This window comes from Haliotis rubra, unplaced genomic scaffold, assembly GCF_003918875.1.
Source record: "Haliotis rubra isolate DU_JTF1 unplaced genomic scaffold, ASM391887v1 Scf240, whole genome shotgun sequence".
NCBI lineage: Eukaryota > Metazoa > Mollusca > Gastropoda > Lepetellida > Haliotidae > Haliotis > Haliotis rubra.
This window is the reverse complement of record NW_025766448.1, coordinates 251,730-354,594: the sequence shown is the minus strand read 5'-3', so window position 1 is coordinate 354,594 and position 102,865 is coordinate 251,730. Positions and strand designations below refer to the sequence as shown.

General features: G+C 40.5%; 8 protein-coding genes and 1 long non-coding RNA gene across 11 annotated transcripts; 4 read left to right on the top strand and 5 right to left on the bottom strand.

The window, feature by feature from the left end:
* Window positions 1–8,024: 8,024 nt before the first annotated feature.
* On the bottom strand, window positions 8,025–8,723 carry LOC124278692 (extensin-2-like). The gene is made up of 2 exons (XM_046714463.1): window positions 8,281–8,723; window positions 8,025–8,157 (listed from the first exon to the last, which is right to left on the bottom strand). Exons 1-2 carry the CDS (start codon window positions 8,721–8,723, stop codon window positions 8,025–8,027), a joined length of 576 nt encoding a protein of 191 aa, XP_046570419.1.
* A 58-nt stretch (window positions 8,724–8,781) lies between these two features.
* Window positions 8,782–36,955, bottom strand: LOC124278705. The gene is made up of 18 exons (XM_046714476.1): window positions 36,734–36,955; window positions 30,665–30,774; window positions 30,346–30,460; window positions 27,739–27,812; window positions 26,252–26,275; window positions 25,391–25,482; window positions 24,060–24,113; window positions 21,826–21,904; window positions 21,327–21,405; window positions 20,401–20,521; window positions 19,013–19,095; window positions 17,613–17,676; window positions 16,956–17,084; window positions 15,691–15,751; window positions 13,436–13,550; window positions 12,976–13,120; window positions 9,636–9,719; window positions 8,782–9,013 (listed from the first exon to the last, which is right to left on the bottom strand). The coding sequence occupies exons 1-18, from the start codon at window positions 36,856–36,858 to the stop codon at window positions 8,873–8,875; spliced, it is 1,695 nt and encodes a 564-aa protein (XP_046570432.1). The 5' UTR covers window positions 36,859–36,955; the 3' UTR covers window positions 8,782–8,872.
* A 222-nt stretch (window positions 36,956–37,177) lies between these two features.
* On the top strand, window positions 37,178–38,732 carry LOC124278706 (rRNA-processing protein FCF1 homolog). The gene is given in 3 exon segments (XM_046714477.1): window positions 37,178–37,556; window positions 37,954–38,150; window positions 38,153–38,732. Coding segments are annotated over 3 exon segments (603 nt in total). The 5' UTR covers window positions 37,178–37,240; the 3' UTR covers window positions 38,243–38,732.
* A 503-nt stretch (window positions 38,733–39,235) lies between these two features.
* On the bottom strand, window positions 39,236–51,728 carry LOC124278704 (26S proteasome non-ATPase regulatory subunit 5-like). Its single transcript, XM_046714475.1, has 8 exons — window positions 51,522–51,728; window positions 46,467–46,611; window positions 45,826–45,958; window positions 44,884–44,970; window positions 42,982–43,251; window positions 41,133–41,321; window positions 40,455–40,564; window positions 39,236–39,694 (listed from the first exon to the last, which is right to left on the bottom strand). The coding sequence occupies exons 1-8, from the start codon at window positions 51,698–51,700 to the stop codon at window positions 39,293–39,295; spliced, it is 1,515 nt and encodes a 504-aa protein (XP_046570431.1). The 5' UTR covers window positions 51,701–51,728; the 3' UTR covers window positions 39,236–39,292.
* Window positions 51,729–53,679: 1,951 nt separating this feature from the next.
* Window positions 53,680–62,218, bottom strand: LOC124278687 (integumentary mucin C.1-like). 3 transcript variants are annotated; one of them, XR_006899150.1, is made up of 5 exons: window positions 62,142–62,218; window positions 59,217–59,339; window positions 56,028–56,174; window positions 54,907–55,764; window positions 53,680–53,973 (listed from the first exon to the last, which is right to left on the bottom strand). XR_006899150.1 is itself a non-coding variant. In XM_046714457.1 (5 exons), exons 1-5 carry the CDS (start codon window positions 62,203–62,205, stop codon window positions 53,790–53,792), a joined length of 1,113 nt encoding a protein of 370 aa, XP_046570413.1. In that variant the 5' UTR covers window positions 62,206–62,218; the 3' UTR covers window positions 53,680–53,789. The 3 variants fall into 3 exon arrangements, 2 of the variants coding, with proteins under 2 accessions (XP_046570413.1, XP_046570414.1); XM_046714457.1 differs by having other exon boundaries at window positions 54,907–55,501; XM_046714458.1 differs by having other exon boundaries at window positions 54,907–55,501; window positions 56,028–56,162.
* Window positions 62,219–70,681: 8,463 nt separating this feature from the next.
* Window positions 70,682–74,858, top strand: LOC124278691. Its single transcript, XM_046714462.1, has 6 exons — window positions 70,682–70,802; window positions 71,104–71,284; window positions 71,820–71,913; window positions 72,298–72,363; window positions 72,870–73,021; window positions 74,765–74,858. Exons 1-6 carry the CDS (start codon window positions 70,682–70,684, stop codon window positions 74,856–74,858), a joined length of 708 nt encoding a protein of 235 aa, XP_046570418.1.
* Window positions 74,859–75,453: 595 nt separating this feature from the next.
* Window positions 75,454–83,858, top strand: LOC124278690 (cell wall protein RBR3-like). Its single transcript, XM_046714461.1, has 7 exons — window positions 75,454–75,645; window positions 76,024–76,194; window positions 77,109–77,247; window positions 79,961–80,077; window positions 80,451–80,502; window positions 81,871–82,020; window positions 83,074–83,858. The coding sequence occupies exons 1-7, from the start codon at window positions 75,551–75,553 to the stop codon at window positions 83,856–83,858; spliced, it is 1,509 nt and encodes a 502-aa protein (XP_046570417.1). The 5' UTR covers window positions 75,454–75,550.
* A 375-nt stretch (window positions 83,859–84,233) lies between these two features.
* LOC124278703 lies at window positions 84,234–86,001 on the top strand. The gene is made up of 2 exons (XR_006899153.1): window positions 84,234–84,625; window positions 85,653–86,001. It is a non-coding gene; the product is annotated as an uncharacterized LOC124278703 (long non-coding RNA).
* Window positions 86,002–86,425: 424 nt separating this feature from the next.
* On the bottom strand, window positions 86,426–93,611 carry LOC124278686 (indolethylamine N-methyltransferase-like). Its single transcript, XM_046714456.1, has 4 exons — window positions 93,464–93,611; window positions 90,335–90,501; window positions 87,548–87,752; window positions 86,426–87,057 (listed from the first exon to the last, which is right to left on the bottom strand). The coding sequence occupies exons 2-4, from the start codon at window positions 90,492–90,494 to the stop codon at window positions 86,631–86,633; spliced, it is 792 nt and encodes a 263-aa protein (XP_046570412.1). The 5' UTR covers window positions 90,495–90,501; window positions 93,464–93,611; the 3' UTR covers window positions 86,426–86,630.
* Between the last annotated feature and the right edge of the window lie 9,254 nt (window positions 93,612–102,865).

The following is a 102,865-nucleotide window of genomic DNA, read 5'->3' as shown; positions in this document are numbered from 1 at the left end:
TGTGACGATATCCCATATCATTACGCTACCACCCACAAACTGACAACGTTTGGCAACACAAGAATGTGTCATCAAAACTTTTTCTGTTTACATGCTACATGAGTGTGGTGCACACTTCATTTTCAGTGAGTTTCAATGGTCATTTAATAAACTTTCAGGACAAAAGAGGGGGTGCCTATCAAATCTATGATTGTTTGGTTGAATCCTCTTTGCCAAGACTCGGCTCCATCCCCATTTCACAAAAGTGGTAAATATCAGACCTGCATTACTTTGGGCTTTCCCTCCAACTGATGCTGACAGATTGTGATAAAACTAATAATCCTGTGTAAAGCAGTGTTAAGTCCAGCTCAATAGCTATTCTAGTGACGTGTGTTATCACAACAATCTTGAACTTTGAATACAATGCCATTTAGAAAGTGTTCAAATGTGACATGTTGTTACTTTGATACTTCCTCAGTAAAGCACAACCTGTGAAGATCTGACCCATCCTACATCGAATTCTCCATCCTACACCCAATTCCACATTCCCAATGACTACCTGTCCAACACCCCACATTGTAAACCAAAAGCCACTGTGTTCTTTAATCTGATTGGTTGAAAAACGTGATCAAATGGTATTAGATTCCCGGAAATTCGCTGCGTATTAATACATACAAACATCGCTCACACCATTGTATTGTTACGTCGTCAGCTGTGATGACGTCATTAAAATCATATTGTGACGTAAAATCCAAATGACGTCACAAATGAGCAGTTCCAGATGCTACCATGGGAGACAGCGAACAGCCGTCCGATGACATTTCACTGCTGTACCCGTACTCGATGTCAATGAGTGCGGACACAAAAACGTGTGTGGACCTTCTGGTTTACTTTTGTGTTTACAGTGTCGATAAACATCATGTGTTGGCCAATTTCGGGTGTTATTGAGTATTTGAAGCGCGGGGAATATTTCATTTGAAACCTCCGGCTGGCCGTCGGTTCCAAATGAATTCCCGTGCTTCAAATACTCAATAACAAACCGAAATTGGCCAACACATGATGTTTATCTCCTAAATAATACAGCCAATTCCCCACCCATGAAGGTCAGGGTTAAAATTGATTTTCAGTTACCCATGCTTGTCGTAAGAGGTGACTAACGGGATCGGGTGGTCAGGCTCGCTGACTTGGTTGACACAACTCGACGTATCTTAATTGCGCAGATTGATGATCATACTGTTGATCACTGGATTGTCTGGTCTAGACTCGATTATTTACATACTGCCTCCATATAGCTGGAATATTGCTGAGTGCGGCGTAAAACTAAACTCAATCGGTAAAGCACAGATTCTCATATACATCTGTGCATAAAATAAGCACCACCCTGTATTTTTACCAATTAATTTTGTCTGAAATGAAATTCTAAACTCTTTCCAAAAAATAACCTTTATTATTTGATAGAGCAAGCATTTAACATTTCAAAAACGAAAACATCATTGAAATTACCATGTATTTTAATTAGGATAATTGCCTATATTTAAAACAGGTGTTTTTCTGTCCTAGAACCTTACAGTTACCTTATTTTGAAAAGTGAAAGTAACGATTGTTGTGTGGCCTATAAATTCGTTATTTAATGTGAATGGATGAAAGTTTGTAAACTAAGATTTAGGAAAAGTTAGTCAAACTAAAAAAAAATAAGGAAAATTTTAAAATGCAGTAAAAGTTGCTTTACAAACAAAACAAACAGATTTTAGCTGCAATTATGAGTATCCGGCAGGGAGAAGTGTTTATTCATTACAATAAACTAAAAATCATAAAAAAATTATTCCAAAATCTTTTTAATGTGGCCTTTTCAGTTTTTGTCAATTAGCAATCTGAATTGTTGGAAAAGGTCGGAATCTTTGACATTCGGGTTCTTCCTGAATATGCATAATTAGAGCTTACTTGTGTAAATGTCGTCTTGGTATATAACAGAATTGTTATTTTTAGTCAAAACTAGTTTGAGCATGAGAGGAATAGTTATTTTGGGTAAAAATTCAGTCCCATCACCTTTTCATCAACATATTCATAAAGAATAGAAAAGGTTATGGTATTTGTAAAACTGTCAGTGGATATAGCTTCTTCAACTACAGGTTGATTAAATTGATGGCTATACCCTAACTTTTCTGTAGCATCACATCTTGTTTTCAAAATGGGGTGGTGCTTAATTAATGCACAGGTGTATACTTCTGGGGTATTCAAAATCTTATGCTCAGACTGAGGCACCTGGTTTGCCAGCACACAAAGTCTGCAATCTAACCCCCTCAGCCATCATGGATTCCAACTAGCTGTGGGTGCAATGGGATGCCATTCATACCAAAAAACAGGATCTCTACTTGAAGTGAGGTGAGGTGAAATTGGGGTTTTACGTCGTGCTTGAGAATATTTCGCTCATATGACGACGTGCATGCATGTGTATGTGTGCACTTGTACTAGCCCAGACTGAAGCTGGTTTTATAGTGCTAGCCCACTGAGATACCATGCCGCAGTTAAGCATGAATATCCCACTCGACACATTATACTGACTCGGAGCAGACCAGTCCTTGTACCCATTAATGCCGAGCGCCAGGCAGGGACCAACAAGTACCATATTTTAACGTCTTTTGGTATGACGCAGTCGGGGATTGAACTCGTGACCTTCCGCTCTCCGGGCGGACGCTCTAACCACTACACCATGGAGGCGGTCTCTCTCTACTTGAGAAAGTGTAATACCAAATGTAACAATGTTACATTCCTCACTTGCTGTCACTTGGAATCTGATAGGAAGAATCTATCCAATAATTCATGGTGAAATTTAAATCAGGACAAGACAATCTGGCTTTATAAGTTTTATTTGATTTAAGTTGAAACAACCGAAGATCATAAACACCTGTTAATGGGTGGATCCAGGAACATCTAATGGTGGTATTAAAAGCGGGTTCACATTTAGAACGCTGGGTCCACTTTCACAAAGTTATCCCAGCACTCAGGTCATCGATTCCCATACTTTAACATAGGCTTATGATCATCGTAGTGCCAGGATGGCTTTGTGCAAGTGTGTGTGTCAAAGGGAGTTCACAATTTGAATTCTGTACTTACTGGGCATGGGGGCTGTCAAATTCTGTAATAGATGACGAGAAAGGTGACAGACACCAATGATTTTGTCTTACTTGAATCAAAGGTATCATGTTCTGTACAATAGGTCCATGACTCCCTGGATCCACCAGAGTTAACACAGTACTGCTTCAGATCACTGACAGGAACAATGTAAAGATTTACTTATGTCATGGTGAGAATAACCTCCTACAATCATGGACAGGGTCTTAGGTTTGATACAAGTTTTGTTTCAACACAGTTAATCTATCTCTACCTGTCAATCCAAACATATGACCAATCAACATCAAATGACAATCATGGCACCTTGAATTTCTCCTTGGAAAGTATCTGGGACTAATGTCAGCCAAGGAAATCTATATTATAGAAATAGCCAAGACTACTGAAATGGCTGTTCCTGTAACTGGTTCATTGACTTGTAGGAAAGATAAATACTGATTTCACCCCACATTTGTGATATTGGGGGTTGAATGACGTTTCCAACGTAATTTGAAAACAAAGGAATCACATTATTAAGGCACATGCGAAAACAAAAACTATTTGTTCACTAAAGCCCTTAAAAGCATGAATCTATCACAACCTCTATGGTTTTTAAGGGAAAAAAGGCCCCAGCGGATGATAGATAAAGATTCTATGCAATTTTCTCTTGACTAGAGCCCTCCCCACCCACCTCCCCGGAAGCCACTCATGCTCTTTCTTCGAAAACTGTTTGTAAGAAAACTATATCCTATACATATACAATGTATATCCCTTTATATATCCAATTACAACCTCTTGATTTGTTTATAACAGTGTGTATATTCATTTATCATATATAAACACACACACCAAGCATAATATGTTCCATATATGATTGTAAACTAAATACCACTTCCATTCCATACCCTTGTTCTGTGCCATATTTGATCCCTTGGTGGCATATTATTAGATGGGGGCTTAATTAGGTTGGAAACGGTACATCAAAATGTAGATCAGACTTTGACTTAATATCACATCCATTGAGATTATTTACACATTGTTACATTCAGATGTGCATGAGTAACAGGAAAACATTAAGTTTTGTATATGACCCATATCTGGAAGTGTGAGACATCAAACAGGATCATACGCCATGTGGTTTCAGGGCACCTGTTGAAAATATTGACCATGCACAATTGACCAACAGAATTCCACATCACCATATCTGGAAGTCTGTGAGACACCATTGCTGGCATCAAACAGGATCATACACCATTTGGTTTCAGAGCACCTGTTGAAAATATTGACCATGCACAATTGACTCACAAAATTTCATACTGTAAGCACACATAAACTTTATAATGGTCTTCAATGCAACAAGCAAACAAAAACAAAAACTAAACTGAAACAGGTGAACCCACAACACAATGATACAACAATGAAAAAAACCCCTAAAATATATAAAGACAAAATTAATCTTCACAAAAGACACAAATTACAAAATACTTCCAGGTATACACAGTATGTAAAAAATACAACAGTATTGTAATGTAGACATACAGGCAGGGAAATATCATCCTACATTATCCAAGGTATATTATGTCTATAAGGATAAATACGTGGGCACATGCTTCCAACTTTGACTAACGGATGACATAGTCAACATCAGCCAATAAGAAAGCAGCTTCTTGAGCTTTGCGACACAAGTTTCAAACAGGTAACCTCCCTTCAAATTACACTTTGAAAACATTTTGACAAAGTTCTCACTAAAAATGTGGAAAGTGAGAAAAATGGATGGCAAAGACTATATGGCACTACATTCCAGTGTAAACGTAGAAGTCTTTTCTGTTCTGCACTTTATCATACTGATACAAGCGATTGATGATATTGACGGACTCAGTCAAATTGCCTTATGTTCACCCTTCACGTTGCATGATTAGAAAAATCTTTGGACTTATACTTGTGATTCCAATAAGATTCAGCTTCATTCCAGAGTTGCATAATCTCCATCACAGAACTTCATCTCTCATCAAGGAACACCGGACCTCTCTTATGAGCTGGGCAATCAACAACCAATCAAAATCATCTTTGTTCATCACAGACCAACTTTCAGATGGCCAACCCTTTACATTTAAAGAAATGGTGACATAAAAAACAAGATTCTTACTAAATTATTAGATGGAAAAGATATTTTAGAATATAGAAGTTTTACGACAGTGGAGCAAATTCTCATTGGTATTTTAAATGATGCACAACAGGACGACAAGTTCTGTAATGATATAGCCTGTTTCCATCAAGACAGACCACTGTGGTTTGATTGGAACTTGTTTCTGCTTCACATGAATTCTAATTCTAATTCAACTGTACAGTTGTATCACAGAATGTCACATTCTTGTTAGAAGATAGCCAAACAGGATGTACATTGCAAATGTTTCTAAACTGATGTGAAATGAAAGATGGATCACAAAAGTTACACTTATGCAGGCATACCGTATGCATGTGTGTGTATGCTTGTATTCATCCAGGTAATGCTGCTTGTTTATTGTGCTAGACCATTGAGATACCATGGTCAGGGCCCGTTTCAGAAAGCTATGGTAGCGCTACGACTGTCATACCTCCTGTCAAACAGTCGTAGCTCTATGATAGCTTTGTGAAATGGTCCCCAGGGCTATCTGAGTGATGGGCATGCTGGGCAGTTGCCTCAGGAACCCAACATAAAGGACAGATGCTAACCTATGCATGTTGTTCCGGTGTGTGGTTGTGCACTGCTACACCTAGGGGCTATAATGTTGTTAGACAGTCTTGACCATGTGGCACTTTAACATGGAAATACAAACAGGACGTGCTAGTTCCCAGATAACTACTGGCAAACAAGGATAAGTTGAGCACCTGACAATTGACCCGTATAAGCATGTATGAGTGCCACCCACTGGTGCAGGGCTGGAAATAACTTTAAAATTGCTAGTGTACTCCGGTACAGTGGCACAAGTAAAATCACTTGCCCTGATAATTTTTCCACTATACGGGCCAATTTTCTTGTTGATTTTTTAAATAAACAACATAATTAACATTGGAAAGTCAACTGGACACCGGTACAGTGTGATATACAAATATGCTTGCCCGACAGAAAAAAACACTGGACTCGGGCGTCGGGCAATGGGTTATTTCCACCCCTGTGGCGCATGCCATTGTGAGCAAAGGGGCCCCAGGTTGTCCGCAATCAAGTGTAGTGCTATACCGACCACGTGAGAGCCTTATGAGCAAGGCGTGTGCAGCTATAGGCTGATTCAATTTCATCGTCATGCACTGCACGAGCACAAGCCTACATCTGCTCTACCTTTCACAAACCAAATGGGTTTGCTCATTGCCGTGAACCGCCTACTTCTTGTAAACGCGTTCTCTCCGCCTGTCCAACTTATCCTTCTTTGTCAGTAGTCCTTGTTTTGTCTCCTTAACTTTTGACAAGATGAGTCTTGGGATTAAACCGCAGACCTGGTCTCCAGGCAGACACTCTGTCCACTGGACTATAGAGGTGGTACATTTAGTAAACGAAGGAGCAAATGTCACTCACATGGACAGAATAAGTGTCTAATAGTGCTGACTATACAACCAGTGGCTGAAGCTGTGGGTGCCAGTTGGTAATTCAGCTGGAATCAGGTTTAAACTGAAACTATGGAAGGCTCTGGAGTATATATCATTAGAGAATCTGCATATTATAGATCGGGTAATTGACGACTCAGAAATAGACTTATACAGTCATAGTAATACAGTCACAGTAACATAGTAATACAATAATACAGTTATAATATCACAGCATACAGGCATCACGGCTTAGAGCCAGGCTACACAATGCGACAAGACTTGAGCAGTGACAAAGCTCCTGTCTCTGTTTATGCTATGAAGCCTGCACAGATCTGTTCACATAACATACGACTAGCCTAATTAATCATACATTTCACTCACAAGTGATCCTAACAACTGGCTACAATGATTGGGTGAGACCATGCACAATGAACAATGATAATACCATGGATGTGCACAATGAACAATGGCAAGACCATGCATGTGTATGATGAACAATGGTGAGACCATGCATGTGTACAATGAACAATGGCGGGACTATGTGAGTGACAATGAATGAACAATGATAAAAACATGCATGTGTACAATGAACAATGGTGAGACCATGCATGTGTACAATGAACAATGGCAAGACCATGTATGTGTTAAATGAACAATGGAAAAACCATGATGTGTTAAATGAACAATGGACAATGGCGAGACCAAGATGTGTTAAATGAACAGTGATAAAACATGCAAGTGCGAGAGGGGTTGTACGGGTGAATGGGGAATTGGGTGTAGTATGGTGGGGTGTAGGACAGGTAGTCATGGTGAATGGGGAATGGGTGTAGCATGGTGGGGTGTAGGACAGGTAGTCAATGGGGAATTGGGTGTAGCATGGTGGGGTGTAGGACAGGTAATCATGGGGAATTGGGTGTAGCATGGTGGGGTGTAGGACATGGTGAATGGGGAATTGGGTGTAGCATGGTGGGGTGTAGGACAGGTAGTCATGGTGAATGGGGAATCGGGTGTAGCATGGTGGGGTGTAGGACATGTAGTCATGGTGAATGGGGAATTGGGTGTAGGATGGTGGGGTGTAGGACAGGTAGTCATGGTGAATGGGGAATTGGGTGTAGCATGGTGGGGTGTAGCATGGTCATGGTGAATGGGGAATTGGGTGTAGTATGGTGGGGTGTAGGACAGGTAGTCATGGGGAATTGGGTGTAGCATGGTGGGGTGTAGGACATGTAGTCATGGGGAATTGGGTGTATCATGGTGGGGTGTAGGACATGTAGTCATGGTGAATGGGGAACTGGGTGTAGCATGGTGGGGTGTAGGACATGTAGTCATGGTGAATGGGGAATTGGGTGTAGCATGGTGGGGTGTAGGACATGTAGTCATGGTGAATGGGGAATTGGGTGCAGCATGGTGGGGTGAATGGGGAATTGGGTGTAGCATGGTGAATGAATGGGGAATTGGGTGTAGTATGGTGGGGTGTAGGACATGTAGTCATGGTGAATGGGGAATTGGGTGCAGCATGGTGAATGGGGAATTGGGTGTAGTATGGTGGGGTGTAGGACATGTAGTCATGGTGAATGGGGAATTGGGTGTAGCATGGTGGGGTGAATGGGGAATTGGGTGTAGTATGGTGGGGTGTAGGACATGTAGTCATGGTGAATGGGGAATTGGGTGTAGGATGGTGGGGAGTAGGACAGGTAGTCATGGTGAATGGGGAATTGGGTGTAGGATGATGGGGTGTAGGACAGGTAGTCATGGTGAATGGGGAATTGGGTGTAGTATGGTGGGGTGTAGGACAGGTAGTCATGGTGAATGGGGAATTGGGTGTAGTATGGTGGGGTGTAGGACATGTAGTCATGGTGAATGGGGAATTGGGTGTAGTATGGTGGGGTGTAGGACATGTAGTCATGGTGAATGGGGAATTGGGTGTAGTATGGTGGGATGTAGGACAGGTAGTCATGGTGAATGGGGAATTGGGTGTAGTATGGTGGGGTGCGATATGGGTTGTCATGGTGAATGGGTTTGGTCAGGGCTTGGATGGGGCTGGTTGGGATTAATGATGGATTCGATAGAGTCATTTCAAGCACAGAGTTGCAAGATGTGGTTTAATACGTTGCACAGACAAGTTGCTTCTACTCAATGTCTTAATAATCAAATCAACAATATCAAAATAGTTGCTTCTACGTGTGGCTTACTGCTGAATACTGATTTTGTTCATACTCCGGTGCTATGTTGCGCTCTGTAGCTGGCTTATTACACACTGCACTGAATCCTGGATGTTGTCGAACACGGGAACACCTTCTCGGCTCGCCATGTCGCTCAGGTACATCCGGCCACGATTGTAGTCATTGAGCGCCGACTCTGTCAGCTGGAGTCAAATAACATGGTCAGTGAGTTGTGTTTATTGCTCCTTTGGATAGACTAATCAAAACTCACTGGAAAATCAAATATCTCAGGAAAATACCCTTATCCTGCTTCCCACATACTTGACAAAGAGTATTTAAAACTGTATATAATTAACTGTAATTTTATAAATTGTTTGCTGTTAAGATAAATATCTGTTAACTGTTATGATAATGAAATGAAATCAAATCTTTTTGGAAAGGAGCTTTTGTCCTTTCTTCTAGACAGAGATGTCAAGTCAGAGTATCAAACTGGTTGTTTTAAACTTTAATAATGCATTAACATGTCTTTAAACATTCATTAACTTATGATTCAATAAAAATTTAATGCCTCATTAGGGTTTAATGCAGCCATTAGATAATGAAGGTTTCAAACAAACGGGTCCTGATTTGAATGAGTGAGTTTGGTTTTACGCCACTTTTAGCAACATTCAGGCAATATCACGGCAGGGGACACCAGAAATGAGCTGCACACATAGTACCCATGTTGGGAATTGAACCTGGGTCTTCAACGTGATGAGCGAACGCTGACTACCCCACTGACTCTAATTTGAAAGAGACTGGGGTAGATGCTGGAATGTGACTCACCTCTTCTCCAGCAATGACTGTTGCATCTTTCATCATCTGAATACACAGCACCACACGACAACCCAGCCCGATGTAGTAGCCCGCCTACAAACACAACATTTACTTTAGACAAATAAACTCGGTAAAGATGAGTGCCTTTTTCATACTTGTATTTCAAGAATAGCCTTTCAGTGAATTGGTTACTTTAAAGTACATGTACATGAATTTTTACAAGATGCAAGCTGACATGAGCCTTTCATTGAATTGGTTTCTTTATAGTATCTGAATTTTGACATGATGCAAGCAGATGTGAGACTTTCACTGAATCAGTTACTTTAAAGTACCTGAATTTTGAGATGATGCAAGCAGACGTGAGACTTTCACTGAATCAGTTACTTTAAAGTATCTGAAGTTTGAGATGATGCAAACAGACGTGAGCCTTTCACTGAATCAGTTACTTTAAAGTATCTGAAGTTTGAGATGATGCAAGCAGATGTGAGACTTCCACTGAATCAGTTACTTTAAAGTATCTGAAGTTTGAGATGATGCAAGCTGACATGAGCCTTTCATTGAATTGGTTTCTTTATAGTATCTGAATTTTGAGATGATGCAAGCAGATGTGAGACTTTCACTGAATCAGTTACTTTAAAGTATCTGAAGTTTGAGATGATGCAAGCAGACGTGAGACTTTCACTGAATCAGTTACTTTAAAGTATCTGAATTTTGAGATGATGCAAGCAGATGTGAGAGCCTTTCACTGAATCAGTTACTTTAAAAGTATCTGAAGTTTGAGATGATGCAAGCAGACGTGAGCCTTTCACTGAATCAGTTACTTTAAAGTATCTGAAGTTTGAGATGATGCAAGCAGATGTGAGACTTTCACTGAATCAGTTACTTTAAAGTATCTGAAGTTTGAGATGATGCAAGCAGACGTGAGACTTTCACTGAATCAGTTACTTTAAAGTATCTGAATTTTGACATGATGCAAGCAGACGTGAGACTTTCACTGAATCAGTTACTTTAAAGTATCTGAATTTTGAGATGATGCAAGCAGATGTGAGACTTTCACTGAATCAGTTACTTTAAAAGTATCTGAATTTTGACATGATGCAAGCAGATGTGAGACTTTCACTGAATCAGTTACTTTAAAGTATCTGAAGTTTGAGATGATGCAAGCAGACGTGAGACTTTCACTGAATCAGTTACTTTAAAGTATCTGAATTTTGAGATGATGCAAGCAGATGTGAGACTTTCACTGAATCAGTTACTTTAAAGTATCTGAATTTTGAGATGATGCAAGCAGATGTGAGACTTTCACTGAATCAGTTACTTTAAAGTATCTGAAGTTTGAGATGATGCAAGCAGACGTGAGACTTTCACTGAATCAGTTACTTTAAAGTATCTGAAGTTTGAGATGATGCAAGCAGACGTGAGCCTTTCACTGACTCAGAATCAGTTACTTTAAAGTATCTGAAGTTTGAGATGATGCAAGCAGACGTGAGACTTTCACTGAATCAGTTACTTTAAAGTATCTGAAGTTTGAGATGATGCAAGCAGACGTGAGACTTTCACTGAATCAGTTACTTTAAAGTATCTGAAGTTTGACATGATGCAAGCAGATGTGAGACTTTCACGGAATCAGGTACTTTAAAGTATCTGAAGTTTGAGATGATGCAAGCAGACGTGAGACTTTCACTGAATCAGTTACTTTAAAGTATCTGAATTTTGAGATGATGCAAGCAGACATGAGACTTTCACTGAATTAGTTACTTTAAAGTATCTGAATTTTGAGATGATGCAAGCAGACGTGAGACTTTCACTGAATCAGTTACTTTAAAGTTTCTGAATTTTGACATGATGCAAGCAGATGTGAGACTTTCACGGAATCAGGTACTTTAAAGTATCTGAAGTTTGAGATGATGCAAGCAGACGTGAGACTTTCACTGAATCAGTTACTTTAAAGTATCTGAAGTTTGAGATGATGCAAGCAGACGTGAGACTTTCACTGAATCAGTTACTTTAAAGTTTCTGAATTTTGACATGATGCAAGCAGATGTGAGACTTTCACGGAATCAGGTACTTTAAAGTATCTGAAGTTTGAGATGATGCAAGCAGACGTGAGACTTTCACTGAATCAGTTACTTTAAAGTATCTGAATTTTGAGATGATGCAAGCAGATGTGAGACTTTCACTGAATCAGTTACTTTAAAGTATCTGAATTTTGAGATGATGCAAGCAGATGTGAGACTTTCACTGAATCAGTTACTTTAAAGTATCTGAATTTTGAGATGATGCAAGCAGATGTGAGACTTTCACTGAATCAGTTACTTTAAAGTATCTGAATTTTGAGATGATGCAAGCAGACGTGAGACTTTCACTGAATCAGTTACTTTAAAGTTTCTGAATTTTGACATGATGCAAGCAGATGTGAGACTTTCACGGAATCAGGTACTTTAAAGTATCTGAATTTTGAGATGATGCAAGCAGATGTGAGACTTTCACTGAATCAGTTACTTTAAAGTATCTGAATTTTGAGATGATGCAAGCAGACGTGAGACTTTCACTGAATCAGTTACTTTAAAGTATCTGAATTTTGACATGATGCAAGCAGATGTGAGACTTTCACTGAATCAGTTACTTTAAAAGTATCTGAATTTTGAGATGATGCAAGCAGACGTGAGACTTTCACTGAATCAGTTACTTTAAAGTATCTGAATTTTGAGATGATGCAAGCAGATGTGAGACTTTCACTGAATCAGTTACTTTAAAGTATCTGAAGTTTGAGATGATGCAAGCAGATGTGAGACTTTCACTGAATCAGTTACTTTAAAGTATCTGAAGTTTGAGATGATGCAAGCAGATGTGAGACTTTCACTGAATCAGTTACTTTAAAGTATCTGAATTTTGACTGACTGACTGAGTTTGGTTTTACGCCGCTTTTAGCAATATTCCAGCAACATCACGGCGGGGGACACCAGAAATGGGCTTCACACATTGTACCCATGAAGGGTCTCGGACGAGAATTGTTAACGCTTTAACCACTAGGCTACCCTGCAATCGCCCCTATCTGAATTTTGAGATGATGCAAGCAGATGTGAGACTTTCACTGAATCAGTTACTTTAAAGTACCTGAATTTGACAAGATGCAAATCTGACATAAGCCTTTCATTGAATCGGGTACTTTAAAATATACATGATAAAAGACATTATGAAGCAAACCTATTATATAAATGTTTTGACGCTCTGTCCCAAATTTACAGCATACATTTTTCACTGCTGAATCCCATCTAGAAAGTGCATGTGATAACTTGGTGCAGGTATTACGTTTTCCTGTTGTAATATTACATTTGAAGTCACTCACCTCCACCATGGCTGCCAGGCCTCGAGTATTCTGTGTGAAGACGTACAGGAGCAGACGGCATCTCTCTCGCAGCGCCACCTGCATGGGGATGAGTCTCGCCACCCACTCCGACACATGTGGGTCCTGATAGGACAATCCGTGACGTCTGGATGATAATAATTATTGTTTTACAGTGAGATCTATTTCATCTGGCATAGATTCCATCATACCAATGACGGATACAGAGTGTACCTTCCTTGGCGAGATGTGCAAGTGCTTAAATTACTGAGCTCCCCACTGACATGTCAGAGGAAGAAGAGCTAGTGAGGCTAGTAGTGAAGTCTCAGAAGGGAAAACAAGATGAAGATATATATAAGAAGAAAGATAAAGAAGAGTGAAAAAAGGAAGAGAAAACATTTTGGAGATGTGGAAACAGGACGAGTGATGGTAAAGTGAAAGGAGGATGGACATGTTTCCTCACTTCAACATCGGGACTGCAATCTCCTCACGCCATTTGGACTCTCCGCAGCTCCCTCCCAGGTACACATCACGCACCTCCTCCGTCACCTCATCGTACACCTCAGGACGGTAGCGATCTGAAGCACACAAAACTTGTTCTACACAACTGTGACAAGTCTACATTAAACTGAGAAAAATAACATTTGATCTGATTCTTGATGGAGTTAAATATCAAAACATCATTTTAGTATCTCACTATGTGTATAGATATATGACCACATGAATATAATTACTCAATCCAAATTGTTTTTTTGAATGACTGCATGATACAGAGTGGGAGGGATGTAGCACAAGATGTTAGTTTACTGTTGGAGTGAGTGAGTGAGTTTAGTTTACACCGCACTTAGCAATATTCCAGCTACATGTATATGGCGGCGGTCTGTAAATAATCGAGTCTGGACCAGACAATCAAGTGATCAACATCGTGAGCATTCATCTGCGCAATTGGGAACCGATGACATGTGTCAACCAAGCCAGCGAGCCTGACCACCCGATCCCGTTAGTCGCCTCTTACGACAAGCATGGGTTACTGAAGGCTCATTCTAACCCTGACCTTCACGGGTCCTTACTGTTGGAACAAAATACAAAAGTCTGCTGTGTTGTGAAATATACAAGAACAGATATCCTTGACATGGTGCCCACAGATCAGGGTGCCTTTGTACAAAGCAATCTTAGCACTAAGGTGACTGTAACTCCCACACCTTAACATAGACTTAAGGTAGTCTTAGCGCTAAGGTTGTTTGGTACAATGGCACCCTATGCTCTGTTCCACAAAGCAATCTCTGTGCTAAGGTGACCGTAACTCCCACACCTTAACATAGACTTAAGGTAGTCTTAGCGCTAAGGTTGTTTGGTACAATGGCACCCTATGCTCTGTTCCACAAAGCAATCTCTGCGATAAGGTGACCGTAACTCCCACACCTTAACATAGACTTAAGGTAGTCTTAGCGCTAAGGTTGTTTGGTACAATGGCAATGGTTCCACAATCTTCTGACCGTAACTGCTTAAGGTGACTGTGAAATCTCCACACCTTAACATTGACTTAAGGTAGTCTTAGCACTAAGGTTGTTTTGTACAACGCCACCCTGGGCTCTGATAGTGGTGATCTGATTAATTAAAATAATCGAAGATTGGTCACAGTGACTAAACGACCATGCAATTACTCATAATCGAACACAAACAATTCTGGAACACTTGTGTTCGTCAACAAGTTTTCACAAGGTTGGTTTTGTCTGTTACATTTCATAAGCACTACCAGCTCGTTCCAAGTCATGATTGAATTTATCTTAAAGACACCAAGAAATTTATGTTCCTAACATACTAGTCATCCTTTAAAGATGTGAAATTTTGCCAACAACCCCAAAATAACTACATGTTTTTTTCCTTATTTTTTGGTGCATCAACAAATTTCATAAATGACGCTAACCAATTATTTTCGATGATTGATTGGTGGTAATGAACCAATCATCAATTATGAGATTTTAACCAATTCCCAACACTAGGCTCTGATCAACAAAGCAATCTTAGTGATAAGGTGACCGTAACTTCTCAATGTTGGCGAACACTTTCTACTAAGGAGCAAAGGTATCATAATTGGGGCCAAACAAGGATTTCAATCCAAGCAGATGAGGGACACTCAATAATGCTGGTATTATAGTGCGTGGCCTCTGATACTACTCTGATACCTTGTATACTGACTTGTTTTCCCCTTAATGAGTGAATGAGTGAGTGGGTGAGTGAGTTTAGTTTTATGCCACTTTTAGTAATTTTCGAGTAATACCACAGCAGGGGACACCAGGAATGGGCTTCACACATTTTACCCATGTAGGGAATTGAACCAGGGTCCTCGGCGTGACAAGCAAACGCTTTAACCACTAGGCTACCCAAACCTTCCCCTTAATGCTAAGAGGCAGAGAGGGCTTCAATATGTTATGGTCTTTCAATACCTATTGGTATAATCCTCTTCAACCATGGTGGCTGCAAGTATCTTGCTACTTGAAAAATCACCTACAACTTCCTAATTGTATCAAAGACATTCCTGTATCTCTTGATAACTTTCAACAAATATTTCTGTCACTCAGGAGGAATATAATCACATTCCCGTGATGATGCACTATCAAGTTGGGCTAGTAACTCTATTCCACTAGTACTTTGACCAGCAATGGTTTAGCAGGCCAGCAGTGCTTTTGAAAATGGCCAAACACCATCAAAACTTACTGAGAACCCAGAAAACAGGGGACAGCATCCTTGTGAGCACACTGGTCAGTAGGGGTGGCTTCTGGAAACAGTAGAGTGAGTGAGTGAGTGAGTGAGTATGGTTTTACAATGCTTTTAGCAATATTCCAGCAATATCACGGCAGGGGACACCAGAAATGTGCTTCACACAAAGTGCCCATGTAGCGAATCGAACCTGGGTCAACAGCGTCACTGGAAACAGTAGATGATGAGTGAGTTTGGTGTCACTCTGCATCAATATCAGGAGACACCAAGAATGGATTTTATATAATGCACTCATGTCAAAAATCAAGCATCGGCTTTCAGCATGACGAGCAAACACCTAAACAACAAGGCGACCTCACTGTCTTCTTCTGGAAGGATAGAATAAACACTGGTGGCTGAACCTCCCTCCTGATTTCAGGCACTGTGTGGAATTTCATGAGTGATGTTATTAGTATGTTCCAAATGTTGAGTCTTTTATAGTAGTTGCAGTTGTTACATGTCAAATTATCTATCACTATCAGTATTTGAATTTATTGAACATAGCCACAATGCTCTGTAGCTCACTTGAACTCATCAGTTCAGAAAAAAAGTATGTAAAAATAAATATGAATTAAACAAAAAACTTAAATAATATGTTGATGTGCACTACTACATATGTGGCAAAATTCAAACCATTTTGAAAAAGACACTGATGAAACGTGTTGTAGGGGATAAAAGTGCCAGAAGATAAGAGTACATAATGACTCATAGGCAGATCTAGAAGGGGGGTACAGGGATGCGCACCCCCACTTTTGTCCTGAAAGTATATTACAGAACTGTAACCTAAATTCGTGGATAACCTTGACTCGTGGATCGCTGTAATTATCATGCTATCTTGTAAATTAAGTCTCGTATGACGTCACGATGCGGTATGTTTGATGTACATACAATGCCATGCCTCGCTGACAAAAATGTTCTGTATTGCTGCATTACACGTAAATACACTAAATCTAATTGTCCAGCACTAAGATAAATAGCCCAAGAACACCAATGAAACTCTCATGAAAACGGATAAAAATGAAGTGTGCACACACACCCCTTCTCAAGAGTGTATGCACCCCCCACACACATACACAACAACACACACCCAACAACAACAACAACAACAACAACAGCAACTGTATCCGCCCCTGTGACTGAGTAGGACTCGACGCTCCTTTAACCAGTATTTCAGTTATCACAACCCCCAGATACGCAAACAGTAAAATTATGGGATAATTCACCTTCCTCTTCATCTCTGTAACAATACAACAGAACTCCTCAAAAGAGAAGGAATCTTGCACTGGACGCTGCTGATTGAGCCACTTCATGTCCAGTTCCAGTCCTGAATAGCATTTGTAGCCCAGTTTGACCTGTGGACAAAGATGATTTACCTTGATTGTTGTTTAATGTCATAGTGAGTGAGTGAGTGAGTGAATGAGTGGGTGGGTGAGTGAGTGAGTGAGTGAGTGAGTGAGTGAGTGAGTGAGTGAGTGAGTGAGTGAGTGAGTGAGTGAGGTGAGTGAGTGAGTGGGTGAGTGAGTGAGTGAGTGAGCTAGCAGGCGGGCGGTCGAGCAAGAGGATGGGTGAGTGGGTGGGATGGGTGAGTGAGTAGGTGGGTGGGTGAGTGAGTGAGTGAGGGAGTGAGAGAGTGGGATGAGTGAGTGAGTAGGTGGGTGACTGAGTGAGTGCATGAGTGAGTGAGTGAGTGAGTGAGTGTAGTGAGTGAGGTGGTGAGTGAGGGAGTGAGTGCACCTGTATGCAATTTGGTTGGGTATACTAACATAAATTATTAAGGATAGAGTGGTTCCAAGTTATTGGTTGATCTGATGAGTTTGGACAACAATATCCGCTTGTATAACCTGGTGTGTCAAATGATGAGAAGAGGGAAAATATCTTACATCTTCTTTGGTCATCTTTCCTCCGATATTAGAACTGATGGAATTAAAAGTCTCTCTCAGTTTCCTGTAGGTAAAGGTATAAAAAAGGTATAAATAGAGAAGTAGTTATCGTCAAGTCACACAAGTTCGATCGACATGTAACCTCGATCGCCCATTTTGAATGGTAATTGTCGCGATATGTAGCGATAACTTACGATATCTGCAGCTTTGATCTTCTGGTGACACCACTTTCATTCGTTTGGGACGGAAAATGTTTCGTGTCAAGTTACCAAACGTAAGTTATAGCTCATATTCAGCAAACAACTACTTTTTAACCCTAGATCAATAATGTAACTTTATCAGCTCAAATAAAATGTAAACAGTATTTATTTCACACATTGTAAATTGACAGCACACCTGTCTTCTGTTTGTTTACGTTGCTGGTCTAATTGTGACATGTCCAGACACGTGATATCCTTGTCAAAACTTTGGAAACAAGTAAGGGCCATTTCTTATAGAAAACTTAATGCTTTCTGAGAATTTCCGTCAATTTGTACCTGATGATGTTCGAGCTATTGCCTCATTGATAAATACAACCTGGGCACAATGTACCCACCCTACATGTCAGCACAGAACACATTTACGTTTCTGCAAGCCAGTTCGTAGTGTTCTTCGACATTCTGAGGTTTGATGCCTGTCATGATGAGCCTGAAGAATAATTCCCGGCATAATACTTCTATATAAGCTGAATATTTGTGACTTTTCATCGTTTTTAGAAGTATTGAAACATAAAATGAACGTTTCATGGACATAAATACCATAAAAATTACTTGGGACTGCTCTAACTCTGAATTTGACACAAGAGATCGTCCTTACAAGTCATCCTGTTTACGCGACAAGCCAGCCAATCATTTATCGAACTTATGTGACATAGCTTTCTGGGTCACTTGTGTTGACAGTGAGAGGGCGACCATGCCGCGATTGTGAAAAGCAGTTAAAATACCTGGATTTTGGAAATGTTTGACATAAATAAACAAGTTCAGAGGTAAGAGATTTGAAAATAAGATTATATGAATATAACTTTGAAAATTCAGCGACAGTTCTTAAGTGATCGAACTTACATGACACAAGGGTACATACTGTAACCCCAAATTCCCACAACAAGACAAGCATAGGTTGTCGCGGACCACTCTAAACACAGAAATCCCACAACAACACGGAAAAGCTGCTACTGACCAATTCGAACCCAAACCTCTATTGAACAAAGCCTGCAACACGATCCTGTTTTGCAATATTTTCAAATGTAGCACCACATTCCATCTTATTTTACGTCCAACAGTTCCCTGTTCCATTAACATGCTACCATACAAACAACTGTGGTCAACCATCCTCACGTCAACCTAGCTGAACATTACACCTACAGCAGAGCGGACCCAACTTGTGTGTGGCCGAATTTGACAGGCTGTGCTCCATGGTTTATTTCCAAATCTTGGACCCGCATATTCTGAAAAGAAATAGTTAATTTCCTTGATTTGTTCAATCTGTTGCTAAAGACTGGTCAGTCTCAGTGCCTGAAACAACATACTGGTAATTTATCGTATGGTCTAAGGGAGGTAACTTTTCTTACGTCTTTAGAAATGATCTCATCTTGCCTTTGAGGAAGCTTATTGGAGAAACATATATGTTAAATTCAGAACCTATCATAACATTCTTAATGACAGTTTAATATTATATCATTTCATTAGGGTCACCATCGGTGGTTATCTACTCAAACACCAGTACATGCAACCAGCAGTTATATAGGTCATCAGAAACACCGAGTAAATTACTCAGTTGGGCCTACAAAGGTTTTTACTCTCTTGAGCCTGTCATTCTTCCAACATGTCTGGTCCCTCCATAACCCTGTACAGTAATGTTCATCTCTTTATCTCATTTATTTTCTCCAAATGACTGGTCCCTTCAAAACCCTGTACAATAATGTTCATCTCTCTCATCTCATTTATTTTCTCCAAATGACTGGTCCCTTCATAACCCTGTACAGTAATGTTCATCTCTCTCATCTCATGTATTTTCTCCAAATGACTGGTCCCTTCATAACCCTGTACAGTAATGTTCATCTCTCTCATCTCATTTATTTTCTCCAAATGACTGGTCCCTTCAAAACCCTGTACAGTAATGTTCATCTCTCTCATCTCATTTATTTTCTCCAAAATGACTGGTCCCTTCATAACCCTGTACAGTAATGTTCATCTCTCATCCCATTTATTTTCTCCAAATGACTGGTCCCTCATAACCCTGTACAGTAATGTTCATTCTCTCATCCCATTTATTTTCTCCAAATGACTGGTCCCTCCATAACCCTGTACAGTAATGTTCATCTCTCTCATCTCATTTATTTTCTCCAAATGACTGGTCCCTCCATAACCCTGTACAGTAATGTTCATCTCTCTCATCTCATTTATTTTCTCCAAATGACTGGTCCCTCCATAACCCTGTACAGTAATGTTCATCTCTCTCATCTCATTTATTTTCTCCAAATGACTGGTCCCTCCATAACCCTGTACAGTAATGTTCATCTCTCTCATCCCATTTATTTTCTCCAAATGACTGGTCCCTCCATAACCCTGTACAGTAATGTTCATCTCTCTCATCTCATTTATTTTCTCCAAATGACTGGTCCCTTCATAACCCTGTACAGTAATGTTCAACTCGCTCATCCCATTCATTATCTCCAAATGACTGGTCCCTTCATAACCCTCTACATCAGTGTTCAGGTACAACATTCAACACACCACATAGCACTACTCACCTGTTTCAGCCCAGTAGCTGTACACTGCAGAGCTTTGTGAATGTTTGTGAAGACTGGTATCGCGTTTCTCTCAACGATATCAATCAAAACTGTCCGAGCTCGCACAATGTCTCCAAGTTCCCTGCGATGTATGCACAGTGAGCGCATATTAGTATATATTTTTGCATCACTCTGATTAAACATGATTATGTCATCACATGGAACTTGAACAGTCTTGTACGGGAGTGTTCTAACGACATAGTGTACGTCTAGCACTGACACTTTTAAATCATGCAAAATTATGGCCTTATAAACATGTTCATTATATTAGCAGCTTAATGATGAAACCCGTGTCATGCCGACAATATCTTATTCTCATCTAGTTTTGTAATCTTTTGCTTAGTTTCTACATTCAAATTTTGGGCAAGTGAATTATTTTGTGGGCTAGTAAGTTTCAGGCTGGCTAGCAATATTTGGAAAATATTTTGCACACTGTGATATACCTCTTGATTTGTGTATCAGAGTATACAGTTGATGCAAATAAATAAAACTGGAATTTCACATAAAATACATGACCTGAAACAGGCATACAAGTAAATATATTTATATCTCCCTTTGGCACTGATACTAGATAGACATTTTATGGCATCTAGCAAATGTACTGAGGCATCGGAGCACCACTGACAAGACTCAGCTTTTTGTATCCCTGAAGGAGCGGGCATCCTCATGGAGGAGAGATAAAGTGGAGATGCAGGAGACAATTATACCAAGCTGGGGTATGGTCTAACAAACCAACCATAGTAATCAGGGCAAATTTGGGATTCAAAATCTCAGTCACCTAATCCTGCCACAACTAAGGGAGGCAACACAACATGGTGAATTTCATCACCTTAGCAACTCCACTATACTCCACTACATGTATAAATATTCAGTGTAAGAGTGTTCACCGTGATGAGGGACATTCTCCATTAAGTATGACTTTCTCCCACGAGTCGTTATAGACCAGCACCACTTGCCGACGGGAACCTGGAACAGTTGGGTGGGATTTGAGGTGTCTGCACATACTAGCAGAAACAGACCTGTCTCTTTAAAACCTTAAGTATTAATGTTCCACAATGCATTTTCCACTTAATAAATACTACTTCCAAATTTCAACAATTGAAAGCAGTCAGGTTTTGCAGGGTAATTAAATCATGACAAAGTTGACCTTAATGGTCTAAAGGGACATTTGTTTCAACCAACCAGAGCCACTATGACAAGAATGATGAATAAAGTATGCAGCTCTGTACAAGTCCCTGCAATGGATATAAGGATATAAGTTGGCCACCCATACCGCCCTACAGTATGAGGTGTGAGGACACTATGGCTTTCAGGATACAAGTTGGCCACCCCTACTGTCCTACAGTAAGTAGGTGTGAGGACACACAGACATGTTGAAGCACCCACCGACTAGATATGCCACTTCCACCATGGACACCACGGCCCTCGTATGATTGTCAATCATGAAGAACAGAAGCTGAGCTGCCTGGAACAACATAATCACAGTGTTACAGTCACAATACAAACATCATCAATAGGGGGGAAATGGTATACCGCGTAATTAGTTGCACTATGGTATCATGAAGAACAGAAGCTGAGCTGCCTGGAACAACATAATCCCAATGTTTCAGTCACAATACAAACATCATCAATAGGGGGGAAATGGTATACCGCGTAATTAGTTGAACTATGGTATTTTGAAGAACAGAAGCTGAGCTGCCTGGAACAACATCATCACAATGTTACAGTCACAATACAAACATCATCAATAGGGGGGAAATGGTATACCGCGTAATTAGTTGCACTATGGTATCATGAAGAACAGAAGCTGAGCTGCCTGGAACAACATAATCCCAATGTTTCAGTCACAATACAAACATCATCAATAGGGAAATGGTATACCGCGTGAATTAGTTGAACTATGGTATTTTGAAGAACAGAAGCTGAGCTGCCTGGAACAACATAATCCCAATGTTACAGTCACAATACAAACATCATCAATAGGGGGGAAATGGTATACCGCGTAATTAGTTGCACTATGGTATCATGAAGAACAGAAGCTGAGCTGCCTGGAACAACATAATCCCAATGTTTCAGTCACAATACAAACATCATCAATAGGGGGGAAATGGTATACCGCGTAATTAGTTGAACTATGGTATCTTGAAGAACAGAAGCTGAGCTGCCTGGAACAACATCATCACAATGTTACAGTCACAATACAAACATCATCAATTGTGGGGAAACGGTATACCGCGTAATTAGTTGAACTATGGTATTTTGCCTTCGGTTTGGTATAGTAATCCAAAAATTCAGTATTTTCGGTTTTCGCACCGACATTTTATTAACCTTTCTAAACCTTTTCTAAAATGTCTAGAAATCATATCATTTAATCAAAATCTGAGCATTTCTTTGCTAGACGGCTTTTTTCTGTATTATGATCATACCTCATATAACTAACCAAAACGAAACGAGGCCTTGTACCACAATATGTACCGTACCATGTAAGAGCATACCGTTTCACCCCTAATCATCAAGCGTAGACCTTGTCTGGTTAGTTTGACACAACAGTCTGTACTTAACACTGTTGGTAACTGAAATTAAGTGTCCAGATCTGGAATCTGGAATGAAGCATTTTGTGTCGTTTGTATTTTATATAAATATTGTCCGGTAAATGAGCCGCTTTTAGCAATATTCCAGCAATATCACAGTGGGGGACACCAGAAATGGGCTTCACACATTGTACCCTTGTGCTTTAGTTCAATCACTAGACTACCCCACCACCCCATATTCCTGCAGAAGCACAGTTGGTACACACAGTGGTGTTTAATGGCTGTCGAACTGTCAGTGTATCATACATATTTAAGGCCTGACAGTCTGATAGTAAGACATTAATGGTGAATTCAAATCTCATTTGCTAATGGGGGTGGTAGGGTAGCCTAATGGTCAAAGTGTTTGCTTTTCACACCATCCTGGGTTTGACTCCCCATGTGGGTACAGTGCATGAAGCCCATTTCTGGTTCAACTTCCAGTGATATTGCTGGAATATTGCTAATAGTGACATACTCTCACTCACTCACTCACTCAAGAGTGCTAAGTGTGACAATAAAGAAGAAGACAACATAATCAACTTTGTCCACTGTTACAGGTCAAGTTGGTCTACATTCACTCACTGATGCCTTGGTACAGTTATTGTATTGTAGCATTCTGGCTCAAAATGAAGTTACAGTGGTGAAGGAGTTCATGACCTTTATCTTAATATACATAATGCATTTCTCTCAATAACACTAACTATCAGCCTTCCTCAGGGAAGCTACCATATAATTTATTCCAAACAAAACAAGTGTTCTCCGCCTTTATCTTAAAGCTGTTATGCATTTCTCAATGAAGTTTCAATTTACATTACAATATTATAAATCGTTTACAATATATGTTATCCGTTGAAAGGATAAGTTTCAATTATCGATTTCTTTAAGGGATAATAAGTCTTTTATTGCATCAATAGGAAGCTAAAGTGAGTGCATATGCCCCCAATATATAAAATATAGGCCAAAATATTGTCGAAAAGCGTGACATTGTGTCTTTAAAACAATAAATGGAGAAATAATTCCCTGCACACATGAGGATGATGTTAAGCGTACCTGTTTAGCCCGGTCCTCCAACTCAATCAGCTCTGGTCTCCAGTTGTTTACTACCTACAGCAAAAGATCAGTAAATGCAAATTATTTCAAGGATTACCTCCTCAAAACAAGATAGATATTTCTTGTTTACAGGACTCGTCAATATTCCAGCTATGTCTGTTCAGAGCAGAATGAGTGTGTGTAAATGCAAATTATTTCAAGGATTGCAAGATGGATATTTCTTGTTTAGGACAGACCAATTGTAATTCCTTTTTGATGGATCCGCTGGCTGTATTCTTTTCAAGAATAAGAAAAAAATATAAATTAACTTTCCCTGCTGAAAAAATAAAATCCTAATGTTTTCATTGGCCAAAAATGTAAAGTTACAAGAAATGTTTTTTTAGATTGGTGTTTGCCCCATATACACTTCATTAATTGCCAAAATTAAATTACTTTTAGTATTTAAATGGAATGGTACTTTGGTGATTTAAAACAAATTTTTTTTACCACCTGCCTTTAGTGTCTGTTGTTTAATGTCTCGCTCAGCAATATTCCAGCCATATTACAACAGTCTGTCTCCTTAGCATCAGCAGTATGAGTGTGTGTTCTGAGCTCAGTGTGTAGATCAATCAGTACACGTGAACATCACATTGTGTCTGTTGTTTAATATCTCGCTCAGCAATATTCCAGCTTTATGAGGGCGGTGTGTAAAATAACAGTCATTCCAATGATTAACATCATGAGCATCTCCCATGTAACTGCGAACGCTGGAATGCATGACTGTGTCTTCCTGTAATGTGTGTTCATATGTATGTGCATGTTTGCATACTAGTGGTGGTCCGATTAATTGAAATAATCGAAGATTGGTCGCAATGACTAAACGACCAATCAATCTATGATGTTTTCTCATAATTGAACCCAAACAATTTTGGAACACTTGTTTGCATTAACAATATTTTTAACAAGGTTGGTTTTGTCTGTTACATTTCATAAGCACTACAAGCTCGTTCCAACTCAGGATTGAATATATCTTAAAGACTCATGGAAATTTATGTTCCTAACATACTAGTCATCCTTAAAGATGTGAAATTTGCAAATGCATATTGCACAATTGGTAAAAAACTTGAAAGATCTACATGTTTTTTCTTTATTTTAGTGCATTAACAAAAATAACCAGGAAAATTTAATAAATGACGCTGACCAATTATTTTCGACGATTGATCGGTTGTAATGAATCAGTCATCAGTTATGCGATTTTAACCAGTTCCCAACACTAATGCATACATGTGTGAAAATCATATGAGCTCAGATCAGTGAAAATTACAAATAAGTTTCCTTTTATTCGGACTCACGGGATTGTAGAATGTCAGCGACTGAAGTTTGAGATATGGGATGGCTTTTTCCTGTCGCCATGTTGTACCAGAACATGACCCACCCAGAAACACTGGAAGAAATAACTAGGTGTTATAGCCAACAAAACTCTCGATAACACCAGTGTGTAAAATTTACGTTGGTCCTGTGGTCCCTGGCTAGTAAAAATTCATCAGGGCCACTAAATGATAAGTTTTGCACAGTGGTCCTGGTGGCCAGTGAATGTTGTATTGATAGATAAGTAAATCTACGAATGTTATTTTGGACCAGTGAAGAACGGACAGGACCACTAGTTATTGTCCACTGACTGGTCCTGTGGTCTAGTGGGAAATTTTGAAAGGTTTCTTTCCCTGTCCACACAGATATATCATAACAAATTACTATAAGATGCATATAATCAAAACTCTTGATACACCCAGGAACACTTGAAAAAATAGCTAAGTGTTATAGTCAATACAAACTCATAACACACAGATATACCATAACAAATGATTCACATTTCACCCAATCAAAACTCTCGATACAACCAGGAACACTGGAACAAATGATTCACATTTCACCCAATCAAAACTCTCGATACAACCAGGAACACTGGAACAAATGATTTGTGTTTCACCCAATCAAAACTCTTGAAACATCAAGAAACACTGTAAAAATACACCAAACCAAGACAATTAATGTGTTTGTACAGCTGTTGCAAAATTTCTCTAGGTATTTGTTCTAACACAATGAGTACTGTACCGGCCAAGGTATAAAGTGCACACAAAATAGTAGTTTTTCAGTTCTGGGATGCATTTGGCCAAGGCAAATACTCTTACTGAGTCATTTCTGCTGTAACCTACCTTGGAAATTAGCCTGTAGACTCTCTGAAATGCAAATGCAAAATATATGCATTACCAAGAAAGCTAAAGTGTCAGTATTGATTCCTGAAAAAGGATATAGCTAATCAAATTCTTCAAGCTGAAGTTATAAGTAAAGATAAGATATATGAGAAGCCAAATTCTTTATTGCAGTTAGGAGCAATATTTTGCCAGAAGTAATTTAGAAATCTATGAAACCTTATGAACCATATGATGATTTAGGAAAACAGGTGAGTATGACGTCTTACAATCCTTTCTGTTAATGGCTCATGCTCTCAATGTTCAATTAACTTCACATCTCTTATCCCATCCCTTCTTGCCACCCCCCTGCCCCCCCAAAAAGCATTTCAGGGTGGGAAATAAAATAACCATCCATTTAAGATCACTCATCAGATATCATTCTGATAAGTTCATTTGTAGTTATGTCTGGGGTAGACGGCATAGTTATATGTAGCATGTGCTCACTGTCAATTTGAGATGTAGACTGACTGACTGAGTTTGGTTTTACGCCGCTTTTAGCAATATTCCAGCAACATCACGGCGGGGGACACCAGAAATGGGCTTCACACATTGTGCCCATGTGGGGATTCGAACCCAGGTCTTCGGCGTGACGAGCCAACGCTTTAACCATTACGCTACCCCACCGCCCCCCTTGAGGTGTAGAAGCCAGGGCATGTCAAGGGAGGTAATTTCTAGAAGTTAGGGGTATGTAAAAGGTGGTAATAAGTACCAGTAACGTGTCCACAATTGCCTGATTTAGGATTCACACAAGCCATCATATCCAATATCTTTGAAATAATATATAACACAACTGTCTTGACAAGTTCTTTAAAATGTTGATAAACATGAAACGTCAACAACATCTGGGAAATGCTGGCAGAATCCCAACAGATCTATTGTCATAACAGCTGAGTGGAAATGGGGTTTACCACTGAGTTCAAGAGCATTGCCCACACAGTTAGATGTGTGTGTGGCTGCTTGTACTAAAACAGATCTTTGACAGTTTGGTTTGGTTAAACATCGTGTTCAAGTTTATTCCACTTATATTGCTTTGCAACATGACGTGTGTTTGTGCAAGAGTCTGAATGTACTAGTCCCGAGAAATGGAGGTTTTATAATGATAGCCCCTTTAGATACCATGCCATAATTAGACACCAATACATTTTGACACAGTATACAGAATGTATATCAGCCTGTCCTCGTTACCCTTAACATCAAACATCAAGCAGGATTACAAAAAATACCACGAATGTTTTGGTGACAAAATATTTTGCATATTAATTTCTTTGTGTCTTTATCTGTCCTTATTGTCAAACAGCAGGCATGATAACAAACAATACCATGTTTTAAAAACGAAAGATTTGATGACAAAGAATTTATCATATTACTTTCTTTGTGTCTGCAATTTGAGGCAGGTTTGTTGGTGAAGACATTGAACTTGTTGACCGACATTGGTCATAGCTTTGTACCTTTTCTTTTTCTTCTTATCTCGTACGCGTCTGGTTTGTTTTTTAACATGGACCGTGGTTGGGGGAGAGCAATGCTGAAAAGGAAACAGTCAGGAATTAAAACTGCCACCAGTGACGTAGGTAATTTGTGTGTATTAGTGAGTCTACTTGTTACAGGGGTGAATGTACTTGTGTTAAAGGGTTCAGACTTTTGTTACAGATGTAAGTCTGCTGGTGTTACAGGGTGAGCCTACTTGTGTTAAAGGGTGAGCCTACTTGTGTTACAGGGTGTAAGTCTACTTGTTTTACAGGAGTGAACCTACTGAGCTGTTACAGGGTGAGCCTACTCATGTTACAGGAGTGAGCCTACTTGTGTTACAGGAGTGAGTCTACTTGTGTTACAGGGGTGAGCCTACTTGTGTTACAGGGGTGAGCCTACTTGTGTTACAGGGGTGAGTCTACTCGTGTTACAGGGGTGAGCCTACTTGTGTTACAGGGGTGAGCCTACTTGTGTTACAGGAGTGAGCCTACTTGAGTTACAGGGTGTTGAGCCTACTTGTGTTACAGGAGTGAGCCTACTTGTGTTACAGGGGTGAGCCTACTCGTGTTACAGGAGTGAGCCTACTTGTGTTACAGGAGTGAGCCTACTTGTGTTACAGGAGTGAGCCTACTGGAGTGAGCCTGTTACAGGAGTGAGCCACTACTTGTGTTACAGGGTGAGCCTACTTGTGTTACAGGAGTGAGCCTACTTGTGTTACAGGGTGAGCCTACTCAGTGTTACAGGAGTGAGCCTACTTGTGTGTTACAGGAGGAGCCTAGGAGTGACTACTTGTGTTACAGGAGTGACTTGCCTTACTTGTGTTACTTGTGTTACAGGGTGAGCCTACTTGTGTTACTGGGGTGAGTCTACTTGTGTTACAGGGTGTGAGCCTACTTGTGTTACAGGAGTGAGCCTACTTGAGTTACAGGAGTCTAGTGTTACAGGAGTGAGCCTACTTGTGTTACAGTGTTGCAGGAGTGAGCCTACTTGTGTTACAGGAGTGAGCCTACTTGTGTTACAGGGTGAGCCTACTGTGTGTTTACAGGAGTGAGCCTACTTGTGTTACAGGGTGTGAGCCTGGTTACAGGGTGAGCCTACTTGTGTTACAGGAGTGAGGCTACTACAGGGTGAGTCTACTGTTTACAGGAGTGAGCCTACTTGTGTTACAGGAGTGAGCCTACTTGTGTTACAGGGTGAGCCTACTTGTGTTACAGGAGTGAGCCTACTTGTGTTACAGGAGTGAGCCTACTTGTGTTACAGGAGTGAGCCTACTTGTGTTACAGGGGTGAGCCTACTTATGTGTTACAGGAGTGAGCCTACTTGTGTTACAGGAGTGAGCCTACTTGTGTTACAGGGGTGAGTCTACTTGTGTTACAGGGGTGAGCCTACTTGTGTTACAGGAGTGAGCCTACTTGTGTTACAGGAGTGAGTCTACTTGTGTTACAGGAGTGAGCCTACTTGTGTTACAGGGTGAGTCTGCTTGTGTTACAGGCATGATTCTACTTGTGTTACAGATGTGAGTCTTCTTACAAAACAGGGGTGAGTCTGCTTGTGTGTAGGGCTGAGTCTACTCGTGCGTAGGGGCAAATCTACTTGCATTACAGGGGTGTGTCTGCTTGTGTGTAGGGTGAGTCTACTTGTGTGTAGAGGTGTGTCTACTTGTTTTACAGGGATGAATATACACTCAGTTTGATAACTAAAGGTCCCCAAGGTGTGTTGAGTGTCAAACAGGAACCTCTGCCAACAAGCGCCAATATGTCTGAGTACGATGACAGTGTGATTAATGTTTGAAGAACATGTTGTTTATGAGTATGTCTCACTGATTTGATGCTTTTATATAAATGAAGAAAACTGACATTGACTATTTAAAACAATGAAAAAAAAAGAACGGGTTGGAAAGCCTTAGAATAATTGCCATGCAGTATTGAAGGGGTTGGTCTAAATGTTTTACAGGAGTGAGAGGGTAATCAGGTCATATATACTCATGGAAACAAATAAGGGAACGCATGAAAGTACAAGTGTTCCTTTATTCTTTTCCAGATTTCTTCACAAGCTTTGTTTTGCACTGTGGGTGAAATTCTGGAAAAGAATAATGGAACACTTGTACTTTCTTGTGTTCCCTTATTTGTTTCCATGAGTATATTATACTATTGGTAAGTTTGGAATTTTGTGACTTGATTGTTGAGCCAACAGTAGCTATGAGGAGTTCTGTCCCTTACATGTGCCTCCTATTGACCAATCAGATACCACCTCTCACACTACTTGCATTTGCTTTAAACAAAATGGCAGTGCCATGGTCAAAGATCTTAAAATATGTCTACTGCAACAAAATGGTTCCTACTTCGTGGAATGCAACAAGGATGGACACTTGACTTTCACATTATAGTCAGTAAACTCCCTTGACTTGAGACAAGAGGTGACAGATATGTCTAACTACAGTGTAGGGGTGAGCGGATTAGTCTACTATTGGAGCTGGGGTGAAAAGTACTAGTGATACAGGAAAAGTGTTAGTCTAACTGTACTGACTGCCTATGTAATGTCAATTGTAACACTCCCATTTAGATCACCAGTAGTTAATGGAAGCTTACCCTCTCTCATAGTGATATTGAAGCTCATCGACCAGAACGCAGAACTCCCCGAAAGTGATGTGATCAGGAACGCAGGGACTGCCATACTCGACTGCACAGTGCACCATCTCTAGAACTGGAGGTGAAAAATTGAATCATATATATCATATACATCTCTAGAACTGGAGGTGACAGAATGTGTCAGATATTCAATAATTAGATTTCCATTCTGCACACCTGACTATATTCTGTTTTTTTGTCCCAAGTACCACAGACAAAGAACATAGCTATTAATTTTACCTGATCCTGACCTTGCACTCAATCAATGACCTTGACCTACCTTGAGAGTATGAAGGGTAGAGGTTCAGCTCACAGAAGGCACGTCTGAGGATGGAGATTGGCAGCTTGTTTTCTCCAAGGTCGTACCGTTTGAAGACCTCCCACAAGTCACTGAAAGATCGGGGATAGACGTTTACTCTACTCAGCAAAAGTTAACAAACAAATTATTTTTTTCGAATGATTCTTGTATATTAAATCTATTCAATCTTACATGAGATATTTCTTTTAAATTTCAGGCCAAAAGTTTCAAGTCAGCTAGTCTGATGACCCAGTTCCGTTAGTTGCCTGACCCGTGAAGATCCGAACCCGACAAGTGTAAGTAGGCACAGTTTCAATAGCCACAGTTTCAATAGCTGAAAACCCACGCTTGTCGTAAGAGGCGACTAACGGGATTGGGTGGTCAGGCTTCGCTGGCTTGGTTGACACATGTCATCGGTTCCCAATTACGCAGATCGATGTTCATGCTGTTGATCACTGGATTGTCTGGTCCAGACTCGATTATTTACAGACCGCCGCCATATAGCTGGATTATTGCTGAGTCGCGTAAAACTAAACGGCTCACTTACTCACTCACAGTGGCCCGACATCGGACATCAGTTTTGTCAGTGGTTTAAAACATAGTTTTATTCATGAAAGCCCCTCTCCCCTTGCTGCTCGGTCATTAGCTGACATAGGCCACTTCCATACAAAAGGCAAATGAATGACTCGCACATTGTTTTACATTTTATTTCACTGTCCTTCTGTCAGTGGTTGTAACCTATAGCCTGTTTGACAACTGTTCCGATATACCTTGAGAAGTATAATTTTCGCCATTTGTGCACTTAACACTCGAATCAGTGGTTCGGCCTGTTTGAATGGCAAACAGTCATCTCGCTTCACATTCAAGAAATTTATAAAGTTTCCTTGTTCTCTAATGCTTCTGAGTAGTCCCGTCATTATCAAGTATAAAGTTTTGGCTGGGTAAAGAGTACCATCCACTTTACGCGCCTCCATTACTTAACTTCTGACTTAATGTAATGTCGTCAATATCAGTATCCCAAAATCAGTCATGTTCGAACTCGCCATTTTCGTTATTTACTGTTTTATCGCCAGGACAAACTGAAAAGTGGCGGAAATTCCAAATTTACCTCATATCCCGCTTATGACGTCAAAGTATGCTACAAGTGAGTTACATCACTGCACACTTTCGTGATTGGCTCAGTTACCTCACAGTTTTGTGTGGCTTTGATTGACAGGAGAATTTGACAACTCGGGGCTCTGCCCCTCGTGTCAATTCTCCTGTCAATCAAAGCCACACAAAACTGTGAGGTAACCAAGCCAATCACTCGTGTTAAGGTGATGTAACTACTACATAGACAGTCCAAATGGCAGAAGATATGGACACACAAAGCCTTTTTTCAAAATGTGGTCAAATGTTGCATGTTATATTTGGGATTAGGCTTTCTCAGTGACAAAATATATGTTATTGCTGGACTAGCGCTAGGAAAACAGACAAGGAAGATATTTTCTTGGGAAGCAGTGGCCAATATGTGTGGATGGCTATACAGGGTTGAGAAGTAGCAGTGAGAGTATATTACACAATCACCTCTCAGCTGTGACCAAACAGACGAGGTGAGCATAGCGAGCGAGCGAATTCCATCTACTGTGAAGCAGGCTGGAATTTTGTTAATCGGTTTCTGCTGCGAAAGCGGACAACCAGCAGCATAGCGATTGAGAGATTCTCACCCCAAAACAGGCCAAACACCATGACGTTTTAATTCATGAACAATGAAGAAAAGATACAATGTATAAATATGGAATATCCTAGACTGCAATGTACACACAATGAGATAACTGGAACAAGTGAGCACAGGAAGGGACGGCGGGTTCATAGCTGTGCGCGACATGCGAGTTCGGTGGTGACGCGAGAAGTGAGGTAACTTACCGTTATCTGTCGCGTGGTGTGATGATGTAGCAACTGATGACGTCATGTGTTGACGTAATGTTTGCAGCTGCGCGTGCCAAGGTCATGTTATAAACAAAGGCACGTGGTATGGCGACGCCAACAATAACTCAATTTAGCGGTTAACGCTAAATGCAATTACATTTGACCACTTTCTACAAACAAATTGTGTACTCAACTACATGTACTTAATTACCATTTAACTTGCCATATTGACCGCCTCTGTGGTTAGAGCGTCCGCCAGGAGAGCGGAATGTCGCGGGTTCAATCCCCGACTGTGCCATACCAAAAGACGTTAAAATATGGTACTTGTTGGTCCATGCCTGGCACTCGGCATTAATGGGTACAACAAGGACTGGTCGGCACAGAGTCCGTATAATGTGTCTGAGTGGGGTATTCATGCTTCACTGCGGCATGGTATCTCAGTGGGCTAGCACTATAAAATCAGCTAAAGTCTGGGCTAGTACAAGCAGCCTCACATACACATACGCATGCATGCACGTCGTCATATGAGCAAAATATTCTCAAGCACGACGTTAAACCCAATTTCACCTCACCTCACCTAACTTGCCATATTAAACCACTTGTGGGCTGTTGGTAGTGTTATAAGATAATGATGCATTAGCACTAACAAGATTTATATATGTTTGTGTAATTAAGTTATAGTTGGTTAACTAGAAAACATGTTAAGTTGAGATATTTTTCATGTAACTTCATTTCCTTATCAGGGTTTCACTGTAGTTACACTGAAATTTGGACTATGTTTGTTTCAACTCCAGCAAATACTTCCTCAAAGGAAATGGATAACACATCTACTGCAGATTTACAGTGTGGACACCATTTTACATGTTTATACATTTATACAAAATAAAATGGGTAAAAGCTCCAAATAAACAAGTTACGACTGCTTGAAATGGGCAGGAATCACATCTATTGCTCAATCCACAGAAGCTCCCATTCACAATGCATCACAATTTCTTGTCATTACAGTAATGACAGAAGCAAATAAATATCTTTAAGTTATTACACATATTCAACAGGTTCAGTCACCTCCAATATCGACCACCTCCGTGGTGTAGTGGTTAGAGCGTCCGCCTGGAGAGCGGAAGGTCGCGGGTTCGATCCCCAACCGCGTCATACGAAAAGACGTTAAAATATGGAACTTGTTAGTCCCTGCCTGGCGCTTGGCATTAATGGGTACAACAAGGACTGGTCGGCTCGGAGTCTGAGTGGGGTATTCATGCTTCACTGCGGCATGGTATCTCAGTGGGCTAGCACTATAAAAAACAGCTTCAGTCTGGGCTAGTACAAGCAGCCGCACATACACATACACACGCATGAACGTCGTCATATGAACGAAATATTCTTAAGCACGACGTAAAACCCAATTTCACCTCACCTCACCTCACCTCACCTCACATCATATCCCATTCCCTGGTTGGAGAGTGAAATCATGGGAGAACTGCTGTAGAATATGTTCCCCACCATTTTCATTCAAGTGTCATGTGTACAGTTGTGGGTAAAGGGGCGGTGGGGTAGCCTGGTGGTTAAAGCGTCCGCTCGTCACGCCGAAGACCCAGGTTTGTATCCCCACATGGGTACAATGTGTGAAGCCCATTTCTGGTGTCCCCCGCCGTGATATTGCTGGAATATAGCTAAAAGCGGCGTGCACCATACTCACTCACTCACTCACAGTTGTGGGTAACCTACCAAACCTTAACACAAACTAACACTTAGAATAGAAGGGGCAGACATAAATTCATATTTTCTTACACAAAATAACATTTCTTGATATATATCAAGCTTTAATGATACTGCTGTTTACAGTGGTACAGATAAGATGCATATCTGCATAAATGACACAAATATTTATGTGAAAACTCAATTCCTATTAATCTATTGCATACAAGTACGCTATTTGAATATGTACAACTATTACCAATATAACAAGCAGTTGTCACTAAGGTGACATAATCCCCCGCTGCAAATTATCAAATCAAACTTAAAGAGCAATGAAAGTGAAGGTCGTAGGTTAAGGTGACGTTAAATGTCAACAAAAACATGACCAGTCAACCTCTCTTGATATCTTGCTCTGCTCTGTAGCTGTTCAAACACACAAATATTTTCAATACTGACTTTGACCTTGTCATGAATGTCATGGTGTATGAAATATGCAAAAAAAAAGGTAACAGAGAAATTGCTTATAAATAAACATTCAAGAGAAGTCTTGAAAGCCTACAAAGAAGAAGATCCAGTGTACCATTCTTGAGATATCTTGTTGACAATCTTAACATACTGAAATCTTCAAAGTGTCACTGTGACCGTGAAGGTCACCAAACTCGACTGAGCCCTGCACCTTCCCTATATGAAGCCTGGTGTCAAATATGATGAAAATCCAGTGAATGGTTCTTGAGGTATCTCTCTGACAAGCATAACATGCAGGTTAACATGCTGAAATCTTCAAAGTGTTGCTGTGACCTTGAAAATTTCGTGAAGGTCACCCAAATCAACTGGATCCTGCACCTTCCCTATATGAAGCTTTGTGTCAAACATGAAGAAAATCCAGTGAACGTTTTTTGAGATATCTCGCCGACAAGTGTAAACCGTTAAAGTCCCCTTGTGACCTTGAAATGAAGGTCAAGGTCACCAAACCTGACTGAGACTTTTCTTATGCTGTGATGAACCTAGGTACCAAGTATGAAAAGAATCCAGTCAATGGTTCTTAAGATATTCCAATTCGTATGTACTCACGGACGGACGGAGCCAAATACTATATCCCCCACTTCGCGCTAAATGCGTAATGTATACTATATCCACCTTCCGTACATGTATATTCCAGACCTGTAACAGCTTCCACAGAAAATGGATGCTTTTAGTGCACATACTTGACTCATATTGGTACTATTGCTATCTGAATATGTACAACTATTACCAAATACCAATATAATAATGTGTACTACATCCTCTTTCTGTACATGTATATGGCAGACACTTAACTGCTTCTACAGAAAAAGGACCCCTTTAGAAGATTTACTTGACACTCTCTAGTATTGCTATCTGCAATTATTACCAAGATTTTCATGTGTACCATTTTCACCCTCTGTACATATATGTCAGACCTTTAACAGTTTTCTGCTTTTACATAAAGTGGATGCTTTAGTGCACATACTCGACACACATTATTGCTATCTGAATATGGGATACTATTACCAAGTGTACCATATTAACCCTCTTTACATGTAAATGCCAGACCTTTAACAGTTTTCTGTATCTACACATAAGGGACATTTAGTGCACATTTCTGATACACAGTAGTACCATTACTACTTGAATATACATAACTATTACAACTGTATTCATGTGTATTATATTCAGATTCGATGTTTATACATGTATATGCCATGGGATGAATAAAAAGTTAATATAACAAAAGAAGTACGCTTGAAGTTTTGTAAATACCGGTACTCAATAAATTTTATCTTACATGCGTACAAACAAAAATAGATCAAATAACTGAGGTATATTGAGAGGTTCTATTTCAGCAGTTTTCTTATCGTTTCTCATATAACAGATCAAATATAAATAACAAACACATAAACCAACATTTAAACTTTATTATATTTTTACAATTAATGGAAAATGGCAAAATACCCAATTGAGTTTGGGTGAGGTGGGTACAATTTATTTGGCTACTCAAAGGAAAATTAGGATACCCAATTGAGATGAACACAAGGGAGTACATAACTCAATCAATGACCAAAAAAGTTATCTGTAGCTGTGTTTATACCACACACTGACAGTCCATTCACGGACTCAGTCACACATGATAGGCATTGTTCTTGTTGTTTGATTCCAAATACTTCTAAAGAATAAATTTAAAGAAGTCCCACTCAAGTCTCAAAAATGATTAGACAGGTCTATAATATGACCTAAGCTCTAAAAATAACAATACTATCCTGGGCTGCATTGGATTTAATTTTTGGAACTATATGATAATGTCTGAATGAGATAACTATTTCCGAATTGTCTAAATGTCAGTCTATTTTCTCGGATTTGAAATGAACACTCAGTCACACGAGACGTCATCCAATCTGTCATCTCTATAAACAGCTAATAAATGTCGCTCACCTTGTATATTCGCCGAATATTTTGTCAACAACATCTTGGGTCCGAGTATTCATATTGTCAATGCCTGACATCGACTCGGCGTCCACTGCTGACTTCTTCTGTTGTTGTGGTAGACAGCCAGCCATTTCAGGGTTGACTGAATTGCGTTTCACACTATTTAATCTGAAAATTGCGAAATGCCTTGACCATCTTTCGATTTGAGGATCGCTAAGGGAGACAATCCATTTGTTACCAAAATATACGCGTACCACCACCAAAATACCAAGCAGTTCAATAACCCTTCGATTTCTCGTTTCACTCTCGATTATACTTAATGGAGTGCGACTTGACGTTTGTCCCAGTTCGATATGATTTCACTATTGCCTCTATTTTGTTAATCATCGCCTTAAACAGGAGCTGCACTTTATGTTTCGTTTCCTCTAAAATTCTTCTTTTGGATCACGCGCCTGACTTAGTTACTTCCCTTTATTTCATTGCACATGGTGGTGTTTGGAGTCCGAATTCACTATGGGAAAGGTGAAATCAAACAAGAAGTATGCAGTTATGAAGCGTATGATCAGCTTAAAAGATGGAAGAATCAAGAAAAGTGACAGGCAGAAGAAGAAAAAGAAGCCAAAGCCAAAGGGACCGTCACAAAATATGTCTATAAGAGAAATTCCACAGACGTCATCAGCTATGTTTTTCCAATACAACACACAACTTGGACCACCTTATCACATTCTTGTTGACACGAACTTCATCAACTTTTCTATCCAAAATAAACTGGACATTATACCGTCAATGATGAACTGTCTATATGCGAAATGCATTCCCTACATAACAGGTAATTGTTATTTGATTGAATTATTTTAAGTTAGAATATTTTTTTATGTGTGATTCCATTTGGTTTTCTTTAGAAAGAAGATACATCAAAATATGTTTGCTTTCATAGATGACGTAAAGTTGCAGCTTATCTCATGGTAAACCATTGGGTAAGAGTTCCTCCCATTCCCCCATCCCACATAATAGTTATAAATATACTAAAATTATTAACAAAACTTAACACAACAATTACTAGAGAACTCACAAAATGACTAAAAGTCCAAAATTTAAGTTAGGTTTAGGGTTGGGGGAACGGAAGGAACTCTTTCCATCAACTGTATTATCATGTTTACATGCCATGAAGATATAGCTGGAATACAGCCATCTGTATAACTAGTCACTCATTTTCTATGTTACAGATTGTGTGATGGCAGAATTTGAAAAACTTGGCCGTAAATACAGAGTTGCTCTGAGAATAGCAAAGGACCCTCGCTTTCAGCTCTTGCCTTGTATGCACAAAGGAACATATGCTGATGACTGCCTTGTGCAACGTGTGACGCAGCACAAGTGTTACATCGTAGCTACATGTGATCAGGCCCTGAAGAGAAGGATACGGGCAAAATACCTGGAGTTCCAATCATGTTCTTGTCCCAACACCAGTACACCATTGAGAGAATGCCTGATGCCTATGGTGCTCCCAAACTGTAAACTAATCTTACCTGCAATATGATTGATTATTGTAGGTCAAGTGACTTATCACTTGTTAACATATTGACTAGACATCAGAAATATACTACATAATATTACGGATAACAACCAACTTGTTATGCAGTGGGAATTTCTGGTTAGAAATTGTCCCCAGCTACCAGTTGATGATGCGTCAGTGTATCCTTAAGTCAGGGGTGATTACAATTTACACATAATATTTATATCTTGGTTGTCTGGTTCTGACGTTTACAGGCCGTCATGTAGCTGAAATATTACTGAATACCATGTTAAGCACAGGCATTTTGTATAAGTTTTGGCCTAAAAACCTGGCCTAGGTCAGGTAATGTGGGTGAAAACATAATGGCTCCTCGGGGCCCAGTCTATTGGGTATTTGGTATACTTGCATATTTGTACACATTTGCATGCAAGCAATAGAAATTTGTGTGGTGTATACTTCTTGGTTGAAGGAATATTAAATGCCTTACACAAATGTCTTAAATCCGTCGTTTTCAATCACATCTTGCATTACCCAGTGGAGATTCCAGGACTCCAGGGGTCTCTGCTTGTTACAATTTGCTTGATTGTGTGTACGTTTGATTTTCAAGTACTGGTTTGTCAGATTGAGATTTCATCACATGCGTCCTGTCGTTACGTAGCATGAATCATACTGAGTGTTTTACACTCAAAGAATTGTACTCCGAGTCAGTGAAGTTGGTTCAATGCCATTCTCACCAGCATGTCAGTTATATCACAATGTGTTATATCACAATGTTAGTTAATATCGAGGAAAACCTGCAGTGATGCTTGCCAAAATTGTTTCCCTATTTGTAGAAACATACGTGTGTGTGTGTGTTTTGTTTTTGTGCTGGCACACCATGGATCAAATAGGGCAATGATAGAATTTGATCCCTGAATTAGCAGATCCTGGAACAAGTAAGGAATGAAACTCACTTCAGAAGTGTTATCCACTACAACATACAGAAAACAAAACAATTTTACAGGGAAAATAAACAGTTTATTTTACTTTTCAACATCACCATTACAACATCTTCATGATCCCCCATCTTCGAGGGCAACTTCAGACTGTGCCTGGACATAGAATGCACCTTGCTTGTAGTACTCCATAACTCTCACATAGAATGGCCGACCAAATGAATCAATGACAGTGGGAGATTGGGCCAGTGTGCAGATGACCTCATACTTGCTCTCCTTCCCTTCCTTGCAGTTTTCTGTTGTCCTGTCCAGAACAAACTCGCAGAAGCCAGGTGCTTCGTTCATCAACTTCTGCCCCCATGGCTGCAGAGCCAAGGCCTGGAAAATGCCATATGTGCTGCATCTCAGGTCGGAGAAGGGTTGCTTAACGATGTCCCACAGAACATCAAAGGGTTTTGGGAATAGATGGCTGAACCAGGTCTCTGTCAGGGCCAGGAACTCTGCTGTCTGGTCCTCTACCTGAAGTATAGAGAAATATGCTGGTACTGAAGCTCACCTTCAGCATATATAGGTTTATCAGGAGCCAACAGGTTCAACGTGGCAGAAACATCAAAGGTCACACCTGAATCAAAACACCAGTGAGTGATTTTTAGTTTAGCTATATTCCAGCAATATATTGGCGGGGGATACCAGAAATGGGCTTCACACATTGTACCCATGTGGGGAATCGAACCTTGGTCTTCGATTGTGTCAAGCAAACGCTTTAACCACAAGGCTACCCCACTGTCCCTACTACATTTGATCTGTCATGGTAAGACTACAGGTACATATAGTAACTAGGTGTTCTTGTTCTTTTAGTGAGTATTACAGATTGTCCTTTAACATCTGAAAAGTATTGAGTAGTACATTATAACAGGGTTTTACCTTGACTCACAGACATGGGTGTCCTGGGAACCTCCAATTATTAGTCTTAAAGGTACTTGTGGGCCAGTGTAGAGAACTGCATGTTTTGATAATATCTTTAGTTTAGAGCCTGGATTGAATCATTGATCATGTGGAATGAAGGATGAAATGATGCATGTAACTGCTTCGAACGAAACAACAAACACTTAGCAGCAAAGTCATAGATGTGTTGTGGGTACAGTGAATATTGTGCGTCCCTTTGAATGCATTGATATTTTTCTTGCATCCATTCTCTACATTTGAGCATACTGGATGCACATTTGCGCGTGTCGTGTAAAACCCTGTTATAATCATTTCATACGGAGCATCTTATTACCTTGAGCTGAAGGAGCGAGGCAACAGCCTGAAGACACCGCGTCTTCGTCTCGGATATGGAGTTCTGTATGAGTTTGCCAACTCGCTTCATGTACCCTGTCATCTGGCTACCTGCACACAGACATCCATTTGTTTTAATTCATACATCCGGCATTTGAATTTTATTTTTTTTTGTATTTTGAAGACAAGATAAGAGAACTGGATATCTTCCACATGTCCTTCCAGTTGGTAGGTAGTCCTGTTTGAAAAAGATGAAATGTCTGCCGTGTACATTTTCTGTTAGAAACATTCATTTCAAATTTGAATCCAAATTAATGCATTGAAAACTGGTTTAGAATAATAGAATTTTATTATAAAATAAATTCTGGCAGCTTTGATAATGGCTGTACATTAATGTTTGGAATATACCATTGTGTACTAACAAAAGATCTTTAGTTAGGGTTACTCTAGTAACTGAATGCACAATTACTGTAGTTTTGAAAAGGAAAGGAACAAGCTTTTCTGGATTGGCAACTTCATTATAACAATAGATGCAATATTTGGATGCATAAAATTCAATAAGTTGAAGAAGTTGTCAATCCATAAAAGTTCTTCCTCTTCATCATGACAACATGTAAATGCCACTGAAAGAAGTTGAGTCTTGCAAGTAAAGATTTTTCAAAGTCTGCCATAATCATACCTAGTTTCTCCAGTGCCAGTTTTCCATCAGTCGTGCTGCCAATAAAGCCGATCGTATCAATGGCCGTTGCTTGCAGAGTGGAGTCCCCTCCATCAACACTGTGGAACACGAGGTTGGTGAATTTGTTGAACTTGCCACATACTTCTTTAGGATGGTACCTGGCCAGTCCTCCAAAGAATTTCATTAAACCTGAAACAGGAGGCTTTGAGATAGCACTGTCACCCAAGCTGTGTTCATGTCAGCTGGTTAGGGGTGAGAAAAAACTTTTTCCAGTTTGTGAAAATGTATATGGTAACTATGACTTGCCACAAAAAAATATAACATCTGTCAACATCTGTGTGGTTACAAAAGGAGGGCTGAACATGAAATGGTAGGAATTCAGTGTGATTCATTCATCAGCTGTTTGTCGTTTAACGCCACATTCATGCATCTGTATATAACAGAAATAAATGCACATAAAACCATGTCTAACTGGATCTGTATGTCATATTTTGTGGCAGTATTCCAGTTATGTGACAGCAGTCTGCAAATAATCAAGTCATGTCCGATCTATTTTGATGCTTCTCTCAACAAGCACATAATCCCCACAGATAGATTCATTAGTAATTGGGACCGCCTATGTGGTGTAGTGGTTAGAGCGTCCGCCCGGGGAAGCCGGAAGGTCATGGGTTCGATCCCCGACCGTGTCATACCAAAAGACGTTAAAATATGGTACTTGTTGGTCCCTGCCTGGCGCTCGGCATTAATGGGTACAACAAGGACTGGTCGGTTCGGAGTCAGTATAATGTGTCTGAGTGGGGTATTCATGCTTCACTGCGGCATGGTATCTCAGTGGGCTAGCACTATAATACCAGCTAAAGTCTGGGCTAGTACAAGCAGATACACATACACGTCGTCATATGAGCAAAATATTCTCAAGCACGACGTTAAACCCAATTTCACCTCACCTCATTAGCAATTGGACAAACACACTCAGTCCATGCTTGATTGCTACCAAAACATTCCCAATCACATGTGTCCTGACTCTTACTGCCCTGGCTAAAACTAGACTACAGATTCTTTATTCAGTAAAGACTTGGGCTATTTGCCCTCGTCATCATTTTACACTGTATACAGAGAGAATATGGTTATCCATTGAAATATACATAAGTTATAGATTTAAAAAAGGAGGCTGGACAAACATTTGGTACTCACATGCATAACTTATTGTATTTCCATAATTTTGCAATACTATCTTAAGGCCAGACCAATTTTATTTCTTGTTTTTCGAATTTAATAATTTTCCCCTCTCGAAAAATAAAATCCTAATGTTAATGTAATATTGTAATATGTACTCTTGAAATCAGTGTGAAACACTCAACTTATTTTTAGTTGATATAAACACACCAAAAGAGTTTACATGGAAACTCATGTGGGTTTTTGCTTTCACTGGTGATTTCTTAAATTTATTTTTTCCCTCCTGCCTTAGGTTTTCTGAGGACCAAACTCCATAAAACAAGAAATAAAAGTGGTCTGACCTTAGATGGGTTTGTTAATAATTGTAAAAAAATTCAACATACTTGGTTACACAATATACACAATAATAAATTATATCACACTGAGGTAAAACCCCCAGATCAGGGCATTATACCTGTTTTAATAGTCATGTCAATACACTTTAGGGCTTTTCAAAGCATTTAGTTAATATTCCATATGAAAATAATTCAAAACTTAACAAAGCTAAAATTTAGATATTAAACAAAAATTAAGGTCATTTCAAGATGAAGCTCATATATCATCATGGGTTAATAAAGTCCATATAAAATTGTATAACAACCAAACACTGTATGTTATTTCAGAGCTAACAAACCTGGCAGCAAGAACCCTGCCATCGGATCGGACTCCACGTTGGACATCATATCTTCCATTTTACCCACAATGCCCTGCTCGTCAAGGAAGACAATCCCATGCTGTTCCTGTGCCAGGTCGGACATGAGTTCCAGACAGTTGAGCTGGACCAGGATGTCGTCCTTGTGCACTTCACTGACCAGCTGCTGGATGTAGCCAGCCTCTGCTGACCTCTGCAGACCAATGGGTGATGCCCGGCTGATGTCCACCACGATCTGAAATAAAATAAACCATGACAGTTTAACACATTGATTTCATATATTTCGTTTTGTGCAGTGCAGATTGTTTTTTTTTCCACATTTCATATTTTTAAACTTGGTGTAACTTTAATCCAACAAATATTGCCTGATATATCCACGAGACTGCTCCTATGGCAAGACACTGGAGATATTTTGTTTATATATCTTTGCTTTTCCCATCACACAATGTTTTTTTACAAAATAGTGAAGCGCTTGACCCTTATTATTTCAACCACAATGGAATCAAATTGATTGGGTGTGAACATGGCGAGTATGATTAAAGCATCCCTCAAAATCACCCAAGAGTGTGATTATTGCCAGCCGTAAATAAACATGTTTCTCAATCACGGATTTGGCGGTTATATCCTTTGCTAAAAAGAGATTATGAAGGATGAATCTTGTATTCTGCCAGTCATATAGTTTATGATTTAATTCCTAATGTTAGTATGATTACTAGATCAATCATTTGTCAAACAAAAAATAGAAATTTATTCTTCAACTAAACATGAGCTAAATCAGCCAGCCTAGCTGAGAGATGCATGTCTTGACTGTAGGCCCCCATCGCTGTTCTCGGCTACCTGGGCTGTAGTGTCTGGGTATGAACATTACAGCTATGGAATCTTACCTGTTCACCTCATTAAGTTTTATACATTTGTTCTAGTGAAAAGAACCTTACAGTTCAAGACAACATAAAATTATTATTAGATGGTTACACATATCAACCTTATCAACTGACTTAAGTGAGTGAGTGAGTGAATATGGTTTTACGCCACTTTTAGCAATATTCCAGCAATATCACGGCAGGGGACACCAGAAATGGGTTTCACACATTGTACCCATGTGGGGAATCGAACCTGGGTCTTCAGTGGATGAGCGGACGTTTTAACCACTAGGCTACCCCCCGCCGCCCCATCTGACTTAAAGATTTCAGTTTGCATGATTGAGTGTTCACCTCACAACACATCTGTGTTTATTGGAACATCTCTGACAAATCTTTAGCCAACAATTGTTGTGGTGAAAGGCGAAACGGTGCAGCACATATCATACACTAAAAGTCAAACAATCAAAGATGATGCATGATCTAACAAACTAAATATGAATTCATTTACATTCTAAGAAACCCAGCATACTGGGGAAAGTAAATGTGGGATTAGCACTATAACCATGTTTACATTATTCAAATTAAAATTAAAATCTTTGTAACCTACTCATGTGGCATTATTCAGTAGCTAAAACATTGGTACATTCTTATAGATGAACATATATCCCTACGCATGGCATGTACGTGGTGAAAAAGTTATGCACCATTAAATATAATTTTATGTAAAACTATTATGTAAATGGAGAATATTTATCCTGTATTTGATAGTGTAAATTTTGTGCAGTAGTTAACAAGAATACATAGTAATCTGCCTTCTTCCAATTGCAAGGTTAGTTCGATACAGCTATTTGGTTTGAAAGGCGCAGAGAACAATCATGGGGATCAATTATCCCATCCCAACTTGTTTGAGTGGCATTTTTTCTTTAAAGAAGTTGTTATCCATAAAGTTTGTTCTATATTGCACTTTCAATAGTGGATACATAAATAATACTTTTCGTTAATAGTCACCTGGTAGACTCGAACTTGACTGTGTCATTCTTTTCCATGGCTTTCTGGAGCCGCTGTTCCATTTCCGGACTGTACAGAGCAGCCAGGCCATCAGGCATCTTGCCTAGACAACGATAAGCGAGTCAGGGTTAATGCTTCTTGAACAGTATTTCAGTTACAGCTTGTTTGATAAGAGTGTCTGAAGTTATGTTGGTCATAGATGCTTGTAATCTTTGTAAAACCCAAAGGGAAGTTCATGGCACTAAGAAACCAAGAAATAAAATCACGGCGAATCAGGGATTAGAGCCCAAGATCTAAGGTAAGACTGTAAGCATTATAGGAGTCCTCGCAACAGTTGGGGTATCTTTGTCCCCAAAAATGGATTTGCTAAGTGAAATGCAATTTGAAATCAATTACTTCACTCATAAAGCAGCATTCCTGTACATGTGTGGCTGTTTGTTCCTGTTTGGACATTTTGACTGTAGCGAAAAACAAAAAGCATTTGTGTTGTGAAACCTGGACCTTGGTATAATCTTGAACATACATGAAAAGAATAACCCAGAAACATTTGGTACATCAAAACCAATATTCTGCATGGAACACTATTGGGCCAAGACCTACTAGTCATAAGAGCACTCCTCTCACTGTTATCTGGTGTCAAAGTCAAGCATGAATGATTACTGTTGTGTTCAGTCTGTGAATATCGTGCCAGCATAATTGACTTGAGTGAGTGAGTGTAGTTTTATGTCGCTTTTAGCAATATTCCAGCAATATCACAGCAGGAGACACAAGAAATGGGCTCTACACATGGGACACTAGAAATGCGCTTCACACATTGTAACCATGTGGGGAATCAAACCTGTAATATTGCTGGAATATTGCTAAAAGCAACGTAAAACTTAACTCATGCACTCACTCTTAATATCTAATTTTAAAGTAGATTCTATCTTCCGGTTGTGAAGTGGAAAGCAGCCCTTACCCAGGTTTGTCAGGATGACGCCAGCTGGTTTGGCTACAGTCAGGCTATCATCAGCCAGATGGTCTGCTACTTTCAGCACAAGCTCTGGGACTTCAAACAAACTGCACACATTCTCAACAGAGGCTCTTGACAACTAGAAACATAGAGTCCTGAACATAATTTAGAAGCAGCCCAAAATTAAGGTTGCAAAGTGAAACATTATTTCATCGCAATAGTTTATGTATCATATTATTGACAACACAATTCTCATATCGATAACAGTTCTTCTAATCTTCTGTTTACTGACCTTTTTAGCAAGCCTTAATTTAAGATCACCTGGGTTCTTTTCTTATTTTCTCTCTTGGCAGGGATTGGTAAGATTTCAATTTGTGGTCAATGAAATATGTTGAAACTGGCTTTACGACATGCACATTTTGATGATGCCTTTCAAATGAGAAGTGTATTGAACATGATAATGATATACTAGTAGTTAGTTGTTTTGAAGAAAACTATTGTAGGTCAGTGTCAACAGATTGATAGTCACAGCAACAAAGATCCACAACTTGATGCCACATAGAACTGAAATAGACGTTTTCATGCTTAACATCAAACAAGCTAAAATTCTTGAAACAAAGTAATTATATATGGAACAATTCACTCACCTGTTTTAGAGCCAGCAGTTTTACTGGCAGTGCTGGGTGTATGAGGCACTGGTTGAATTCCACCTTGAAGTTGTGCAGGACCAATGCTGGGCTTACAGATGACATCAGTCGGTCTAAGACATCACAGCCAAGGTTCAGAAGTCCTCTGCATGATAAGTAGGATCTTACCAAAATAACTGATTCAGACCTAGACTACTAGTGTTGGGAATTGGTTGAAATCTCACAATTGATGACTGGTTCAATACCAACGACCAATCATCGAAAAAAATTGCTCGCGTCATTTTTTAGATTTTCCTATTCAGGTTGTAGTTGCAGATAAGTATAAAGAAAAAACATTTGGTTCTCTGTTGTTGTGTTTTGAAACTCACAAATTACATTTGCAAATTTCACATCCAGTGTAAAATTATTCAGTTCCAGTGTAACATAAACTTCCCAGATTCTTCAAGAAATATTCAGTCATGACTTTTCAGAAAGTGAAGTGAATTTTCTTAGAAATAAACACGTTTTCAGGCCCTGACAACGTCCTAGATATGTTCTATCATCAAGTATTTCAAACTCTATTACAGATGTTCCAAAATCGTTTGTGTTCGATTATGAGAAAATGTGATCGATTGCTTGGTCGTTTGGCCACTGCGACCAATCTTCGATTATTTCAATTAATCGGAACACCACTATAGACTACTGTATTTTCCTTTTTGGAAACCATTATCAAGTGACAGTAAAATGCTCCTGTGTCATTGAATAGTGAGTGAGTTTAGTTTTACGCCGCTTTTAGCAATATTCCAGCAATATCATGGTGGGGGACACCAGAAATGGGCTTCACACATTGTACCCATGAGGGGAATCGAACCCGGGTCTTCTGTGTGACAAGCTAACACTTTAACCACTTGGGTACCCCACCGCCCCCGTCATTGAATAAAGGCAGCAGATATTATTTTCATTTTGTGAGCTTGTCCCTGGATTAGTATTTGTAGAAATATATTAGGGGAGATGGTGAACAATATTTCTTTTGAATCATTTCAGGATATTAATATATTATTGTCTCGCATGCAAAGAATGTCTGATAGTCTCTGAAAACGGTACACAGAACAATGACTGGCATGACAGTAGTTTACCAGGCACAGTTTGTAACACAAATGGGCTCAGACTGTCATTTGTTACCAGTGTATGAAATATGGCCCGTTCGACCGCCCGAGATGGGCTAGATTTCTGACGGGCGGTCTAAATTTACAGCTAGCCAGCCTGATGGTCTGGTAAAAATTGTAGCCATCTGTTTCATACATCTGAGTAAATTCACTATATCTTGGTGTCTGGTCTGGTTAAATCCATTCTGGGCTGGTAACATTTTGAAGTTACCAGCCCTGATGTCGGCCTGGGTTTGGGGCTTATTTCACACACTGTTGTTACCCCCAACTCTATCCATAACCCTTGGATAGCCTATCCGAGCAAACAGCCCTTCTTAAACTTTCGGCACATTATTCCAATCAAAAACCCTTTTAAAGCCTTTAGGGTTAGTTGATAGTTATTGTTTATGTAGGTCCTATGTAATTTGAGGAGAATTTTGTGAAATTGAGAACTAATTTTGTGTTCTGTAGAGAAAATGGTGAGTATGTATACTTTGTAAATGAACACTGAATATTTTAAGCATTTATCTATGCCATGGATAGAAATGCATTTTTAAAAGGGTGCTATAGAGCACCAGACAGATAATCTAGCTGTGCCTTTGTGGAAATAAGCATGCACATACCTTTGATGCTCCAATAAAACTGAAAACATCACAACATTTTTGTCATTTCAATTTATTGTTAACTAAATCAGTAAACATCATGTAAACCTGAAAACTTGATCTAGATTTCCTAAACACAATAAACACTGCAAGATTATTTCAGCTTCATTTGTCCTGGACCCATAAACTAACCCACAAACAGTGAATCATTCAAAACGCGACTTCCTGTGGGTGCCAGTCAAATCGCCCCAGCTACAAAACGCCCCAGCCAATTTGGTCAAAATGCCCCAGATTTTTGGTCAAATCGCCCCAGGGGGGTAGTCAAAATGCCCCAGTGTATTTAAAATGATTAAATATATGCCATAAATGCATAGTTTTTGTCAACTTCCGTATTATATACTTCGTATAATATTATATAGTAATATTTCTGATAGATTTTCTATTAGTAAACTGATAAGAGCAAAAGTAATATTAACACTATAATACCAATTATTTGCATGTTATTAATGCTTTTGTAAAGAATTACAAGAATAAAATGAAATGTTTGTATAAAATGTTTATTGGCCATAAATGCATAGTTTTTGTCAGCAAGTATGGTATAATACTTATCAAAACAATCTAGAGCTTTTGTTAATTAATTTTGTCAAAAGGTGAGGCCGTAAATGCACAGGTTTTCTCAACAAGTATGGTATAATGCTTATCAAAACAATCTAGAGCTTTTGTTAATTAATCTTGTCAAAAAGTGTGGATAAAAACAGGCTATTAAAACATGTTCACTAATTGACATTCAATGCTGTGTTTAGTTAAAGGAAATGTTGAGGCTCGAATGTATGAGCATTTCAGGCTATAAAAACATATTCACTAATTGACCATCACCTATCGAGATTCAAAAATGTAATTTTGAACGATTCTAATATCTACAGTCATTTTGACTTAAATTTCGATAGCAGATTTTGTCTAATCATACATTCTCGTCTCCAGCTTGAATGTAGTGACCTTAATGCGCACAAATATGAAAGATTTATATCTCCGACATCATCTTGCTCTTGTGGCCATAACTATGAAGACTCTGATCACTATTTCTTTTCATGTACTCTTTACAACGATATACGTCAAATTATGTATTTTTATACTAAAGAATTTGACCTAAAATCAATTTTGTTTGGAAACCAACGCTGCTCCTCAATAGTAAACAAAGAACTTTTAATTTCAGTGCACTCTTTTATAAATTTAACAGGCAGATTTGATCCAAAATATTTTGTTTATATGACATATACCGCTTAACAATGATTGGCGTTATTGGCTCGCTTTTGCAACAATTTATATATCATTCACATTAATCGAACACCATTCATCATGACGAAGTTTATTCTTCCTTTTGGAAACCATTATCAAGTGACAGTAAAATGCTCCTGTGTCATTGAATAGTGAGTGAGTTCAGTTTTACGCGCTTTTAGCAATATTCCAGCAATATCATGGTGGGGACACCAGAAATGGGCTTCACACATTGTACCCATAGAGAATCGAACCGGGTCTTCTGTGTGACAAGCTTTTTAACCACTTGGGTACCCCCAATCGCCTTAACAGGCAGCAGATATTATTTTCATTTTGTGAGCTTGTCCCTGGATTAGTATTTGTAGAAATATAATAGGGAGATGGTGAACAATATTTCTTAATCATTTCAATATTAATATATTATTGTCTCAAGCGATGCCTGATAGTCTCTGAAAACGGTACACAGAACAATGACTGGCATGACAGTAGTTTACCAGGCACAGTTTGTAACACAAATGGGTTCAGACTGTCATTTGTTACCAGTGTATGAAATATGGCCTGTTCGACCGCCTCGAGATGGGCTAGATTTCTGGCGGGTGATCTAAATTTACAGCTAGCCAGCCTGATGGTCTGGTAAAAATTGTAGCCATCTGTTTCATACATCTGAGTAAATTCACTATATCTTGGTGTCTGGTCTGGTTAAATCCATTCTGGGCTGGTAACATTTTGAAGTTACCAGCCCTGATGTCGGCCTGGAGTTTGGGGCTTATTTCACACACTGTTGTTACCCCCAACTCTATCCATAACCCTTGGATAGCCTATCCGAGCAAACAGCCCTTCTTAAACTTTGTACATTATTCCAATCAAAACCCTTTTAAAGCCTTTAGGGTTAGTTGATAGTTATTGTTTTATGTAGGTCCTATGTAATTTGAGGAGAATCCATCCAACTAATTTTGTGTTCTGTAGAAAAATGGTGAGTATATAATTTGTAAATACACTGAAGAGTTTAAGCATTTATATAATAGAAATGCATTTTTTTTAAAAGAAGTGCTATAGGGCACCAGACAGATAATCTATGTGCCTTTGTGGAAATAAGCATGCATACCTTTAATGCTCAATAAAACTGAAAACATTGGGGCATTTTTGTCATTTCCAATTTATTGTTAACTAAATCAGTAAACATCATGTAAACCTGAAAACTTGATCTAGATTTCCTAAACACAATAAACACTGCAAGATTATTTCAGCTTCATTTGTCCTGGACCCATAAACTAACCCACAAACAGTGAATCATTCAAAGCGCTGACTTCCTGTTATGCACACTGGTATTCGTAATGGCCACACCCATGTTAAACTGTGAGACCGATAAACAGTTTGATAAATAGGTTTGAATCAGTTGGTCACATTTTTTCACATTTTCCATTAAAAGACTCATGTTGTATAACATTGTTATGACTTTGTTTATGCCGCCAGGGCACATTGAAAAAATATTTATCCCTGCCATTTCAATATTTTCTGTGTTCTGTCATGCAAATTAAGCATGATTTCGATCACTTCATGTTAACAATGCAAGTTCAATTTCCCACTTGTTGAGTGCATAAAGATGAAATTATTAATAGTGCCCAGTGAGGAGCCATACTCCCCAGTGATTTGCAGGAGACAAATGGTCAAAGGAAATGTTCATAATGTTGTAAGATTTTGTTAGAAGATGTACAGTACCACTTCCATGCTTTTTCCTTGTTTTCCCAGAAGAAGTCATATTGTCTAAAGTGGTCTAACATATCTAAAACAGTGGAAAATACACCCCAAACCGGTGCACGCCCAATCCCCAATTAGAAAAAAATATATACATATAAATATATAAAAGAAAAACAGGGGGATATTTATCGAACTTATAATGTGGATATAAACATAATATAGCGACAACGCCACACATCCTTCCTCTCTTTGTTATGTCGATGATGTCAAAATGAAATACCTGTGTCATAAGCATGATAAGTGATATTTCCATCGCAAAAGCCATAGTCATGATTGAACGGAAACTGTTCACTTACGTATCAGTGTGGTTTAGGCAGTCAAATATGTTCGCAAACGATACATTAGGTATAACATCTCGCAGAGTGGACGGGTGAACAGTTGTCACGATGGTTTGTACAGATTCAAGCACCGCTTTGGGGTCGTCAGAGTTAGGCAAAGAATCCAACAACTCAGCAACTCTTACCGCCGCAGCCATCTTGGAAAGTACCGGAAATATGTAAAATACGGAAGATGTGTCTTTTACCCCCACCGATGACCGGATGATATTCCGAACTCTACCAATAAGATAGCGACAAGCAAACTTGACGCACTTAAACTCATTTTGGACCAGAAAACAAGTTGACCACTGTGATGCTTAAAATAAAAAAAACCCAGCAACTTTTTCTTTTACACAGGAAAGCAAATGACAGCTGACAGATTCTGGCAATTTCGAAAAGATGTGTACTAGATCTACTGCTAATGAAATTTTCCGATCCGATTAATGTGTTTCCAGTTTAAAGTGTTGTCACGGATTAAAGCCATTTTCATTTTGGGAGAAGTCCACTGCACGTACTGTCTGGAAAATGTATTTTCACCAACGAGTATCGAGTCTAAACCCGATACCGATCATCTCGCTGTCATCAGAGTGAGTTTAGTTTCAGCAGGGAGACTATGTAGTAGATTGTCCCTGGTTTCAGCTACTGTATGTGGCGACAGTCTGAAAATAATCGGGTCTGGACCAGACAATCCAGTCATTATGAGCATGAGCATCGATCTACGCAATTGGGATACGATGACATGGTCAACCAAGTCAGCAAGCCTGACCACCCGATCCCGTTAGTCGCCTCTTACGAGGATCTTCACGGGTCCTCTGTCATCAGAACATCTGTCATGGGTAAGAGAGGGTGTTACAAATGCAAACCAAGGATTCACATAATGAGCAAGGGTCCACCTCAGCAGGGTAGTATACGTTGGCCCGCAATCAACAAAGTTACCGAATCTGAGTATCCGATCCATAAATGCAGGTCGCCTCGTAGTCCTGAAAAGCATCGCTATCTGGGAACCAGTTTTTGACTCATGGTGCTGTAGCCTTTCGTAGTGAACGCGTGTCGTTCTAGTGTTGAAGGGGGCGGCGGGGTAGTCTAGTGGTTAGAGCGTTCGCTCGTCACGCTGAAGGCAAGGGTTCGACTGCCCACATGGGAACAATGTGTGAAGCCCAATTCTGGTGTCCCCCGCCGTAATATTCCTGGAATATTGCTAAAAGCGGCGTAAAACCCAACTCACTCAATCACTCACTAGTGATGAAGTAATATCAACAGGGTTTGTCGCTGCTTCTGGCAACATGCCAGGGTTGTATCGAAGTACCACCTTGATCCTGTAGCAGGGCAGGGACCTTACTGAGACCCCAGACCCATATATATGTAACTCTGTGTATCAGTCTGGTGTTTCAGTAATATGACTTTCCATTGTCCTATTTGCCTTGGGAGGCGGTGGGGTAGCCTAGTGGTTAAAGCGTCCGCTCGTCACGCTGAAGACCCGGGTTCGATTCCCCACATGGGTACAATGTGTGCAGCCCATTTCTGGTGTCCTCCGCCGTGATATTGCTGGAATATTGCTAAAAGCGGCGTAAAACCATACCCACTCACTCACTCTTTGCCTTGGGATGGAGGGACGGGTTTGGTAGCCAAATAGTTAAATAGCTAGCTCGTCACGGATTCGATTCCCCACTTGGATACATTGTGTGAACCACATTCCTGTTGCCCACCCCACCATGATATTGCTGGTATATTGCTAAAAGCCGCGGAAAACCGTACACACCCCTTGCCTTGGGTTAGGTCCTTCCCAATCTGTTGACAGATATATGGAAAATACCCTGTTCGGCTGCCAGGATCGCGCAACACCCTTCTGTTACTCTGTGTAATGCAGAAGGCTGCAATGTAGGGGAGTTTTCACGCTCTCGAAAAGTCTTTGGAGGGTTCGATTGGGCAGCGGTTTCTGGGCGATGTCCCATTCGTTGCCTGGGTGGCGGATGAATTGTGGAAGGACCCAAAGCTGATGGTGTGCCTTAGCAGCCTGACTGTGCCAGCACCACCCGAACTCGGTTTGCTGATTTTATTCATGTTAATCTGTACAAGAACAACGACGACGACAACAACGACTGCGACGACGACGGTGACGGTGAGATCGACAACTGGCCCAGATATAAATATTTTATTGGCAAAGAAGAACCTCCCCAGTAGATGAAAATAACCTTTTTGGATTGAATCATTCGTTTCTGGCAAGATGACTTCTCTGACATACCAACATTATGGATGTGGCTTGTACAGGGTTTTACTGTTGGGGATGATGCCGGTGTTGCAGTTGTCGGTGGTGCAGCAGTACATGCACGTGACGTTTGAGGACAGTGTCGTCGGGTCGACGCCCACACACTCGCTGTTGCCGGAGGTCTGTTTGTACCACTGCATATTACACGTTGCTTCGTCGACACACCTACACAGAACAAAACACACCTGCACAGAACAAAACACACCTGCACAGAACAAAACACAGCCACACTGATGTTGAGTGAAAAAACAGCGCGTTGGTCTCTATTTGCAAACAGTTAATGTATTGTTTGTTAATTTGTTTAACGTCGCAGTTAGCAATATGCAATATGCACTTGCTGGCAAAACAGCCAGGTGTGCGAGTTGCACGTGTGAAATTGAAATTTCACTACACACGCTTGTTCATTACCTGGCTGTTTTACCAGCAAGTGGTCCCCACCTCGTGGAAAATAGCGAATCAGAGGGATCAGGGATCATGTGACTGTGCCGGTTTTGTTGCTATTAATAGATTTTGTGTTTGTGAGCATCGGTCTCAAATGAAATCAAGCGGCCTGTAAACTATATGACGGCTGCTGTTAAGGAATATTACAGTTTGTTCTGTAGTTTCTTGATGGAAGTTCACATATACCTTAGGATATTTGTTTCAGCCCTGACAACATACTGCTGGAAATACCGATATGGAAACGGTATTTTGCGAATGTGGCTTCACAGTAAAAGAAGGGTTAACAATAAGTAATTTCAAAACTGATGGTATCGTCAAGTGACAGAAATACGGTTTAGGTGGGAAATACATACTGTATCAATCTCCTAATTCACAACAGGAAATGAGCTTTTCTTAGCTCACCTAATTCGTGAAGATCCGGGTTAGAATTGATCTTCAGTAACCCATGCTTGTCGTAATAGGTGACTAACGGGAACGGGTGGTCAGGCTCGCTGACTTGGTTGACACGTCATCTTATCCCAATTGTGTAGATCGATGATCATGCTGTTGACCACTGGATTGTCTGGTCCATACTTGATTATTTACAGACTGCGTCATACAGCTGGTATATTGCTGAGTGCGGCGTAAAAATAAACTCACTCACTCACTCTTCCTCACCTTCTCCTGTACTTCGTGGTAGCATCCATGTGTTGTTGAACGTCGCTCATACAGAAACCCATACCCTCTGGACAAGGGTAAGATTTAGGGATAATAGTCTCCATAATAGTGCAAAAGATCCCCCTAGTTTCGTCCCCGCACTGTAAACAGGATCGCTTTAAGACTTTCCCTGCTGTGGGCTTGCTTGTTGGGATTTCAGAGGGAACGCTTGCAGAGGAGTAAACTGCACTTGAAGACCACGGACTCGTTTGGGCACCTGTTGTAGTGGGGCCGTTGTCTGTTGTTGGAGATGTATTTGTCGTGGCAGCTGGGGCACTTGTGGGTGTATCAGGTGTCGTGGTAGTTGCAGTGCTCTTTGCGGAAGGAGAGGAGCCATGGGTGGTAGCGGTAGATGGCGCTGTTGAGGTTGTGGTGGTAGTTGTGGGTGACACTGTAGGCGTTGTGGAGTTAACGGTAGATGGCGCTGTAGGGGTTGTGGTGGTAACGGTAGATGGCGCTGTGGGGGTTGTGGTGGTAACGGTAGATGGCGCTGTAGGGGTTGTGGTGGTAACGGTAGATGGCGCTGTAGGGGTTGTGGTGGTAACGGTAGATGGCGCTGTAGGGGGTTGTGGTGGTAACGGTAGATGGCGCTGAAGGGGGTGTGGTGGTAACGGTAGATGGCGATGTAGGGGTGTGGTGGTAACGGTAGATGGCGCTGTAGGGGTGTGGTGGTAACGGTAGATGGCGATGTAGGGGGTGTGGTGGTAACGGTAGATGGCGCTGTAGGGGTGTGGTGGTAACGGTAGATGGCGCTGTAGGGGTGTGTGGTGGTAACGGTAGATGGCGCTGTAGGGGTTGTGGTGGTAACGGTAGATGGCGCTGTAGGAGTTTGAAAGTAGATGAAGTCACAGACACATAAACGTCCTTATTTGTACATATTTAGTGGGAACGGCTGCAGAGGTTACAGATCGCGGAGACATTTATTGAAGCGGTTGTACAAGTTTCTGAACATTGACCTATATTTAATAGGTGTCGAGAAGATATTGATCTCATAGGCTTATATGGTACTGGTCTTATAGAGACTGCTTTAGCATGTGTTTATGAATCAGTATGATAATAGTGACGATAAGCAATGTACCAACCTGATGGGCAGGCATCACACGTCTTTGCACACAACGCGGGTCCGAACGAGTGGCTACAGATATCCACCACGGTGCTGCATGCGATATGGTGGTCTTCACAAGCGCCCGCCCCCTTGGTCGGCATGGTTACGGTTTCTGTTAAAGTGACTGGTTCTCAGTATATTTAAAAGCAAGAAAAAAGATAAAATGAACATTGTACAATTTCGGCTATGTCATAAACATGCTTCATGAATCATTATCAAGAAGTGATGGTACCAAGTGTTCAAGGTGCGGTGCGGTGCGGTGCGGTGCGGTGCGGTGCGGTGCGGTGCGGTCCATGTTATTCCTTCCTATATTTGACATGACGAGCATATCTGTTGAAAGTGTTATTAGTGGATTTCACGTTTATAGAACATTTTGGACACCTAAAGAGCCAAGTGTAAAACTACTTTCTGAAGAGAGGTGGCGATCTGACTATACGGGTGATAAATAAGGACTTTAAACGTTCGCATTTACCCCAAGGTGGTCTTGAAATACAAGCGTTATACATATTCACTGGCGTTACTAGTGATGTTAAAAAACTGTCTCGTATTTTGCCCGTTGTCTCATCTCTTTAGTCAGTATGTTCAAGCGGAGGTCCTACACTATCAAAGAAAAACTTGATGTTGTGAAGAAGGTAAAGCTTGAATATGGGGGTAGTCTGACCTCTGCATCAAGGAGTCTGGGAATTGATAGGAAACAGCTTAGAGAATGGTCTAAAAACGAGTCAGAATTTGTGGAGTCGGCACAGCCGGGTCTTCCCACTTGTCCGGCACCTATTGTTTACAGATTCCAGATCAGTAGAGCGCGATAATCCCTGAGAACAAGAGGTGAGCTTTATATTATGCTCCCCAACCGGCCTGTGATATTTGGCCACCCAAGCCGGTCACCCTACCCGATATTTAATACGAAATGGAAAAAAATCTGTATGTGTTTCTTTTGTTTTGTCCCTCTCTTGGGACTTTTACTGCTTTATGAACAGCATTGTCAACTACCTAAGATGATATGTATCTATTACATATTACCTATTGTCACTAACTGTGACGTCATACGCATGATGACGATATAGCGACACTTACTTTTGTATACATGAAGAACCGCTGACCGGCGAAAGATCTTGTGCAGATAAAGTCAGGAGTTTTATATATAGATGTATAGATAGTTCATCTAAAGATAGGCTTATATATTCAGTGTGATAATTTAGTGTCACTTTCATCCTCAGTGTTCAATCTGATCCATGTAGAACTAGTTTAGCGCAGCTTCAATAAGTAGCCAACTGCATCGAGGTACTGGATTGCAATCCATAACAATACTATTTTAACTTAGAAACTCTTTCGTTTATATTTCGCCTATACTCCAATATACTAAGCTTGGCTTGTTTTTTTATATATTATATGAATACAAGAACATTCACTAACTACAAGACACCCTTCTCTCTTGTCCTTTACTTTCTGGTTATTAGATTACCTTGACAACAACATAATTACTGGTCAATAGCATTTTAAGCATGTAGTTCTTCTGGGAGAGCTGATGGGCTGTGCTCATTACATTCCAAGGGGATGCCTCTACTCAGATAATTAATCCCTGTAGTTAGTTTGGGATGTAGTTCAAATGGGAGTAAACCAAACCAGCACTCCCTGAACTTTAAACAATGTCTGCATGCATGGTTCAAGGAACAGGGAAAGGAGAGAATGATCGTAAACTATAAGGGAATTCGGGGTAACAAGCTCTCCGACTTGAACGTGAACTTGAACTTGGCACCAGTGCGATCGGTTTTAGTGACAAGTGGATCTACAATTTCTGTCAACGCCACGACATTAAAAGCAGACGTGTCACACATCAGGGTCAGCAACCGAGATCATGTTGTTATCAAGACAATCATACAGGATCACCTTCGCGGCGTAGAACAGCTTACGTTGGGTTACGATGCTGCTCATATCCTCAACATGGATGAAACACCCAGCTATATAGACATGACGACAGGAACAACGATGGATTTCATTGGCAACAAGCGTCGATGCTGCCCATACTGGCAATGACAAGCATCGGTTTCCAACCGTACTTTGTATAACTGCCAGTGGCAATTTTCTCAGATCAATGGTGATTTTGAAAGGACTTAAGAAGTTGCCAAAATGTGATGTACCTTCAAACATCATCTGGCTGTTTCTTCTGGTGGCAGCATGAATGAAGCCCCGATGCTTCAATGGATTGCCACAATTTTGAGATGTGGACCTTTCATAACTTTTGAGCCATCAGTTCTATTCATGGACAGCCATAGAAGCCATAGTATGCCGAAAGTAATACACCATCTGAAGCAGTTGAACGTACTGACGAAGATCATTCCTCCGAAGATGACACCTTTCCTACAACCCCTTGACGTCAGTGGTGGAGTAAACTGCATCTTCAAGTCCAAAATGCGAGAACAATGGAACGATTGGTTCGAGAATGAAGAAAAAGAGTTCACCCCTAAGGGATACAGAAGGCGGCCATCTTATGGGCAATTATTGCAAATGGTGTCTAAGGCGGTTATCTCATGCGAAAGGTCAACTGTGGCAAGATCATTCCAACTTTCTGGTATTGCTCCGAATGGAGAAAAGGTGGCTATAACGGATCTGAACAGTCGACTGCGAGGGAGCCACGGATACAATGTAGGTTTGGAGGAGGGTGACATGGATGTAGACGATGATGACGCAAGCGACGTTGATGACGAAGATCCTTTTGGTGAAATTGAGCTGTTTGATTGACCTGTTAGAAACCCCATAGATGATGGCGCAAGCGGTGTCGACCGCGATGATCCTTTGTGCGATGGATTGACTTGTTTGAACCCCATAGTTCTCATGACCAATTTCTAAACATTTTTCAAGAGTTATGTTAGTGTTTGTATGCGTTCCGTTTCATTGCATAGTCAAAGTAATATTAAAAAGATTTCCTTCACTTATTGCCTTATGATTTTTTATTCCATATGATTGTCACTTTAAAACAAATCCGAATAAAAGTCCAGGGTTCCGAATATAAGCCCGGGCTTCTATCGGGTGTCAAAGTTCATTTGTCAAAAACCCTATTTTCCGTATAGAAGCCCTGGGATTGCTTTCGGAAAACCCCGGTACCCACAGCCCCGAAACCTACAGGAACCTGATGCGCAATAAATATTGTTATGATCAATGTACCAACCTGTTGGGCAGGCATGACATGTCTCCGGACACAACTTGGGCCCAAGTGGGTCGCTGCACACGTCCGCCGTGGTGCTACATATAACGTCGTGGTCTTGACAGGCGACAGCTGCCTGAGAGGTACCTAGCAGACACACAGAGATCATACAAGGTCGTCGTGATACATTACATTAAAGTGAGTGAGTAAGTGAGTTGGATTTTACGCCGCTTTCAGTAATAATCCAGCAATATCACGGTGGGTGACACCAGAAATGGGCTTCACACATTGTACAAAAATGGGAAATCGAACCCGGGCTTTCGGCGGATGAGCGAACACTTGAACCACTGGGCTGCCCAACATAGATTATATAAAACATGAGTGATTCGTGATGAATGGTGAATGGGATCTGACCAGAATCACAGCTGTACGACGTATGATTGTAAACAAATTAAGTCTGGACCAGTATTTTAGCTGTACGACGTATGATTGTAAACAAATTAAGTCTGGACCGGTATTTTAGCTGTACGACGTATGATTGTAAACAAATTAAGTCTGAACCAGTATTTCAGCTGTACGACGTATGATTGTAAACAAATCGAGTCTGAACCAGTATTTCAGCTGTACGACGTATGATTGTAAACAAATCGAGTCTGGACCAGTATCACAGCTGTACGACGTACGATTGTAAACAAATCGAGTCTGGACCAGTATCACAGCTGTACGACGTATGATTGTAAACAAATCGAGTCTGGACCAGTATCACAGCTGTACGACGTATGATTGTAAACAAATTGAGCCTGGACCAGTATTTCAGCTGTACGACGTACGATTGTAAACAAATCGAGTCTGGACCAGTATTTTAGCTGTACGACGTATGATTGTAAACAAATTAAGTCTGGACCGGTATTTTAGCTGTACGACGTATGATTGTAAACAAATTAAGTCTGAACCAGTATTTCAGCTGTACGACGTATGATTGTAAACAAATCGAGTCTGAACCAGTATTTCAGCTGTACGACGTATGATTGTAAACAAATCGAGTCTGGACCAGTATCACAGCTGTACGACGTATGATTGTAAACAAATCGAGTCTGGACCAGTATCACAGCTGTACGACGTATGATTGTAAACAAATCGAGTCTGGACCAGTATCACAGCTGTACGACGTATGATTGTAAACAAATTGAGCCTGGACCAGTATTTCAGCTGTACGACGTACGATTGTAAACAAATCGAGTCTGGACCAGTATTTCAGCTGTACGACGTATGATTGTAAACAAATTGAGTCTGGACCAGACAATCCATTGACTCATGAGAAGGGGAAGCAACATTTGATACTGAGGATAGCTAGAACGGAATACTCTTATCCGTCCTCGAACACTATGTAGCCAGGACATTTATAACTTCATTACAATTACTTATATGGCGCTAATCTGTATTCTTAATCCACACCACCACTTCATGGTATACTGGCGTATGAGTCTTGTTACAGTAATTACAGTTATATACATTATGACATTTATAACCGTAATTGGTGATAACCCCTTGGCTGGGTCTGCTATCGATAAGTAGAAGGCAATTTATGTGTCCATCGTTGTCCCTTCGTCTGTCCATCGTTTTCCCTTTGTCTGCCCAGCGGAAGGTCGTGGGTTCGATCCCCGACCGCGTCATACCAAAAGACGTTAACATATGGTACTTGTTGGTCCCTGCCTGGCGCTCGGCATTAATGGGTACAACAAGGACTGGTCGGCTCGGAGTCAGTATAATGTGTCTGAGTGGGGTATTCATGCTTCACTGCGGCATGGTATCTCAGTGGGCTAGCACTATAAAACCAGCTTAAGTCTGGGCTAGTACAAGCAGCCGCACATACACATACACACGCATGCACGTGGTCATATGATCGAAATATTCTCAAGCACGACGTAAAACCCAATTTCACCTCACCTCACCTTTGTCTGCCCATCGTTGTGCTTAACTATGTAACTGAGCCTTAATATCATTATGTCATGATTCTATATAAATATACATGATATTATTCTTTTATTATTTCTTGTTGTCTTATATTAGACACAAATCCAATAAACAACCATTAATTTTAAAACAATTATTACTTTTAAGTATAATTCAGTAAAATACAGTTGGTGTTCTAAAACTATGTTGCAGCAAATATTGTGACAAGGAATATCATAGATAATAATTTCGGTACTTCCTGAATTTCAGGCCATAAACGTTTGAAAGAAATGATGATAATGCTTTTCTTGCAACGCCTACTTTTGAAATACAATTTAAATGTTGATATAAACTATGTTCAATTTAAGAGAAAGATATAAAACAGTAATACATAAAATTTAGTTTTATACTTTGTTTTGGTTACCGTCTTGAGTAATAACTACAGGAACTATTTCTGTCTTATCGTCTTACGTGGTAGCTATTTTTAGAAAGTAAATATTCTTTTCGAAAAGATTACATGAACTGATTTGTTTTTTGTTGTTTAAAACCACATTCGGCAATATTCCAGATATGAAGGATGTCTGTATTTAATCCCGAACAGAAAATCTAGGGAGTGACATCATAAGAATCGATCGCTACTCTCACGACAGGCATGGGTTGCTGAAGATCAATCAGGTGTAATCGATGATATATCGATGAATCGCGACGCCCCGAAACCGTCATTATTGTTCATGATACCCGTCCTAGTTTGGTGCTATCAGAACTATTCTAATACGAATCTCAATTCAAAGAAACGCGTTCCGGTGGGGTAGGCCAGTGGTTAAAGCGTTCGCTTGTCACGCCGGAACCGGGTTCAATTCCCCACATGGGTACAACGTGTGAAACCCATTTCTGGTGTCCGCGCCGTGATATTTTGGCATGTTGCTAAAAACGGCGTGAAAGTATACTCACTCACTCGTGTAAACAAACACGTATCAATAGTTCTGGAAAACCTACCTGTTGAAAGTCCCAAAGCCAACAAAACAAGCGCCGTCTTCATGACTCCACGCAACACGGACATGTCGAGATATGTTAGTAGGTCATTCACTAGGATTGGGCTAGTCGTCAGGATAATGCTTTCCTGTTTATATGTAACGTGGAAGAACCGACAAGCATGGCGTATGTATTTAATGGGCGTGTTCCAAACTGGTTCAGTATGAATTCGGTATTTACATTAAAACAAAGTCAGAATTATTCCGATTTTGATATTAGAAACATTTACCCTACGCCATCTGTTAATCTTCAGCCTTCAGTTAGTATGTAGACATATTTTAGCATATTAATGCTCTGGTGAAATTTTGGTTTGTGTTTTTTCTTTCAAAGCACTCGAGTGAAAGGTTATATGTGTGCATGATAATCAGCGAACCCTCTCTATAGTTCCACCTGCAAATTGTGCTGGGCGTTATAACGAGGTTGAACAGGTTTCGATTATTACACGTAGATATATGTAAAGATCTTTATCAGTTTATCTTTATCTTAACTGATCTCTATTTGACGACACAGCGAGGTCAGAATATTCCCTGTTTGAACGTGCTTTCACGAAGTCATCCCATGTGTCTTCACCAAGCCTTCGCATCTGTCTTAACTACGTCTCCACTCCTGTCTTCATTTACAACACGTGACTTCACAACGTCCTCACTAAATTAAACCCGTGTCTTCACTTAAACACCTGTCTTAACTACGTCTCCACTCCTGTCTTCATTTACAACACGTGACTTCACAACGTCTCAAACATGTCCTCACTAAATTAAACCCGTGTCTTCACTTAAACACGTGTCTTAACTACGTCTCCACTCCTGTCTTCATTTACAACACGTGACTTCACAACGTCCCCACTAAAGTTAACACGTGTCTTCACTTAAACACGTGTCTTAACTACGTCTCCACTCCTGGCTTCATTTACAACACGTGTCTTCACAACGTCCTCAAACATGTCTTTACTAAATTAAACACGCGTCTTCACTTAAACACCTGTTTTGACTACGTCTCCGCTCCTGTCTTCATTTACAACACGTGACTTCACAACATCCTCACTAAATTAAACACGTGTCTTAACTACGTCTCCACTCCTGTCTTCATTTAGAACACGTGACTTCACAACGTCCTCACTAAAGGAAACACGTGTCTTCACTTAAACACGTGTCTTAACTACGTCTCCACTCGACTTCATTTACAACACGTGACTTCATTTAAACACGTGTTTTGACTACGTCTCCACTCCTGTCTTCATTTACAACACGTGACGTCACAACATCCTCACTAAAGTAAACACGTGTCTTCAGTTACACACGTGTCTTAATTACGTCTCCACTCCTGTCTTGATTTACAGTACGTGACGTCACAACATCCTCACTAAAGTAAACACGTGTCTTCAGTTACACACGTGTCTTAACTACGTCTCCACTCCTGACTTCATTTACAACACGTGACGTCACAACATCCTCACTAAAGTAAACACGTGTCTTCAGTTACACACGTGTCTTAACTACGTCTCCACTCCTGACTTCATTTACAACACGTGACATCACAACATCCTCACTAAAGTAAACACGTGTCTTCACTTAAACACGTGTCTTAACTACGTCTCCACTCCTGTCTTCATTTACAACACGTGACTCCACAACATCCTCAAATATGTCTTCACTAAATTAAACATGTCTTCACTTAAACACGTGTCTTAACTACGTCTCCAAACCTGTCTTCATTTACAACACGTGTCTTCACTAAATTAAACACGTGTCTTCACTTTGTCCTCGTTAAGTCACCACGCATCTTTACAACTTTACACATTTAGAACTAGTAATACTAAGCTTCCTGTTGAAGTAGGGCACTGGTATCATGTCCCTTTATATGATACAAAGTGTTTGATGTGTAACTCCGGTGGGTGATGAGTACCACTATATTTGTGAACTCGTTATTAGAAGATAGAACTAAGTTATTACCAAAGTATTGTTGTACAAGACCGAATTATTTCAAATATCATAGTCTTTGTACGGAAAGAAATTACATAATTATTGATAAGCTGAGTAAATATATTAAATGTATCTAACATGACCATCTACTCTTCTCTGGCCGTTCAAAGATTGTACAGACTGTGTATTAACCTTATCGTAAACTGAGGGAAATCCAAACCCATCTAAACCAGTGCTCCTCCAATATCGTTAATGTATTCTTCTTTTAAAATACCTCTCTTGTTTAATTACATCTGCCTGTCAGTGTTATTGTACTCTCCAATGGAGGAATAAAGAATATTATTTACTACGGTATCTCACGTGACTTGGACCCGTGAAGATCCGGGTTAGAATTCATCTTCGGTAACCCATGTTTGTTGTAAGAGGCGACTAAGGGGATCGGGTGGTCAGGCTCGCTGACTTGGCTGACACATGTCATCGTATCCCAATTGTGTAGATCGATGCGCATGCTGTTGATCACTGGAATGTCTGGTCCAGACTCGATTATTTACAGACCACTGCCATATAGCTAGAATATTGCTGAGGCCTGCATAAAACTCACTCACTCACGTGACTTGACTAAGTCACAACTTTTGATTGGCATTTTAGAAGTTGAGTTGATGAAGAATAACGACAATTATTATTATTGTGGATATACAACTTCTTTTATTCTGTGGAGGCGACGTTTCGACATAGATTCTAATGTCGTTGTCAAGCAAGTGATACATTAGTAACAACTTGAGAGAATATATACAGGAGTTGTTGTTACAGTAGATAGGGAATGAGTTGTTTATACAATAAGTGAGGTTGATGTACAACGCTTGTATAAGAGATTGAGTAAGTTGACAGGAAGCCAGTAGGGTTATCTCTTATACAAGCATTGTACATCAACCTCACTTGTTGTATAAACAACTCATTCCCTATCGACTGGAGCAATTAAAGAAGGTGTTCGTATGTCACGGGTGAGGACTGCCATCTTTCTAGACCTGAGCCCCCCTTTAAAACAGACCCCGTAAATAATAACATCATACCAACATACGTATACTAAGGCCTATTACTTCAGCAAAGAAAAGCGAATTTTCGTTGGGAATAAGCTTGAAGGTATTAACTGCCACACTGATTTACATAGCCCGATATAGGGAATAACGTCCAGCCAATGATTGTAACGATTACATTGCTATCTGCATGCAGTCGTAAGGTACTGCACCACAGTTACAACCCGACATCTACTTGTCGCTATTACATAGCTACGATCCACTACTTCGTAACGTTTTACTGATGTTCGATGCTGATTTTGAACAAACTCGGTTAGAGTATACTGTTTCCTGACCGCCGTTATACACCGATCATGGTGTTAATTAAGGTGATCGTAATAATAATATACAGATTTGTATAGCGCCCTATATGATTTAGGAACTACTTATTTTAGTAAAACTACGCTCTTTACAGAAACAGTCATAAATGCTACTGGGTGTAAGCTGATTTAAAGAGATAGGTTTTTACGCCGTTCTTAATATGTTGTGTTTCTCAGAGTAGATGGCAGATCGTTCCACAGTGTGGCTGCCATCTTGTTGAAGCATCTGTCACCATACATTGCAGGTGGTGTTTTGGGCACAGTGATCAGAGATGAAGATTGTGATGGAAGAGATGACGATGGCTCATAAGGAATAACGAGCTTCTTGAGATACGTTGGAGCAGTGTTAGATGAAATGGCAACCAATGCAAGATCTTCAGGATCGGCGTAATATGGTTGTGTTTCCGTGTACGAGTAATGAGTCGCGCTACACTGTCCTGTACTCTTTTGCGGTCCCTTTTCGTTGACATAAGACCGCTAAATGTAATTTTAAAACCGAACGCTCTTGGGTGTTATTTGTCCTTTTCTTGGGTCAGACGATTATCAGTTCTGTTTTATCCCGTTTTAATTTCAGCATGTTGACACTTGTCCAATCTTTGATATCAGCTAGACACGCCTCCAATCTGCCCGTGTCACTCTCCCAGGTATTGCAAGGTGGTATGACTTTGTAAATCTGTTTGTCATCTGCATAGACAACCCCTGTACTGACGGCAGTTATACCTCTAAGATTGTTTTGTACAACGGCCCCCTGGTAGTGACCGCAGACCTACGATTTAAGAGCTATGTTTCCAATTCTCTCACGCTTCCATATTCACACGGGATAGAAGCTATATAAATGTTATGACAACGCTTAATCTCCCCACTCTTCGACGGGGACGATACATACTTAAAGATACGTAAGGATAGTGTTATATCATTTATAGTACCGGCATTATTAGCACAAGCACGAGGAGAATCTCAGGGTAGTATGCATAACGGTACGTATATAACAGTAAACACCAGTTCAACAGAGCCTTGACCGTCTGTATGTGCAAGGTTGAAGAACTCCCTCGTGTATAAGTTGAGTTATACGCCATGATGACAGCGACTTTGAATTGTATTGCTATGTTAACTGTTGCTTCAATAATGCGCGCTTCTCCGGGTGAGTACTGTTTTAAACTTTCTCATTGATATTTGGAGCATCGCTTTGTTCGGTAGGTAAGTCTGGATCCCGTCGAATGACAGTCAAAAAGATTTGACACAAGTTAGTTTAACTGTATATGGTTTAGGCGCAAGGACCAATTTGTTTATCAATGTGGCTGAAATCAATACCCAGATTACACACAAACATCGTCACTTCTATTCATAGAATTGTTTACTTGGGAATCCAAATTGTCGAAGTGGCATAAAGTTTGAAAGCTTCTATAACTTTCCACTGAAATGTTCCTTTCAAAATGATTCACAAATGTACACACACACTGCATATTGTGAAAGATACGCGTGTCGTGGCACGGTCCTTGAGCACCAGTATACCCCTTCTGCCCAACCCCTTTTAGTTGCTAAAGGCCCAAATTAAGCAAGTTCCTCAGGTTCTGAATCTCCAATCTCACTGCTGATCCTTTCCGATCTGAAAATGGTTATATTTTTTGGTCAAATTTATGTATTTTCATAGGAATACCGCTAGTCTACATGTTATGTTAATACTGGTTTGATGGCTATTTTCAGAGACATACCGCTAGTCTACACGTTATGTTAAAATTAGTTTGATGGCTATTTTCAGAACACTTTTGTAGTATCTTTCAATACAAACAATTGTAAAAAACATTTTTAAAACGAAGCAAACCCATGTGAAACCCATTTTTATTCCATGTTTTCAGTACTTATTCTTTTCGCAAACAACGATTGTTGATGATCCAATTATACAATTGTAACCGCTATTTTCCCTTTTATACCCATTGGAATTACGTTTGGGTGGATAATGGGGGCTGATTTGTGTATCTAAGGATGAGATGTTGACAAGTAACAACGGCAAACTTAGACAACATGTTGTGCATTGGGGTATATGTACAGCGTCACAGTCATGGAACGTAGTCCCCATTAAACATAAAAGTAAATATTCTGGGCATTTGTTATGAAACACTTTATTTTAAATGAATATTCCAGAGGTACGCCTTGTTCAATTTGATACTGAGCCTTGGTTTGTTTTTTAACTTCGCACACAGCAATATTCCAGCTATATAATGTGTATGTAACCTGGGCCAGATAAGCAAGTGATTGTCATCCTGAGCATTGTTCTACGCAACTGGGATACAATGACCTAGATCAGCCAGGTCATCGAGATGATAGTAGCATTAATGATGAACCAGTCACCGCTGTGTGCCTTGCAGAGACGTTCAGCATTAACGACAGGGAATAAATTGCCAAGATAAATTATTTCTATGTTGATTTCAATGATGATATAACAGTCATAAACGTTTGGAACCTATCACATAGATTTCCACCAGGACCTTGCCTCTAAAAAGGTAAACTGTTACCTCCCTAACATCCTCCACGCGGAAGTGACGTCATCAAATCAATCCCTGGCGCTCCGTCTTGTGAGGAACCCGGATGTGGACCCAAGTGCCGCAGTGTTTCTGCTGACAAGAGAAGTAGTGTTAGAGAAGCATAGAACTCTGTATAGACAGGTATGTATGCCATGTTAGTCCGTTTCACAGTCCCCGAACCACTGTATTTTCCATTCCCGACAGCCCTTTCTGCAATGCTAAAGCCCTAAATGAAACAAGTCAAGATTTTATCAGGTCCTAAATATCCCATCATATTAGGTCTCTTTTCAAATTAAAAGGAATTATTTGTTTCTATCAAAACATATACGTTCAGAGCGTTAGTCTAATACCATGTGTGTAGTCTAATACCGTGTGTGTAGTCTAATACCGTGTGTGTAGTCTAATACCGTGTGTGTAGTCTAATACCGTGTGTGTAGTCTAATACCGTGTGTGTAGTCTAATACCGTGTGTGTAGTCTAATACCGTGTGTGTAGTCTAATACCGTGTGTGTAGTCTAATACCGTGTGTAGTTGTATCTAATACCGTGTGTGTAGTCTAATACCATGTGTGTAGTCTAATACCATGTGTGTAGTCTAATACCGTGTGTGTAGTCTAATACCGTGTGTGTAGTCTAATACCGTGTGTGTAGTCTAATACCGTGTGTGTAGTCTAATACCGTGTGTGTAGTCTAATACCGTGTGTGTAGTCTAATATCATGTGTGTAGTCTAATACCGTGTGTGTAGTCTAATACCGTGTGTGTAGTCTAATACCGTGTGTGTAGTCTAATACCGTGTGTGTAGTCTAATAATACCCGTGTGTGTAGTCTAATACCATGTGTGTAGTCTAATACCGTGTGTAGTCTAATACCGTGTGTGTAGTCTAATACCGTGTGTGTAGTCTAATACCGTGTGTAGTCTAGTCTAATACCGTGTGTGTAGTCTAATACCGTGTGTGTAGTCTAATACTCAATACCGATAATACCGTGTGTGTAGTCTAATACCGTGTGTGTAGTCTAATACCGTGTGTGTGTAGTCTAATACCATGTGTGTAGTCTAATACCGTGTGTGTAGTCTAATACCGTGTGTGTAGTCTAATATCATGTGTGTAGTCTAATACCGTGTGTGTAGTCTAATACCGTGTGTGTAGTCTAATATCGTGTGTGTAGTCTAATACCGTGTGTGTAGTCTAATACCGTGTGTGTAGTCTAATACCGTGTGTGTAGTCGAATATCATGTGTGTAGTCTAATACCATGTGTGTAGTCTAATACCGTGTGTGTAGTCTAATATCATGTGTGTAGTCTAATACCGTGTGTGTAGTCTAATACCGTGTGTGCAGTCTGATACCGTGTGTGTAGTCTGATACCGTGTGTGTAGTCTAATACCATGTGTGTAGTCTAATACCGTGTGTGAATAACTGTTGTTGTTTATTGCCTCGATCGGTATGAATGTTCATGATGTGATATAATGACAAGGGCGAGATTAAATAACCTATAATCTGATGCTTTGTATTTGCTGGTCCTCAATTATCACTACGTATCCTCGGCATTGTGTCCATCCGATCCCCGATTCAGTTAATATGGATAGTAAATTTTCAGTCTGCGCTTCAATACGTACAAAGTAATAACCAAACCACCCACAATACATTATTTATCTCAACATCCGTCATATCTTCACGTAACTTTGTCATTGTGTGTCACCGGGTTATATACTGCATTATTTAATGGGGATATGAAAGTACGGTGGATTATCGAGTTCGGATAACGGGAAAGTTGCATATATAATGTTAACCACTTGTTTGTTGAAATCAGATCTAATTATTTACATATTGCTCAGCGTAGCCTTAAATAAATAAATAAATAAAAAATTAAAAAAAAAAAAAAAAATAAATAAATAAATAAATAAATAAATAAATAAATAAATAAATAAATAAATAAATAAATAAATAAATAAATAAATAAATAAATAAATAAATAAATATTGGGACGTAAGGTCTTGATTGCACATCTGAAGTACAACCATTGTTGCTTATATCACGTGCAGACTCGCGCCGAATACCAGGACACAGAAAACAAGGCGACGGTAGAGGTGACGTGTACCAACAGAGAAGATGGCAGCTCAACTTTGTCTTTGGTAATGCTATACAACTTAAATCATCTAACTGCCGCCGGCTCATTGCATCATGAATTATTCAGTCATTATTAGTTATCGATTAGGATGTATTATATTCCTTATTTTCGTGATTGAATGAGTGAGTAGAATTTACGTCACATTTAGCCTTCAGTCAAAGTGAGGGAGTGAGTGAGTGAGTGTGTTTAGCTATATAGCGGCGGTCTGTAAACAAACGAAGCTGGACCAGACAATACACTGATCAACGGTAGGAACATCAGTCTACGCAATTGGGATGCCATGTGTCAACCAAGTCAGCGAGCCTGACCACCCGATCCCGTTGGTCGCTTCTACGACAAGCATGGGTAACTGAAGATCAATTCTAACCCGGATCTTCACGGGTACTTCAGTCAAAGAATGACTGGGCTCTAACTGGATTTGCCAATGTAACTGATAATTCACAAGGTCATGGTGGTGATGGTTAGAAGTGTATTTCTTATTCCGACGACAGTACTTTAATTACATATTTCATCGTTATCTTATCACAGAGAGGCCTCGTTCCAATGCCGGACGGACGATTGTACACACTGGACCCCGACACGAGATTCTCGCATGACAAAACGAGAACGACTGAAGGTTCACACACAGACTTCGATCCTTTCCGGCTCGACTATGCTGTTCAAGGTAACGTTGGCGTGGTCATAATATCAACCACGTGTGTATCTTGCACACCGAGTATTTACATGACAACTAAGCTGGACTAATAATGATCCAGACCTTTCAGGAACACAACGTTCGATAATTCACTTATTTCTGATTTGTTCATGTATATATTTTTGTCTTTTCTGTTGTTTTTTCGTCTCATTTAGATTATTTCCGTTTGTTAGCCTGCTGGTCGCCACGCCCAGCAGTATTCATGCGAACGGATGGTGGTCCGTGAGTAATCGAGTCAACACGCATTCATCAACTCTCTCACTTATTTCAGATCACAACATAGATGTACCTGCACCAGACCCTCCGTTCCTGGGACATGCCACCCCCGGGGCAGCACCGGACGCTCCTGCAGCAGATCCATCGTGTCCCCATCCTGATACTGCCGCTCCCAGTGCCGCTCCTGACGTCCACCTGGACATCGTCGTATTTGTTGACTACACTGTGTACCAGCGGTAAGAGTGTCTGTTTATAAACTAGTGCTCAAAAGAAAGTATACAGTGTGTTTGACCAAACTTGAAAAGAAAGGATTAGCATATATAAATGAACATCTGTATAATTTCAATAGAGTATTCAATTCTACAGCAAATGTACGTGTGTGACGTGGCTCAAGATGGCTTTATCACTTCTTTTTTTATTTTCGTGAATTTCTTTGTGATATTTTGCTGTGTATAGTTTCTTTTGAGCACTAGTATATAATGTTTGACTGGGTGTAGTTGTCTTGATGATGTGACTAATACTGTCTCACATGGCATGTATATAGCTTTTACGTCAATGAAATATTTGGGCTTCTACGCTGATGTCACAGTGAGGTTCTTACGCAGCTGACATAGTGGGGTTTAAAAATGATTAAGATTTGAATTAATGGTATCGTTATATTTTTTCGAAAAAAATGCAGTATTTCGTAACTAAATGCTTGATGAAATAAGCTCTGATCGTGTCGCATTTATGTACTTAATGTGTGTTGGGAAACCTGTGTTTGTTTTGTAGATGGTACAACAGATCTACTTTTTCAAGTCCCGAGAAGAGAAAACTGGATACCATTGAGCACATCCGGCGCCATTTTGGTCATGTGATGAATGCTGTAAGCAAGATGTACTTGTGTTTGATGGATTACCAAATAATTAAAGATGCGCTCAGACCGAAGCACAGGCAACGCTCAATCACAAAACACTCATTCCTGATTAAGATAGCTGAAGCAGAAGAGGCGATATCGCTGATAACTATAAATTGACTTTAAGATATATTTGCTGTATTGCAGTTATATATGTAAAGGAAATTTATACATTTTGCGCTTATCCATTCAACATATGTTCGCAGATTTTCTTTTTATAGTTTTTTACGTTAATTAATACATTCAGATCTTTACACTATTCAGAATTGATAAAACAGGAACGGAGGGGCAGTTTAATGCATAAATAATCTGACAGATTAAATATAGTTTATATTATTGTTTCTTCCTCCACAGGTCCACCTTCGTTTCAAGATGGCGTCTCCACGATACCACGTCCACCTTGCTGGTTACGTCGTCGAGGTAACACGTGACCGAGTTAAACGTAGTTACGATTTGTACACATGTGTACGCTAAATTAGTGAAAGAATCTTAAATGCAACTTTAATCCTTATTTCACATTATTTTCAGGTCTGTTTGAGACCCGTGAAGGTCCGGGTTAGAATTGATCTTCAGTAACCCAAGCTTGTCGTAAGAGGCGACTAACAGGATCGGGTGGTCAGGCTCGCTGACTTGGTTGACACGTGTCATCCTGTCCCAACTGTGGAGATCGAGGCTCATGCTGTTGATCACTGGATTGTCTGGTCCGGACTCGGTTTTTTTGATAGACCGCCGCCATATAGCTGGAATATTGCTGAGTGCGGCGTAAAACTTAACGCACTAACCGGTTTCGGTTTAATAAAATGAGTACAATGTGTGAAGGACATTTCTTATGTACCCCCACCATGGTGTTGCTGGAATATAACAAAAATCGGCGTTAAGCCTTCACTCACTCACTCACTCACCCACACACTTCTTTTTCTTAATAGACTTCAGTTTTGGGAGACTTGGTTCGCGGAGTGTTGGACTCTGGAAGCATGCGGACAGAAGTGGAGGGCAAATGGTTACTGGACAGCGCGTGGACATTGGCCAGCAGAACATCCGGGTTCCCCGCTAGTGACCATGTTATCATGTTTACAGAGTGAGTGTAATGGTTTCCAAACATATCCCACGAGGAGAATGAGATTGTTCTACAGATTCCGTTTACGGGGCATATAATTCACTGTTTACAATTATAACACTTACACTTTTATCATCCTACTCAAAAGAGGTTAAGGGCCGCGTTGTGACCAATCAAATATAGTAACATGAAAGAAACGAGTGGTCCTTATAAGTAATCATGAGTAGTATATGTATGCAGGACCAACCCCATACAATATCATAAACTGGTCCTCCCGTGAAGATCCGGGTTAGAATTGATCTTCAGTAACCCATGCTTGTCGTAAGAGGCTCGCTGGCTTGGTTGACACATGTCATCGGTTCCCAATTGCGCTGATCGATGCTCATGCTGTTGATCACTTGATTGTCTTGTCCAGACTTGATTATGTACAGTCCATCGCCATATAGCTGGAAAATTGGTGAGTGCGGCGTAAAACGAAACTCACTCACTCATAAACTGGTCCGATCAAACACTGGGTCCATTTGTGGAAAGCACTGAGAGATGGAAACACGCCTTTCAATGCAGTTTTATGGATAAAATAACTGTGCCTCCAAATTTAAAACTAATTCTCAGTAACCTATCGAAACAGATTTACTGGGCAGAAAAGCCAAATTATAAATGTTAATCTTATGAATGCATCACTGAAAATCTGTGCTGACACCAGGGTAAGGATGTCCTGCTCTATGGACAGTCCAGTGACCAGTATCACGTGATTCATGTCACTGTGGTACATGGCCATGCTGTTTCTCAAGTCACTAATCAATCAATCAGTTTATTGCATGAAGGCCAGAGGCCCATATACAAAAGAAATATATATGATATGTACAACATATACAACATGCGACACACGCGTTACATTGAATCTCTTCTCAATATAAGCGCGTGATAAATAAATAGAGCTACCTTATATCCCAGACGTTAAAGTCAGTGTCAGTGATTAAGGCTTGAAAACTCCATATAAAGATAATTATATTGAATAGCATCGTGCATTATATTGACAAACAACGTTACTATTTAGAATATTCCTCTGGCGTATAATTTCTGGTGTGACTTGACCTGTCTTTTGATGGTGAAACCTTGACTGCAAAATCTTGAATTTATCTAGAAGCACTTCTTGGTACCGTACCTGTAGGCCTTCAACAAAAACACAGCCAGCACTATCAACCCTTATCCAGACCATAGAGTGAGTGAGTTAATGCTTGATGTCACATGGGTAATATTGCAGCCATATCGTGGCTAAAGAAAAGGTTGAAAAGTGAATCCAAAATCATGTGCAGAATGATTTAGCAACTCCAAATCACCTCATCCAGACCTTAAGCATTACTCTGGGCTCCATTTGGTTTATATTTTATTATCTAAATTTTTGATCTCCTGAGTTCGCATAATTCTCTAATTCTACGAAATGTATCAGCATTTATATTCATGCTTTAAACTATAGAAAGACTGTCATGTCTTAATTGTGTTATGTAATATCCACGTTGCCAACATTCTACAATATGCATATTGTAAATTTACTACAGGTCTGTGGCCTCTTTAGTACTGAATAAACGGATTGAATGATTTGTGAATATACATTTTAAATATAATAACTTATTTTCTGGGACTACATATTAGTCCACCAAAATGGGAAATGTTTTCTTAGCTCTTTTTCAGTTTTGTTTCGGATTAATATTGTGTTTTAAATATACATGGAACAGGTTTCAAATGTTTTTGTTTTGTTTACAGACGTACCCTGTACACGGTCCAGATGGGAAGATATACGGAGATATTGGGTAAGCAAGGATACATGATATTGTGTTACATGAATGGGACAGTCTGACCGACTGGTTGAAATACTTAAATGAGATTGGACGACAAAATTTCGGCATGAATACTCTTTCTTTCTTGTAATAACTACAGTACTACTTTTATTTCTAAGTCCTATGTGCCATTCTGTTCGGTGTAATGGAAACCACAGTAATTATATATTACATTAGATGAATGATTATTTAATTGTCTTGTTTTGCATTGTGCTGAGCAGGCCGACGATGCGGAAGGGTATTCCGCTAGTACGATTCAATGTACGAGTCACTGATACATATTGCATTTTACAATATGGATGAACAATGAAGTTCTGTTTTGCCACCGGATCCAAATTCCAGACATCGGGTACTCTATAATACCAGCAGATCAGAAGATGTTTGTCTCTTAAGCAAATAAATGTGATCAACCTTTTAATTATAACCTAATAAAGATATATCTACTGAGCAACACACTATACCGTAGGGGTCGGTGACATGCAAAGGCAAGGGAAGTCTTCATTCTAAAAACTATGGAACAGGTCGAAATAAGGAAGTGCTTCGGTAATACTTTCTGTAACCCATGCGTTAAAACTGGAACTGTCCTTAGTAATGTCCACCCAAAATCCTTTTAAAAGTCCTCAGAAGCCTTCAGTGTTGTAACCCCTCAATACATATTCTGCGTGTATGGTGCCATCTCCAATTTACCGTAGGTATCGGCTATGACGGCAGGATGTGTCATCCCCTTGGTTACAGTATATCACTGACCAGATACCGAGACAGCCTCGTCGATGACGTCATTGCAGCTGCACATGAGATAGGACACAGGTAAAGACGTCAATGTAAATCGTAACGCTGGACAAGTGTCGAACAGATTGACACTCAAGAATCATGTTAACCAACAACTTTGATCAATGACCCATTGACAACAGCACAAGCACAAATTATAGCATGTGGTTTAATAACGAAAAGGGCATCTAACACTGGAACTAAGTTTCTAATTAATTATGTATTCTTGTAATTGACTACTGAATGAAATCATCATATATCTGAATCTGACATGCAATTTGAGAATACTCGTTGGCTATTGGTTAATTCGAGTATCAAATCTAGATACTGTACGGCCAGATATACCACTGATAGAGGTGATCTATCCCAAAACTTCACTCCTGGAATATACAATATATGTTTTTATTACTTCTCTAGCCTTGGAGCACCCCATGACGACATGCACAGCAGCTGCACGTCATCAGAGATCAACATCATGTCCGGGACCCACGGTTCAGAGGATCACGTGACACAAAACAACGACTACACGTTCTCCGCATGCTCAGTCAGGGCCTTCGAGAAACACGTGACCTCACTGGAGGTTCGGGGGTAAGTACATCCCTATGGATCTGAAGATCGAGTGGTCACGATGTGCTACTGTCTAATACTTCAGATATTGAAATATACGCATATATAGGGGCCGTAATTAGGTCACGGCACTTCGCGAGACCTTAGTACTCCCGGTGACAAACGACGCACACCATTAAAATATGGTCCTTGTCTAGTAAAGTCATATTTGGCGTTAGCGCAATTTGGAACCAGAGCTGGTTCCTGAATATACGCTTGTCACCTCGAAATCTGGTACCGGAAGTAAGCTGGATCCAGTCACGTTTCGCATATCGTAAGTTGGCGCGCGCAAAGGAAGGAAAATAATTGTGGTCTGAGGCCGGGGTACCAAGCTTAGTACTGGAAGTAGCGTCTCGCGAGACTCACATGCCCTATTATGTCGAATTCCGGCTCAGGCCCGAAGTGCATCATTAGGACATCATATTTTTCATGTAGCCACCATATTCTGGACATGGGTCGGTTGGTCGGTCGGGAAAAAAAAAAGGCTTAATAAAGACAAAATTATCTGAATAATGTTCTTGATTCTCATTAATTTCTCGCTACCTTTGGACTTGTGGCAGCGACTGAATGGAAGATAAACATTTTATATGACGAGGCGGTTCGTTTTACGTTCGAGTCGGTGGTGTTGGAATTAAAAAAAAAGTTGTTACTTTTTTGGTGGGGAGGGGTGTGCAATAAAATTAGAAGGGTCTGTCGGGCGATGAGAAAATAAAAATGCTGCCGTTAAAGACCGTGAGAATGTTTATAATGTAAGGTGTATTTGTTGTTCAACGCCACATTCAGTAGTATTGTAACCTGTAAATACACGTCCGAAACAGACACTCCAGTGATTGATATTATGAGCATCCCTCTACATCGTCCAGGTGAGCTACAGTAGCACCATTGTTTCTTTACAGCGACAGTAAAACCCTGTCATGCCTGTATGACTCCATCCAGCCTCTGTCAGTCTCGTTCCTCCTCCCCTCCCTGCCTGGCCAGCTTCACGATGTCCACCGACAGTGCCAGATGCTCTACTCCCCCTCCTCATTCTTTTGTGTAAGTATAAAGCGTCGACCCACAGAGCGGAATACCAGTGGTCGATCCCCAGACGCGTCATACCAAAGACGTTTATATACTGATACTTGTTATTGCCATTCCTCCTGCAAGGCCTGGAAGGCTCGGAGTCTGTCCATAAGTGAGAGAGTATGGTTATACGCCGCTTTTAGCAATATTACAGCAATATCACGGCGGGGAACACCAGAAATGGGCTTCACACATAGTATCCATGTGGGGAATCGAACCTGGGTCTTCGGCGTGACGAGCGGACGCTTTAACCACTAGGCTACCCCACAGCCCCGAGTCTGTCCATGTGGAGTATCCATGTTAAGCTTAGGCATGGTATCTCTGTGGGTTAGGTATATGATAGCGGCGTTAGTCCGTGCTAGTAAAAGCAGGTACACACGTATGCACGTCAACTTTGTCCCTTGCATGAACACACTGAGAGACAGACAGATTGTTTATTAACGTCTCACCATATATGCATGTAAAACATTACATTCATTTTATACACAGTAAGTAAAAGTATAGTATGACCCGAAATTATTGAGAATTTTAGGAATATGTTTAATTGGATTTCTAGTATAAACAACCTTGACCAGCTATCAAGTGCTTGGTTTCATTCAAGAGAGACAACTCCGTTAATCCTTTTTCATTAGTTTGTGAAGAGTTATCCCCCTTTGTTTACTTGCTAGCAGACGACATTTTCAGTCAGTATGGATGATTTAGAGAAGAGGAAGTCAGAAGTCAGGGCGTAGGAACGGGGGGATTAGCCCCTCCCTTTTTCAAGACGAAACCATATCTACCTTACCATAACTACAATTTCATTTTGATTTTCATAACTCTTCATAAATAAACCCCTCTTCCCCCCCTCCTCCTCGCGCTCTGAAAACCGTTTCTACGCCCCTGGAAGTTGATTTTAGAGTATTATAACAAGGACATCAGATCAGCTAAAGTGATTTCAAGTAGAACAGGCATCCCTTTGTCCACTGTTTATCGTGTTTTGAAAAATATTGCAAATGGATATGGCATTGAGCACCAACGAGGCGCAGGTAGGCCCAGAAAATTGACTGTCGATGACAGGAGGCGGCTTGGTATTCTTGTTTCTAAAAACAAACGAAGGAGTTTAGAAAACCTAAGGCTGGATATGATTGATAGAGGAACTGTGGCTGTCTGTAAGGAGACAATTAGAACTGAGCTGCATGCAATGGGTTGGCAGAAAGTCGAGGAATTCCATCACCGATCATGAAACCTGAACAAAAGGAGCGAAGGTTGAACTGGTGCTTACAGCATAGACATTTTAACTGGGACAATGTGATTTTCTCAGATGAAAGTTCTGTGTGGCTGTTTCCTAATACGCTAAAATTCTGGACCAAACAGACCTTTGTATCAGCGCCGAAACTACAGTCCGAAATTTAACGTGTGGGGTGGCATATCTGTGTTAGGGGCAACGCCCTTCTGTGTATTTGAAGGGAATATGAACAGAGATACACAGATATTCTCGAGGGACATTTAGTTCCATCTGCTCACGTGTTCTACGGAAATGTTTGGATTTTCCAGCAGGACAACGACCCAAAACATCGTTCAAAGCATTCACAGGCCTGGTTTCGGACCCAAAATATGACATTATTAGATTGACCAAGCTATAGCTCTGACCTAAATCCAATAGAAAATGTTTGGGGACTTATGAAGGAAAGTGTCAATAAGAAAAATCGGACAAATATTGCTGAAATGAAAGAAGAGGTCCACGACTTTCAAACTTCTTTGATCAGTAGTATGCCCCGCCGCACTGAAGCCTGCATTGCTGCCCATGCATGGTGACTTGACAAAATACTAACTGTTCACCTGGCTTTAAATCTGGAGTTATATTCTGCTAATATTCACATTTAATACGTGAGTAATGAGTGAATGTTTTTAAAATTACAATCTCTAAATTCTCAATAATTTCTGGTTGTACTGTATATATGCCACTCCTATATGAGAGACGAGATATAAAACATAAAATGTACATCAAAGAATAATTATTAAATAATGAATTAATTATTAATAGGCACATATTTTAAAAAAGTGTTCACTGCTAAAGAGGAGTGTTAATTTCTTAACGTCCGGTAAAAAGTAAACTCCTGGTAAAACATGATTGTCCGCGGATAAAAGGTCTTCTTGGATGTGGGAATATAGAGGGCATTCAAATAAAACTTGTTTTTCCGATTCAACTTTGTCAATACAGTGAAAACATTTTCTTTCCTCGACTTTCAGTCCATCATATCTCCCTGTCTCCATTCGTAGAGGGGCTGTACCTGTTCTGAATAAAGCCATGGCACGTCTATTGGCTGTCGGAATCGGTGCTAAAACATATGGTTCCGTAGTAAAAGTAGTTTTAAAAGTTCTATATAGTCTCAGTTTGGTCTGTCCAGATCCTCGCTTTGCATTAACTCTGTTCAGTAAACAATCCAGTTAGTTAAACACGTCCTTAAAGATAACGACACGCACACAGTCACACAAAGATATTTCAAAATTTGACAGTTCCTATGAGTCTTAAAAGGACTTCATCATAATTCATCCTTTGCAGGTCCCCTTTCAAAGAAAGAAATCTTATATTGTTTGAAGCAATGCAGAAATAGAAAACTAATCTGTTTATTTTTTAAATATCCAAGCTCCCTCCTCTGCATATTTACTGGTTGCTTTTCTGACCCCTTTCTCCTCCACTCCCTAGCATATCGACATAGGGGGGTCGGAGAACGTGTGCAGCCGTATGCCGTGCTACAACCCCCGGACCAGACGCTGCGCCTACCATACCGCAGGGGAGGGAACGCCGTGCGGCAACAGGAAGGTAGGCTGGCTTGTAGCACTCGCCATCAGCTCAAAAACACCCGGTGGTAGCGAGAACTTAGCCTGTCTCAGTCCCTGAACCACATTATTTTCCCTAATGCCTAGCCCTCCATAAAGACTAGATTTCCTTAGGTTCTAAATCTTTCATATCCCTGGAGCTACTTTTCAGTTTAAATAGGTTTACTTGTTACATTCAAAATTATATCTATTCAGAGACTAAGCGTTAATCTTGGAGAATTGTATGTGCTTTGTTAATGCTGTGATTAACGTTTGTCAATTTGAACCTCATGCAACTATTACCACAAATAGATAGAAATATGATACCGCTGATGTTACCTGATGCTTACCCCCGATGCTTCGGGTGTCGTTCACAGTGGTGCATTGCCGGGGCGTGTGTACACTCTGCCGACGCTCCAGCCAAACACGGTAGGTTGTTCAACAGCAGATAGATAAACTAGTAAGTACCCCAGTAGTTGGTACGTTAGATATAGTGATTAAGAGTGAGTGAGTGAGTGAGTTTAGTTTTACGCCGCACTCAGCAATATTCCAGCTATATGACGGCGGTCTGTAAATAATCGAGTCTGGACCAGACAATCCAGTGATCAACAGCATGAGCATCGATCTGCGCAATTGGGAACCGATGACATGTGTCAACCAAGTCAGCGAGCCTGACCACCCGATCCCGTTAGTCGCCTTTTACGACAAGCACAGTCGCCTTTTGTGGCAAGCATGGGTTGCTGTAGACCTATTCTACCCTGGATCTTCACGGGTCAGTGATTAAGAACAAGGGCGTTACATACATAGTGACTAAGAACAGAAGGTACGTTTTACGTAGTCATTTACAACAGGCGAGACTTGTTAGATAGAGTGGTACCGTACACTACAGCTGGTACCTTAGATACAATTGTACTGATGCATTTTTGTATTTCAACGGCAGGTACGTTAGATAGTGATACCTTCCATGAACTAAGGGTGCTAGCCTTGCTCCAAGGCTGTACTGATTCTGCTGAATGCTAAGCCCATGTATGTAAATTAATTCTATCCATTAAAGACTTACTGAGTTTGGTTTTACGCCGCTTTTAGCAATATTCCAGCAACAGCACGGCGGGGGGACACCAGAAATGGGCTTCACACATTGTACTTATGTGGGCATTCGAACCCGGGTCTTCGGCGTGCCGAGCCGACGCTTTAACCACTAGGCTACCCCACCGCCCCCTATCCATTAAAGAGGCAATTCTAGATAAGCGGAGAGTACATCTAAGGACGCCAGTATGTTATTTATATTTTTTCAGAAATGTTCATTTAAACAATAAATTATTACCTTAGAGACTTGTGCAATAATATACTGACTGACTGACTGAGTTTGGTTTTACGCCGCTTTTAGCAATATTCCAGCAACATCACGGCGGGGGACACCGGAAATGGGCTTCACACATTGTGCCCATGTGGGGATTCGAACCCGGATCTTCGGCGTGACGAGCCAACGCTTTAACCATTAGGCTACCCCACCGCCCCTGCAATAATAAAAGGGTGCATACGGTATAGTCTGTTTGCAGTGAAAACGTACAGATGAATTTCATTCTAAACAAAAAAGGTAAATCAAATAAAGTGAAATTAAGATTGCGAATCCTCATGATTTTACCTTGCAAATTGAACATTAAAATCTCATAATTTTATCCAACTTAGGATCGGTACGTTTTCACTGCAAACAGACTATAGTAAGTAAACCCAGGTTCATACAGTGAACTCTCAATGCCGACTAACGAATGACTTCAGTTCTTCTCCCCTTGTCAGCTGATTGTGTATTTGGGAACCGCCCGGGGCCTGTGTACCAGGGTCAAGACTGTGACCAGACGCTGGGGAGTAAGAGACACCTGTGCTACAGCCAGCCTAACCGGCAGGTGTGCTGTGATACCTGTCTCAAGTTGGCCACAGGGCCACCTGGTGGGTAAACGTGTGAATACGTTTGTGATGGAGTTAAAAGCCGCTTTGAACGGTATTTTATAGTCTGGCAGAAAACCTCCGTGACGTGTTTGGTCACTTTAGTAAAAAAACTACAAGTACAATCGTTTTCTAATTTGGCATGATGCATTATAATTGTCCTACCATTGTGAATTTTTAACAAACTATCAGGAAAATATTGACACAGTTCACCATTTGTTACAGCCATGTGTGCGAATTGATAGCACACCTGGCTGTTCCTCTCTGCACGCCTCCCTTGTAACAAATAGTGAACTGTCAATATTTTAATGATATTTTCTTAAACAACTTGTATTATTAAATCATAATTCATGAAATTAAAAATTTGGAAACGTTTTCTGCCAGACTATATGTCGCTGCATGTCGGCATGTGGGAGGAATGCCCGGTGTAAGGTATGTCGTGTAGATTTACCTCTTTCATGAAACAGCGTGGAAAAACATGGCGCAGGTCTTTCGAGTGAGTGAGTGAATTTAGATTAACGCCGCTTTTAACAGTGTTACAATTATATAACAGCTTTACAGCTTATTTGGAAAGAAAGCCCTAAGTATCGACTGACTGACTGACTGAGTTTGGTTTTACGCCGCTTTTAGCAATATTCCAGCAACATCACGGCGGGGGACACCAGAAAAGGGCTTCACACATTGTGCCCATGTGGGGATTCGAACCCGGGTATCCTAAGTATCGAGATCTCAGACGTTTATTACTTAAGTAGAACCTACGGCCATGGTTTGTGTGCTGAGAAACATAGAAACCATTGGGACCAACCTGGATTGGAAACCACAATTACAGGTGCCTGGGGTGCCTAAGGGGCGCTACTCTATAGTGCAAATTTTGCGACTGGACCATCCGTGGCACCTTCATGTCGATCGAAGGCAGTTTGGGTCTGTGTGTGCCTCGAGAGTGTTCGACTGGTGTAGGCGACTTAATGACATACATACATACATACATGCATGCATGCATTATACATTCACTCACATATGCTGAAACCACGTTTACACTATTTATTTTCTATCCAGGTTGCGAGTACGGCAACAACTATTGGAATATTTCATCGTGCAGTCCCGACAAATGTGGCGAACCTGGAAGTCAGTACTCTAGGCTGTGTTGTGAAACGTGTCAAACGGCATCAACAACGTCAGCAACTACTACAACACCGGACCTACACATCGACAATATATATCCGTCTGTCATGGGGGAAAATCAACTGACATCTTCAAATGAGACAACTGTCAACGGGACGGTACCGCCTACGTCATCGGAGAATAATGAACCTACGAATAGCACTGATGGTCCGGCACAAGAGACGTCATCACCTTTCACGGTCCTGTACGACGAGGCATCGATGGGTTTTCCTTCTTCCGCACCTTCTACGACTGAAGAAGGTTCGTTCATATCTACAGAACCAAATATTAATATTTCGAGTACAAATACGATTCCCCTCGAGTCTGTAGTCGAAACCACGCCAATGGTTACCAAGCGAACAGATGGAGCGTGGACTGAAGCGCCAGTAAAATCATCTGAGCTCGTACCATCAAGGGAGCCACCCACAACGTCCGTCACACATCACGCAAAGCACACTCCGCCCTCAACACCTTTCCCTCCGTCAGTTACCACTTCATCTACAACGTCGGGGACAACGGGTGAACCGCCGAAATTTTCATCTACACGTTATCTTAACCATTCATCTACTGAAGCGTCACCTGCAGATGACGAAGAGCGTGGATTGACCCAGTTTGGCCTATCTTGTGAGTATTGCTCACTGCTCAAACTTGGCAGAAAGGAACCCGTGTTTGTTGCTTAACAACACATACTGAGAATATGTTACGCTGATCGCTGCTTTAAACAGTATTTCAGTTGTTTCACAGCGTTCGGTTGGGTGTGGAGGACGGACTGAAGTAATGCAGGCTTTTATGACTTTTGTAAAACCCACCACCCGAATATGCATGGTGCTCACAAACCTGGAAACGTAATCATGGCCATCTGGGATTCGAACCCACGACGTGAACGTCTGGTACCAGTAAGGGACGCAACCCTACGAAGCAAATAACAGCGTTTCCGATGACCACGTGCTCGTACCCGAAACAGCAAAGGAAACGTTCTTTGTATAATGTAGGGCGTTAAGGCTGCCGTGTACAAAAATGACGCAGATGAATAGAAAAAACAATGAAAGACGGATATATAATTTTATTGGCATTTCGTATTCACATCTTTAGTAGTTTTAAGTTCAATATGTGAATGTATCACACAATGTTGCATGGTTGTCATAATATTAACACATGGATTCAAGTGGCCACTTAATACAATGCTTCGTTTTACATGCACCTGCACATTCGCCACTACTCGGGTCTCTCCGTGACCGTGACAACTGGTTAACATGTCCTGTTGATATCAGATGTTTCTCCTTTATCGTTTCAGTATTTGGTGCTTGCGTCGACATTGAAGGCTTACACGGAAGTTCAAATGCATCCTGCACTGCAGAAACCATAGCAACACCTACTAAGTGTTACGACATCGCCTACTACAACAGGTGTTGCTCAGTATGCCGTGTGTTTCACACAAACGTTACTGGTGAGACATTTGACTGTATATAAAGTATACATTTCTCGAAAGTGAGTGAGTTTAGTTTTACGCCGCACTCAGAAATATTCCAGCTGTATGGCGGCGGTCTGTAAATAATCGAGTATGGACCAGACAATCTAGTGATAAACAGCATGGAAATCGATCTACGCAATTGGGATACGATGACATGTGCCACCCAAGTCAGCGAGCCTGACCACCCGGTCCCGTTAGTCGCCTCTTACAAGCATGGGCTACTGAAGACCAATTCTAACCTGAATCTTCACGGATTCTCGAAAATTAGGAGAGAGATACGATTTTAAATACATCTGTACCAATACATTATTTTCGAGTCATATAGGTATATTTCTCAGATAGTAGCTGAACAAGTATTTGAGAACCTATAAATACGTTTGTCTAAGCTCGTAACGGAGGAGGCAAGTTTCCCATATGTCCAAAACCACATGACATCCCCTCACCTGTGAAGCCACGAATTAGAATTGGTCTTTATCAACCCATGCTTCTCCTGAGACGGCGACTAACGGGATCGGCGACTAACGGATCGGCGACTAACGGGATCGCTGACTTTGTTGCTGCATGTCATCAAACTCAATTGCTCAGATCGATGCCCGTGCTGTCAGTGGATTATCTAGTCCACACCGCTGTCATATAGCTGGAATATTGCTGAGAGGGGTGTTAAACAACGAACAAAAATAAAGTATCAAATATAACAGGAATGTACATAGTCAATAGCATTAAAGAAACAAATAAACAAACAAGCCAACAAATTTGACACCCACGATTTCGTCGCCCCTTCATCGATACTATGTTGACGAGTTGCTGAGCCTAATGCTGCACATGTGTACGTTTCCTTGGCTAATGACCGGTGACTTATGCTTCAGTGTGGACCTTTCGATATTTACTCGTCTTGATGGATAATAAATGAAAGTGTTAATTCATTTGGGTGACACATACCAAGTCTATATTATCAGGCAAATATTGTATTTCATCACATGAAAAAGCCCGATGACTTTTACAGGTTGCGAGTTCGGGGACCGTGATCCAGCTTTGTGCCGCACCATTGACAGAATGTCGTGCTGTGACCACCGGTCTAACTGCTGTGCTACGTGTCATGAAGATACCCAGCCGCTCATGTGCGGCTATGGCTCAGGGTCAAGGTCACCGCGTCACGCTTTGATAGTGGTTGTGTTGTCTCTAGGCATGTTAATATGACGATCTTCCATTGCTAAATGTAAAGACCTTTTGTGTATATCCACGGCAGCTTACACATGTAGTTTGATTTGTACATAGAGATGTGTTGATATGAACATGAGTACGAGGCTGGTGTCTAACTGTACTTTATATCAATAAAACCACGTCTACCTGTATCAACGTTTTAGTTGATTTTTTTCAATGTGGTCAAGAAAACGCAGGGATTAATCAACTGTTTGGTAGTTTTTCGAGCCCCACCCGGCAATATTTCATCTGACTGTAAAATCTGATAATAACCAAGACAGTCCGGTAAGTCACCTCATAAGACACAATCTTGTTAGATGCTTGTTACAAGAATGGGTTGCTGAAGACCCAGTTGCGTAGATCGATGCTCATGATTTTGATCACTTGATTGTCTGGTCCTGACTCGATAGTTAATGTCCGCCGTCATATAGCTGGAATATTGCTGAGTGGCTTTTAAGAACAAACAAGTGAGTTTTGTTTTACGCCGCACTCAGCAATATTCCAGCTATATGATGACGGTCTGTAAGTAATCGGGTCTGGACCAGACAATCCAGTGATCAACATCATGAGCATCAATCTACACAATTAGGATACTTTGACATGTGTCAACCAAGCCAGCGAGCCTGACCACCCGATCCTGTTAGTCGCCTCTTACGACAAGCATGGGTTACTGAAGATCAATTCTAACCCGGATCTTCAGCGGTCGAGTCCTTCACCAGCATCAGGCAGAAGATGATATTGGCTAATCCGTTAGAGTTCCCCTCGAAAATAGCACGGGCCGCTACTGTTTCCTTGCTGCCATGATATACCACGCTTCAAACTCGCAATACTTGGTCTTCTCGTTTTCTGGAAGGGCATTCACCCGGCTATATGTGATCGTAAAGCCAGCATTTGTCCATATCTTCTCAACCTGCTCCCTGGAGATAGACAGAGACTTGAACTCTTCCTCCCCTACGTAGTAAGTGGTATCTCCCAACACTGCATACATTATCACGTAGCCTCCTTTTCCAACAAGTCCAGCTATACGTTTCACAAATGTGCCATAGGTAGAGACGTCTTCAGAGACGGCTTCCAGACAAAGCGACGTTGTCACGACGTCAAAGGGCGACAAGTGACCTGGTTCAAAAGGCTGTTCCTTGTATAGGTCGCATGGCAAAATTCCAGCTATCTTGCTTCTGATTTTGTTTTCACGACTTGTCACTGTTTCCCTGAAATTGGGGTGAGTTTAGTTTTACGCCGCTTTTAGCAATATTCCAGCAATATCACGGCGGGGGACGCCGGAAATGGGCTCACACCTTGTACCCATATGGGGAATCGAACCCGAAATACATATATGTATTGCTTTTGAATCGTTTTAACTTTCCTTCTTCTGTTTGATTTTCTGCTTTTGGACAGAACGAGAGTCATGTTTTTGTGTGTATTTTTCCAAAACAAATTGGTTACTTGAGGGTTTAATCCATTTTACTGATTACTGTAGAGGACGCTGTCATTTCATCAAAATCTCAATACAATTAATACATTTAATTTATATATGATATTTCAACTTCAAGTAATGTGTTGGGGGCAAATAGTCCCTCTTTCTGGTCCAAGTCTCACAAAGTATACCACCACCGCCATCCTGCCACGCCTAAGGGACGTAATTCTGAATAGCTTGTTACAATCGGTTCAACGTGAGTATGCATAAATCAAGCTACTTACCCTGTCCTCTCAAGGTTGATCACAAACTCTAAGAAAGGGTTGAATTTGTCCGCCAGCTGACCATCGACCCACTCCTGGAGGACACCCCTACACTGAGGTAAGAAGTCACTCAGGTAGACGGAGTCACAGTACTGGGACGCGCTAATGATACTCAAGATGGACGGGCCTGTTCCGATGTCCAGAAGTCTCTTCCCGGTTATCTCCCCTGATTAAACAGCAACATGTCACTTGCAACATGCACAGAAATAAGTGCTAGAAATGTCCACGCTGAGGAAGATATTTCTGAATATATTCTATGCATCATAAGGGCATCATTCTTTTTATGTCTTTCACGTAGCCAGCAAATTCTGAACATGGGTCGGTCGGTCGGGGAAAACTAATTTTTTTTAATAAAGACAACATTTTCTGAATAGTGCTCTTGATTCTCATTTGTTGTACTTGTTTTACAATTTCTCGCGTTCTCTGGACTTTGGGCAGCGACCGAGAGGAAGGTAAACATTTGTTTAATGATAAACTCACCCTAAATATCTTAGATAACACCTATTAATCTATCAATAAAATATTAAATACTGAAATCTTTGTAGGTCAATCGATATCAAGAGATTATTACACTAAGGTGGCCACCGGTTCATTATACAAGTAGTACAACATGTATGCACCATGTATAGAGAATGGGTTCATTGTACAAGTAGTACAACATGTATGCACCATGTATAGAGAATGGGTTCATTATACAAGTAGTACAACATGTATGCACCATGTATAGAGAATGGGTTCATTATACAAGTAGTACAACATATATGCACCATGTATAGAGAATGGGTTCATTATACAAGTAGTACAACATGTATAGATCGCACCAGAAGTATAGATGCACCATGGAGTGGGTTCATTATACAAGTAGTACAACATGTATGCACCATGTATAGAGAATGGGTTCATTATACAAGTAGTACAACATGTATGCACCATGTATAGAGAATGCAATGCATATTCATTTTACAACTGCAACTGACTTTCTTTTTTCATGGCAAGAAATACATACTTTGCTAGACATCTAGGTTTTTGGATAATAATAGCTGATAAAATGTAGGATAGGTTGGATTTACAATATAATATTCAGGTAACAATTTTATCAAAACTGACAAAAAAGAGGACATATCAAGCAGAACTGGTACTCTGTTTCAATACAGGGAACAATGCTTAGATGACAAAATCGTTGATCTTTAGCAATATTTTTCTATCTTCCTCTATCATCAATCTGTGATTTGAACACCTAAATTTATTAAGGGCTATTCTATATGAAGTAACATTCACAACTGACAAATATTCTTCACAACATTATTCCTTCTTTAGAGATTGATATACAATACGTTTGGGAAACGAACATATTAATTCAAACCATGTCTGTTATCTATTGATATATACCTTTGTTTAAAATCAATTAAGAGCTTATTTATACAACTTACATCCTGATTGTGCCACACAACTAAAACCATATTTATTTATTGTTTTATATTATGGGCTCATATGGGTTGTCTAGCAACTTCTGCTAATTTATATTGATAACGGTATGTGTGGTATAATATTCCATTATCCTTTTGGTATAATAACCGTGTCCAATATTTTACAATTGTTGTATATTATCTAGTTTTGAAAGATAAACATCCATAAAGTTCGGTGCATTTCAACCAAGAAAAAAATATTGCTTTAAGAAATTATTGCATACTCTGTCTGCATCCAGTGAGGGATGAAAGCCCCATATTTCTGAGCCGCAAGTTAGGAATACTCTGTGGTCAAAGATGTTGAGAAGAACAGATAATGTTAATTTTCTGAAATTTGATAGCTGGGAACGTAAAATATTTAACACTTTCTGGATATGACAAAGTTTTTTTTCTGTTATATGCCATGACCCACTGCATGAGAAATGAACACTCAAGTATTTGTAAGAAGACAATTTTCTAGTTGGGTATCATTAAAATAATGTTTTTGTATTTCTTTAATCTACCACCTTTCCTGAAAACCATACATTTAGTTTTACTAATATTGACGGTTAAAGACCACTTTTTACAATATATCGGTAGATTATTCAATCTTTTCTGTAAACCTCGGACAGTGCTATCAAACAGTAACATATCATCGGCGAAGAGTAACATGAAAAGTCGACAGACACCAAGGTCAATGCATCTATCTTCATCAACACCAAGAAATTCAGTAATATCATTAACATACAATGAAAATAGCAGTGGTGATAGTTGGCAACCCTGTTTTATTCCGCTCACAGTCAAACAGTTGTGTGTGGCCACCTTGCAGTGATATACATGATTGAAAATGTGTGTACATATTTCTAATTAATCAAAAAAAATTTACATTGCCAGTCCAAAGTCCATACATCAAATTTGTTCTATTGATGGAATCCAATGTAGCTTTACGATCAACGAAACAGTATAGTCTGCCCTTATATAAAGACAAATATTAGAGACCAGTGAATCTAACACAAATATCTTGTGCTCGAATGAGTTTATGGAGTTAATAAACTTTAAAAGGTTATGAAATTTAGATGACACTACTTCCACTTTAAAAGTGACCAACACTGTCTAAATATTGTACAAGTCTTAATACAGCACACCACTGCCTATTACTAAATCTACGTGTACATTGTATAACAGGTAAAACACTGTTGCACAAAGCATAACACTGCCTTATAACATTGGTTGGTTCTCCATGTTGAATTACGAGTTTATAACGTGCAGTACACTACAGTATTGTTTACAGGGCGAATCCTACCTTTGCTGAAAACGTCATGGAAGGATCGGAGCATGAAAGGTATCTGTTCTCCTGCCGCTATCTCGCTTCTCAAGCTGCCATAGTACATATCTAGATATATCTCCGCGTCAAATGCTTCTTTGTAGTCATGGTTACCAAACTTTAGGCTCTTCGAGGACATGGTTTCTGTGCATTAAATGAAGCCTTTTATCAAAATGGGAACATATACAAAAAGAAACGTTTAGATGACTGTTCAAAGACATTTGCAAATGTGTTGCAACAAAACTGTCTCCTCTACTCTGTGTTCTGTATTGTTTTATAGAGTGAGTGAGTGAGTGAGTTGGGTTTTACGCCGCTTTTAGCAATATTCAAGCAATATCACGGCGGCGGAACACCAGAAATGGGCTTCACATGTTGTATCCATGTGGGGAATCTAACAGGGTCTTCGGCGTAACGAGCGAACGCTTTAACAACTACGCTACCCGACCGCCCCCACGTATGATAAGTGGGGCGGAAGCAATAGTATCACAACTCTGTATTAAAGATAACAAAGTGCATAGTGCTTCGGTGAAACTGGTAACGACCTGGGTAAACTATGGGATTTAGCCCAAGCAGAAAATGTCTGAAAACCTAAATTGTCCATGCTTTCAATGTCGAGCCTGATCTAGCCTCATTTAATAACATGCTCAAACCCTGCACTTGCTGTGTTGAGCTTTCCGGGAGAGTAGATAGAACATCATGATATACAGAGTTTAATATATCTGAAACAGTGTGAGTGAGTTAGGTTAGTTTGACGCCGCACTCAACAATATTCCAGCTATATGGCGGCGGTCTGTAAATAATCGAGTCTGGACCAGACAATCCAGTGATTAACAGCATGAGCATCGATCTACGCATTTGGGATACGATGACATGTGTCAACCAAGTCAGCGAGTCTGACCACCCGATCACGTTAGTCGCCCCTTACGACAAGCATGGGTTACTTATCTGAAACAGAAGAAACAAAAGCAAATCCTTCACAGAAATCGATTTTCATCGCCAACATGTAATTAATGCTACCCTTTCGAATAATTGCACATGCTACTGAGTGAGTGAGTATGGTTTTACGCCGCTTTTAGCAATATTCCATCAATATCACGGCGGGGGACATCAGAAATAGGCTTCACACAGTGTGCCCATGTAGAGAATCGAACCCGGGTCTTCAGCGTGACGAGCGAACGCCTTAACCACTAGGCTACGCCACCGTCCCTGAGTGAGAACCAAGGAAAGTATGAAAGCTCTCACAACCATGGATACGGCCTTCATATCTCGCCAGGTTGAGCTATGTAGCATCTCCCTTTCAGACCACTGACCGTGTGAAAACCTACCACCAAACTGAAGACAACAGCCTCCGAAACCACTAACGCTGGCTTCACTATAATCTATTCCTGGTAGGAGAAAAAGTCTAAACACATTAATGTCTTACTTTGAAACACTTGAACACTAATTGCTCCTTACTTTGGGCTGACAAAACAATCCTGTCATTCCACAACTTAGCCATCTAACAATCTACACTGATCTTGTCAAATGACAAATTGAACCAATAACTGTTTCAAAGTAATGATCTGACCAACACAAGAGGCCACAGAACGAACATAAACAGGCCTATTTTTACGGGATCAGAGAGGTGTAATACAGATGGAAACTTTGTCTAACTTCCTCTCGGGTACAGTGGGGGCGGTGGGGTAGCCTAGTGGTCAAAGCGTTCGCTTGTCACGCCGAACACCCGGGTTGATTCCCCACATGGATACAATGTGTGAAGCCCATTTCTGGTGTCCCCCGCCGTGATATTGCTGGAATATTGCTAAAAGCGGCGAAAAACTCACCTACTCGTAAAACGTTACGCGTCCACCAGAAACCCTAACCATTCCAGACTTTACGATGGTGTCAAGAGATTCTTGTTACAAAACCAGAGCGTATAATGGCCATCTTTGACCTTATCTGACACATCAGCACCACTTGCCAAAGCCGTTTCCAGTATTACTTCATCACGAAACATCACATTCTTCAACCCTTAACGCCACCATTTCACCAGTTGTCAAGTAACTGTCGTAAAGATATATGGAGCTGAAGACATACCGAAAGGTAGAACAAAAACCTTGTAGTATTCCTCCCGCAATGCCAAACAAATAAAAACCCACGATAAGTTATAGCGACCCTCTCACCAGCTTTGATATACATCAGCCAGGTTGGGGAAACCTACCGATCGGCCTATAATAGGCCAAACGGGATATTATTGGCCGTTCTGCCTATTTTACTTTTGGTCGATCGGGTTATATTAGAACATTTTTCTAATTATTTCACAAACTATCAATTTCCGCAGGAAATGGTTTTATTTGATCATAGAGATGAATGATTTGAAAAATAAGGTTTTGGACAAAATAGAAATTTATATCATGATCAGGAAAAGATGTTTCAATAAGAAAACAATTGTGCATAGATTTTCCATTTGAAAACTAAAACTGAATATTTATGTCATTAATTTTCAGTGAAAATTGTCAAAAATATTATAGACTTATATTTAATTAGCAATATCCAAACTCCTTTATTATGTGATGAAAATGCTCAAAAAGGGTTTGAATGAAAACCTCAGGACATCAAAACTTGAATGATGTTAATATCCTCATGCGGAAATGCACCACTTCAAATATATTTGATAAATATCATAATTATAGGCCGATCGGTAGGTTTCCCCAACCTGTCAGAGTAGTTTTCCAGTCTTCGTATTTTACTGAAAGTTTAAACACGTTTATTCACAGCAGACAAATCTAAATTGAGTCATATCTTTCCAGAAGATTGTGTAGCCACCAACAACGGGTTAACTACATACGGTCTTTTCTTATATTCAAGTAAATTCTTCTGAACAAGATATGTAATTATAGCAGTACAAACAAAATTGCTTTAAAGCTGATTGACTGGTTTTTTATTCCATGGGTGGCGGGGAAGAGTAAAAAGGAATCCATTTACAATGACAGCAAGTACAAATTGAGCCAATGTCACGCCAAAACTGTGTGTACCTTCTCAGGCGCCCTCTTACTACAATTCCCGCTTTTCCATATTCATATTCAGAGTAATTGTGTTTTTTGTTAGTTGAAGTTGTGTCGGATTACCTGTCTACTAGTAGTCTGTAGCAGTGGCCTGGTTAAGCGGTCTGCGTGGTTGTGGCTGTGCAGCAAATGTTCAGCCTCGTTCCTGTGACTGAGGTCTCCGCACGTAAAGCACGAGCCGTATCGAAGTCTCAGACCAAAGAGGCGTCCTTGAGGTGTACCCAGGCGTATGGTTTGGTTGGTTTGTTGTTAAATGCCGCAATCAGCAATATTCCAGCTATATGGCGACGGTCTGGAAATAATCGAGTCTGGACCAGACCGTCCTGTGATCAACAGCATGAGCATCGATCTTCGCAACCAATTGTGTCAACCCGATCCCGTTAGTCCCCTCTTACGACACACATGGGTTGATGAAGACAAATTGTAACCCGGATCTTCACGGGTCTTACAATATGGCTGATTCGTGGGAATCAAGTAAATCCAATCTTAGTACAAAACCATTGTCACTACTCTTCCCATAAATGTTTATTTGAACATGGATCAAGGCAGAAGTCATACAAGTTCAATTATCAACTGTCTTGTAGTTTCAAAGATCGGGTATCTAGATTGAAGATTAGAAATCATTCATTCTTCGAAACTTTGAATATCGTGCTCATATTTGGAATAATTACAGCATTGAGCAAGTAAAATGTTTGAGAATCTGCATTTGGACGTATTGAGGACCGGGATGCAAATCATAAATCACTGTCTGGGGGAGTTTCAAATATACAATGTACTCGTTTCAGAAGTATCAACTTAGAATCTAAGAAATCGAGATAATTTGCATCTATCAACTGCAGTACGACATTTTATGCTTAGACCTTTCTTCCTGATACTTTTAGACTATGAAGCTTATTATCGGATGAACCTAGAAATTGCTGACGCTTTCAGACTTTTCAGAAACTATTTACATAAAAATCTGAACAAGGCTCGTACTTTGATTTTGATTATGAAACACGCAGTTATGGCCATTCGGATTTGCATGAATACGGTTAAACCGCCACTGTAAAACTGGCACCAGTCCGGCCTAGTACACGCACGCACGCACGCACGCACGCACGCATGCACACGCATGCACACGCATATGCATGTAAATCACCATGTAAGTGAAAGGGACATTAAAACCCTTTTCACATGAACAGAGAAACACAAGCAGACTTACTCGGCGAAGATAACAACTCTCTTGTTTCTATACTACCCATCAAAAGTTTAGACTCACTAGTGTAAATGTAGCCACTTACTTGTCCACTGTTCTAAACTAGCTTTTTGCAAAATATTCCATACTGTTTAAAGGTACTGTTTAGTTATGAACTGGTGTATTGTAAAACATATTCGTAACATTGAAAAGATTATTGTCATGAGTTCAGTAAATGATTAAAATCTGTGAAAATTGGCGAATTCTTAACAAAACTTTTACACCAAAACGCATCTGTTCACATGCACGACATTTGCTCATGCCTTTCGCAATTTGAAGCATCATCCTTGTGCAATTCATCTGCATAAGGTTTTCAGTTGGTTCCCCCAAGTTGGTGGAGAAATTCATCTTCGATGTAACCACATACATATACATAACATATAGTGAGTGCTTTAAGTGAGTCTAAACTTTGATGGGTAGTATACAACAGAAGTGATGGTGATAAAAATGACAGCACTAAATACTTAAAATTGTGGTCAGTTTTATTTACTGGTTGGATGTGCTTTTACAAAACAAACATCTTACACTATTTCATCCAATCACAGCTGTCACATGTCTTTGTCTCTCTTGACTTGTTTACATACTGACCGGCTCAGCGAGCAAGCGATACTGATTTAGTGTAGTGGAACCTGTATGTTCGGAGAGATGCCCAGCGGTGTGTGCTGTGCGCGCTCCTCAACTCCAACACCAGTTGAAAAAAATACATTGGATTCACTGAAACAGCTGGAAGAAAGCGCCAGGTATCTGTTCATCGACAAACTAATAAAATCAGTGCATGTATTGGTATTAATAGAGTATACTGTATTTGTGCAAGACCATATTGAACCTCACGAATACCGACCTGGCAGCGCTCAGCTGCATGTATCAGTGTAACGGATTTTAGATAAGCTGCCCAAAATGTGTTTAATTGTCATCTGGACAGGTGTATGTTCCACTTTCGTGCTGCAGATGCTCTTCAACACTGACCCCGGTGGAAGAAGACTCACTCGCACCTGCCCTACTCCTCATCCATCCACGTGACATGGACGACATCGGGCTGAATGCCCTTGACCTCGCTGACCTTGCTGATGCCTGGGTTCCGAAATTCAGAGACTGTATGTCTCAACAGTGGGATGAAGCTGATGTATGGAATCTATTTGACATCGTTCCAGGACCACTAACCACTTGGCACAAAAGGGAAGAGAGTACCGAGTGAAGTCAGTTTTACGTCGCTTTCAGCAATATTCCAGCAATATCACTGCGGGGGACACAGGAAATGGGCTTTACACATTGTACCCATGGGGAGAATCGAACCCTGTCTTCAGCGTGACGAGCGAACGCTTTAACCACTAGGCTACCCCACCGCCCTTGAGAGAACCGACTTCTTGACCGGCAGGAACACTCCCAGTGGGTATGCCGATGTTGTATCGCATTTAGTGTAAATGTTTCAGATGTGCTTATAACTTAACTGAACATGTGGAATATAAACTCTGTCAAAAAAGAAACGCAACCCCTGTATTGTAGAGATTTTGATCTGAAGTTTTAGGACGACACGGCATTTTTATTATTGAAGACAGAAGTCTGAAATTTGGCAGAATAATAACCCAGATGGGCATGTTTAAAATTGTCATTTCAAAAGTCATCTCACAGACACCAGTTTGTCACCAGGGGGGCGTCTTTCTCAGTATCTCGTATGAGCACCACGCGCTGCAATCACTGCACGGCATCTCCTTGGACAAGAACGGATAAGACGCCGGATTCTTTCCTGGGGAATGGCTCTCCACTCCTCCTGCAGTGCAACGGCGAGCTGTTGCAGCGTCTCGTGGCGGCGGCTGACGTTGACGTACGCGTCGATCCAGAGTATCCTACAGGTGTTCAATAGGGTTGAGGTCTGGTGATTTAGAGGGTCATGGCAAGACAGTGACGTTGGAATTCTGCAGAAAGTTCATTGTTGCACGTGCAGTATGAGGCCGGGCGTTGTCCCGTTGAAAAATCTGTGTCTGTTGGTCAATAATCGGGAGAAGGTGAAGCTCTAACACGTGGTTGATGTAACGTTGGGCTGTCAGGTTCCCTGGAACGATCACCAAGTCTGATTTCTGGTTGTATGAGATGGTTCCCCAAACCATGACGCTTTCTCCGCCAAATCTGTCCACCTGTCGGACGCAGATGGGCGCAAAACGTTTATGACGTCTCCTATACAGACGCTGTCTTCCGTCGTGACGTTGCAAAGAAAACGTGATTCATCAGAAAACCAGATTCGCCTCCAGTTTTGTAAAGTCCGTATCCTTACGTTGTTGCACCACCTGAGTCGTCGGCGTCGATGTAGGGGCGTAGTACAGGTCCAACAACTGGTCTACAGGCACGTAAACCCGCTTCTTTCAGACGGTTCCTAATCGTTTGAGCTGACACTCTCCTCAAACCTGGTATTTGTGTGGCAGTCACGGTTGGTAGGGCATGCCGATTACGCAGGTGATGGACCCGGATGTACCGATCTTGAAGGGGGTCGTGATTCTTGGCCTTCCACTTCTCGGCAATCGTTGGTCAAATTGAAGTTGTTGTAGCGGCTCCAAAGTCGGGATATCGTTGTTTTGTGAACATTTAGGTGCCGTGCAACAGTTCCACAACTTTCTCCGGCTTGCACACGACCAATGGCGATATTTCGGTCGGCAGCACTCAATCGTGGCATTTTTAACACAGCTTTTCGGCGACAAATGAATGAATATAATACGGAAGCACATGGGCTTTTATACACCCCTACATTAACTGCCATTTTCATGATTTGCATGTGGTTTTTTTGTGCGAAGTCACCATGAGGGTCATTTCATGCGTTGTGACGGAATAAGCAATAAAATACACTTATGCGTACAAATGCAGTTGTTTGGATGGTAATCTTCATTAATTACGTGTATCATTTCAATACATTCGAATAAAATTTAGTTTGGAAGCAATAACTTCATTCAAACGAATTTTTCATATCTGAGGACAGGGGTTGCGTTTCTTTTTTGACAGAGTTTATATGTTTAACTGTTTACATATTTAAAAAGATTACGCAAAGTTATATATGAATACAGTTATTAAAAAGATTGGAACATTTGTGGAGCGGTGAGTGTGAGTGAGTGAGTTTAGTTTTACACCGCTTTTAGCAATATTCCAGCAATATCACGGCTGGGGACACCAGAAATGGGCTTCACACATTGTACCCATGTGGGGAATCGAACCCGGGTGTTCGGCGTGACGAGCGAACGCTTTGACCACTAGGCTACCCCACCGCCCCTGTGGAGCGGTAATCAACCATGTATTGATCCAATCATCCATATTCACCACATGTATGTTTAATCAAAGTACATTTAAGTAAATTCCTTTTTATTGATTGTATATGGCAGCAACGATACCATTCAAAAATTTTAAAAAAGAATTAATTAAATATTAATATATATTATTATATGTTATATACTTGATTATTTCATTGATCAGTAGTTGACAAACAAAACTCGACAAGATAAGAATTCCCTTTATGTCGAACAATATTCCAGTGTCCTCAGCTGCAGTCAACTTTGCTGTTTCTTTGAAGGTTTCAAAGTCACAGTTTGACCTGAGCGTCCTTTGTGAGGCCTTTCGTCATTTGACATTGTTGATGTACACACCTAACACTGAACAGGTGTTTCCATGCCTTTATACTATTAGAGCAAACCGTGAAGATCCAGGTTAGAATTGATCTTCGGTAACCCATGCTTGTCCCAATTGCGTAGATCGATGCTCATGCTGTTGATCACTGGACTGACTGGTCCAGACTCTATTATTTACAGACTGCCGCCATATAGCTGGAATATGGCTGCGTTCAACAACAGTCAGTATCGTTTGGTGGGTCATGATCGGGAGAGCTTGTAAGGTCCAGGTTCCAAGTGACAAGTATTGTGTGTTAATAAGTTGCACCATTCATCTGAGTTCTACGTAGTTCGGAGATCAACAACCATCCATCCACCTGTATAACCGCATGATCCCGATAGTGGCATTTGTTTATGAAAATTGGTTCTTTTTTATGGTTTAAAAAATACCCAAACTCCATTTTAATTCATATTCGCTTTTGATCGTGACAACATTAAAAACACTTATTCAGGGTTTTTTCGAGGCTTTCCAAAACTCTAGGCATTCCATGTTCTGTAAATATATACTAGGCACATAAAGAAACTGTGCATACAAAAATTTAAAATCTAAATTTATCAAACCTGTGTAGACACATAAGGATTTAAACTCAGAGATTAGTGACATGTATCCAACATGCATGCACGTGCCACGTTCCGTGACGTCAGTTGGTTCGTCCTTGAGACGTGCAATACGTTGTTGCACGTGCATTCCTGGAAAGAGAAACAGAGCAAATGAATGCCACATAATACTGTCACTTTGGAATGCTCAACCCCTGCCCTTGCGATCGTTCAAAAAATTAAACGGCTATTGAAACGCATAGCATGCCAAGGCTCACGTCGGCACAACGTCATGAGGCCATTGGGATGGTCCGTGGGGGGAATGTCTCAACGACAAGTGGCTGCACATTTCCACTGCCACCGGAACACCATTTCTGCACTGGTGAGACGCTACCAGAACACAAATGACGTCATCGATCGGCCACGTTCTGGACGTCCACGTATAACAACGCCAAGACAGGACAGATGCATAAGGGTGACCCATCTTCGCCACAGGTTTCAGACTGCAGTGATGACTGCCCGAACCATCCCAGGACTTCACCCCAACACAGTTCGACAACGTTTACGTCATCACGGGATCAGACCACGACGTCCCGCCATACGGCCTATCTTGACACAACGTCATCGACAAGCTCGACGAATGTGGTGCCGAAATCATGCCCGCAGACCCTTGTTTTGGTGAAGAAATGTTGTTTTTACAGATGAGTCCAGGTTTAACATTTCCCATAGCGATGGACGTCAACGTGCCTATAGACGCGTGGGAGAACGTTATGCACATGCCTGTGTCTTTGAGAGGAATCGCTTTGGTGGTGGTTCCGTGAGGATTTGGGGTGGACTAACAGCACGCCAAAGAACTCCATTGGTGATTGTTCAGGGCAACTTAACTGGTGTGGGCTACAGGGATCAGATTCTTCGACCTGTGGCAATTCCTTTTCTGCAACGTCATGGCCCTGGATTAACATTCCAACAGGACAATGCCCACCCTCATACGGCAAGGGTTGCTATGGATTTCTTGCAACACCACAACGTTGACTTACTGCCTCGGCCTGCGAATTCACCGGATCTCTCCCCGATAGAGCATGTTTATTTGGGACGAGATGGGTCGACGTCTACGCCGTCTTCCTCATCCGCCAGATAACGTCCTTGACCTTGCAACAGAACTTGAGAGAATCTGACGTGACATCCCACAAGCCTTCCTTGCACGTTTGATAGGCTCTATGCGTCGTCGATGTACTTCTGTTCTCCATGCCGATGGTGGACATACCCGTTATTGAGCTTGTGACATGGTCGTTTGACCCCTGTCCCGCTTGTGGACTCGTGACGTCATTGTGATTGACTTTTCAATTGAAATTCTCCCGACTTGTTATGGTCTCATGATCCCTCCATTAAAGTTTATATGTACCTTTGACATTGTTATCGTACTTATCAACTGGGATAATATTTTGACAATGCATGTTTCTTGATGTGGCTATATAGCATTCAGAGCTGTAATCGATGTGCGGAGCTTCACTGTTGTAAACCGAATCGCGAGTTCCGTTTTCAATCACCGAAGAACAAACGTGGGATTCTTTTGGTTTTATTTGAGTGATTAATGACATAATCTATTGAAATTATCTATGTATAATGTGATACCACCGCTGGGAGTGATGGTTTATACTAAAGTTACACATTAAATATACTGGGTACAAAGTAGTTATGGAATCATGTCCAGTTGTAAAAAATATATTCAGTTGATAAGGCTGGCCCAACGTCAGAATACTATGGATGGGTAACACGTTTATTTCTAGTTATTTTTTGGAAAGGAAACATATCTCCGAAAATGATGAATTGATTCGTTTTGGGAAATTATACACTGTTAAGAGTATAGCCTTTGAAAATAACATGCTGGAATGTAATACGAACAATAATCCAACAACCATTCAGATGATCAAAATTTAGTGATACTTTAACGGAATGTAATAGCGGCAATAACGGCCTGAATGAACTCTGTTTGAACCCCTACAGCTTGCCAATGATAGCATAAATTCTATCCTGTGTATCCAAGATAAAATGAATATGGTGCAACTATGTTTGGCAACCTTCACAACAATATACGTAATGTTTTCTGTTGGAAGCCTAATAACACTGAATCTCAACTAACTGGGTTGGCACGTGTCCACAATGTTTTTAAAACATGATGATAATGTTCATTAAATATGCGCTGGCATCACATTTTTGCAATATGCTGAAAAATTTCAATAACATGTTGAGGAATAGTTTCACACATGTTATAACATTTCAATAACATTTTCAGTAGTTGTGAGACATTTACACCTTATTTGTATGATTTGGCATATGTGTCCGCAATATTTTTCAAACATGATGACAATATTTCATTTAATATATTCTTACATAACCAAAAAATCAAACATAATTAAAACACAATTGTCACATGTTCATGAAATATAACATACATCGCTGATTATGAAAAAACATATAAACGAAATTATAAGCGTACAATCGCAAATCAAAAATGCAATATTTTGTACTTGGGTTTATTTCCCTAGAAACGAAGCAACCGCGATACCGAATCCAGTCAGAGCGGGTGGGTGTGCACTCAAGTGTAACGGCTGGTTCATTTGCAGTGGCCCGCACGGCTCATTGTGTGTGTATATATAGAGATGTTGGGTTTTGTAAATACATGCTCATCTTTTGTGTATAACATTTTGCAATCAACAGACATCATAACATGTCATGTGTACAAGTATCACACCTGCCTGTCTGTGTAATTACATACTGTGACAGAGACCGAACTCGGGCCATAAATCAATGCGTTTTGTTTATGGTGTATAGCCTGATAGGTGTTAAGTTCAAATTGCATGTTGTCAGTGATCGAAGTTGTGTATTGAATATTGTCATTAGCAGACAGGCAGGCAGACACATAGGTGTCAATAAAACAGACATTGAGTCTGTAACAACAGCATATCAATATCACAGTTAGAAATTCTGTCAACGCTAAATAATGACATTGCTTTGAAGTATCGAACTGAGAAAGTGACTCGGTAAGAAGAACGTGTGGTGAAATAGACAAATGAAATTATATAAACAGTTAAATCGGTAATCTACTGTCATATCATATAAAAAGCTCGCGCGTGTGAAATATCAACAAAACATTAGAAAAATAGCTCACACCAAAGCCTTCACCGGACAACCCGCTTACAAGCTGCGCGAACCTATTTCACTGCCCATGTGCTATGAGCGCAGCCCAGCTGTTGAAACCACTTAGTGGATCGTTTGAACTCCGATTTCGCGCGATTTTTGCATTTTTGGTGATTTGTTTCGGTAAGTCCATACCGAAAGGTATCAGAATCTGCAAAGTTGTGTTTTACGTTGCAGGTGACATATAACATAACAGGGTGACTCCAACCATTTCCTCTTACACTACTCTCTGAAGATTCAGGGAATCTCGTATGGTAATAGTAGTCTGCCCCCAGCCCTAGGTAATACAAGGTTGGTTGGTTAGTTGCTGTTTATCTCCGCACTCAGCAATATCCCCGCTATATGGTGATAAACATCGAGTCTGAGCATCGATCAACATACGCAGTTATGATAGGTCATACAAACAGTGAATATAGAAAAGGAATGGGAAAGCGGAAGCATTAGGGAGAAATATGTGTGGATGAAGGTGCTAACGAAACCTTCTTGGACAAGCTTGAGCATGTGAGTGAGTGAGTTCACTAGTTGACAAACAAAACTCGACAAGATAAGAGTGAGTGAGTGAATTGAGTTTTACGCCGCACTCAGCAATAATCCAGCTATATGGCGGCGGTCTGTAAATGATCGACAATCCAGTGATCAACAGCATAAGCAACGATCTACGCAATAGGGATACGATGACATGTGTCAACCAAGTCAGCGAGCCTGACCATCCGATCCCGTCAGTCGCCTCTTGCGGCAAGCATGGGTTACTGAAGATCAATATTCTAACCCGATCTTCACCGGTAGCTTCAGCATGTATTGGCAGAACAATTCCAGTATATCTTGGCCAATACTAATCTTAATACAGCAGTAT

Excerpts from the sequence above, each read along its gene's own strand:
- LOC124278692 (XM_046714463.1), bottom strand. The coding sequence starts at position 8,723 with ATGACTCTATCGAATCCATCATTAATCCCAACCAGCCCCATCCAAGCC. Across the intron at positions 8,158-8,280 it reads CATGACTACATGTCCTACAC|CCAATTCCCCATTCACCATG; the intron begins CCCACCATACTA and ends ACCATGCTGCAC.
- LOC124278705 (XM_046714476.1), bottom strand. The coding sequence starts at position 36,858 with ATGGCTGGCTGTCTACCACAACAACAGAAGAAGTCAGCAGTGGACGCC. Across the intron at positions 30,775-36,733 it reads ATATTCGGCGAATATACAAG|TGACTTGTGGGAGGTCTTCA; the intron begins GTGAGCGACATT and ends CCGATCTTTCAG. Across the intron at positions 17,085-17,612 it reads GAAAGATGACCAAAGAAGAT|GTCAAACTGGGCTACAAATG; the intron begins GTAAGATATTTT and ends CTTTGTCCACAG.
- LOC124278704 (XM_046714475.1), bottom strand. The coding sequence starts at position 51,700 with ATGGCTGCGGCGGTAAGAGTTGCTGAGTTGTTGGATTCTTTGCCTAAC. Across the intron at positions 41,322-42,981 it reads GGCAGGGTTCTTGCTGCCAG|GTTTAATGAAATTCTTTGGA; the intron begins GTTTGTTAGCTC and ends CTCCTGTTTCAG. Across the intron at positions 40,565-41,132 it reads ACTGGCACTGGAGAAACTAG|GTAGCCAGATGACAGGGTAC; the intron begins GTATGATTATGG and ends GTCTGTGTGCAG.
- LOC124278687 (XM_046714457.1), bottom strand. The coding sequence starts at position 62,205 with ATGTCCGTGTTGCGTGGAGTCATGAAGACGGCGCTTGTTTTGTTGGCT. Across the intron at positions 59,340-62,141 it reads GGCTTTGGGACTTTCAACAG|GTACCTCTCAGGCAGCTGTC; the intron begins GTAGGTTTTCCA and ends TGTGTCTGCTAG. Across the intron at positions 55,502-56,027 it reads GTGTGATGCCTGCCCATCAG|CGCCATCTACCGTTACCACC; the intron begins GTTGGTACATTG and ends AACCCCCTACAG.
- LOC124278691 (XM_046714462.1), top strand. The coding sequence starts at position 70,682 with ATGCCGGACGGACGATTGTACACACTGGACCCCGACACGAGATTCTCG. Across the intron at positions 72,364-72,869 it reads TTGCTGGTTACGTCGTCGAG|ACTTCAGTTTTGGGAGACTT; the intron begins GTAACACGTGAC and ends TTTTCTTAATAG. Across the intron at positions 73,022-74,764 it reads CATGTTATCATGTTTACAGA|ACGTACCCTGTACACGGTCC; the intron begins GTGAGTGTAATG and ends TTTTGTTTACAG.
- LOC124278690 (XM_046714461.1), top strand. The coding sequence starts at position 75,551 with ATGTGTCATCCCCTTGGTTACAGTATATCACTGACCAGATACCGAGAC. Across the intron at positions 75,646-76,023 it reads GCACATGAGATAGGACACAG|CCTTGGAGCACCCCATGACG; the intron begins GTAAAGACGTCA and ends TTACTTCTCTAG. Across the intron at positions 76,195-77,108 it reads ACCTCACTGGAGGTTCGGGG|CGACAGTAAAACCCTGTCAT; the intron begins GTAAGTACATCC and ends GTTTCTTTACAG.
- LOC124278686 (XM_046714456.1), bottom strand. The coding sequence starts at position 90,494 with ATGTCCTCGAAGAGCCTAAAGTTTGGTAACCATGACTACAAAGAAGCA. Across the intron at positions 87,753-90,334 it reads CCATGACGTTTTCAGCAAAG|GGGAGATAACCGGGAAGAGA; the intron begins GTAGGATTCGCC and ends CTGTTTAATCAG. Across the intron at positions 87,058-87,547 it reads ATCAACCTTGAGAGGACAGG|GGAAACAGTGACAAGTCGTG; the intron begins GTAAGTAGCTTG and ends CCCCAATTTCAG.